This window comes from Cervus elaphus, chromosome 17, assembly GCF_910594005.1.
Source record: "Cervus elaphus chromosome 17, mCerEla1.1, whole genome shotgun sequence".
Taxonomy (NCBI): Eukaryota; Metazoa; Chordata; class Mammalia; order Artiodactyla; family Cervidae; genus Cervus; species Cervus elaphus.
This window is the reverse complement of record NC_057831.1, coordinates 54,815,610-54,959,788: the sequence shown is the minus strand read 5'-3', so window position 1 is coordinate 54,959,788 and position 144,179 is coordinate 54,815,610. Positions and strand designations below refer to the sequence as shown.

General features: G+C 38.2%; 1 protein-coding gene across 1 annotated transcript; it reads right to left on the bottom strand.

Annotated features, from left to right (window-relative positions):
• Window positions 1–55,529: 55,529 nt before the first annotated feature.
• DTHD1 (death domain containing 1) lies at window positions 55,530–132,490 on the bottom strand. The gene is made up of 10 exons (XM_043871241.1): window positions 132,220–132,490; window positions 129,642–130,254; window positions 125,826–126,156; window positions 121,743–121,922; window positions 120,433–120,677; window positions 105,841–106,005; window positions 103,644–103,933; window positions 94,006–94,250; window positions 60,797–60,854; window positions 55,530–55,918 (listed from the first exon to the last, which is right to left on the bottom strand). The coding sequence occupies exons 1-10, from the start codon at window positions 132,488–132,490 to the stop codon at window positions 55,557–55,559; spliced, it is 2,760 nt and encodes a 919-aa protein (XP_043727176.1). The 3' UTR covers window positions 55,530–55,556.
• Window positions 132,491–144,179: the final 11,689 nt, after the last annotated feature.

The following is a 144,179-nucleotide window of genomic DNA, read 5'->3' as shown; positions in this document are numbered from 1 at the left end:
TTGTAGGCAGATGCTTTACTGTCCAAGCTACCAGGGAAGCCCACTAAGACCAATAGAAAAAGCTAAATAAGATTTTTTTTTTGTAAAGTTTGTTCCAATGTGTTGAAGAGCTACCAAGACTTGGAAGAATTTAAAAGGCAAGATCTTGGAGAACATAGGAAAGCAGAGCATTGATCCTCACACTTGAAGCTACTTTTTTCCTACAAATACTTGTTTGGAGCCCACTCTAGAACTATCTTGCCTAGATAAATCTAACATAAAGAAAGCAAAAATTAATAAATCAGCTTCTCAGATCTTTTAAAATTTGTAGATGTACCTGTGCTATTTGGTTTATAGAAATTTTGTGAAAGTTGCTTAGTTGTGTCCAACTTTTTGCAACCCCATGGACTATACAGTCCATGGAATTCTTCAAGCCAGAATACTCGAGTGGGTAGCTTATCCCTTCTCCGGGGGTCTTCCCAACCCAGGAAGCGAACAATGGTCTCCTGCATTGCAGGCAGATTCTTTACCAACTGAGCTATCAGGGAAGCTCCTTTGTAGAGATTTAGAAGGGGTTATATAAATTTAAGATATGAGAACTGAAACATTTCCAAAAGAAAAATAACTTTAAAGTATTTTTATTTTCTAAGAGGGGAAGTTTTACTATAATGATAATGGCCTTTTGAGTTTCTTTGAACCTTATAAAGCCATTAAACTATGGGCTGGGGAGAGTCTTCGTTGTGATTTAGGAGGTTTTAATAATTGGTATATGTCTCTAAAAAGTGTCACATTCAATTAATATATTTAGTTAAGATGAATAATTGGAAATTATACTGGTTTAATAATATGTTTTCTCTGATTTTATCAGAGTATAAAAATAATAAAATGTAAAAAACAATACTAGAAAATATTCTAATTTACGCAAGACTGCTTAATTTTTCAATGGAAAGCCTAAATAATTGGAAATTTCTAAATTTTCTATTTTGGCTTTACTGGTCAGATGCACTAACACTGATGTTATGTATATATTTCCAATTATGAAAATGAAAACATGTTTTTAATCAAGTTGACTTTTAATAACTAAAGTATCTATAAAACTGATTATTACAACTTCAGATAGTACTATAATTTATGTGAATCTAGAGAGCTATCCTACTTAAATCATCGACATAAATTCTAAAAAGTGCTTTATTTTTGTAGAACTTTATAATATTAACAGTGACCATACTGTTTTTTAAAGAATGATTCTAACTTACTCTCTATGACCTGCAACTGAATTTGAATACTTGAAAGTCATTAGTGAGGGGCTTCCCAGATAGCATTAGTGGTAAAGAACCCAACTGCCAGTGCGGAAGACGTAAGAGTCATGGGTTTGATCCTTGGGTCAGGAGGATCCCCTGGAGGAGAAAATGAAACCCACTCTAGTATTCTCGCTTGAAGAATCCCATGGACAGAGGAGCCTGGCTGGCTACAGTTTATAAGATTTCAAAGAGTCAGACACAAGTGAAGCAACTTTGCACACATGCACGTAAGTCACTAGTGAATAAAATTTTTGTTACAAAGAAACAATATCTACAAAAATCAGTCTCCCTAAATCAGAGAACAAACATATAGAGTTGTCATATAGTATTTACTTACAATCTTGCATATAGAGTTGACCCCTGAACAACGTGAGTTTGAACTGCCTGGGTCCACTTAAATGTGAATTTTCTTCACTATGTACATACTACATCAGTACACCATCCATGATTGGTATGATATGACTGTTTTATGTTTAAATATATTATTCCATATCAAAAAGAAGAAGAGCCTCAAATATAATTAAAAAAAGGAAAGAGCTGATAGGTAAGTGAAAATTGTGGCCTTAGATTATTATACTGTTGGCTTTTCACATAAGGGAGAAAAAAGTACTGTTTGGCACCCATATATATTTTACTCAGTAAATCAAAGGATTTTTTATGTAGACTTTCAATTCTCTTGAGTTAATTTTGTGATTTCATGCTGTCTTTTAGCATGCTCCTGGTTTATTCTAAATAGAGCAATAAGAATTTTTCAATCTAAGAAGGACTAGAATTTTCAACGTGTATTATATTTAGCTATGCATATTTATTTTGAATATTGCAAGTTATTCTAACTAACAAGGGAGGCAGCACACCAAAAATTCTTTGTGTTTTAGTCAGTATGGTCTAACAATGACTTTTAAAAATGACTTTCCTAATTCTGGTCCCACATTTTTTAAAAAATGGAATTGTTATGATGTGTTTTAAACCTAAACTATTATTGGAGTTTCTTAGGTGGCAAACATAAATACTGGTTCATAAAAGGTGGGACAGAAGAGTTCATAAGTGACATACTCTTTGAATTTTATTTATTGTTGTCTTGTTAACTCAAAACAATTTGAAATGTCTTTCAGTTACTAACACAGGATTAAAAAATACTTTCACAAATCAAAAGAGAGATCTTTCTTCCTGAGTTAATGATACGTAAGTGATGTGTTATTAAGACATTACGTTTCAGACTGAAAAGAGGCATACTCATGCTCACATAAAAGACTGACACTTTGTCGGTAATTTGATAACAAAAATTCTTTTTTCCTGTATTTAATTGGCGTAACATAATGTAGCTTAGGAAATAAAAGCGCTGACACTAAGAACCCTGGGGAATGGTACCACACTGGGGACTCGGTGTTGATTCCTACAGGTCAGACCACCTGATCACGGCTCTGGGTCCACTGTCCATCATGGTAACCACACTGTCTGTGTCTTTAGTGAGTAAGTGCCACCACGTGGCCTCTGCCATCCCAGGATCCTATTATCCCCATTGTACTCAGAGATCCTGGTTTATCGTAGCAGTTCCCACTGTCATTTCTGACCTACAGAGAAAAGAGACTGCAGGGTCCTGCAAGGATACTGGGGATCCCTCACCAGTTCATTTTATTCAGTTGAAAAAGGGGAAGGTGCATCCTCTGCCCCCTCCCATGGTGGGGGAGCAAATCTTATATGATGAAAACACTAAATTTCCAGTCTTCTTAAGCCTATAAACGCCCTCCTCTACCAAGACAGTCTTAGCATTTCAATTTCTTTTAGCAGAGGCCATGTTTGATCCCATGTTTTAGTTAACCAACCAACCAACTAGAGTTTTTTCCAACTTCTCAAGCAAATTTGAATCCAGAATCCCTTACAATTGTGATCATAATGATAAATTTAGCTTTATCCAATTGTGTATTCAACCACCATGATCCCAAACATTTAAAATTCATTCTCACACACATTTCCAAGATTTCTGTTTATATGAATTGAAAATAACAAAGTACAGTTCTTTTGATGTCTATGACAGGTGGTTCAATGGTAAAGAAACCACCTGCCTAACAGGAGACTCCGGTTGGACCCCTGGGTCAGGAAGATCCCCTGGAGAAGGAGATGGCAACCCACTCCAGTATTCTTACCTGGGAAATCCCATGGAAAGAGGAGCCCGGTGGGCTACAGGTCATGAGGTCGCAAAGAGTTGGACATGACTTAGCAACTAAACAGCAACAAAACTTTCCTTGGGTTACAATCCTACCTTGCCTTTGGAGCCTACTGTGAACTGAGTCTAATGACAGGTTTAGCATCAAAGAGGGCTGGTGGGGGCTTGTCCTGAGGGAAATCAGCACTGCCTTGTCAGGCAACTGCTTCTGGGAGGCCATTATAGTTTCTTCCGGCAAAGATGAAAGGGCTACTCTTCCTGGCAAAGAGGACCTGGCAAAACGTGGGGGTTTAATAACCCCAGCTTTATTGGGAGCTACCTAAATGGCCCTATTCCAGTTTTTAGGATTTCGTTTCTTCAAGTCAATGCCCTCACTTTGACAGAGGACACCCTGGGAGGTTGGGAATTCAATTTGCACTATAACTTAGTCATGGAATGAGACCCTGGGTTTGGTTTTCAGAAATATCCACCCTGAAACTACAGTAGGTGGAAGTTTCTTTTAAGGAAGATATAGAATCTTTAAAGTTATTTATGTGAAGCTTGAGCTGGGAATTTAAAATCCTGAGCTCATCCTTCTGTTTCTCCACTTTCTACAGCTCAGTTAAGGGCAACAAATCAGTCTCATTACACTACTTTGACTAAAATGCCCTAAAATAGCAAATACATGCTCACTCAGAGCCCTGCCTTCTATAGATATTTGATTAGAGTATCCAGTGTAATATCTTGCATATCTCTGGTGTCACATCAAGCCATAGACTATAGGTGCTCTTTACGAGTGAAAATAGAGCTATTAGTGCCTTAAATCTATCAACTAAAGAACCAATTCCAGGGTTCCCTGATGGTCCAGTGGTTAAGAATCCCTTGCAATGCAGGGAACACCAGTTCGATCTCTTGTCCAGAAAGAAGCCACAGGGCAACTAAGCCTATGCGCCACAACTGAGCCCTCATTCTCAAGTCCACGCTCTGCAGCAAAAGAAGTCACAGCAATGAGAAGCCCACGCACCGTAACTAGAGATAGTCCCTGCTTGATGCAACTAGAGAAAAGCCTGCACAGCAGTGAAGACCCAGTGCAGTCAAAATAATAATACTAATATTTAAAATAAAATAAATGCAAAAAGAACCAATTCCAGAAAACCCATAATCAATTCATAAAATTCATCCTTCCTATTCTGTTCATCTAACTTAATCAACATTTGTATTAGTCAGGGTTCAACAAAAGAAAGAACCTTATAAATCAAGAAGGATAAATTTATAGTAAGGAATTAGTTTATATGATATTCAGGACTAGGGCAGGTCCAAAATCTCTTGGACATGATGTCAAGAAGGGAAGCCTAAACTCAGGCACATGTTGCATTTGCAGTCGTCTTCAGGGAAACTTCAGTTCTGCTTTAAAGGCATTTCAATAGACTGAATCAAACCTACTTATATTATCTAGCATAATCTCCTTTACTTAAAGTCAACTGATTGTGGACTTTAATCACATCCACAAAGTACCTTCAGAGCAACACCAGTGTTTGAGAAATACCTGGGAACTTTAGCATAGCCAAGTGGACACATCAAAAGACCATTATATGCTTCTTTGTTCTTTATTTTAGTATAGAACATGTACTACTTTTGTAATTAAAAATAATAATTGAAAGCTTGACTGAAAGTTTCTCTTTAATAACAGCACATATGTTCAGACTGAAGTTTGGTTTCTTGTCTGTGCTTTACTTCATTCAGTTCAATTCAGTCGCTCAGTTCTGTCTGACTCTTTGCGACCCCATGGACTGCGGCTCGCCAGGTTTCCCTGTCCATCACCAATTCCTGGCGCCTTCTGAAACTCATGTTCATTGAGTCGGAGATGCCATCCAACCATCTCATCTTCTGTCATCCTCTTCTCCTCCCGCCTTCAATCTTTCCAAGCATCAGGGTTTTCCAGTGATTCAGTTCTTCGCATCAGGTGGCCAAAGTATTGGAGTTTCAGCGTCAGCATCAGTTCTTCCAATGAATATTCAGGACTGGTCTCCTTTAGGATGGACTGGTTGGATCTCCTTGCAGTCCAAGGGACTCAAGCATCAATATTTTGATGCTTAGCTTGCTTTATAGTCCAACTCTCACAGTGACTACTTTCCAGTGACTACTGGAAAAACCATAGATTTGACTACACAGGCCTTAATTGGCAAAGTAGTGTCTCTGCTTTTTAATATGCTGTCTAGGTTGGTCATAGCTTTTCTTCCAAGTAGCAAGTGTCTTTTAATTTCATGGTTGCAGTCACCATCTGCATTGATCTTGGAGCCCCAAAGAATAAAGTATCCCACTGTTTCCATTGTTTCCCCATCTATTTGCATGCAGTGATAGGACCAGATGCCATGATCTTAGTTTTCTGAATGTGGAGTTTAAGCCAACTTTTTCACTTTCATCTTTCCCTTTCAAGAGGCTCTTTGGTTCTTCTTCACTTTCTCTCATAAGGGTGGTGTCATCTGCATATCAGAGGCTATTGATATTTCTCCTGGCAATTTTGATTCCAGCTTGTGCTTCATCCAGCTGGGCATTTCACATGATGTACTCTGCATATTAGATAAATAAGCAGGGTGGCAATTTATAGCCTTGACATACTCCTTTCCCGATTTGGAACCAGTCCATTGTTCTAACTGTTGCTCCTTGACCTGCATACTGATTTCTCAGGAGGCACATAAGATGGTCTAGTATTCACATCTCTTGAAGAATTTTCCACAGTTTATTGTGATCCACAAAGTCAAAGGCTTTGGCATAGTCAATAAAGCATAAATAGATGGTTTTCTGGAACTCTCTTGATTTTTCAAAGATCCAGCAGATGTTGGCAATTTGATCTCTGGTTTCTCTGCCTTTTCTAAATCCAGCTTGAACATCTGGAAGTTCATGGTTCATGTACTGTTGAAGCCTGGCTTGGAGAATTTTGAGCATTACTTTACCAGCATGTGAGATGAGTGCAACTGTGCGGTAGTTTGAGCATTCTTTGGGATTGCCTTTCTTTGGGATTGGAATGAAAACTGACCTTTTCCAGTCCTGTGGGCACTGCTGAGATTTCCAAATTTGCTGACATACTGAGTGCAGCACTTTCACAGCATCATCTTTCAGGATTTGAAATAGCTCAACTGGAATTCCATCGCCTCCACTAGCTTTGTTCATAGTGATGTTTCCTAAGGCTCACTTGACTTCTCATTCTAGGGTCTCTGACTCTAGGTGAATGACCACACCTCGTGGTCATCTGGGTCATAAAGATCTTTTTTGTGTAGTTCTTCTGTGTATTTTACTTAAACAATAACATATTTGGATTCCTTTTTCTTCCCTCATTGACCTTCTTTCATATTTGGCCCATTATCCTTGTGTTTGAACTCTCAAAGACTGCTGATACAGAACATCTAACAATTCTTAGATGATGGTTCCAAATTAATACTGCTTTCAGAGACAGTTTTCCTAAAATCACAGGTTATGCTCTGAGAGAATTTTACTTTTAAGTCCCAGAAGCTCCATCACCTTTCATTACATCAAAACCATGAGGCATTCTTTATAGTATCCTGAAATTTAGGTGAAGAAAAAGTACACAATGACTACTGGTTAATGAAATAAAAGACACATTAATTTAAAATTAAATGAGGAAACACTTTGCCCTCATTTCTATGACAACACAGCGATAACCCAATTCTACACAGTTTGATATTCGGATTCTTCATTGGCATGGGTTTATTCCATGGTAGATTCAATTATATTAATGGCATTATGCTTGCATGCATTCTAAGTCAGCATTATGAGAAGTCTTTTTAACACATTTTATATCATTTGATTTTGCTCTGCAATCTTGTTTGGTCTCTGTCATGTTCTAAATAGTTCAACAGCAAGATTTTAAACCACTGTCCCCATTAACTGGAGAAGGAAATGGCAACCCACTCCAGTATTCTGGTATTCTTGCCTGGGAAATCCCATGGACAGAGGAGCCTGGTGGGCTACAGTCGATGGGGTTGCAAGAACGAGACATGACTTAGAGAATAAACAGCAACAATAATCCCCATTTACATTGATTTGTTTCCCACGAAATCTCAATGCTGTCTTGTTTCATTAGAAAATAAAAGACTAGCCAGTCAACCAGCAATTTTTGGTATCCTTGACAACAGAACAGGATGACTTCTTTTCAATAAAGACCCTAGAGAAAGCAAGCATCTGTGTTCTGAAAACATTTTTCTCAATTAATATTTTTAAAGGAAAAAGAAATGTGCCAGTCTACTAATTGAATCACACTGGACAGAAACCTGTGTAAAGTAAATTGAGAACCAAATCACATTTAAAAGAATAAACAGTTTTAAAATAGGAGGAAGAATGTTGCATAGGAATTAGCACAAAGAACCTACACCTATTTGTTACTTACGAATTATTAAATAGGTAACAGATTTTCATCTTGAAACTAATGCGTTAGTGTATTCCTGTGTTTTCTCCTTTCTCATCTTCATCAAAGACAAAGTTCTCAGGGTCAAATGTACAGCGTGGTGACTATAGAGAATAATAAGGTTGCTGAGAGTAGATCTTAGGAATTCTCAGCCCAGAAAGTAGGGTAAAAAGGAGTTAACTGTGTGAGGTAATGCACGTGTTAATTATCTTGAGCGTGGTAATCAAGATCCATAATCCATTTTATCCCATTTGTGCGTGTGTGTTCATCTCATTGTAGACTCTTAATATTTACAATTACATTTATCAATTATTCATCAATAAAATCAGGAGAAAAAGCTGAATAGGAAAGTTGTCCTATTTAGAATTGCTTCCTAAGAATTACTGGTTTAAAAGGAAAATCTTTCATACAACTTGACCTCAAAGCAGTTGTGGAAGGAAATTGTTTATATTCAACTGGAGTATTTGTCTTCCCCATTTGAAAGACCTGGGTGGAGCTTCCTGCCCAAGGATGATGGTCTGATGAGATCTGAGCTAAGGAGATGTTATTTTTGTCTCTCTGAAACAGAAGATTCTCAGGCTGGGTAGGGTGAACCAGGATATTTATATAATTCTTTACAGTTTACCAAGCATTTCCTTAAATCATTTAATCCTCACAGTAATCCAGTAACTTAAACCTTGCTGCCTGTGTTTTTAAAAAGAAGAATTTGAGCCTTTGAAAAACTGAGTCCTTTGCCCAACTTCACATAGCATTTAGCTCATTTCTCACTTGAATCTCATAGGTGTTTCTGTTAGAATGACCTTACCTCTCAGATGAGATACCTTAGGCAATGCTTCTGTGTTAGCCTGCTAGGGCCGTCATAACAAAGTACCTCAAAATACACCATATCTGTGTAGCTTGAACAACAGAAATTTACCTTCACACAGTTCTGGAGGCTAAAAGTCCAAGATCAAGGTGCCAGCAGGGTTAGTGTCTGATGAAGACTCTTTCCCTGGGGTGTACACAGCTGGTTTCTTGTCGTCACATGATCCTTCTTCTCTGTACACTCACAGAGAGAAAACTCCCTCACCTCTTCTTATAAGGACACCAGTCCTACGGGATGAGGCCCTACTCCTATTACCTCACTTAACCTTTATTAACCTCTCCCTATTTTCAAATACGGTCACACTGCGGACTAGTCTGTTTCTCAGGAGAAACCTAACACATCTTTGTGTGCTCCAAGACTTTACTGATGTTCATATATAAAGTACTATTCTCACACTGCTAGGATTGTACTAGGGTCTCTTAAGAGTATCTCATTGACACACTCCTCAGTTACACTGCCCTGTGAAATCTCAGACCCAGAAGGGAAGCCTAAAGACCTGTCACTCGATTTAAGAAAAAGTCTCCAGTGATGACTTTTAATCACCAGGGGGCATCACTAACTCAGCAACTGGATCTTTAATGCAAAGACATTTTATTACCAGATACATATTTAAAGTTCCTTCACTTATTCAGAGAAATAATTACTGAGTACAACACATGGGCCAAACAGTGTTCTAGATCCTGGGACACCCAGCAATGAATTAAAAAAATGAAGTCTTTGTCCCTGAGCTTGTTTAGATTTCACTCAAAAATGATGGTTTGAACAGCCTAAACTGGTAACAAATATGACACAACCAAATGGAAAGAAATCCCACGCTCATGGTTTGGAAGACTTTATATTGTCAAAATGTCTATACTACCCAAAGTAATGTACAGACTTAATGTAATACCAATCAAAATCCCAAGGACATTTTTAGAGAAATAGACAATTTTAAAGTTCATACAGAACCACAAAGGACCAGCAATAGCCAAATCAAAATTGAGAAGGAAGAAATCCATAGCTGATCTTTGACAACAGTATTAGGAATATATGTGAGGAAATGATAGTCTCCTCAAGAAACGGTGCTGAGAAAATTAAATATCTACAATCAAAAGAATGAAATCAGAGCCTTATCATGCATCATACACAAAAATCAACTGAAAATGGATTGAAGACTTACATGAAAGATCCAAAAGTTTAAAACTCAACCTAGATGCCCATCAGCAGACGAATGGATAAGGAAAGATAAAGACCAATACAGTATACTAACGCATATATATGGAATTTAGAAAGATGGTAATGATAACCCTGTATGCAAAACAGAAAAAGAGACACAGATGTACAGAACAGACTTTTGGACTCTGTGGGAGAAGGCAAGGGTGGGATGTTTCGAGAGAACAGCATCGAAACATGTATATTATCTAGGGTGAAAGAGATCACCAGCCCAGATTGGATGCATGAGACAAGTGCTCGGGCCTGGTGCACTGGGAAGACCCAGAGGAATCGGGTGGAGAGGGAGGTGAGAGGGGGCATCAGGATGGGGAATATATGTAACTCCATGGCTGATTCATGTCAATGTATGACAAAAACCACTACAATATTGTAAAGTAATTAGCCTCCAACTAATAAAAATAAATGGAAAAAAAAAGTTTAAAACTCCTAGAAGAAAACATAAAACTCCATGACGTTAGTCTTGGCAGTAATTTCATTGATGTGACACCAAGAGCATGGACAACAGAAACAAAAATAAACAGGTGTGACTACATCACGGTAAAAAGCTCTTTATAGCAAACCAAATGACCAGCAGATTGGAAAGGCAGTTTACAGAATGGGAGAATATGTTTGCAAACCATCTATCTAGTAAGGTGCTAACTTCCCCAAAATATATAAGGAGCTCCTACAACTCAATAGTTCGGGGGAAAAAAAAAGTGACCCAATTTAAAAATGGGCTTAGAAGTTGAATAGATATTTTTCCAAAGAAGACTTACATATGGCCAATAGGTATATGAAAAAGTACTCAGTATCCGAATCATCAGTTCAGTTCAGTCACTAAGTTGTGTCCAATTCTTTGCGACCCCATGCACACCAGGCTTCCCTGTCCATCACCAACTCCTGGAGCTTGCTCAAACTCATGTCCATCGAGTCAGTGATATCATCCCATGATCTCATCCTCTGCCATCCCCTTTTCTTCCTGTCTTCAATCTTTCCCAGCATCAGGGTCTATTCAAATGAGTCAGTTCTTCGCATCAGGTGGCCAAAGTATTGGAGTTTCAGCTTCAGCATCAGTCCTTCCAATGAACACCCAGGACTTATCTCCTTTAGGATGGACTGGTTGGATCTCCTTGCAGTCCAAGGGACTCTCAAGAGTCTTCTCCAACACCACAGTTCAAAAGCACCAATTCTTTGGCGCTCAGCTTTCTTTATAGTCCAACTCTCACATCCATACATGACTACTGGAAAAACCATAACTTTGACTAGATGGACTTTTGCCAGCAAAGTGATGTCTCTGCTTTTTAATATGCTATCTAGGTTGGTCATAGCTTTACTTCCAAGGAGCAAGCATCTTTCAATTTCATGGCTGCAGGCACCATCTGCAGTGATTTTGGAGCCCAAGAATCATCGTTATCATCAGGGAAATGTAAATCAAAGCTACAATGAGTTATCACCTCACATCTCTCTGCTGCTGCTGCTAAGTCGCTTCAGTCGTGTCCAACTCTTGTGCAACCCCACAGACGGCAGCCCACCAGGCTTCTCTGTCCCTGGGATCCTCCAGGCAAGAACACTGGAGTGGGTTGCCATTTCCTTCTCCAATGCATGAAAGTGAAAAGTGAAAGTGAAGTCGCTCAGTCATGCCTAACTCTTAGCAACCCCATAGACTGCAGCCTACCGGGCTCCTCTGTCCATGGGATTTTCCAGGCAAGAGTACTGGAGTGGGTTGCCATTGCCTTTTCCTAGAGAACTGTTATCAAAAAAGCAAAAGACAGCAAATGTTGACAAGGACACAGAGCAATTGGAAACCTTTTCCAGTTTGTGGAAATACAAAATGGTGCAGCTGTTGTTGAAAACAGTATGGAAGTTCCTCAAAATTAAAAATAGGACTATCATATGATCCAGCAATCTCACTTCTCAGTATTTCCATAAAATAAATGAAATCAGAATCTCAAGAGATATTAGCAGTCCTTTGGTCACTGTAGCACTGTTAACAACAGCCAAGATGTGGAAACAACATAAATGTCTCTCAACAGATGAATGGATAAGGAAAATGTAGTCTGCACATACAATAGAATATTAGGCAGCCTTAAAAAAGGAAAATTCTGCAATATGTAACAATATGGATAAATCTTGAGGAAATTATGCTCTGTGCAATAAGTCAGGCACAGAAGATATATACAGCATGAAGGTGAAGAAAGTGAAAGCAAAAGTCACTCAGTCGTGTCCGACTCTTTGCGACCCCATGGACTGTAGAGTTCCCCAGGCCAGTATACTGGAGTGGGTAGCCTTTCCCTTCTCCAGGGGATCTTCCCAACCCAGGGATGGAACCCAGGTCTCCCGCATTGCAGGCAGATTCTTTACCAACTGAGTTATCAGGGAAGCCTGGTAGCTTCTGTATATCATGCTGATATACATCATGTTTCCACTTAAATGAAGTATCTAAGATAATCAGATTCACAGAGTCAAAGAGTGGAATGTTGGTTGCCAGGGATTTGAGGCAGGGAGAAATGAGGAGTTGCTAATTAATAGGCATAAAGTTTTAGTCAAACAGGATGAAAGTGCTCTGGAAATCTGTACAATATTTTGCTTGTCAACAATATTGTACTGTACACTTAAGTTTTTAACAGGGTAAATTTCAAGTCAAGTGTTCTTAGCACAGTAAAATAAAACAAAACTTAAAAATTGTTGAGGGGGCAGACTACTGTGTGCCATTGTATATGGACTGGATATTCAGTAGTGAATGAGACAAAGTGGTCCTAGTTTTCACTGAATTTACAACACAGTGCGTGCTAAGCTGCTTCAGTCATGTCTGAGTCTATGGACCCTGACAGGCACCTCTGTCCGTGGGATTCTCCAAGCAAGAATACTGGAGTGGGTTGCCCTGCCTTCCTCCAGGGGATCCCCCCCACCCAGCGATTGAACCCACATCTCTTACATCTCCTGTATTGGCAGGCAGGTTCTTTACCACTAACGTAGTAGGGAACACAGAACTAATTTTTAAGTGTCCAATTAAGACCAATGATAAGCAGGTGAATAAATTGCAAGGTGATACCACAGTACACGATAGGGTAACCCGATTATCTTTTTAGAATTTAGGGAAAGCTTTTCTGAAGAAGGTGATGTGTAAAAATAACCTGGGAAATTTTTTCCAGGAAGACATTCAAGAGAGAAATAACTAAAAAGAACTCAGTTAAACATGGCATGAAAGAGGAATGAAGGAAGAACTGTTTAAGCCACTAAGAGGGTGCATAGGAAAAGAGGTTGCATAGGAAGCTCTTCTAATTTTATTTTCTTCGTGGTGATCTGGGACATATCTGTTAATCTGCATGTAGTTCAGAGTAACTTCAGACTTACAACAGCCTCAGGACCAGTCCAGAGCCATAGACTTTGGACATGTGCTGGATGTTGCTTATCAAAACAAAGTAAAGTTCATTGGGTTGAATTAGGATGAGACTAGCTCTGAACAAATAATAAATTAAATAACAGTACAGGTGACTCATGATAGAAAATTATAGAAAACATGCCAAAAGTTCAGGGCAAAAATGCAGCATAATGCTACACAATCAAAATTCATTTCATTTTAAGTGATAATGGTGATTAGTATGTCACAGGTATTGGAGATGGAGGGGAGGAGGGTCAACAAGAAATCAAGGTACTCTCATTAATCTGAGAAAATGACAGTGTAGATATTTTAGGCCTATTTAGTTAGCTTCATTAATGAAATAACTCAATTTTTTATATTTCTGCTTTTTTAAAATAGCTATGAGATGGCTCTTTTTTGAAAAGTGAAAGTGTCTTTTGTAAATAGAATGTATTACTAAGCTTACATATTTTTCTTTTTTGGCTTCCAAGGAAAATGATTTGATAATGAGCTAAACTGGAAAATTAAAGGGAATTTAAAAAAAAAAAAAAAAGGACTCACAAGAGCTGAATAAGAGGATAAAAGAATGCCAAAACAGAGGCAGGGAGGGGGAAAAAAAAAGGATGTTAGTTACACATAATTATTTAGTGATATTAGTAATTATCTATTGAAGAAATACCAAATGACAAATACTAGATTAGACTCTGAAAATGGGATACTGACAATATTTTAAAATGAGTAACATTTGCATCTTATCTCTAAGATTTTCCAAGTTTGATCCAGACAAGAAATGTAAAAATAATCACAATACAACATGATAAATTCTGTAACCCAGGAGAATACAACCCAAATTCAGATGTGAGGAGAGACCAAAACAAAGAATAATAGAGTGTGGTAACTACCAGTATTTTTGCCTTTTCATGATTTCATCCCCCTCCTTTCTCAGGTGATGGAACTTCTGTTTTCTGGGAAAAAACATATCATGTGTTTCTGTGAGGCCATAAGGATATTTCTTGTGAGACATGCGTGCTTAGTCACTTCAGTCATGTCCGACTCTTTGCAACCCTACGGACTGTAGCCCACCAGACTCCTCAGTCCATGGGATTCTCCAGGCAGGAATACCGCAGTGGGATGCCACGCCCTCCTTAAGGGCAGCTTCCCTACCCAGGGATTGCACCCAGGTCTCCTGCACTGGTAGACGGGTCACTGGGTCACTAGCGCCACTTGGGAAGCCCTTCTTATGAGGTAGGTCTCCCCAAACAGGGCTCTCTAGAGCCCTGATCCGAGTGATTGGTGTTACATGCCAGACAAACATGCCCTTTTGTGAACTCTTCTTTAAGGACTGTTGGGACAGATTATCCTTCCACTGAGGTTAGTAAACTTGAAAGATTTAAGTGGAGGGCTTCAGCAGCCATTTTGTGGACCACCTGAAGAGCAGAGATGACGAGAGTTAGAGAATCTGAAGGAGCCTCGGGACTTAGCCATTCATAAAAGCGACCATACCTCATTACGTCCAGGAAATTTAGTGTGAGGTTCTTTTCCTCCCACTTGAAAGTAAAAATAATTCTGACTTACACAGGTGACATCACTATACAACTCTTAACTAGTATATATATTTTTAGAGAGAAAAACCATCTTGATATTCTATCTTGAGAATTTTATTAAAGAATTGTAAGGTCATAATTTTTCCATTCAAAAGCAAACATGTCTAATGAATTCTGATTTCTTTTTTGCATTGCTAGTTGGGTAGATCTGAAATAGTTCAAAAGCATAAAAGAGAAAAGCAAGTTTATGAGATATTAGACTAGAAGACTTCTGAGATTATTCAAACAACATAATGCCTTCTGTTAGGTTCTGAGATTGTGACTCTGACATGAAGATGAAAATACACGCAGGAAATGAGGTGGATTAGTGAGTGTGTGGAGAGAAGCTAATTTAAAACTCATTGTAAAAATTACCTAGTAACAATTTAGGCCACTGCACATTCACTTATTAGCGTATCTTAATAGACTAAAAAAAGAAGGAGAATTTATGAAGTGCTTAACTCCCAGCATAAAGCTGCTGGAGTTGACAAGTTCATTTTTAATATTTGATTTGAAAATCTTGAGCACAGCAGTAGCAAGTTAAGATATGAATTAAATGTTTCAGGCAACAGCAGAGATGCACATTTTAATTGAATTTCCCATGAATAGAAGGTTACAACGTCCCCACTGGAGGGAAAGTATCAACATCTCACAGCCTGAATTTCACTTTGGATGGTTTGGAAGCAAGTCCCAATGTTCTCTTTCTTCTTCTTTTGTTCCCCAGTTTGCATGAAGAATCTCAGAATATTATCAGAAGGACTAGTAAAACATAAGCTTTATTTACTCCAATATAGAATAGAAAGTTTAAAAAAATAAAAGCAGTCAGTTACAAAGGAGACCAAGTGAATGAATTCCACATGATCTGAGATAAGAAGCAGATGCCTTGATAAAGGCAATTCATTCCTTCAAGGACACCTGCCCAGTAATGCTGGACTTTCCTTTGCAATTAACGTCATCTGCAGATTTTTCTCTCTGAAAGAGCTCAGTGAGCCTAAAGTAAAAATTAAATCCCTTGTTTTTTGACCGCCTAAGGGCAGCCAGCCATTTCTCCTCATGTACAGGAAGCTCTTAATGAAGCTTCATATTCAACTTTTAAGACCAATACAGAAGGTTTAAAAAAATGCTATTATCAAGTCTACTAATGCTGTAATAAATTACCATATTCTTACCATATTCCCTGAAAGCCCCAGAGGCTTCCACATGATCGGCTCCTGTTTTGTGTCTGATGCTTTCTCCCTAACAGTGTGCACACAGATATGTAATAGTTTGCTGAGAAAAGAGCAAGCAAGAAGGAAAATGGCATCAGGAATCACATTTTGAGAGCAAAAAGATTATCACGTTCCTTCCCTGATGACAGTGATGAGATTTCAGCGTGAAGGCAAGGTCTCAAAATAAAACAATAACAGAGAAACTGCAGAATGGGAGGTGAGAGTGTGGCCTGGGTCCAGAGCCCGGCTGTCACGTCGGCGGCCGTGTGAAGTCAGGCCAGTTCCCGGCGGGGCTGGTCACCGTGGTGGTGACCGATGGAAGAGACGGAGAAGGCTGAGCGACACTGAAGGCTTGCAGAAGAGGCGTCGCCCCAGGGGCCTGATGGAAAACCTAGATCCAAGTGTGCGGTCAGTGAGTGCTGAGGACCTGTGCCACACAATTTGACATAAACTCCAGTTATTTTAATTAAATGTTTAAGTTTCGGAGTCTGTCCCCAAACAGCCTCCTTTTTTTCTTTTCCTTGAAGCAAGTATGACTTTACAATGATAACTAAACTTTTAACTAAAACAAAACAAAAAAACCCACTATTGATAAATACTATACCATATACAGTTTATAGAAGGCAGACAAAATTCAACATTGCATATGATGAACAAAGAAAAAAGTTTACATTTCATAATGCTTAACATAGTTGGATTTCTACCAATACAAACCTCTGGCATCAGGAGCATGTTTTCCCTCTTATAACCAAAAACAATTATTAATACTATATTGAAAATGCCTTTCAGCTTTTACCTTTATATCTTATTTCTGTGTTGGAAACTCAATAATTATTCCATTACTTATGAAATTTCCACAACTATATTTTATTATATGTTTGTATGGGTATGTAGAGTATATTTATGTACATATACATGACATAAATACAAATAATATATATGTGTGTTTTACATATAGATATATGTGTATATATGTATGGAGAGAGAGAAAAGGGAAGGTTGGGGAGATTACATACACTTTATTATTTACTTGATGAAAACATGAAGTTGATGTTTGTATCACTTATTCTTATTGGTCTAATGCACATTTTAACATATTACATTAAACAGAAAGCACTTTAGTAATGGCACTGTTCTCATTAACAATGACCCAGAGGAGAAATTACATTTCAATTTAGTCTGCAGCTATTCCTAGGAAAGTAAGCTATTACTGCATGGAATTTTGCATATTTTAATATTTATGCTTGGTTTATAAATATTTATACTTTAATAATTCTGTAGATTAAAAGTAAATGAAAATCTGCTATAAATATATACTACATACAACTAAGTGAATAACTTATATATACTACAATTAAGTGAATGGATGGTAGGTGGTAGTTTCCAGATTGTTCAGTGTTATAGTGGGAGGTTACACAGAAGCAAGGGGAAGAGGCTAGAATGATCCACATGGTAGTGGATTACAGTTGGAGACAGTACGAACTCATTTAGCTTAATATAGATTGAGATGGTTACATGTGGAAATATATGTAGATATTATATAGACACAGGCTACTATATACACATGCATCTCCTTTGTTGGCTTACAGGACACAGAAGCAACTTGGAAGCAGTGAGCACACCTCACGCCCTGATCTTGGTTGCTGATACCATTCTCCAACAAAAGACACCAGGGCTCCTTGGGTCCTTGGAGAAGCATTTGACAGTGATACTGGGCAGGAAATACACAAGATGAGGCTGGAGCAGGAAGTAGGGGCAGGAAGTAAGGAAGTGCTACCTTTTTAAAAATATATAAAAAACTATGTTGATGGGAGTATGTTAAAGGCACCAGAGGAGCCAAATGAAAGAGCTCCAAATGCCAAAGTTGAGGAACAAAATAATATTGGATTATAACCCCAAATATAAAGCAGGTACCAATGAGTCTGTTCTAATATAAATAAATGAGGTAGACTATAGCTCCCCACTCTTGAAGTGTACATTGTATATAGCAACTGTTATGGGCTGCTGCTGCTAAGTCGCTTCAGTCGTGTCTGACTCTGTGCAACCCTATAGACGGCAGCCCACCAGGCCCCCCGTCCCTGGGATTCTCCAGGCAAGAACACTGGAGTGGGTTGCCATTTCCTTCTCCAGTGCATGAAAGTGAGAGTGAAGTCACTCTGTTGTGTCAGACTCTTAGCGACCCCATGGGCTACAGCCCACCAGGTTCCTCCGCCCATGAGATCTTCCCAGGCAAGAGTACTGGAGTGGGGTGCTATTGCCTTCTCTGGTTATGGGTTGAGTTGTTGTTATTGTTCAGTTGTTAAGTCCTGTCTGACTTTCTGTGACCCCATGGACTGCGGCACGCCAGGCTTCCCTGTCCTTCACTCTCTCCAGGAACTTGCTCAAATTCACGTCCATTGGGTTGGTGATGCCATCCAGCCATTTCTTCTTCTGTCTTCCCCTGTCTCCTCCTGTCCTCAATCTTTCCCAGCATCAGGATCTTTTTCAGTGAGTTGACTCTTTGCATCAGGTGACCAAAGTATTAGAGCTTCCGTTTTAGCATCAGTTGAACTGTATTCCCTCAAAGTTTATCAGCTGAAGTCCAAGCTTTTGCTACCTCAGAATTTGACTTTATTTGGGACTAGGATGATTATAGATGTAATTAGTCAAAAGGAGGCCACACTGGAGTAGGGTGAGCTCCCAATCAAATAGGACTAGAGTCACTTTTTTAGATTAGTTTTTATTACAGTATAGTTGCTTTACTCTGTTGTGCTATTTTCTGCTGTATGGAAAAGTGAATCAGTTACATGTATATCCCCTCTTTTTTTGCATTTGCTTCCCATTTAGGTCACCACAGAGCTCTGAGTCGAGTTCCCCGTGCTATATAGTAGGTTATCATTAGTTATCTATTTTGTACATTGTCAGCCTCATTGACATTCAGTCCCAATCTATCCCACTCTCCACCTTCCCAACTTGGTATCCATACATTTGTTGTCTACATTTGTGTTTCTATTCCTCCTTTTAAAATGGGGGAGATTTGGACACAGTCATGAATGAGCACAGGGACAACATCACATGAACATGAAGGCAGAGATTGAGATGATGTGTGTACAAATCAAAAAACTCCAAGGATGCTAGCTAACACCAGAAGCTGGGAGAAAAGCATGAAGCAGATTCTCCCTCACTGTCCTCAGAAGGAACTGACCCTGCTGACTGCTTTGACCTCAGGCTTTCTTGCTTCCAGAACTGTGAGACAATAAATATCTGATATTTAAGCCAGCCAGTTGATGGTACTTTGTTATGGCAGCCCCAGAAAATTAAACCAAAGCACCTTCCTTTCAAAGAGTAGAATATGGGAAGAGAAAATAGAGTAACTCTATAGTTGAGGAACCTGGTAATACCATCTCAGCCAGGTGATGGGGTTGACATCAACTGTGATGAGTCACATTCATAGTATTTACCCATAATATGATGTGATGAAAAGGGCACCTTCCCTCTATGATCTTCCTCACAAAAACCTGTAACCCCAGTCTAGTCATAAAACAACACTAGACAAATCCCAAGAGAGGGACAGTCTACAAAATACATGGCCTGTATTCCCCAAAATTGTCAAGGTCATCAGAATCAAGGGAAGTCTGAGGGACTGTCACATCCTAGAGGAACCTAAGACCTGTTAACTTAAAGTAATGTGCTGGATCCAAGAACAGAAAAAGGGCATCAGAGTAAAAGTAAGAAAATATCAATAATTTATCAACACTAGTTAATAACATGTCAACAGTAATTATAATAAATATGCAATATGTTCGTAATGGAGGGAAATTGGGCCTGGGTTATATAGGAATTTTCTGTACTTTCAACTTTATGTTAATCCAAAATGTTCAGAAATTAAGTTTATTTTAAAAAGGAAATGAAAAAAATTGAATCTGTTACCTATCTGGTAATATATTTAAGATGCATAAAGCAAAGTACTGTGAAACAGATATATTTTATGTGAAATTCAGTTTGGAATAATTCCCAACATGCTCATAAAAGTTATTGTGCACATTAAATAAAAAATAGTCTGATCATAAATTATTAAAACAAATTATGTAGTTCAGTGAAGCAGAATGACATTTCAAACATGATCTCCAACAGTTTTTTTTAATCATTTAAGACTTGATACTAATAAATCATTTTTTCCTATCAGTTTACTATCATAATATTCTTTGACATATTATCCTCAGACAGTTACATAAACAACTTGTGGCTCATTTATTTTCAGCTGAATAATTTTTTATCTTCTACAGTAAAGACTTAAACAAAAAAAGCAAATTCAAAGATTCATCAGTATTTTTTAATCCTGTGTGTTACATGCAAAATCAAACTTGTTTGGGGATTTGGGACAGACTCATTCTGTCATTCTTTGCTTTGTCAATTTCATTCTATTGCTTTTTAAAATCAAAAGAAGAGAAGGTAGACCATTTTAAAAAGCAGCTGAACCACTAAACTACCAAGTTATGTGTAATATATTAACTTTCCAAATAGGATAAACTTTTCTCCATAATTGCTTTTTTGTGTGTGGGGAGTGGCAACATTTGAAATCTACCCTCATAGCTCAGTTGGTAAAGAATCCGCCTGCAATACAGGAGACCCTGGTTTGATTCCTAGGTTGGGAAGATCTGCTGGAGAAGAGATAGGCTACCCACTTCAGTATTCTTGGGCTTCCCTTGTGGCTCAGCTGGTAAACAACCCACCTGTAATGGGTTCGATCCCTGGGTTGGGACAATCCCCTGGAGTAAGGGAAAGGCTACCCATTCCAGTATTCTGGCCTGGAGAATTCCATGGACGGTATAGTCCATGGGATTGCAAAGAGCAGGACATGGCTGAGTGACTTTCACTTTCACTTTCTTTCTTTCTCTTAGCATAACTTTCAAGTATATAACATAATATTGTTAACTATAGTCACTATGCTATATATTAGATCTCCAAAATTTGGCTTATAACTGGAAGTTTGTACACCTTGACCAAGAGCTCTCAATTTTCCCCAGCTCCCAGCCTCTGGTAACCACCATTCAACTGTTATTATGAGTTTTATACTCTCTGAATTTAGCATTTTTAGATTCCAAATATAAGTGAAATCATACAGAATTTGCTGTTTCTTGTCTGACTCAGTTCATTTAGCATGATGTCATCAAAGGCTAGCCATGTCACAAATGGCGTGATTCCCTTCTTTTTACTTCTGAATGTGTGTGTGCATATGCATTTATTACATACATGCACTCACACACACACACACACACACACATGTTCTTTATTTATCTGTTGATAGACACAGGTTGTTCCCATGCCTTGGCTATTGTGAATGATGCTATAGTAAATATGGGTGTGCAGATATCTTTTCAATATAGGATAAACTTTATTATTATTATTATTATTTTTTTTCCAGTGGGTTTTGTCATACATTGATATGAATCAGCCATAGAGTTACACGTATTCCCCATCCCGATCCCCCCTCCCATCTCCCTCTCCACCCGATTCCTCTGGGTCTTCCCAGTGCACCAGGCCCGAGCACTTGTCTCATGCATCCCAGCTGGGCTGGTGATCTGTTTCACCATAGATAGTATACATGCTGTTCTTTTGAAATATCCCACCCTCACATTCTCCCACAGAGTTCAAAAGTCTGTTCTGTATTTCTGTGTCTCTTTTTCTGTTTTGCATATAGGGTTATCGTTACCATCTTTCTAAATTCCATATATATGTGTTAATATGCTGTAATGTTCTTTATCTTTCTGGCTTACTTCACTCTGTATAAGGGGCTCCAGTTTCATCCATCTCATTAGGACTGGTTCAAATGAATTCTTTTTAACGGCTGAGTAATATTCCATGGTGTATATGTATTGATAGGTTAAAAATTGAGATATGGTTGATGTACAATATTATATGAATTTTACAGGTATTGGCCTAGTGATTCACAATTTTTAAAGGTTATATTCTGTTTATGAAAGAAAGTGAAAGAAAGTATTAGTTGCTCAGTCATGTCCAACTCTTTGCAACCCCATGAACTGTAGTTTGCTAGGCTTCTCTGCCCATGAGATTCTCCAAGCAAGCATACTGGAGTGGATTGTCATTCCCTTCTCCAAGGGATCTTCCCAACCCAGGGATCAAACCCAGGTCTCCCATGTTGCAGGCAGATTCTTTACCATCTGAGTCACCAAGGAAGTCCATTTACCTCTGCTTCTTAGTCACTTCAGTCATGTTCGACTCTGTATAACCCTGTACACTGCAGCCTGCCAGGCTCCTCTGTCCATGGGATTCTCCAGGCAGAAGTAGTAGAGTGGGTTGCCATGCCCTCCTCCAGGAGATTTTCCCTACCCAGGGATCAAACCCAGGTCTCCTGCGTTGCAGGCAGATTCTTTACCACTGAGCCTACAGGGAAGCCCGAGCCCATATATAGTTGTTATTAAATATTAGCTGTATTCCTGTGTTATACACTACATCCTTGTAGCTTGTTTACTGTATACATTGTAGTTTGTACCTTTTAATCCCATCCATCTATCTTAGCTCTCTGCCCTTCCTTCTTCCCACTGATAACCACTCCTTTGTTCTGCATATCTGTGTCTGTCTCCATTTTGGTATATACGCAATACACACTAGTTTGTTGAATTTTTTAGATTCCAAATATAAGTGATATCATACATTATTTGTCTTTCTTTGTCTGACTTATTTAACAGTATAATACCCTCCAAGTCCATTCATATTATTACAAATTCCTTTTTATAACTGAGTAATATTCCGTTGGCTCAGATGGTAAAGAATCTGCCTGCAGTGCAAAAGACCCAGGTTTGATCCCTGCGTCAGAATGATCCCCTGGAGAAGGGAATGGCTACCCGCTCCAGTATTCTTGCCTGGAGATTTCCGTGGTCAGAGGAGCCTGGTGGGCTAAGGTCCACGGGGTAACAAAGAGTTGGATACAACAGAGTGACTTTCATACACACACTACAATATTTCATTGTATGTATATGTGTGTATATATGCATATATGTGTACATATTTTCTGTCCATTCATCTGTTGATGAACACTTTGGTTGCTTTCATATATTAGATATTATAAATAATGCTGCTATGAACATTAGGGTCATTAGGGTTTTGTATCTTTTCAAATTAGTGTTGTTGTTTTTTTTAATATGCACCCAGGAATGAAATTGCTAGGTCATATGGTAGTTCCATGTTTAGTGTTTTGAGACATTCATGCCGTGCACTGGCTGCAGCAATTTATGTTCCCGCCAACGGTGTATGAGGGTCCCCTTTCTCCACATCCTTGCCAGCAGTAGTTATTGGTGGTCGTTCTGATAATTGTCATTTTGACAGATGTAACATGATGGCTTGTGGTTTTAATTTGCATTTATCTGATGATTAATGATATTGAGCAACTTTTCATATGCCTATTGATCATCTGCATATTTTCTTTGGAAAAATGTCTTTTCTCGTCTGTCCATTTTTCAGTCAAGTTGTTTGTTTTTTTGACATTGAGTTGTAGGAGCTGTTTATATATTTTTGCTATTAACCCCTTATAGGTCATTTGCAAATATTTGCCCCCCTTCAGTAGATTGTCTTTTGGTTTTGTTGATGGTTTAATCTCCAACCCACCTAGGCATGGACTGTCCTTAAAATATTTAGAGAAGATAGGTCCACTGTTGGATTTCTAATATATCAAGGGTCTCTACCTTCTCAGACCATGAGAATGAGTCTTTTCTAACATCCTTATTATTCAGCAGCATTACTGCCCAAATTCTTTACACAATTGCCGTCTAAAAGGCTTGTGATGGTCCTGTTGGATTTTTGCTTCACTCTTCAGGCATTGTCGTGTTATCTTTGCTCAGCCAACTGCTGCTGCTTCCCAGCTCTCAAAGGCTACTTTATAACACTTAAACCATGTGTCATGCTATCACCCCTCTTCCTGTTAGTTCCTGGGCGTAGCAAATGCCACTGTTGTTTCACATAACCCTTGCAGTCTCTGGCATATAAAGAAAGGAGAAAAGTGTGCTATTTTAAAGGCTACAGACATTTCTAAATTATAAGGCAAATGCCAGCATCCTCCCTTTGCTATTATAAGGACCTCCTTGGTATAAGGACTTTTTTAGCCTCACATAAAGAAGACCATGAGAAAATGAAAGTGCTCATGTTTCAGAACAAGCTGTTGTTAATGTTTAATTATGTAAAAGACTTTGCTAATTTTGAGTTAAGTTAGTCTTTGCAAAGATTATTGTGTTGTTAAGACATATTGATTTTCTCTGCCTAGAGCAAGTTGGGAGAGTGAAATAGAGCTAAGAAAAGATGAATTTATCCCAAAGAAAGAGAAGCAAGCCCCAGTGATCTGGAAATAAGCAGCAGCTGACAAAGATGTGTCTGGTGGGAGAACTTAGATCAAAGAGAATGAGATAACATATTAGAGGAGAAAGTCTTCAGATGGTCAATTTTAACCTTTTCTTCTGTAGATTATAATTCCCTTCCATTTAAGAGAATGAAATCTGCAGGCAGACTGTCTGAGATTAAATCCTGGGTTAATCACTTTTTAGTTAAATGTCTTTGAGAAATTTACACACCTTCCCAATGCTTCAGTATCTTATCTAGAAAACACGGATAATAATAATACTTTGTCATAGGATTGGTGGGATAGTTAAGTCAATATATAGTCTCTCATCCTAGCAAGTGCTGAATACATTATTGTCATTATGACCAATATTATGCTCTCAACACTTGGTAAAATGGCTAAAGATGAGAATACTGCTCTAGCTGTGTTTAGAGGCTTTTATCTATGTTTTGGGATGAAGTATGTTCAGGAATGAGAAAGAGGTGATGAGAAGATGGGGGCAATCTGTAAGCGAGAAAAAGAAGTGATAAAGACAAAATAGATTTTTAGGACACATAAGGAGCGATACAAAAAATACTTGGGAAGAAAATTAGACTTCCTGCAATTATCTAGTTTGGGAGCTCAGATCATTGTGGAATGAATATTAAAAGTAATAGACATCCTGAAGGTCTAAAGAACTTCAGGATACTGAGAGTTTGATTATCATCTTAATAAAGATTTTTCTATGTCACCGACATAATTTATTGATCTTCTGCATGTACCTGACACTTTCTAGGTGTTAGAGATATATAGCTAGAACCTACATTTTGGTTGAGGAGAAAAATAATGAGCTAGTAAACAAATACATACCAGATAATTACAAATGATGATAAATGCTATAAACAGAGCATAATGACAGAGAGTAATTTCAGAACACATATTTTCCGTAATGTTATCAGGAAAGGATTCTCTGAAAAAGGAGTACATAGGCCAAAATCTCAAATATATGAAAGAAGAAGCCTAAAACATCAAGAGAATAATTTCCCAGGCAGAGGGAAAGCAAAGTGCATGTGTCCTGAAGCCAGAAAAAGCTTGATGTGTCCGAGATAGAAAAAGCACACCGATCTGACTGACGTCTGGTACAGCAAGTGGTTTACTAACATCCAGCAGACAGTCAGCCAGGAAACAAACTGCATTAAGCCTATTGACAGAAGACTTACATGGAGTTGGTGAAGTGGATGCTGAAGCCCAGTAACAGCCAGAAGCAGCAGCAAGGTGAACACCAGGTAGAAGAGGCAGAAGCAGCCACGACCTCAACAAACAGGAGGAGCAGATGGAAGGGTGTGGGACCATCAGAACACAGAGCTCAGGGCAGTGGCCATGGAGATGCAGATGGAAGGGTGTGGGACCATCGGAACACAGAGCTCAGGGGAGTGGCCATGGAGATGCAGATGGAAGGGTGTGGGACCATCGGAACACAGAGCTCAGGGCAGTGGCCATGGAGATGCAGATGGAAGGGTGTGGGACCATCAGAACACAGAGCTCAGGGCAGTGGCCATGGAGATGCAGATGGAAGGGTGTGGGACCATCGGAACACAGAGCTCAGGGCAGTGGCCATGGAGATGCAGATGGAAGGGTGTGGGACCATCAGAACACAGAGCTCAGGGGAGTGGCCATGGAGATGCAGATGGAAGGGTGTGGGACCATCGGAACACAGAGCTCAGGGCAGTGGCCATGGAGATGCAGATGGAAGGGTGTGGGACCATCGGAACACAGAGCTCAGGGCAGTGGCCATGGAGATGCAGATGGAAGGGTGTGGGACCATCAGAACACAGAGCTCAGGGCAGTGGCCATGGAGATGCAGATGGAAGGGTGTGGGACCATCGGAACACAGAGCTCAGGGCAGTGGCCATGGAGATGCAGATGGAAGGGTGTGGGACCATCAGAACACAGAGCTCAGGGCAGTGGCCATGGAGATGTGACTCAGACATCCGAGGATCGTATGCTGATCACCTGGTGTCGGGATCTCAGCAACTCAGAAGAGTCCATGAACTTTGCTCTGGTGTATTAGAGGAAGGACCATTGCCCCTTCTGCACTGATGCCTCAGAGGAGCAAATAAGGGAACTGGAGAACCAGACCTAGAACTGTGAAATGGTGGCTCTCGGGGGTCAAAATGAGACTGGTTATGAACATGCCAACAATTCAAAACTAGAATCAAATTTTTCCCAGAGTGTAAGTGTCACTTCTAGAGTGATGCTGAAGGTACATAGGGATCATGAAATGCCTTCTTTCCTTTTCCTGCATTCCAGTCTCCGCCTAGTGAGCTCTGTTTGAAGAAACTAGCCAGCAATAGAGAAATATAACTTACAGAGTTCCAACCATCAGCCTGCAGAATATAGAATCAGAATGACTTGACTTCTGGGCTCAATTTATAGAGAGAAAATCTGATTCACTAGATCTCAACTGAGCGGCAGAAATCTGTGTTTTAAGGTATCCAGGTGAGTCTGAAGTTCAGCTGAATTTGGAAACCATGGGTCCAGAACAAACCCTTCGATCTATAGTGAGAAAACTGAACAAAGGCAGTGAAGTATCCTGTGGTCTACGAGGGCTCATGTTATGTCTTAGTTTGCCTGGGCCATGGGGTGCCCAATATATTTTAGTCAAATATTATTCTGGGTGTTTCTGTGTTTTGGATGAGTTTAACATTGAAGCTGATGGACTAAGTAAAGCAGTTTGCCCTCCATAATATAGATGTGCTTCATCTAATCAGACTGCATAGAGTAAAAAAGCTGAGGAGAGAACTTCCCCTCTCTGACTGACCTTGAGCTGGGACATTGGCTTTTTCTTGCCTTCAAACTAGAAATGAAACATTGAATTTCAAGCCTGCAGGTCTTTGAACTAAATCGACAACATTGACTCTCCTAGGTCTCCAGCTTATTGAATGCAGATCTTGGAATTTATTTTGTTGTTTAAGATTTTTTTGATTGGTTTTGTTTTTTTAATTATCGTTGATTTACATTTCGAGTTTACAGCAAAGTGGTTCAGTTATATACCCACACACACATACACAAAGAACATGTGTGTTCTTTTTCGGATTCTTTTCCATTATAGGTTATTACAAGATATTGAATAAGTTCCCTGTACTATGCAGTAGGTCCTTATTGTTTATATATTTTGTATACAGAGTACATAGCAGATCTTGGAGTTTGTCAGCCTCCATATTTGCATGATCTCATTCTTATATCACTTTCAATATATATACATCCCATTGGTTTTGTTTCTCTGGAGAATCCTAATATATGGTCTGTAACACTGAAGTTCTGGTTAGGTGTAAGAAAAAAATGAAAATGTATTATCCTATTTGTCATCAATAATCGCTGCCTGCTTAGCATGGATCATTTGCTATTCTATATTGGTTTTTTGATCCACTGGTTGTAAATTATGTTTCACATTTGCTTGAATGAAAACATAATCACATATATTAGATTATAATGATATCTTGTAGTTTTTCCCATATAATTAGGAGATAGCCATTAGGGTACCATAAAGCCCAGCTGAATGAATGTCTAACAAATTGTTAGACATTGGAAATTGTTAGATCTGGAAGAGAGAAAGATAGTAGCAAATGTGTAAAATATGTGGATAATGTAAAAATTATAAATGATGCAGCTAACAGTAAAGGGAAAAAATGGAGTAATCATATTTTCAGGGGATTTTATGTTTACAGAATGAACAGAACAGAATTTAATATGGAAAAAAATCCCAGTCAGTGTAGTATACAGTGAGAAAAGTATTCCAGTAAGATATGAGCAGCCTGAGAACAGGGTGTGACTGTGGGAAGTTACTCTGTGAATTTAACAGATTTGGTGGGGAAGGATAGCATGTCTTCTGTGGGCCATAAATCTGTATGATTTAGATTTTAAAATACCCCAGACCATTGATCAAAGGAACAGAATCAATGCCATGAAAAGCACTCTCAGCTTACCCTGTCCTCCATACATTTCAGAACGGCACAATTACTAAACTATGAGGGCTACAATGCCCATGGAGAATAATTAGAATAACTGTACTTTAAGATACAAAGCTAGGAATACCTGATTACTTCTTTTCTTGATTGTTTCTCTTCTCCAAATATATTAAATATCCCATTGCTTCTCTTCTCCTCAAATATATTAAAATATAAACTATCTTTAATTAAATTTACTATTCTCAAGGAAAATGGAGATAATCCTTGGTGTTTCAAGCCTCTAAGAATTTTTCCTTGATTTCATAGTTGTTCTACTTACAACAATAAGTAAAAATATATGCACAGGACTGTGCATAACATCTGCTGGTTAAGGTGTGCGTGAAGCAAAAGCTCATGTTTCTCCACACACATCAGTGAACAACTTCTTAAGGTCGCCCATGTCAGGACAATGCCCACTGGACCAGGGACTTTCTTTCACCCAAAGTGTCCCACAGACCCATTCTTTAACAGCAGGGTTTCATTTTACGTAAGTCAACACTAATAAATTGGAGGACAAAAGACAGTCTGGTTGGGACGTCCTAATCTCCCCATCTCCCGTATCTGGTTATTTTCTTGAGTGCTTTCTTCTGAAAACACAGTAACTGTATAAACCAGCAGCTGAAGCAAACTTGAAAGCTGGTGAATGACTGAATTCAGCCGTGAGTTTCAGTAACACAGAAGGTGCGTGGTAGGGATGACACTTTGTAAGATCAGTATGGTCTGAGGTCAAGAGGTAAGCCCTCACCACCCCAAAGTATTTCTTCACATCATCTTAAATTATGCTATTAAGAGATTCTATCTTTAGTTTAAGGTATATCCCTCATTAATATGCTATAGTTTATCCATTTGCAACATAAACAGAGTTCTTTTTGTATTCCAAACTCTCCGCTTAACCTCTTATCCGGATCTAGGCTTTGACATCTGCAACCCCAGGTCTAGACCAAAACAGACTGCATCACGCATGCTCCTTTGCTGGCTGGCTTCCGGCAGCTCTGGTCAATGGAAGGAAGCGGCAGGAGGACAGGCGGTAGGAGGAGTGAGAATCGTGGAGTTTGTCCTTCCTGCTTTCATGCCTGCGTGCTGTGCCTTTGGAAAGGCCGAGTCTCTACCTGAGCATAACTCCTATCCAGGGCTCTTCATTCTGGGTTCTTGCACTTGACATTGTTAGTTTCCCAGTGTCTCCACCATCCTTTCTCATTCCAGCAGCTTTGGTTATGCCTCTTTAAGTAGTGGCTTCAATATAGCTCTTTATTTGAACTCTACCTTCATTTACCAGGTTCTTTAATGATAACTTTTCTAAGGGAGACCCACTTTCTGTCAAGGGGAAGAAGCACTAGGAGAAGGAGGAGAGGCGATGAAAGTTCAGGAGGCTACAGGGCGGACCCCGGTTTCTTCTTTTAGGTGGACTTTCCCCAAATGACAACACCGTGGTATGTGAAAGCTCCTAATCTCCAAGTTAGCATTCTGTGTCTGAGGGGGATGCTTTTGTATATTATTCTGGTAGATTTTACTCTATAAGAGCCGGAGTAGTTTTTGGTTTTGTGTTGTTGTTCTTGACTGTTTTGTCTGCTAATAACCTAATACCTAAAGCTGAGCATATAATAGCTCATCAATAAGTATTTGTTAAATTGGAGATGTGACAGGATTCTTGTTTGAATGTGTAAATTAATGGACAGATGAATGAAAGGTCATCGACTGATCATTTTCTTTAAACAGCCTGCATGTCCTTGGGTCTTATCCTTACTATTTCTTGGAGACACGGTGATATGCACCAACTAAGGTATACTCAGGAAAAAAGGGGACTATAAAATGACCTACTGTTATAGAGAAGGATTTTATCTAGATATATTTGACATAAATACACTGTACAGTAAATAAATTAAACTTCCTGGCTATTGCAAAGAAACATGCTTATATATTAACTATAACAAACAGTTTTATAGAGACAACCAAATGTCTAGTCTATCTTCTGGATAAGTTACTTAAACTCTTGATATTTCTATTTCTTCATCTATATAATAAGATGCAGTATATTATACTGTTTAGGAGCAGTGATGTGCTGGTAAGGAAAAAAAAAGCATGGAGCCTCTTTATACCATTTGCTGAATTCTGCGCTATAAATATTGCCACTAAACTCCTTAGTTTTCTATTGCTGTCATACCAATTTCCTACTCACACTCATCTCTGAGTTTGCTTCTGTTTTTACATCTCTTTCTCGAACTACAGTTGAGGAAAGTTCTTTACTTTTAAGGATCCATGTTATCAAATTAACCTACCTAGATAATCCAAGATAATCTCCCCACAGTCAGTATACTTAATAACATGTAAAAGTCCCTTTTGCCATGAAAGAAACTTGTTCACAGGTTCCAGGACTAGTTAAGACACGGACAACTTTGACAGGACATTATTTTGCTGATGACCATTCACCATGGCCAGTTTCAAACTACCAGTGTGATATTAACTGGCTCACGAGGTTCCTGAAAATTTAACAATCAGCTCTTATGAGCCAGAAGAAACAGCTAGCTCCTGATAGCAGAATTCAGAGTGTAAATTCCAGTCAGAATGCCTAGATTTGAATCTTGATTCAGCAGTATAGAACTGTGTGCTTTGAGCAAGTTACTTAACTGCTATATATCTTAATCCTTGTCTATATCATGGCAATAAAAAAGTAAGATTTCATTGGACATTTAAGAGAATAGACAGCAGAGATAATACATGTAAAATAATCAGAAAATTCAAACACTTTGAATTTTCTTTGTATGGTAATTCTTTGTTTTTGCTTGTATCACCTTTTTATGGAGGTACCATTGACATATAGAGTTGTGTTGTACACATGAAATAAGTGTAATGGTATATTTGTATATATTGCAAAATGACCACCAAATAGGTGTAATTAACATCTGTCCACATATAAAATTTTTTCTTATAATGAAGATTTTTTAAGATCTACTCTTTTAGCAACTTTCAAATCTGTAATATAGCATTATTAATTATAGTCACCATGCTGTATATCTCCCATTATTTCTTTATTTTATAACTGAAAGTTTTTACTTCTTGACCCCTTTCACCAATTTCTCCCACCCACCCCCCAGCCCCTGCTTTTAGCAACCACCAATCTGGTTTCTGACCTTGATTTTGTTTTGTTTTCATTCTACATGTAAGTGACATCATGCAATATTTGTCTTTCCCTGTCTGACTTATTTCACTTAGCATTGATGTCGTCAAAGTCTAACTAAGTTGTCACAAATGGCAATATTTCTTTTTTGAAACTGAATAGTATCCCATTGTTTAGATATATCACATCTTCTTCATCCATTCATTCATCAGTGAATCCTAAGTAATGCTGTAATGAACATGAGAGTATGTTCTGTATTGACTTTGTATCCTGAAATTTTGCTGAATTTGTTCATTAGTACTAACAGTTTTTTCACAGTCTTTAGAGCTTTCTATTTATACATGTCATCTGCAAATAGTGACAAGTTTTACTTCTTCCTTTTGAACAAATAACCCAATTTATCCAGCTAGATCTTTCAAAACTATGTTAAATGTTAGTGGCAAGAATGAGAATCCTTGAATTATTTCTGTACCTAAAGGAAAAGCTATGGGCTTTTGAGTATTAATATTATGTTAGCTGCTGGCTTTCTTATATCATCTTCAAATTGATATTAGGGTAATAAATGATCTTTATTCCAGTTAAAATAAATGATTAAATTTTCATGTATACAATGATCAAGTAAATAGAAGTTCAAAGCACTTATTTTCCTCCCAAGGCATTCCGGAATGACAGACATTCTGGAATGCGAAGTCAAGTGGGCCTTAGGAAGTATCACTATGAACAAAGCTAGTGGAGGTGATGGAATTCCAGGTGAGCTAGTTCAAATCCTAAAAGATGATGCTGTGAAAGTCCTGCCCTCAATATGCCAACAAATTTGGAAAACTCAGCAGTCACCATAGGACTAGAAAAGGTCAGTTTTCATTCCAATCCCAAAGAAAGACTATGCCAAAGAATGCTCAAACTACTGCACAATTGCGCTCATCTCACATGTTAGTGAAGTAATGCTCAAAATTCTCCAAGCCAGGCTTCAATAGTATGTGAACCGTGAACTTCCAGATGTTCAAGCTGGGTTTAGAAAAGGCAGAGGAACCAGAGATCAAATTGCCACCATCTGTTGGATCATCAAAAAAGCAAGAGAGTTCCAGAAAAATATCTACTTCTGCTTTATTGACTGTGCCAAAGTCTTTGATTGTGTGGACCACAACAAACTCTGGAAAATTCTGAAAGAGATAGGAATATCAGACCACCTGACCTCCCTCTTGAGAAACCTGTATGCAGGTCAGGAAGCAACAGTTAGAACTGGACATGGAACAACAGACTGGTTCCAAATAGGAAAAGGAGTACGTCAAGGCTGTATGTGGTCACCCTGCTTATTTAACTTATATGCAGAGTACATTATGAGAAACGCTGGGCTGGAGGAAGCACAAGCTGGAATCAAGATTGCCGGGAGAAATATCAATAACTTCAGATATGCAGATGACACCACCCTTATGGCAGAAAGTGAAGAAGAACTAAAGAGCTTTTTGATGAAAGTGAGAGAGGAGAGTGATAAAGTTGGCTTAAGCTCAACATTCAGAAAACTGAGATCATGGCATCTGGTCTCATCATTTCATGGGAAATAGATGGGGAAACTGACAGATTTTATTTACTTTGGCTCCAAAATCACTGCAGATGGTGACTGCAGCCATGAAATTAAAAGATGCTTGCTCCTTGGGAGAAAAATTATGACCAACCTAGACAGCATATTAAAAAGGAGAGACATTACTTTGCCAACAAAGGTTCATCTAGTTAAAGCTATGGTTTTTCCGGTAGTCATGTATGCATGTGAGAGTTGGACTATGAAGAAAGCTGAATGCCAAAGAATTGATGCTTTGCACTGTGGTGTTGTAGAAAACTCTTGAGAGTCCCCTGGACTGCAAGGACATCCAACCAGTCCATCCTAAAGGAAATCAGTCCTGAATATTCAATGGAAGGACTGATGTTGAAGCTAAAACTCCAATACTTTGACCAACTAATGCAAAGAACTGACTCATTTGAAAAGACCCTGATGCTGGGGAAGATTGAAGGCAGGAGGAGAAGGGGATGACAGAGGATGAGATGATTGGGTGGCATCACTGACTCAATGGACATGAGTCTGAGTAAACACCAGGAGTGGTGATGGACAGGGAGGCTTGGCGTGTTGCAGTCCATGGGGTCGCAAAGAGTCAGACACAACTGAGAGACTGAACTGAACTGAAGACTTGTGTAATTTATGTTCACAGTGATTATTTTTAAATATATCAAGAGACCCATGGACCTCCTGAAACTTTGAAGAAAAAATGCAATGACTTTTGAAGCATTTGTGTTGCTTCTACTTTGTTCTAGCAAAGTTCTTGGATGTAATGTTGTTAGAATTTCAAGTAATTACAATATCAAAACTTAAGAAAGGGAAAAGGACTCTAAAATAGTAAAGTTTGAGTAAAATAGCATTGCAATATCACCTTGGAAGAGAGAAAAAATAAAGTCTTTGGGAGTATACTCTTCTCAAAAAAGACAGGGGTAAAACATGAGGGAGGTGCTGAAGGGAAGAGTAATCTTCTATGTTCTGGAATTCTGATAAAGTGCTATCTTGAGCAAAGGCTAAGTTGCAGCATTTTGCATATTTAGCAAGAAGTTGGAGAAATTACCCTGTGTCCCTCTTAAGACTTCTAACTAAATAAATGTTCCCTCCAAATTTTTTGTCATCTTAAGTATCCAAAGTATTTCATATCTTTGGAGTCATAACAATCTACCGGACAACTCACTTGTTTGTTTATTTAATTGCTAACAAATATTTATTGTTATTATCCAGAAATTATTTACAAAAGAAGCCAAAGTAGGACAAAGAACATATAAGGTTCAGATAGGATCTGCAAGTTTACTTACTGCTCTAGCTAGCTCCTAAATCTGCCTGGTCTAAATGTATTGAGTAGATACTGAGTTATCTAAGGTCATAGAGTAATTTGGGTGCTGATTCTCTTCTTGGTCCATGTGATTAATAGAGAAAAGTGTGGAAGAGACATCCCAGATCCCTAAAGGTTTTGAGGGAGATGGAAAATATGAAAAATATGTACATCTGGAAGAGCTGAATAATGTTAAAATCCAACAATCATAAAATTTGGAAAATATATGACTGGTTATCCAACAATTCACAGATCTGGAAGCATCCAGTGTAGAAGGAGTTTTAAAGAATTGTATAAAGCAAGAGGATTTTATAGACCACAGTGAAAGTGGAAGTCACTCAGTTGTGTCTGACTCTTTGCGACCCCATGGACTATACAGTCCATGGAATTTTCCAAGCCAGAATACTGGAGTGGGTAGCCTTTTCCTTCTCCAGGGGATCTTCCCAAGCCAGGGATGGAACCCAGGTCTCCCACATTGCAGGCAGATTTTTTAACCAGCTGAGCCACAAGGGAAGCCCATGAGTACTGGAGTAGGTAGCCTATCCCTTCTCCAGTGGATCTTCCTGACACAGGAATCGAACCAGGGTCTCCTGCATTGCAGGTGAATTCTTTACCAACTGAGCCACCAGGGAAGCCCATAGACTGCAGTGAGCAGGAACAAAGACTCTATCTTGGATGTTTGCTGATTGGTTAAAGCAGGATTGCTTTCTTTACATGGAGCAAAGAACTCTTGCAGCCAGGCCAGGAAACGTGCTGAGCAGCCAAACACTGAATGGCTGACCTTGGCTTTCCTCTTCTTGAACAGCTGAGCATATAAACTTAGTTAAGTTCTGGTTTGCTGATGTGGAGCTTAGCATAAGCAACTCCATCTGGGGCTTAGTCTAGACACTTCAGTGGTAATAATTACTATCTAAAAAAAAAATCACACAGCAACATTTGGTTAGGCAGAGAAATGAGCAATAGAGACAAGCCTAATGACTTCAAAGGAGATCACAATGGTTGGAAGAGCCATGAAGGAGAAAGATTTGAGAATTGTTTCATTTGGGTAGAAGGCTGAAGAGAAGAGTTTATTCCAGGTATGGATAAGTAGCATGCGCCTCAGGCCAGTGTGGTCTGTGATGTGGTTGTGGGTAATGAGGAGAACATTTAGAGTAACCTCTCATTTAGAAGTTTCCCCTTTCAACCCCATATAATGACTTTTAAAAAATATTTATTTATTTTAATTGGAGGATAATTACTTTACAACATTGTGACGGTTCTTGCCAAACGTCAATATGAATCAGTCATAGCCACATGTATGTCCCCCGCTTCCTAAACAACTCTCCCACCTCCCTCCCCACCCCATCCCTCCAGCTTGTCACAGAGCACCAGCACTGGGTGCCCTGCGTCATACATCAAACTCCCACTGGCTCTCTGTTTTACATTTGGTAATGGGTATGTTTCAGGGCTATTCTCTCAAATCATCCCGCCTTCTCCTTCTCCCAGGGTCCAGGAGTCTGTCGTTTGTGTCTGTGTCTCCTTTGCTGTCCTGCACATCAGATTATTGGTACCATCTTTCCAGATTCCATATAATGGACTTTTATTTCAGTCATCACAAACCACACTTTCCAGCTTTTCTTATGGAAAAAAAAAAAAAGAGTCATTAAAAAACAGCCATAGCTTTTATTTTCTTCATATTACTTTCTTGGTGGGGCCTCTACTTAAAACCTATTTACTTATTTTTAAATTTCTATCTTCTAATAGCATTTGTAAAATAAAGGAAATCTAATTCTAACTTCCTGCCCTGATATTTAAGGATGCTAAATGTCAAAGAATAAAACAGTCTGCTGGAGGGAACTTTCCATGAGAAGAAATCCAGCTGTGTCACATGCGATTCCTTTTAGGCCCTTTTTCTACTGTGTGCTCAGAGGCTCAGGTGTGTCTGACTATTTACGACCCCATGGACCATAGCCCACCAGGCTCTCTGTCCATGGGATTTTCCAGGCAGGAATACTAGAGTGGATACTGCTTCATGCCATTTCAATGTGAAGAAGTGTCTTGAAAAGAATAGACTGATAAAAAGAACATATTTATTCCTGCTTCTCCACATTTTTATCAGTTTTATATCTATAATTGTACTTTCCAAAATTTATTTTGCATTGAGCCTAATATAATATACTAATATGGTAAATATACGTCAGATTAATCTTTTTAGTTAACTGCTTTTGTTTCCAAGGTAAAGATTAACTGTGGCTCCTCCTCCATGTAGGAAACAGGCTGCTTCTTTTTCTTCCTGATTGTTTAGTTCTGAAAGAATAGGTTGCCTTTCTGGGAGCTTCTAGCCTGTGGCTTCACCCACAAGCCAGGGAACTTATTAGATTTTCAGTATTCCCAGCATAGCATTAAAAAGAAAGCTGCAAAATAATGAGGGCAGACACCTGGCCATGTGTGCTTTTGTTTACTATTATATCCTCAGAGCATAGCATAGTATATGGCACATAGTAGGTGTTCAGATAATATATGCTGAATGAAAAAATTAATGAATGAAAACTTCTTGAGAAAAAATTTTCAAGCTGTTGAAGTCACAGCATCTAACATTCTACCTGACTCTAGCTGATTGATGTTTAATGATTAATTGGATGAAAAAACAATCATGAGTGAATGAATGCAAGAAATGATCTCCATTGAAAAATGCACACGTGTTCAAAAGGGCTGGGTACTACGTCCCATTTGCTTTTCTCTAACAGAGACTCAAAACTGCAATCTATCCACGGACTCTATTGTCCCAATACAGTCAAGTGAATACACTGCCAGCTTGCCTCGCGAGCGGAGTGCTTGGAAGCCCAGGCTGCAGGCTGCTGGATGAAGTACTTTCCCACTGACTCTTGCACACGTGCAGGGCAGGCTTGGCTCCGCGTCTGTTACTGACGCTCACGGCGCCGTGCCCCGACAGGTACACCTGCTGACTTTTAGCTCCCATGGAGAGTGTCTTTGCAGAGTCCAAGCAAAGATGCCTGTGTTTTCAAGTACTTCTCTGATGTTCAACTGTAAGATGAATGAATGGAACTGGTATTTCTACTAAGAAAAAGAAAAAGATAGAGTGGGTGTCTTTCTCCAAAGCAAGAACCATCGGTCATACTTCTGCCAGAGCTCAGGGCGAGATGCACTTCTGTTCTTACTACGTGGCCTCAGTGTTGATCCAGGTGCTTCCTATTCAGTTATAGAGTCATTTATAGCGGCAGTCCTGGTCTTTTTGGCTCCAGACCCCAAAAGACAGTTTTCATGGGAGACAGTTTTCCACAGACTCAGGTAAGGGGGCACTGGTTTGGGGATGATTCAAGCATTACATCTATTGTACACTTTATTTCTATTATTATTACATCAGGGCTTCCCTTGTGGCTCAGCTGGTGAAGAATCTGCCTGCAATGCGGGAGACCTGGGTTCAGTCCCTGGTTAGGAAGATCCTCTGGAGAAGGGAAAGGCTACCCACTCCAGTATTCTGGCCTAGAAAATTCCCTGGACTGTATAGTCCATGAGGTCGCAAAAAGTTGGACACACCTAGTGACTTTCAATCAACCAATCATTATTACATCAGCTCCACTCCAGATCAACAGGTGTTAGGTCCCAGAGGCTGGGGACCCCTGCTCTCTAGTCAACCTTAAGTTCCCTTTACTTTGACTCCTAATCTATAGGAAAAACCTTCCCAGAAGTAAGGTATCTTATAAAAGCATTGGCATCTAGATCTTTACTATTCAAAAAAATTTTCCTTGAAGGATGTGTAGACCCTAACTGCACTTCTGATCTATATACAGAAAATTAAAGGTATTATATTTTAATTCTTCCATACTAGAGTGTGCTCTTCTTGAGGAAAAATAAAACAAAACAATGTATTCATCTCTTTATTTCTGATAATATAGATGCTCAATGGATGCTTGCTGACTAGTGTGATGAATGGATGGAAAGACAGATGGACAGATGGGAGGGATGTGCATATGTATACCAAAGCCTAGCAGCTTTTACAGGGAAACAGTATGAGAAGGATTCATCTCATTTCTTTGTTGTTGGTCCCAGAAATGTTATGCTAAATAAAATATTTCTCCAGTCCTCAAAGAACTTACAATCTAGCTGATAAGTGATGCAATAGAGTGTTTGCTTGCTGATTAACCTTTGGGAAACACTTCCTATAAATGGAAATTCTAAATTACTTTTGAGAAAGTTGTACCTGACAGGTGATCAAAGCAGCATCTCTCTCTGCGAAGAATAATCAACGTGGCAGGTGAGGTGGTATAGGGAGAGAATTGACTGCCTTTGGCCTCATTTGGGATGAGCCATACTTAAAATGGCATATTTGGTAAGTCAGGGGTGATTCATAGCATTTCAAGAAACCAGCCTGGGATCATTGCCAAGCTAACCAGGAAGCATTTTTTAAATTCAAGAGATTGACATTTGGTCTCTCTTCTTCCAACAAAAAAAGATTCTGTGCTATTAAATGGAGCATTTTTCCTTTCTGTGTTCATGTGAATTTATTGTCTTTTTTGTCCATAATGATAGTAATGGTAATATGTTTTTACTTACATTTTTTGTCTAAAAATTAAGTTTCGTGTATAATTCATGAAATATTTTGATAGAAATATGTGAAAAAAATTGCTCCAAATGAGCAGCCTCAAAATTAGGCAAATTTAGTAACCTCCTTTACGGCAATAATTGAAGGATGCCAGGAAGGCTCTCACACACTCTACCATTGCCCCAAATGTCTAAATTTGTGCACTGAAATCTATACATCTTATTATCTAAGCTTTTCAGGCTTTTGGATGTGTCTTATGAGAGTGATAACAGTTACTGGTATTAACTCATCTTTAAGTTGAATTCTTCAGGTATGTGATGCATGAGCCATCATAACCTAATCATCTTCTCTCCTTCACTCATAAATTGGTCCCAACATTCAGGGAGTTAGAATCTTCAAGGCAGATTTCTAGGCGGCCATGCCAAAGGGGTGAGTTTGAGCTATAAAATGATGTCTCTTTCTCTCCCAGTTCTAAATAGATTCACTCAGAGCTGGCAGAGAACAAGAGATTAACACCTTGATCTCAGTATAAAGCAATGCAAGTGATCACAGGAAAAAAAAAAAATCCCAGTGATAATTTTGTGCTTATCAATGATCAAAACGTTAGTCACTCCAAAGGAAAATATAGCATCATCTGGGCTTTTAACCCTTGCGATAAATGAGTGCTGTAAAGGTAAGGAAAGGCACAAAGAAGGATTCATCTCCATACAAATTGATTTTGTGAGTAAATGCTCCATATCCATTTTGAACATTGTCCTACAGGACTCTAAGGAAATTGAATAAATGTATATGTTTTGCCCTAATGGAACTTCTCATCAAAAGGAAAGTTATATTGTTGAAGGATGAAACCATAAAATACCACTAAGGAACTGAGTAAAAATGTAAAGCAAGAACTAAGAAATACAGAATTAAAAAAAAAAAAATTGGCAAATAACATAGCATAGTATAGTAACTTAGCTGATTTAATACAGCATTTTAAAAGCCTGTTTTTCCATACCATTTTCATGATTTTTTTCTATCATTTCCTACATATGTCTTATATAATTATTGAGATGAGATTTAAATTTCTATTGAAGTATAATTGCTTTACAATGCTGTGTTAGTTTCTGTTCTCTGTGTGTGTATGTTCAGTTGCCAAGTCATGTCTGACTCTTTGCAGCCTCATGGACCGTAGCCTGCCAGGTTCCTCTATGCTTAGAATTTTCCAGGCAAGAGTCCTGGAATGGGTTGCCATTTCTTCTTCCAGGGGATCTTTCCAACCCAGGGACTGAACTCTTATCTCTTGCATCTACTGCATTAGCAGGCAGGTTCGTTACTACTGGGCCACCAGGGAAGCCCGTAGTTTCTGCTATACACCAGAGTGAATCAGCTGTATGTATATATCCCCTCCCTCTTGCACGTCTCTCCCATCCTTCCATTCCCGCCCATCTCGGTCAGCACAGAACAGCGAGCTAAGTTCTCTGTGCTGTAATGCAGGCTTCCACTAGCTATCTATTTTACACGTGGTAGTGTATACACGTCCATCCCACTCTCTCAGTTCATCCCACCATCTCCCCCCCTTCGCTGTGTCCACATTTCCATTCTCCATGTCCATGTCTCTATTCCTTCCCTGAAAATGGATTCATCTGTACCATTCTTTTTTTTTTTTTCATCTGTACCATTCTTGAAGATTCCACAGATATGCGTTAATATAAGATATCTGTTTTCTCTTTCTGAGTTTCTTCAGTCTGTCTGACAGACTCTGGGTCCATCCACATCTCTGCAAGTGACCTAATTTTGTTCCTTTTTATGGCTGAGTAATATTTCATTGTGTATATGCACCACATCTTCTTTATCCATTCCTTTGTTGAAGGCCATTTAGATTGCTACCATGCCCTTGCTATAGTAAACAGTATTGTAATAAACACTGGGGTACATGCATCTTTTTAAATTATTTCTGGCTATGTGCCCAGTAGTGGTATTGCTGGATCATATGGTAGCTCTACTTTCAGTTTTTTAAGGAACCTCCATGCTGTTGTCCATAGTGGCTCTGCCAATTTATATTCCCACCAACAGTGTAGGAGGGTTGCATATTCTCCACACCCGCTCCAGCATTTATCATTTGTAGATTTTTTAATGATGGCCATTCTGACCAGTGTAAGGTAATACCTCACTGGAGTTTTTATTTTCAAATCAAAGCAATATTGACCTTTTAGTCTATATGGAGTCTCTTCTTATTCTCAAGCTTTATTTGGTAAATGCTGGCATAGAATTTTTGTGAATGTCAAATATCACATTAGAAATATTTTTATTATATAAATTAAATAGAGCTTTTAATCTGACTGTCCCACTGATTTATCATACTGAGCCTCCCTGGTTATTGTGGGAGAGCAGTGCTTCTGATGGACCTGTGGGTTGGTTTCCAGGTTAAATGCGAGGCACAGAACCTTTAGTTTCTGTAAGCAAGACGCAGACTCCAGTCCAACCTTCTAGATATGCTGGTCCCAAATCCGCATGTCTCCTTTGTGGTGATATGTTGAACTCAGTCATATTTGTTGAACTCACACTATATACAATATATCAAATATGATGATATAGTGAGGCATAAATATAAGGAAGATTTTTTTTTCTTTTAAGAAGCTTACAATCTCAAGGAAAACAAAGAGAAAGAGTACCCAACATTACTGAAGGACGAGTGCCAAACCCAATACAAACAAACTCTATAGTTTCAAATATTGTACCATACATTTTTACAGTGCTTAATAGAAACAATTCTAAAACTTAACTGATAGAATAACCTAAAGTACCCGCTGAATCAAAATCACCAGCTTGGTCCCAGAAATCTGAACTTTTAGAAAACTCAGCAATGACTCTGATGATCAGCCAGGATTGGCAGCCACAGTTTTAAAGTTTAGCAAAGTGAGGAACATTCTGTTAAAACCATTTTTTACTTCTGCTAAAATAACCACAGTGGTATGGAGGGAAATGCGTTAATGAATGCTAAAGAAGGAAAGGCTTGCGCTCAGGCCAGAGCAGATATTACGAGCTTTAAGGAAAAACAGATGATGTTTAGCGGGAGGATGGAGGGATGTTGTTGATCCCTCTGTTCCTTGTCACCATGAGTGTCCCAGAACCTGGTACCCTCTGCTCATAAGGATATATTGAGGAGGGTCCACATATTACTAGGTGAAGGTCTTGATCATTTTGGGTGAGATTTCTTCTTTTCAGAAACAATTGGAAGAAGCTAGGGCAGTCAACCCTCTGCATCCTCCAGTGAATCAAAAACATTTGGAAAAAAAATTCTAAAGAGTTTCAAAAAGCAAAACCTGAGTTTACCAAGCATGGACAAGCATTTATGTAGCAATTACATTGTATTTACAACTATTTATATGAGATTACATTATATTAAGTTTTATAAGTAATACAGAGATAATTCAAAATATATGGAAAGATGTTTCTAGATTATATACAAATACTACACCATTTATATAAGGACATCAGTGAATTTTGGTATCCATGGGGGTCTTAGAACAAACCCCTCAGGGATATTGAGAAATGACTGTATGCTACAGCCACGGGTGAAGTCAGCCTGTATACAAGGACAACTCATTGACAAGAGTGGATTTGAGAGGCTCACTGAGATTTAGTATAAAAGTTCCAGAGCCCTCCCTTTATAGGAGAGGATGCTCTAAATCTCTCCCAAACTATATACTTATCACTAAACAAACTCATAAATTTGCTCTATTGTCTTCTCTGCTTTGAGTTAAATTTTGTCCTTCTTACACCCTAAACCAATGTAACAATTTATTTATTAAATATTTACTGAGCACTAATTTTGGATTACATATTATTCTCAGCACTTAGGCAATATTAACGAACGAAATAAAGAACCTGTCTATAGTTTGGTGACCAATTGCCCTCATGTACTACAAGCTATTAATAACTGGAAATATTTGCTTGTCTGAGGGTAGGGCAACTATAGTGTTTGCATCTAGTCAGTTAGTCTAGTTTTTTGATTAATATGATCATTCATTTAGTAATGATTTATGGAAGCCCTATAAACTAATAGCATTAATTAATCCATTTAGTGTATGTACTTGTTAGTACATTAATAATGGGCTTTTCCCGCAGATAATAGACTTAACATAGTTCAAATCCCTCTGCTTTGAGGAGGAACTTAAAATGAGAATGAAGAGGTTTACATATTTCAGTTTCCTACAGAAGACTGCCCACTATGTATGTAAGAGAACAAACATTATTTTTACCCTCAGCCATGAGTTAGATTTACTAATGGTTATCCAAAACATGATTTTGAACTATATGAATGTTGTGTTAAATGCTACTCTTTTCCCATTGACTGACATTTCCTTCAGGCCCCCATTAGGTCATCTTGCTCTCTACTTTCTATCTAAGCTTCCTCTACTGGAAGGCTTGTAAATACGTGCTGCATCTGAATGAAGTCATCTAGCTCAAAATCTCATATTCTCTGACACTGTGGGGCTTTGCCTGTCTACATTCCCAGCCTGGTTCTTCAGATCTAATAGCAGTTATTCATGTTTTAATGAGAATTTTACTTAATATATTTCCTGTCTGGACTATGTCTACTTTTTCTATTTCTCCTTGTAGTAAAAATGCCGAGCAGGAAAAGGAGACTTGTAGAGAAGGAAAACGTCTTAGCATGCTGTCACATGCCACAGGTGTGGCCACCAGCTCATCCTGTTTGTTCCAACCCTGCTTTCATTTAATCCTGTCATGCTCTGAAGTTATTGAACTTAAAAAAAAATAATTCTTTAAATCACTTATGTTCCCAATTTGATCTTATCTCTTTTATAGTTCCTATCAATGTGTCGTCTTAATAAATGCCCAAAGAAAAGCCTATTTTTATGTGCTTGGTTCAAGACCTGCTAAAAGTACACCATCACTAGTAGACTTTGACATTCTAATAATTATATTCTTCAGGCTGTAAATTCTCTAGGGAAAAAACCTTTGGTTCATGACTTCATTCCATGCTTTAAAATGAAAGACTCTAAAGTGTTTTTTTCTTCTTGTTGATTATATCAGGCCACATTTATCATACTATAAATTAAAACAAAATTCATGACATGTTTATTGATAAATTCATTTTAAAATAACAATTATAAGTTAATTATATATTAATAGAAATACTATATTTTCATTTAAAAATACTGTATTTTCCAAACGAGAAAAATAATACAGAAGAGTAACATGGCTAGGTTAAGTAAAGTTCTTCTAGAGAGTTTCTCCGAATGTGATCCTCAGACCAGAAAATCACAAATACCTTGAAACTTACTAGAAATACAAATTCATGGGTCTTAACCGAGGCATATTGAATCCTTTGCCAGGGATGGGGCCTAGCAATCTGGGTTTCAACAAATGCTGATGGACACCAATGAGTGGGAACCACTGTCCTAGCAGTCTGTTCTACTCCGGGACAAAGTATATCCCATATTAAGTCAAGAACTGCAGCAAAACGGGCCTTCTTTGAGTCATATAAAACTCTTTCAAAAAAAAAAAACTCTTTCAATTAGAAGGTACAACAAGAAACAGAACTCTGGATAAAAAGGAGATTATTTGGGGACCATCTGTCCCTGGAGAGGTGTGTTGTTTCATGCTAAACAATAACAATGTATGTTGAAACCACTGAGTTTAGGAATGAGGATTTTGGCTGAATTTGGATGAATGCTTGAATGAATTGTGCCACAATCAACTGTGTGTTATGGATACATAGACATTAGAGAACAACAACTCTCAAGCAGTGTTTATGCTATCTTAAATGTATCTAACCCTTTCAAACTTCAGTGAAAATAATTGAGACAAAGATATTAAGGAACTTGGCCAAAAGTCAACAGTGAATGAGTTCCAGAACCTGAACTAGAGATTCAGGACATCTGACCCACAATCTAATACTAATGCTTTCACATATGTCATAAGGCAGTAGCTTCAGAGCCCATGTGATGCAATTTTTACATATTTTAACACAGACTCTTTTCCAAAAAGCAGAGTTGTTCCTCTGCCAGATTTTATTAAGTAACTAAATATCTCCTTTAGAACTGAGTACTGCATTCTGTTCAATGATTAGGAGTGGCAATTTAGTTTCTTTACATGTTATTCAAAACAGAGTTCCAAACAGACAAGACAAGAACAGTTCTCTTCTAGAAAGACAACTTGATACATTAATTGAAGCAATGTTACTGAATCCAAAAGTAATTGTATTCCCAAATACTTAAGAAGAATTAAGAGGGGGATTGTTTTCTTGAATAGAGACATGTAATTCAATGTAATGAGTTAAAAAGGAAAGAAAGGGAAATTAAACTTGGATAAAGGACATCCTGACAGTATATCCCAATGAATAATGGAGCACACTACAAGAGAGACAAAGAAGATCCATTACTTAGGAAGCTGCTTTCTCATGGCAAGATTTCCTGTCATAAAGCTATAGGATGGAAGACTGGTTTTCTGCTTTTATGCCTTATATTTGTATTTGGAATAATATATTTCATAGATCTTGGAAAGGGAAGGGATTCTCTTAAAATAAAGGTCATATATTTGCCACATATTTTAGTGGAACAACACTTCATTAGAGATACATATTACAAATAGGAAAAATTAAAACTATTCATGAAGCTTTTGCTGTAGAAGAATAGTAAGGTTAAAAAGGATCTTGCACAAAACTACAGGGATTTGTCCAAAAAAAATCTCAGCTTGTCAATGAATATTTAACCCTTGCTATAGAAATACAAAGAGAGGAAAAAGCCAAAGTGAAGAGAAGTCAAGACTATGGTAGGAAATTCATACATTGACAGAAAAGACTATGGTAATGAAAGTGCCCTTGCGTTTGTTCATACCATTCTCAGGGAAAAAGCTTTTGCATAGACTCCTGAATCTCAGGTAAGGAAATAATGAAGAATTCCTGTCCATTCAAAGTTATACATTGTGGGTAGACCACCACTGCCACAAACTTTTACCAGAATCAACAACTCAGTGTATCTGGCGAAATCAATAAAATTTATAGAAGAACTTTGAAAAGAAGGGATTTTAGAGGTCATGAAATCATAGATAATAAAACCATAAACTCTGATATAGAAGAAAGCTTAGAGATCCTCTATTAAAATCATTTCCCATTGATTCACACCCCCCCCCTTTTTTTGCCTTGTTCTTTGTTGAACATATTTCTAAACTCTACCATCATACTTTCCTACTTGTTCAAGCAAATAATTCTGAACATAAATTATACTTTGAAGTTTGATTAATGACTCAAAGTTACCAGCCTAAAGGAACATGCATTTAGTTTTCTCTTGCTGTACAATAAATTACCACAAACTTAATGACTTGAAAAATACCTCTTTAGATGCTTATAGTTTCCACGGGTCTGGCCTGTTTTAGCCAGTCCTTACTCAAGCTTGGTGTCAGAAGGCTGATTTCAAGGAAAAAAAAATTATAGGAGAAAAGAGTGTCTTGAATGCTAATTTTGATATATTCTAGTTTTATAATTAACATAAAGTGTTATTTGCTCAGTCATGTCCAAATCTCTGCGACACCATGGACTGTAGCAGACTAGGCTACTCTGTCCATGGAACTCTCCAGGCAAGAATACTGGAGTGGGTTGTTATGTTCTTCTCTAGGCAATCTTCCTGCCCCAGAGATCAAACCCTGCATTGCATGCAGATTCTTTACTATCTGAGCCACCAAGGAAGCCCTTATAATTAATGTGTGTGCCTGCTCAGTCACTTCAGCTATGTCTGACTCTCTGCGACCCTACGGACTGTAGCCCGCTAGGCTCCTCTGTCCATGGGATTCTCCAGGCAAGAATATTGGAGTGAGTTGCCATGCTCTCCTCCAGGGGATCATCCTGACCCAGGATTTTGAAACTGTGTCTCCTGCATGGTAGGCAGATTCTTTTCCTCTAAGCCACCAAGGAAGCCCCAGACAGGAAAAGGATCATGTCAAGGTTATTGTCTTTTAAGTCTGTTTCATTTATTTCCCTACTTTCTTCAAATTAAGTCTGAATTTGGCAATAAGAAGTTCATGATCTGAGCCACAGTCAGCTCCCGGTCTTGTTTTTGCTGACTGGATAGGGCTTCTCCATCTTTGGCTGCAAAGCATATAATCAATCTGGTTTTGGTGTTGACCATCTGGTGATGTCCATGTGTAGAGTCTTCTCTTGTGTTGTTGGAAGAGGGTGTTTGCTATGACCAGTGCGTTCTCTTGGCAGAACTCTATTAGCCTTTGCCCTGCTTCATTCCGTACTCCAAGGCCCAATTTGCCTGTTACTCCAGGTGTTTCTTGACTTCCTACTTTTGCATTCCAGTCCTCTATAATGAACAGGACATCTTTTTGGGGTGTTAATTCTAGAAGGTCTTGTAGGTCTTCATAGAACCATTCAACTTCAGCTTCTTCAGCATTACTGGTAGGGGCATAGACTTGGATTACTGTGATATTGAATGGTTTGCCTTGGAAACGAACAGAGATCATTCTGTCGTTTTTGAGATTGCATCCAAGGACTGCATTTCTGACTCTTGTTGACTATGATGGCTACCCCATTTCTTCTAAGGGATTGCTGCCCACAGTAGTAGATATAATGGTCATCTGAGTTAAATTCACCCATTCCAGTCCATTTTAGTTCTCTGATTCCTAGAATGTCGACATTCACTCTTGCCATCTCCTGTTTGACCACTTCCAATTTGCCTTGATTCATGGACCTAACATTCCAGGTGCCTATGCAACATTGGTCTTTACAGCATCGGACCTTGATTTCATCATCAGTCACATCCACAGCGGGGTGTTGTTTTTGCTTTGACTCCATCTCTTCATTCTTTCTGGAGTTATTTCTCCACTGATCTCCAGTAGCATATTGGGCACCTACTGACCTTGGGAGTTCATCTTTCAGTGTTCTATCTTTTTGCCTTTTCATTGTTCATGGGGTTCTCAAGGCAGGGATACTGAAGTGGTTTGCCATTCCCTTCTCCAGTGAACCACATTTTGTCAGAACTCTCCACTATGCCCCTTGGTCTTGGGTGGCCCTACATGGCATGGCTCATAGTTTCATTGAGTTAGACAAGGCTGTGGTCCATGTGATTAGATTGGTTAGTTAACTAACACACAGTCAGCATTCAGTAAATTGGTATCTATTATTAATCTTTCTTCAGTGGCATTAGTACTGGGGCTTGCCATACCTGTAAGTGACTTTCTCTTCCCCCATTTGCTATAGCAGTCTGCTCTTAACACTAATGATTCCAATCTTTACATTTTTGCTGCCCTTCTTATCACTTTTTTTTTTTAACCTTGCTTGTAAAGCCCAAGGCTCTATTCCTTTTCTTAAAATCTGATAGGACTGATAACCAATCACAGTATTTTCTTGTTTATGCTTGATAACTTAATTACCTCAATCAGGATAATAGGGAGTTACAATGAAATATATTTTCCTCACATAGTTTTTATGCTGTTTGTTACAAATAGGCTATGAATTTCTCTTCCATGCTCCAGGACCCAGACTGATAGAACTTTCTTACTTGAGACATTGCTGATCTCAAAGGAACGTAATGGAAACACTGGATGGCTCATGTACCTTCTGCTCAGATATGATGCTCGTATGTCCTGGGCGCTCTAAATTATATGACCGAGTAAAAATAATGGGGCAGAATTCACTGCCTTTCCACAGAGAAAAGTGGCAAATATTTTAGTATAATCAATTACATTTTAGTGGTCATCTTTGTAGTTTGACTGTTTTCAGCTGTCAGGCCCATTTTTTCTTTATGTTCAAGGGCTGTTCTATGGCTATCACGCTGTGTTTCATGATGCTTTGTGGAAGGTGTAATAGTCATCATTTTTTATAATTTAATCTCAGAAATACATTATTTTAAAATTGCAACCAAAACATTCTGAAAATATTATTTGATTATTTTAAAATAATCTTTATTCTGAAATCTACTCTGAATATATGTAACCCATTTTTATTTGCTGGCAAACCATAGCAACACTTTATTCAAAATATTTCAAAAGCAAGAAGGTAATTGTTTAGAAATCAAATTATTTAATCACATCTATTTAAAAGTAAAGTGAGTCAAAAATACATATACTCTGTAATACTTTTAATAGTTTATACTTTAAAAATTTATTTCCAGATTTCAGAGAAATTACATCATTTCCTATGATCAGTAATAGATTGCACTCTTATGTCTATTGCATTGCCTGAAGAAACAGAAAATACACTGTAACATAAATGTCTCTATAATGCAAGCATTTTTATATATTTTGTTTCTTTATATCAAATTAGAATTACACATTTCAGAATATTAGCGCATAATTTAGCCACAAAATGATGTACTATTACACTAACAATATACTGATCATGAATGAGGTTATGCTCCAAAATGACTTATAACAAACATTTTTATTTTTTATTTTTTTTTATTAGTTGGAGGCTAACCATTTTACAATATTGTAGCGGTCCTTGTCACACATTGACATGAATCAGCCATGGATTTACATGTATTCCCCATCATTTTCAAAGTATCATGCAAGACAATTATTTGACAATATAAAGTTTTCTCTGTGAAGTCTTGAACGTTTCCTTAGTTTTATCTGAGATACAGAGGCCCTCTTGTGGTGACATCTAGGCATTTGCAGTGACTGTTTTTTAAGTTTCAACTTGTCTGGCACAGACATGGCTTTTCAAGTGGATTAAGTCCTGGGTCATTTAAAATTTTTGAGGTCTTCACCATGGACAAAAATGGCCAAAAAGATGTCTACAAAGAATATAATATAGTTCATTCAAACTTTTTAGTACACCTACTAAAATGAAATATAAATCTGCTCTTTAAATTGAGAGAAAAGATGAAAAATACCAGTTCACAGTGTATGATTGGGTGTGTAGTCTATCAACAGAACCAAATTTAGAGGTGTACAATACTCAGCTTTCAGGGGAGTCGGTTTATCTCTGTGATTTTGGCATGACTGTTTCTGGTAACACAGATGATAAAACTCAATATTTTGTTCCTCTGGGTCAAATGCTCCTGCTCTGTTTTCTTCTTTTTTCCTCCTGTGTTACTCTAGGGTCTGTGCTAACCATGAAAAATGAAAATAATAATTGAGAGAGTACTTTGAGCAGGAATTATGTAGAATGGGCAGTGTCCTTCAGCGTCCCTATATGTAGACATCCCTTGAGATATTCACTGAGAATATAGATTCTTCAGGTCTGTAGCCAAAATTTCTGACTTAGGGGACTGAGTTGTGGTCCTGTGAAACTGAATCTTAATACCCATTCCAGATTTGTTTAGATCCATTTGGCTACGAGAATAATTCTTAGCCTTGGCTATAGAACCAACTGAGGAACTTTAAAATTCTGATTCCTAGGACTCACTCAAGATTACTTCAATCAGGATTTCTCAGAATGGGTCCAGGCACCTCCTGCTGATTCTAAACATGCAGCTCATTTGAGAAGCACTGGATTAGAGCCCAGAAGCATGGGTGTGCTGTAGGCCGAACAGCCTGGGGCCACCAGGCACCCACTTAAAGTTCAACAAAGTTGGGTTGGTTGTCTCATTGCAGTGAGGGAGATTGCACAGTGAAGGGACAGTGGTGTCTCACTGAGGAAAGGCAAAAACGGGGTTATTTTAGGTCACGGGTATAGGGTGGGGTTGAGTGTTTTGTTAGACTCAAAGCAAAACAGCTTGTATAAAGAGATCAACATCAGGTCTGCACTGCAAAGTGCACCCACAGTCCTGTTTCCTTGGAAACACTAACGTTGAGACAGAGGGGAGATGTTGTATCCAGACTGTATCCTTTATCAGGGGCTTGGCACACACGTTGTCAATCGAGACCATTTTTCTGTGTCAAAGTGACTTACATCCTCCAGGCAAGAGAGGGATATTTCCTTCTTACTGATATGATATCCAACAGCCAAGCTTCTGATAGTCTGTGATTTTGGATATCAAAGTTTCTCAGTATATAAGAAAGCAGCAGTCCCTCAAAGAGGACCCTTTACAGCTGCAGTATATTTAGTGGAGAAATATTGAATCCTTTGCAACTGGTTTCATCTGTATCAGTTATTCCAGCTTGATGAAGGACAGAGCAGAGTCTGATCTAAATTTTACCTTTTCAGACAGAACATTGGCCCCAACTCTGTTGCTTCCAGAAGGATGATGGTACAAGAAGAGGGCCCAGGCATGACAGTGTATAGATATGATTCATGCATTAATTCGGCAGAGACTTATTGAGTCCCTACTACGTGCTGGGACCTGTGCAGGGTACTGGAAATTCCACAATGAACAAAACTCGGTCTCTTCCCTCAAGAAACTTACAGACTCGTAGAAAAAACAGACAAATAGGTGAATACAACAGAGTATAGGTACTGTAACTAGACCTAAGTCTAGGCTACCAAGCACAGTTAACTGCGTCTTGGTGGTTCAAGGGACTGGAAAAAGTTTACCCCAGGTTACGGAAGAGAGAGGGCTATGGGGGGGGAAGGGGGCAAGGGAGTCAAGGGCAAAATGTTGGAGGCAGAGGAAAAGGACTTTGAAAACAGTATCATCTAGGCTCGGATCCAGGCTCTAGCACTGTCTGGGTATCACTGAACTGCAGTTTTCCCATCTGTAAAATAAGGCTACCAAACAGAGACACATTCAGTAAGTGCCAGACAGAGTTCTGAGTAATAAAATTACATCAGTGAGCAGAAGAAACAAGCCCCCTGACCCTTGAATCACATGCACCAGGGTGGAGGTTTACAAAAATAATAACTATAATTGAAGTATAAATTGTTTAGTATATTAGGTAATAAAGGCAGACTGGAGAAAATTGAAAGTGCCAGTGGAGGACATGAGAGAGAATGGTGAGTGGAGGTTTAAGGATGTGAAGTCAGTCAAAACCCTTTGACATAGTCTAGGGCCATACTGATGAGGTTAGAGACAAGAAGCTAGTTTGACTAAGCTACAGGGGAAACCTGAGATCTGCGTCAGACACTATTTCGACCTCACTTGACACTTCCCTTTCTTCGGAACTACTGCTTTTTTTAAATTCGGGGAGCCTATGTACCTTAGATGAAGTCCTCATTCCATACACAGCAATGATGCCCAAGACTTCATTGCTAAATGGTCTTGTTTTGCAGCCATTATTTTCAAGGGCTCTCTGTGTGTCTGAATAGCTAGTTATGGTAATATGGCTCTAACTATTGGTGATTACTGATATCTACTGCAAATAGCCCAGTATTTGGGCATCACCAGTTTGTGTTAGGTAAATATGCAATATTATCTTAATCTGTCAGTCTCTTAAGTCTAAGAGAACATTTAACTAACTGAGCTGGGACACATATCAATAATCAGAACCCATCCCACCTCCTGGCCCTTTTCCCATCCCCATCCTCAAAACTGGTATCTGTTTGTACCACTGATATGAATTAGAAATATTGTTTTTCCAAATGAGAAGTAGGAATAGAGAAAGTTTAGGGAAAATATATATATATCCATTTCCCTTCTTTATGCTCCTCAGGTAATAGCCGCATGGTGTGGTGGGAGCCAGGCCAACAACCTCCCTTTGGATCCTGTGTCACTCAATTGTGACATTAATCAAGGCACTCAATCTTTATAATCTCATTTCCTCTCTCGTAGAACTGGGCTGTGTACCTTCCTTTTAGGGCACTGGAAGAATTAAAGAAGTAAATACTTGCAAAGGACTAAGCCAAAAGAGCCTGGTTCATTACAGGCAATGAACAATATATTGATCTCATTCCTTGGTTCTTCTTTTGTTGTTGTTAACCCATAAAGCATAACTGTCTCTTACTCTATTTCTCTATTCCTGGCATTAAACAGATTGCCTGACCCAGGGTCTGTATCCAGTAGTACATATATACTGAATAAATGGATTTAACATTTTTTCATTGAAAGTTAGCTTTATTTGCAAAGGTCTCTGACATCCTGGAATCTGCCCATGCCTGCTATATTACTTCCCTTCATATATTTTTTTTTAAACTGGAAATGAAAATAGGATATGATCTACTCATTCATAGAAGAAATATTGTAAAAGATTTAAGCCAATATCTCTTTTTTCCAATAGAGCAATTAAAGACAATCCAAAGCCTTACCTAGGGTGTAGAATTTCATGTTATTCACCTCAAAGTGATTAATTTATATAAACTAATATGAATTTATATAAAAGTAATTAATTAATCAATTAAATTAAATGAAAATTAATCAAATTATTAATTTATATAAATAAACTTAAATATGCTGTTTTCCTATGAATCTTCATAACCTGACAATTAGAATATAAATGGCAATTTAGCAATGTGTATCAAGAGGCTTAAAAGTGTTCCTAGTAAGTAATTCCATTTCCAAAAATGTATCCTAATGAAATAATTTATATACACATGTAGAAAATGATCATGGATCATTTTTTGAAAAGAAGGAAATCATCTGAATATCCAACAAGAGAAGAAAGGATAAATGAATTAAGGTAACCAATTATAATCCTCTTAATTACATGCTTAGAAAAAATTAATATGTATGTTCACCAATAGATATCTACAGAAAGTTAATAAAAACCCTGTTCATAAGAGGTGCAAACTGGAATCTACTGAAATGCCTAGTTACAGTGAAATGGGTATGTAACTTATAGTATCAGCATATAATGGAATAGTATTTATTAATGAGAAGGAGCAAGCCATTGCCACACAAACAACATGAATGAATTTCAACAAAGTAAATTTGAATTCAAAAGCCAGACATAAAAGAATATATAATGTATTATTCCACTTTTTAAATTTTTTTAAAAATGGATAATACTAAAATTAATTTACGCTCTGACTATGAAGTGAGATAGTTATTAAAACATTTAAAGATACTGGAAAATGCTCATAATTTAATAAAAGACAATAACATTTAAAAGTGTATATATGATCCCCATTCTGCAATAAAAAAAGTTGCTGTGAGAAATATCAGTCAGGATCTCAATAGGAAACATATGACACACTCCAGTTAGGATAATTAGAGGAGGCTTTGTCTTAAAAGCCTGGGCAGAGTGTGGGGACCACAGGGACAGTGATGCAATAGAGTTGTTACTGCCGCAGACCTGCTGAGACATGAGCAGGAGAGGCTCCCAATGCCAGGAGAGAGCTCTTCGTAGAGCAGAGGGTCAGTGGCCCTTGGGCTGCAGCCCAAGGCTGCAGTGAATTCAAGGGAGGAAGAAGGGGAACGTTTAACTGGTTCTCCTCCATCCTCCCAGCCCCCCACTGGGGCTCGCTGTTAACCGTGAAGCCAGAGCGTCATGGCTGGGGTCCTCACAGGCCGGCCCAGCAGAGGGGGCGCGGGGTGCATGGGGAGGGTGAGTCTGATTGCTACGGGAGAGGAGGGGCGACAGGAGACCCATCTTGCTCTTTATGTACCTGTGTGTTATTACACTACTGCAATAATACCCACGTGTTTTAATTCTCGGGGAAATGTGTGTCAGAGTGTGTGAAGGGATGTGTGCCTGTGAGGTTATGAATGTAAAGGAGTGTATGTGTGTGTGAGAGAGAGAGCAGGAGGGTATGTGTGAGTGTGGGCGTGAAGGTATACAGGCGATGTGAGATGGTGCATTTGTGGGTGCATCTGTGGGGCGTGAGTGTTAATGAGTGTGTGTGTGCATGTGTTGCTGCAGGGAGGTGTGGATGTGTTTGTGAAAGCACGTGTGTGAGAGTGTGCAAGTGGACCTGAGGTGGGATGTGTGTAAGGTTGTCTATGGCGGGGAGTTGTATGTGAAAAAGTGTGTTAGTGTGGGAGGCTGTGTGTGAGAGTGTGTGAACGCATGTGAGAATGTACAGGTGGATGCGAGTTTTTGTTCCTGTAAGGGGCAGACATGTTTGTGACAGGTGTGTGGGAGGGGATGTGTGCGTTTATATGAGTGAGTGTCCTTGTGGGGGTGTAAGGACATAGAGAGTGTGTGTGAGATGTGTATGAGTGAGGAGGAGGCAGGTGAGTAAGACTCTGTGTGAAGAGATTTGTGTGTATTAGCACGCGTGTGTGCATATGCATGCACATAGGTGTATTTATATATTGATACATCTGTTTCCTTCAAGGAAAAAAGAAAACTGGAAGAAAATATTTTCATAATAGTAATCTCTAGTGGTGGAATAAGAGGCAAATCTAATTTTCTTGACTATTCTGTTATTTTGTAGTCAAAAAAACAATGCACATTTCAGTTTGTTTCCCTCATTCCCAGAGCACATGGAAAATATTGCACTTTTCTGGAAATATGTAAAATAATAAAAAATCTTGACTGTTATAAGGTTTCCTGATAGGAATGTTTTTGAAAACACAGTATACTTAGAATGCGAATTAGCTACTTGAAGTTCTGAGTGACTTGTTTACTTTTATGTAGCTAATAATAAAAAGGAATTCTGTATATCATATATATATATGTATGTATGTATTGCCTTTAACTTAACAAGCTACCTCAGCTATTAAAATATACACAGGGCAAACTCTATTACAAATGCTATTAAGTTTGGCTTAAGACAGTCTCACTTGCAGAACATACATTACTGAACCCTGAGCAAGGACTCAAACCTGCAGATGCTTTTTATTATCTGACTAGTGCTTCTCTGCTTGTCTCAATATTGCATCTATCAAACAGTTCACTTCAAACAACATTATTGGGAAACTGCTAGTAAAATGTTGACCGAAACCATCTTCAAACCAACTACGACCCTTTTTCTAGGGCTAAAGCAAGAGCAGCTGGGCTTAATTCAGCCACCTCAGACCATTGCTGTGGTTCAGTGAACACTTTATTCTCCCACTTGAATTTGAGCTCTTCTGCAAGATCGTTCCTGCCGATCTTGCGGAGATGGCGAGCCAGGAGGCGAAGCTTGTCGGTGGAATTTGGGAGTGATCTTTTCCAAAAACAGAGAAGTTCGTGGGTCTGTTCTGTGAGGTCATCGGGGCTCTTCAGCTTGATGAGCTGGATGGTGCTGCGACGAAGAGGGAGCGAGGAGGAGAGGCACAGGGCGTTCTCCTCTGAGAGCTCGTCCGCCAGCCAGTAGAGCAAGTTGTCCCACAGGGCTGCTGCCAGGCACACGGGGGACACCCGGAGTTAGCACCCTTTCCTGGGGCGTGCTCACCCAACCCTCCACCTATTCACAGGAAACCTACTCAGCCTCTGGTTTGGCCTCTTGGCAGCAGAAAGGTACTGGCCCACCCAGACAGACAGCTGAGAGCCTTTGGGATCTTCTTCTGAGGGAACCACCCATTGCAGAGTTAGAAATGCTTCTCCAATGTTAACTTGCCTGAGATCAAGGCAGGCTTGTTAACATGGTGCTCGTGTCCCCACCCTGGATAGTCTAAATAAGACTAGGATATGGGCAAAACTTAGCGTTTTTAGTAAGCACCCAGATGATGCTGATGCTGAGGTCCCCAACCACATTTGTGTAGCACTATGTGAGAAGATATTTTTAGGTACAAAAAATACTTCTCTTAATTAGTGCTAACCTAATACATAAATTATAACGGCAGTTCGGCAATCCTCACACCCCAGTCCCCCAACTACATACATACATGCATGCGCACGCACACACACACACACACACCCCAAGATCCACTCTCCAAAGATCAGTTCTATAGAAGGTCCATGGCATGTCCTTCCCTTGGCCTCTGGACTATTTAGAACCATAAACATCTCTGAATATATCCTATATGTTCAGCTTACCCTTTCCCTTACCCTGTGACTTCTGTCTACCACTTAAATTTCTATTTCTCTTTCCAAGTTTCTATTGTTATTGTGACTTATTTTATTGTGTAGCCCTCACTCTCAGAAAACCCCTCGGACCCCACCATCTCTCTCCTTCCTTCTCTAAGTTCTAACCTGCATCACAGTCACTTTCTCCCACTCATGCGAAAGTCTGCACCAGTTTCCCTGGTTGGGTGTCAGAAAAGAGCTCTCAGACGTCTGCCACGTTTAACTTTATCCTATCTACCTCCTCACATAGATTGCACCTGCTTTTACACTATAAATCATACCACTTTTCTGTGAGAGCTACTCGGGAAATGGAGCCAACACATCCATCCTCCCCACTGTCACTTTCATACCAACATTCCGCTTCCTTCCTGCAATATATTCATTTTAATGCCCATGCTACCTGAGTAGGCCTTCATCTCCCTGAATGCGTCATCTCTCTCTTGCCATTGGCAGGCCCTGTCATCAGCTATCCTGTTGATAACTATTTGCACCTCTGACCTCCTCATTTCTAAATCTTGTCAACATCACTGACCTGTGTGATGACTCCATATTAGAAACTGACTTCCATGGCCAATCCTTACATTTCATCACCAGCCAGAATTATTCTGTCTCCTTGGCTTCACCTGCTCAGTATTATTGCTAACCACTGCCCCCTAAACCTCCACAGCTTTTATTCCTTTGCTCCTATGTAATATGCTTCTTGCCCCATTGCTAACACAGCAAGCTCTTTGATGCCCACACCATTCCATCATGTCTGCCTCTGAACACATAACTACCCGTAACAGTCAGCTCTGCGTGTCAATAATGGGCTTGCATCCTCCTTAAAATCTGCTGTCCTCTTTAGCTTTCAATGTTCTCAATTTGTCAGCCATCAATTCTGTCTTACTTACATGGCTATCAACTACTGGGATATCCCAGGTTATAAAAGAAACAGAATGTGATCCTCAGGGTCTATGTTTTGCATACATTTTAAGTCTTTAGCAGCTTACAAATTAATTAAAAAGCCTGTTTCCTGAGTTCAATGTAAAATTTTCCACCGCAGTGACTTTTCTACCGTCCTCAAGTCTCAATCTCAGTCTTACTGTGTTTCACTTAGCCAGCAGCTCTTCCTCCTAACTTTCCCCAAAGCCGTTTGACCTGAGTTCTCATAATCTCACTTTCACTTCAAAAACTCTCTTACAGAATCTCACTCCACCATGCTCGATGGGTGCCATCCCCACAGTGTTTTTCATCAAATAATTTCCCTTCACACCATTCCCTTAACCACTCTTCCATCAGGTTCTTTCCAGGCTTCCCGCAAGCACTCTCAGGCTTTCCTTCTCCTTGTTTCTCCCACTGTTTCTAGCTCCCAGCTATCTCTCTCCTTCCTTTTCCAGAAAACCTTTTCGTGCCTGACGTAAATTTGATGCCTTAAATCCATCAACATTAACTCTTTCCTAGGCCCTTGCTTTGGAGTTATATAGCCTCTTTTTAAAAAATTTGTTTTATTCAAGTATAGCTGATTTACAGTGATGTGTTAATTTCTTCTGTGCAGCAAAGTGACTTAGATATATATACATTATTTTTCATATTCTTTTCCATATAGTTTATCACAGGATATTGATATCTTCTTTTAAAACTCTGTTTAAGCTTTTCTTTCCAATCTTTCTAGAGCCCTCCTAGATACTACTTATAGCAGCTGATTCTTAGTCTGCATTTCTCCAACTTCCACAGAGCATTTTACTCCTTCCCTTGGGTTCCATGGCCTGCCCTGGTGTGCCTCTTTTCTCTCTCTTCCCTCTGTGCTGACTTCCTTCCTCCTAATTGTGCTGAATTACTGCTTCCTAACTCAGGCCTCTTCTCTTCCTGCCCCTCCCCTTGAATTCACCAACTGCCATACCCATCGGCTCTATGTGAAATATCCCAGATCTAGTGCATCTTCATCTTTAACTCTGTTTTCCTAAATCCTGGTACAGACACACCTTATTTTCTTGTGTTTTGCTTTATTGCCCTTCATGGATACTGCATTGTTTGTTGTTGTTGTCTGCAAACTGCAGATTTCTGGCAACTCTGGGTCAAGCAAATCTATGAGTGCCATTTTTCCAACATCTTTGCTCACTTAGCTCAGACGGTAAAGCGTCTGCCTGCAATGCGGGAGACCCGGGTTTGATCCCTGGGTCGGGAAGATCCCCTGGAGAAGGAAATGGCAACCCACTCCAGTACTCTTGCCTGGAAAATCCCATGGACTGAGGATCCTGGTAGGCTACAGTCCATGGGTTTGCAAGAGTCGGACACGACTGAGCGACTTCACTTCACTTTGCTCACTTTGTGTCTCTGTCACATTTTGGTCACTCTCACAGTACTTCAGATTTTTTCATTATTTTATTTGGTATGGGGATCTGTGATCCGTGATCATTGATGTCACTATTGTAAAAAGATTATGACTTGCTGAAGGCTCAGAAAATGGTCAGCATTTTTTTAGCAGTGGAGTATTTTTAATGTATGTACATTAGTTTTTAGACATAATCCTATTGCACCCTTAGACTACAGTATAATGTAAATATAACTTTTAGATGTACTAGGAAACCCAAAAATTCATGTGGCTTTATCATGATATTTGCTTTATTGTGATGGTTTGAAACCAAACCCACACTCATCTGCAATATTCATCTCCCAGTTATCTTTACCAGTTTATAGTGCAGCCAATTTAAATTCCACACTACTAAAATTGAAATCAACTTTAGCTTTTCCCTCCCTCCCCCTGATCCTTTGCTCTATTCACTGTCTTAGTAAATGGGACCACTCGGCTTAGTATACTAACACACATAAGATTATCCCGGTTTCTCAAAGCCTGTCATATCTCATCACCTATACCCGTTCACTGGCTCTAACTGTAGTCATACCTCAGCTGTTTCTCCCGCCTTACAGTCTCGTGGATTCTAACCTCATCTACCATCATCCTGCAGCAGCTCAGATGGCACTGGCCGTGGAAGACCACGTTGTATAACAGTTTAGGACTCCCGGCACACTTAAGAAAGATCACGATGCCCTTGTCCACTCTGGGGGTTGAGAGTGGGGGAGCTTTTATTTGAACACCAAGTTCTTCAAAGTTAACACTATCAACCTGCTGGGTTTTCAGCTACTACTATTGTTGTTTTACGGCTACTGCTGCTAAGTCACTTCAGTCGTGTCCAACTCTGTGCGACCCCATAGATGGCAGCCCGCCAGGCTCCCCCATCCCTGGGATTCTCCAGGCAAGAACCCTGGAGTGGGTTGCCATTTCCTTCTCCAGTGCATAAACATGAAAAGTGAAAGTGAAGTCGCTCAGTCGTGTCCGACTCTTCGCAACCCCATGGACTGCGAGCCCACCAGGCTCCTCCGTCCATGGGACTTTCCAGGCAAGAGTACTGGAGTGGGGTGCCATTGCCTTTTAGTGGGGATTTTTTGTTTGGTTTTGGGGGTTTTGGTTTTTGTGTTTTCTTTTTGCTCTATCCCCTGCTGTCACTGAAAATATCAATTTTATTGCCTCCGAGAGAGTGTATAATGCTAAGGTTTATGCCCATCCTACTTACTTCTAATTTAATTCAGCAAAGCTTATGAAGTTTTTATACAACTCCACAAAGAAAACCCCTAAACGAAACGTTATGCCATCAGTTGGGAGACTGACACAATAGTCAAGACACATTCACTGATACCTTTTGAAGACCCATAAACTGTCACAATAGTAATTATTAGCATCACAAAATGAATTGTTTCAGAGACTAAAATAGAACAAAAGTGTCAAATTCTGAAATATGTGTCAATGTTATGTAGCTGGATTAGACATAACCGCAATCAAATTTTTTATTTCTCTTGTGGTTTCGTACCTCTATATATACTTCTATTTAAAATCTATTTTAAGATTCAAAACCTAATAGCCAACATTTCAGAACAAGCCACAGTAGTTTGTTTACCAAATAAAGCAATTACTAGTTACCTTTAGTTAAACAGTACTTAGTAGAATTCATATTTCTTATAGACTTTAATAAAAGTGTAACCACATCTCCATGTAACAATTTTGTTCGTATGTGCATGACTTATAAAGGAAAACTCGTTTATTTGGCTGATAAGAAATGATTATTTAGCAAATTTTTGTTAATAGCAAAGTTCTCTGTTTTTTTCTAAGAGTCACGTAAAATAAAAGAAGAAAAGAGCACCGTCATAATGAGGACACAGCAAATATTCCTTACCGAGTGGATCTGTAGAAATTCTTTTGGTACTCTGTGGACGGTTGATTAATTTTTCATGCTTTGGGGAGAAAGGGACACAGAATAAGCAGAAGAAATCATTAATTTGTGAACAAGCTACACATAAAAGTCCTTCTAAACTTCACCCCTGTTTGGGATAAGTCCTGAATTGCATGCCTTGCAAAATTACATTGTTTATTTGTGTCTGCATGCTCAGCAATTTCTTTCCCAAGATAAGACAACATATATTAACACAAATCTTTCAGAAAATTTAAATTAGGAATACGCATATAAATATTATTATAGCAGTTTAATTAACTCTGAATAAACTCTTTCTAAACTAAAATTTAAAACTGTTAATACTACCTAACAAAGAGAAAGCTACCTCTATGCTACAAACATAATATTTAGTAAAAGCCCCTGTGAACCAGGCACCTTGCTCAACACTCAGCACCAGGCCTAGTACCTAGTGGGTACTCAAACATTAGTTTTTGTGAATAAATGAGTGAATCATATGCAGACATAATGCTAAAAACAATCAAGTCTTTAAGCTAATATTATTCTGAAATCAACATTTTGTCAAGAATAAATCAAATATATAATCATTACTTTTCTACACTGTGCACAGAATGGTTTGTTCCCAGTTAATATAGAATCAGGAAAAATAGCACAGGAGAGTAAGTAAAAATATATAAGTTTGAAAACCTGTTCAGTGCTCTGGACAGTTTATTTCCATCCTCAGCCTCAGCTCTGAAATATGATTTAATAAAATGCACACACACACACGCACACCTCAGAAACATGTACACAGATATTCATAGAAACTTTATTTTTAATAGCTAAAACTGGAAATGTAAAATTTTTTACAACAGGTGAATGGCTAAAAAAACTATTGAACGTCCACAAGGTGGGATACAATTAAACAATAAAGAGGATAAGTCATTGATAAATGCCACAACTTGCATGAACTTCAGAGTATTGTGCTGAGTGAAAAATTCCAGTCTCAAAAGGTCATATATTCTGATTCCATTTATATCACATTGTTGAACTTATAGAATTACAAAGATATAGAACAGATGGGTGATTTCCAGGGGTTAGGATGGTGGTAGAAGATTATAAAAGGATAACACAGGTAGGTCTTTGTAATGCTAGAACAATTGTATATCTTGAATGCAGTGGTTACACAAATCTACACATCTGACAAAACAGTTACAGTACAAATACACATGTTTTATTGATGTCAGCTTCCTGGCTTTGATATTTTGCTACAGTGATGTAAGGTGTAACCACTGAGGAAAACTGGGTGAGAATATCTACACCTCTTTGTACTATATTTAGCAACTTCCTGTAAATCTATAATTATTTCAAAATAAAACTGATTTTTTAAAAACTCTGCTCATAGCAATGATACAAGAATGATGTAGAACTCTATATTAATGCATTGTAAACTGCTTATTAAAAGCACTAATTTATTAAATCTGAATATAATATTTTCTAGGTATTCTTGTCATGTATACTATATAGACATGTATATGAAACTTCCATTAAGGCATACAAGCAAGATGGTGGCATAGAAAATCCTGATCTAAAAATAGGTTAAAGATCTGAATGTAAGATCTGAAATCATAAAAATCCTAGAGAAAAACATAGGCAGTAATGTTGTAGATCTCACTCCAAAGGAAAAGGAAAAGCAAAAATAAGCAAATTGGACTACATAAATTAAAAAAAAAAACTTCTGAGGAGTTAAGGCAAACTGTTATCAAAATGAAAAAGCAACCTACTGAATGGGAGAAGATATTTATCTATGGGGTTAATATCTAAAACACATTTTAAAAACTCACATAACTCAATAATAAATAATTTAAAAATGGACTGAGAATCTGAGCAGACACTTTGCAAAGAAGACATAGAGATGGCTTAACAGGCATGGAAAGATGTTCCACACTGCTAATTATTAGGGAAATGTCAATCAAAATTACCATGAGATATTACTTGCAGAGTGGCTATTATTGAAAAAAGAAAAAATAACAAATGTTAGAGAGGATAGGAGAAAAGAAAACACTCATTGTTGTGGGACTGTAAATTGGTGCAACCACATGGAAAACAGTATGGACGTTCTTCAAAAATTAAGAATAGAACTACCATATTTCCACTTCTTGATATCTATCTGAATAATATAAAAACACCAAGTTGAAAAGATAGATGCACCCTTATGTTTATTGCAATATATTACAGTTGTCAGATATGGGAAAAGCCTGTGATCATCGAAAGGTGAATGGATAAAGAAGATACATTTTATATATATACCCGAGGCTTCCTGGGTGGCTCTAGTGGTAAATAACTTGCCTGCCCGTGCGGGAGAGGTAAGAGACAACAGTTTTGATCTCTGGGTCAGGAATACCCCCTGGAGGAGGGCATGACAACCCACTCCAGTGTTCTTGCCTGGAGAATCCCCATGGAGAGAAGAGGCTGGTAGGCTGCAGTCCATGAGGTCACAAAAAGCTGGACATGACTGAATGACTTAGCATGCACAAATATATACCGTGAAATACTGTGCTGTGTGCTCAGACACTTAGTTGTGTCTGACTCTTTGAGACCCCTTGGACTGTAGCCCACCAGGCTCCTCTGTCCATGGGCATTCTCCAGGCAAGAATACTGGAGTGGGTTCCCATGCCCTCCTTCAGGGGATCTTCCCAACCCAAGGATCGAACCCAGGTCTCCCACATTGCAGGCAGATTCTTTACCATCCGAGCCACCAGGGAAATCCAAGAATACAGTGAAATACTACTCAGCCATAAAAAAATAATGAAATTCTCCCACTTGTGACAACTTGGATGAACTTCAAAGGTATTATGCTAAGTGAAATAAATCAGATGGAGAAAGACAAATACCATATGATTTCATTCATATGTCCAATCTCAAAAGAAAAACCCAAAGGAACAAATAAACCCCAAACAAACTCAGATATAGGTATCAGAATTGTGGTTTCCAGAGGAGAAGGGGGATGGAGGGGTTAGTGAAATGGGTGAAGGGGGTGAACTGTACAAAGACAGATGGTAACTAGACTTATAGTGGTGATCACTGGGTAATGTATACACATATTGAATTCTAATGTTGTACACCTGAAATTTAAATAATTTTAAAAAACCTTACAGTAAGAAATTGTAATGGGAGGAGACTAAGAATCAACATAAGAACAATATAAATCCAAGAATATTGATACTGTAGCATTGCAAAAGAAGTGCACAGATTTTTGAGACATTAACTTTGTACTTAATCCTCTCCAAAAAAATTGAGAAATGCCAGTTTTTATTTTATTTTATTTTTTTGAAGGTGCATAGAGATGCCAGTTTAAATCATGCAGCAGATTCTGTCATTTCCACCAATGGATGTATGACCTGGATTGAGTCTAGGACAAGAGGTACACGTTGGATTTTTTCTTTATTGTGTGTAAACAATTTACCACCCACCCCTCCAGTCATTCTTTCTTCACAGATGGCTCATAGCACCTTGATGCACTGAGAGTGATTCTAGTGTTCAAGTATATGTATTTTTTCACATATGTGAAAATTCAAGCCATGCTCTCTATCTGGAACCCAACTGCAGAAGCAGTGAATTGTGGGTGCATGGGAAACCTTGGGTCTCTTATACTTTCAGGCACTATGCTGGTCTCCCATATATTCTCATCATTCAGGGATTTTCAAACACCCTTCTTATTCCTTCCCTCCCCCTTTCTTTCTTTTTTCTTTTCATTCCATTTTTTTTTTTCTGTGCCCTATTTTGCCTTGCATACCACCTTTAAAATGTCACTGGTGCTCAGGGTCAGCTCCAAGTCAAGCAGGGAAGCCAATGCTTGTCCTCCAGTGTCCACTCCCACAGATTCTGCGTCTACACAGGGTTACCTGGATGCCTTCATTGTCAGGACTGACTCTGATTTTACCCTACTTATCTCTCTCCTCTTCTTTGCATCAACAAGTGCTATTCTGCTGCATCTTGAGCACATCCTTTATTTTATCCAACATTATTTTCAGTGATGCACCTAAAAGTTTCCACTCATTGTATCTTTTCACCACTCCAGAAACCAGCCATGATCATCAGTCTCGGCTCTGCTTATTAGACTATCATCTCTTTGAGGCCCAATAAAGTACCTTGTTCCTGTATTAATTCTTCACCATACTTTACATGGTATTGACACGTACACATAGGGTAGCAACAACTATTTAACTTATGTGATGCTTTCTCTTGACTTGAATGATCTCTTCCTTCACATCCTACCATGTTTTCAAGACCGCTGATCATTTCCACCTCTTTTATCAACTACTCTGGTTCCTGGTTTCTCATTTGAGAATTTATGTGCTATCACTCAATTTATCTCTTAATTCATCAGTGCCACTCATAGACCGTTATTTGCATATGTTTGTTTTCCCTCCCCAGTTAGACTTTCAGTAATTTTTGTATCCTTTTATTTTCAATCAAATAATTACTTTCATTACCATAATAATATTGTCCCTCGTGGTAAAGTTTTGACCTCAAATAATTGTCAGGGCTGCTACTCAGAAGAACTTATTGTTGGGTGATTTATGGAACACTGAAGATGCCTGCTCCCTGTCCAGGTTAGGGCCCACTGCAGATAGTCTTCACTTTCCTTCCCTAGAGTCTCAAGGGCCTTTGCAAATACCTCTTTCATTTTACGTCCAGAATCCCCTGAAATGCCTCAAGGTATAGTATCAACTTGAACAGAATACCAAGGGCTCATCTCCTATTGAGGTCTTGACAAGGACTTTTCCATCTTTTAACATGGAAACTTCCATGTCAAAAAAGCTGAGTTAGGCTATCAAAACAAATTGACCAGACTGATTACATCAGAGAGTGTGCCACACAAAATTTAAATTTTCAGCAAAATACACATGTCCTTCTTAGGTCTTACACAGAAATTAAGGTCCCCAAATACAGACAATACCATCCTCTACCCCTTCTTCTGATTCATCAGTCTTAGCCAAGTCAACCATATTCACACTCCCTGTAAGAGTCTGGTCCCCTGTAGAGCTTCTTTAGCAGTTGCTGCATGAAATCATCTTTCAAAAATAGCACAGCTCCTTTGGCAGGCACCTCTAGAACTACAGAACTCCAGCTCAGAGTCTCATGAGCCACACAACACAGCACAGACTCAATATTCCTGGGAGCTCTCTGGTCACACAAGAAAGAGCAAAGCAAAAACCACTACAATATTGTAAAGTAATTAGCCTCCAACTAATAAAAATAAATGAAAAAAAAAAAAAGGGCAAAACACCTCATAATTTAGAAATAGCTGAAAGCCCAGAAACAAATGTAGCTACTGCAAGATCCCTGACAGGAAGCTTGCAGCTCCTCTTACTCCCGCAAGAGCCTTTATCACTAATTCTCATATGTGAGGGCATTTTCCAAACAAAAGCTACTTCCTCAAACAAAATTATTTAACAGTTAGTTACAACTCATATTGAGGTCATTAACCGCAGACCATAGCAGAACATTAGTGTAAGAGAGGACATGGTGTAGACAGAGAGAAAATGAGGAAACAAAAGATTCTATGATTTCAGCTTCTTTAGGGTCTCAGCCAGTCTCCACTGCTTGGCCAGAACCCATTAGACATAAAGGGCTGAAAAACAATTGCTTTTCTTTACCTGCCTGACTAGGTCAGCCCACATCTGTCTCTGTCATCTTTACAAACTCCTTTGCCTTCTCCTCCTTCTTGTACCTTTGGTCATTCTGCCCTTGACTCCATCGGTTGGATTCTGGAGATAATTCAGAGTGCTTTCCCCAAGGCTTTCCACCTGTGTTTTTATTGGAAGAATTTATTGCCCGTCCTCCTACAACCTGATCCTATCATGTCCACACGCTCTCCTGCGTACTCCAGGGCAAGGCACGATAGCCTCCCACACCTCACCGATGACTGGAAACAGAAACTGCTCGAAAAGTTCCTCAGGCTGCAACACTTCTACTTTCTCTGGTTCCTCTAGTTCCATGATGCCCAAGAGCTGTATTTCCCCTGCTACTTCAGAACCACAGAATGGGTGTGAGCACAGAAGCCGTGAAACATGGAGACCCAGAGGCCAACCGGCGCTCTCGGTGTCACCATCTCTTTCCCTACAGGACTGTGCCTCTGTTGAAATAAATCTCTAGGCCCAAGAAGGATCCCCACTCCTTTCCAGGATGCCACATCAGCAAAGCAAAACTTAGAAAACATTTATGTCCTCATAGATGTTCTGCTTGACCAGACATGCAGTGTATCCAGTCGGCCAGTCCATAAAGGCCAAGCCCCGTCCAGGCCTTCTCACATCCTTCAAGGGTGACTTTGTGGCCCCAGCCAACTGGATATTTTCTATTTGTCTCATCCTTGCTCTTTTTCTTTATCTTATAAGTGTTTCTTACCTTTTGCCCATTTTGTAGTTCTTTGAAAGGAGACCATCCACTTCATGAAGTCTTAAACAAAGTTTACTTGTATCACTTAAGCAGTCTTTCAGTTCAGTTCAGTTCAGTTCTGTCGCTCAGTCTTGTCCGACTCTTTGCGACCCCGTGAATCGCAGCACGCCAGGCCTCCCTGTCCATCACCAACTCCTGGAGTTTACTCAAACTCATGTCCATCGAGTCAGTGATGCCATCCAGCCATCTCATCCTCTGTCATCCCCTTCTCCTCCTGCCCCCAATTCCTCCCAGAATCAGGGTCTTTTCCGATGAGTCAGCTCTTCTCATGAGGTGGCCAAAGGACTGGAGTTTCAGCTTCAAGATCAGTCCTTCCAATGAACACCCAAGACTGATCTCCTTTAGGATGAACTGGTTGGATCTCCTTGCAGTCCAAGGGACTCTCAAGAGTCTTTTCCAACACCACAGTTCAAAAGCATCAATTTTTCAGCACTCAGCTTTCTTCACAGTCCAACTCTCACATCCATACATGACTACTGGAAAAACCATAGCCTTGACTAGACGGACCTTTGTTGGCAAAGTAATGTCTCTGCTTTTTAATATGCTATCGAGGTTGGTCATAACTTTCCTTCCAAGGAGTAAGCGTCTTTTAATTTCATGGCTGCAATCACCATCTGCAGTGATTTTGGAGCCCAGAAAAATAAAGTCTGACACTGCTTCCACTGTCTTCCCATCTATTTCCCATGAAGTGATGGGATCAGATGCCATGATCTTAGTTTTCTGAATGTTGAGCTTGAAGCCAACTTTTTCACTCTCCTCTTTCACTTTCATCAAGAGGCTTTTTAGTTCCTCTTCACTTTCTGCCATAAGGGTGGTATCATCTCCATATCTGAGGTTATTGATATTTCTCCCAGCAATCTTGATTCCAGCTTGTGCTTCTTCCAGCCCAGCATTTCGCATGATGTACTCTGCATATAAGTTAAATAAGCAGGGTGACAATATACAGCCTTGATGTGCTCCTTTTCCTATTTGGAAACAGTCTGTCCTTTTCCTATTTGGAACCAGTCTGTTGTTCCATGTTGTCTTTAACCATTGTTAAATTTCTTTACAGTTCTACATTGGTATATCCTATTGTATCATTTTCTGTGTTTTCTTTTATATCAGTGCTTATATTTACCACAGGGTTACTACACCGTAGCCTCAAGCCTCAATTCCTGATAGCTCTGGGGATTCTATGTGGACAGTTATGAAGACTGTTATCACCACAAATTTAAAGTCTGTTGTTTCAGCTAGGGACTGGGGCTGCTCAGCAATATTTTCATATGTCCCTGAAGACCTCTTCCACCTTGCTTACGGAAACGATTGCACACATTTACCACTCTTTGTAAGACTTCTACCTCGTACTTGCCCAACACTCTCAGCAAGGGGCTTTATCTTCTACTCACTGAGAAAATAAGACAGTGTTCTCAAACCATAGCCTTCATGAAAATGAATCTTGAGAAAAAGGCAAAAATTAAGCTCATACTTTGAATTGGTCTCAGATAAGGCCACATTTGTAACACAGATGGTTCTTATACTGAGGTATGGTGGCTCCAGTTAGAAAAGCACCATTGAGTTGGACTTACATCAGTTATCAACTAGCATTCCAAATGTATCCCAGCAAATGCATGGACGAATGAAACACATATCTTTATCCAAGAAATGATGGAGATTTCCAATATCATGTCAGGGCCTTAGTGAGATTCTGATTGCTTCTTACACAACTGATGCTCTAGAGGTACAGTAAAAAAATTAATTTCTCACTCAAAAATTGGTTCATAGGAGTTGACAGATGACCTAACTCTGGTGCATACCTCCTCACATAGAAACTCCAGCTCTGGCAAAGTCCTATCCACGTATATCTGGCAGTCTTCTGGGCTTTATTCTCTTGGTATCCACATGTTCCACCAGGTTCAGCACAATGGCAAGCCAGGCAATGCAACCATCAAAGCTCTTTTTGTGGGCGCAGCCGTTTCCCTTCCTGTGTATATCATGGAGTCTATCATGTGTCCTACCAGGCAGCGCCATGAGTGTCCTACCCACAGCACACTTTTGCTCCCAAGGTTTCACATAAGCACCGTTATTGCATATCAGTGGTTAGCATGGGTGTGTTCTGTTGCAGCCCCACTACCATTCTGCTGGATCCTTCAGCAGTGATACCATTCTAACCTGCTCCATATGAAGCCCATCATCTCTCCTACTTTTCTCCTGAGCAAAGCAGTTCTCCACCAGTGACCACTCAGCTCCCCTGGTATGTAAACTGTGTGGTAAAATGTGATAGAATGAAGTAAGTGTCTCCATACCCCTTGGGTTACTTGACATGACAGTAATATGAACTTTGCCCTCTTGTGTCACGGAGCTCAATTAAATATGTCTTCTCTTTTTAAATTAAAATCATTCCCCTTAGGACAAGGGGCTGAACTGAGGATCAGCTTTCATTAATAATTATAGTACTCTGTTCTCAACATCTGAGGGCCTCTATGCTTTAAATATATTTTAATATGTGACACATTTAACATAGAATATTTGGTATATATTTAGATGTCTTTAATAAAAATTATTTATATTCTAATATATATAAATATGGGGGGGGCAAACACACTCTGAGTCACCTGCAAATAGAACTCTGTCAGGTCATATCTCATATTCAGTTATTTCAGACTCAACAGTGAATACGGTTTAATTTCTTACTCCAGGGATCACTTCAGCTTCTATGCAAATAATCTTATGAGTTGGATGAATCTCAGCATTTATTTATCAGGCTTGTCTGAAACTCTCAAAATTGAGCCTGCTTCAGAGTTATTTACAAAGTGTGTTCTTCTCATCTGTCTTTCCCCAAAATGCTGTGAGGAAGATGAGGAGTTGGGTGAAAGAGACTATCAAGGCTTAAAAGTAGTGAGGTCTTGTGGCTGAAGACTTCAGAGTGAGGGAATTGTGGGCTCAGACCGCTCTGATAAACCCCAGAACATATGCTTTCCTTAATACAAGGCTGCTTGAGCAGGAGGGCTCTTGGGTAAGACTGAGTCTAAACCTCGTTCTGTCGATTGTTGACCAAGTCAATTCATGCCTTGGCTTCCTAAACTTTAAAATTTCTATCAGCATGCTGTCTCCTTCCTAGATGTGTAGTGAATTTTAAATGAAATACAATGTGTAACACACTTTAGATGAAATAAAATGGAATACTTTCATTGAATTCCTTGCACAGAGTGTGTGCTCAGTAAGACACTTAATTTTGTCAGACAATTCTCGATAGAACTAGAGTTTCATTCTGTATCAGAAAGGTTTGATACCTCTCAAATTCTAATACAATAAATGATTGTCCAAAGATCCATTTGTAGAGAACAGCAAATACCCTATATTAACACATGCATGTGGAATCTAGAAAATGGTATGGATGATCTGATTGGCAAAGCAGAAACAGAGACACATCAAATGGATACCAAAAGGAAGGGCGGTGGGATGAACTGGGGGACTGGGATTGACATATATACACTACTGATGCTATGTGTGAAATAAATAATTAATGAGAACCTACATGTAGCACAGGGAACTCCATACTTCGTTCTCTGTGGTGACCTCAATGTGAAGGAAATCTAAAAAAGAGGATATATGTATACACCCAGCTGACTCACTTTGCTGTACAGTAGAAATTAATGCAATCTTATAAAGCAACTCTACTCCAATAAAAATTAATTTAAAAAGACCCATTTGTAAATAAGGTAAATCCTATAACTTTATGTCCCACAAGGCATACGTTCAGTGTTTCATGACATGATGGCATTGGAGACAGCCCCTCGCCCTGTGGTCTCGAAGCCCACCTGGACTCAGCAGGTGCTGACCAGCGAGTCTGATAGAAAGGAGCTCAGAGTTTCAATCTTGGTCAGAACTCACCCTTATTATAATGTGCTTTCGGGAAGCTTACAATGGCGCCATGGTTAAGTAAGGTAACCACGCTAGGAGTGTGTTAAGTGAAGTGTCTAGTCACTCAGTCGTGTCCAACTCTTTGCAACCCTAAGCCCTGTGGAGCCTGCCAGGCTCCTCTGTCTATGGGACTCCGGGCAAGAATGCTGGAGTAGGTTGCCATGCTCTCCTCCAGGGGATCTTCCCAACCCAAGGACTGAACTCATGTCTCATATGTCTCCTGCATTGGTAGGCAGGATCTTTACCAGTAGCGCCACCTGGGAAGCCCCCAATTATAATGTGCATGGTCACTAATTTCAAAAGCACCTGCAATAATTCAATTCAGTTCTGTTCCTCAGTCATGTCCAACTCTTTCTGACCCCATGAACTGCAGCATGCCAGGCTTCCTTGTCCATCACCAACTCCTGGAGCTTACTCAAACTCATGTCCATCAAGTCAGTGATGCCATCCAACCATTTTCTCTGTGTCCCCTTTTCCTCTTGAATTCAGTCATTCCCAGAATCAGAGTCTTTTCCAGTGAGTCAGTTCCCTGCATCAGGTGGTCAAAGTATTGGAGCTTCAGCTTCAGCATCAGTCCTTCCAATGACTATTCAGGACTGATTTCCTTTAGGATGGACTGATTTGGTCTCCTAGATGTCCAAAGGACTCTCAAGAGTCTTCTCCAGCATCACAGTTCAAAAGAATCAATTCTTTGGTGGTAAGCTTTCTTTATTGTCCAGCTCTCACATCCATACATGACTACTGGGAAAACCATAGCTTTGACTAGATGGACCTTTGTTAGCAAAGTAATGTCTCTGCTTATCAATATGCTGTCAAGTTTGGTCATAACTTTTCTTCCAAGGAGCAAGCATCTTTTAATTTCATGGCTGCAGTCACCACCTGCAGTGATTTTGGAGCCCCCCAAAATAAAGTCTCTCACTGTTTCCCCATCTATTTGCATGAAGTGATGGAACTGGATGCCATGATCTTAGTTTTTTGAATGTTGAGTTTTAAGCTAGCTTTTTCACTCTCCTCTTTCACTTATCAAGAGGCTCTTTAGTTCTTTGCTTTCTGCCATAAGGGTGGTTGTCATCTGCTTATCTGAGGTTATTGATATTTCTCCCGGCAATCTTGATTCCATCTTCGATTTTATCCAGTCTGGCATTTTGCGTGATGTACTCTGTATATACATTAAATAAGCAGGGTGACAATATACAGCCTTGATGTATTCCTTCTCAATTTTGAACCAGTCTGTTGTTCCACATCCGGTTTAAACTATTGCTTCTTGACCTGCATACAGATTTCCCAGGAGGCAAGTAAGGTGGTCTGGTATTCCCATCTCTTTCAGAATTTTACAGTTGGTTGTGATCTACATAGTCAAAGGCTCTGGTGTAGTCAATAAAGCAGAAGTAGATGTTTTTCTGGAAACCTCTTGCTTTTTTGATGATCCAACAGATGGTGGCAATTTGATCTCTGGTTCTTCTGCCTTATCTAAATACAGCTTGAACATCTGGAAGTTCATAGTTCATGTACTGTTGAACGCTGGCTTGGAGAATTTTGAGCATTACTTTGCTAGAGTGTGAGATGAGTGCAATTGTGCGGTGGTTTGAACATTCTTTGGCATTGCCTTTCTTTGGAATTGGAGTGGAAACTGACCTTTTCCAGTCCTGTGGCCACAGCTGAGTTTTCCAAATTTGCTGGAATATTGAGTGTAGCACTTCCACAGCATCATCTTTTAGGATTTCAAAAATAGCTCAACTGGAATTCCATCACCTTCACTAGCTTTGTTCATAGTGATGCTTCCTAAGGCCCACTTGACGTCGCATATCAGGATGTCTGGCTCTAGGTGAGTGATCACACCATAATGGTTATCTGGGTCATGAAGATCTTGCTGTGCTATTTGGTGGATATAGAAATAACAAGCAATAGACTTTTCTTTAATTTCTACATGCCTACTATTTCTTTGGGGTTTCCTGCGTGGCTCAGACAGTAAAGAACCTGCCTGCAATGCAGGAGAGCCACTGTCGGGAAGCCCCCTGGAGAAGGAAATAGCAACCCACTCCAGTATTCTTACCTGGAAAACTCCATGGACAGAGGAGTCTGGTTGGCTACAGTCCACGGGGTTTGCAAAGAGTCAGACATGACTGAGCAAGTAACACACACACTAGTTCTTGGAGTCTCTACTGAAGAACCAGTTTTCATGTAAAGTAACATTCTAAAAACTTTCTGATACTTTAAGTACCATCTAACATGGATGCCACACAGAATTATGGCTAAAGGGCAGTGTTACACATCCAACAAAAAAAATGTGATGCTGATATTAGCATTTTTATCATTTACCTTAAGGCGCTTATTCATGGAGAGATTTTCACAGGTAATTATGATAATATCTTGTGGCAACAACTCCTCCATCCAGCCTTAACCCTCATAGTTCTCCCATCCCCAGACACTTATTTTAGATTTTTCTGATAAATAGGTCATTTATTTTGTAGTTAGAAGATATAAAAGTAGAAGTGGTATGAATAATAAATCAAGGGAGTATGTGTAATTAGTATATTTTTGTGTATCTTTAGCATGGATTTTGCCAGAATCCTTTAAGATACCATAGCTACATACAAGTTTTAACTGCTTACTTTACTCTTTATTTATTTCATATAGAGGCCTCTTCAACTAAGTAATAGATGCCATTTGCTTAACTTGAGTTCATTTATCACATCATAGTAATAAAATGTAGAGTTTCAAACTTCATAATGTATGACTCCTGTAATTCTCTTAGAGATTTTATATTATAAATACATTAGATGGAATATTGATCAAAGAAGTAATCTGATATAAAATATTAATAAAATCTTTGTGCTTCAGTTATGGGTCCAACATAATGCAAATCAAATAAGAGCTTATAGTAGCATTGAGTGAGGACCTACTGGCATGAAGAACTAGGCTAGATTTCCGGTCTCCAGTCAGGCATGTGACAGCCTGGAAGTTGCCATTCTGTCCTAAACAGTAAAAAGCAGAACGAGGTGAGAAATCAACAAGTATCTTTAAATTTGTCAGAGAAATGAGGTCACAGGGGCAAACCTCTTTGTCAAATTTGAAGAGACTGACACGGGGCCACTGAGAATCACAACTCACCAGAGCAGAAACCCACAGCACAAACACCCGCAGGAACTAGGGCCAGGGTGAGGAAGCCTGAGCGGTAACCAAGAGATTGCTGGAGGCTCAGTGCAGACAAGCCCAAGAGCCCCAGGAGAAGACTCCAGGAGGACCCAGTCGTGGGGAGGCTTTCCACACTTTTGTGAACTTTGCTTCTAGGAACTCAACCAGGCTCTTATAGTGAATATCTGAGAAAAATCCCATTGTGCTTCCTGCAGGGAGAGGGGAAAGGAAGCCTTTTGAAATATCCCAGAGCACTCTGTTCTGTAGAAGGTCTGCCCTCAGAAGAAACTATTTAACCAAGGCTTAATTTGCTGGTGTTTTATCAGGGCGTAACTGACCTAGGGGAAGAGAAACGGCCAACTTCAGGTCCCTCTAGCCATCCTGTCCCACCAAAGGTGGACGGGAAGGATTCACAGGCTCACTGAAGACGGAGACCAAGTCGTAGAGCTAGAGGACACTTGCCTTCCCTCACGCTCACCACCACATCACTAAAGGTCTATTTATAGCAGTTCCCTTTACCCAGTACATCATGTGCAGCTCTCAAGAGAAGCAATTACAAGACAGGCTAGATGGCAAAAAAGTTTGAAGAGACCAAGTCAACATCAGAACTAGACTCAGATATAGCAGTACTATGAGAATTATCAGATAGGAATTTTTTAAAACTATGATTAATATGCTAAAGGCTCTCATGTAAAAGTGAACGGCATATAAGAACAGATGTACAATGTAAGCAGAGAGATGGAAAGTCTCAGAAAGAACCAAAGAGATATGCTAGAGATCAAAACATGGTAAGACTAATGAAGAAATGTCTTTAGAAGGATTATTAGTACATGGACATTGCCGTGGAAAGAATTTGAGCTTGAGGATATCTAAACAGAAAAGCCCAAACTGGAAATAAAGAGAAAAAAGATAAAAACAGAACATCTAAGAACTGTGAAACAACCATGAAAACCTGTGTGCAGTAAGAATTCCAGAAAAAGAAAGAAACAGAAGTATTTGAAACAATAATGGTTGAGAGTTTCCCAGATTAACATCAGACACCGAACCACAGATTCAGGAACCTCAGAGGATACCAGGCAGGATTGGTGGCGATAATTGAGCTAAATGTGTAACTAGATTATTTCATTCCAAACCACGTTTGAAAATTTGTCATTCCCCTTTCACAGATGTAACTTCTCCAAGGTAACATGGAACTAATCTTCAAATCCAGTTCTGTCTAAAGCCTTGTCTTCAAGAATTCCAATTAAAGCCCTGAATTAAACATTAATATTATTTCCTCCACATAATGATATTAGCTACAATTTTAATTACTTATCATATACCAGTAATAAATTTAATAACTGAAAATATATTACAGAACCTTGGTGAAGCCTAGTATATCTATAACCTTGTGAGGTAGTTGTTATACTTACTTTACAAATGAGAAGACTGTTTATTTTTTTAATTGAAATATAGTTGTTTACAATGTTAATTTTTGCTGTACAGAAAAGTGATTCAGTTATACATATATATGTGTGTGTGTTAGTCACTTAGTTGTGTCTGACTCTTTGTGACCGCATGGACCGTAGCCCACCAGGCTCCTCTGTCTATGGGATTCTCCAGGCAAAAATACTGGAGTGGGTAGCCATTCCCTTCTTTAGGGTATACATTTTTTCCCTATTCTTTTCTACTATGGTTTATCCTAGAATACTGAATATAGTTCCCTGTGCTATATGGCAGAACATTATTGTTTATCCATTCTCTATGTAATAGCTGACATGTGCTAACACCAACCTCCCACTCCAACCCACCTCCAAACCCCTCTCCCCCGGCAACCACTTGTCTTTTCTCTCCATCCATGAGTCTGTTTCTGCTTTGAAGATAGGTTCATTTGTGTCATATTTTAGATTCCACATATAAGTGATAACATATAGTATTCGTCTTTCTCTTTCTGACTTATTTCATTGAGTATGATAATCTCCAATTGGATCCATGGAGCTACAAAGAACATTATCTCATTATGTTTATGGCTGAGTAGTATTCTACTGTATACATGTAGCACATCTTTGTCCATTCATTTGTCCATCGACACGTAGGTTGTCTTTGGTGTTGTAAATAGTGCTGCTATGAACATAAATGTGCATTTATCTTTTTTGAATTATAGTTTTGTCCAACTCTATGCCCAGGGGTGGGACTGCTGAATCATGAGGTCATTTTTTTAGTTTTCTGAGAAACCTGTACACTGTTTTCCACAGTGGCTGTACCACCAACAGGAGAGGAGGATCCCCTAGAAAACTGAAGCTTAGAGAGATTAAATAATTTGACCAAACCATACATACTGAGTAGCAGATGTAATACTAAAGCTAACATTTGTAAGACTATGGATCCTTTATTCATAACCTGTGTATATAAAGGGAAGGATGCGAGACAAGGCTTTCCCTTGGCCATTCTAAGTACCTCTTGTATTAAGCTCACCAGTCACAAACATCATCACTGCTCTGGACTTGGAAGCAGAATTAGATAGAGGGAAAGAGGTCAATTCCTAATGGTACTATCTATCAACCTTGTGATCTTACAGGTTTGTGTCCCATTTGCCGCATTCATGAAATTAACATGATGATATATAGTATCTGCTTCATAGTGCCTTTAAAAGAAACCTTTCACTATATCATGTAACTTGGAGCAGATCATTGTATGTAATAAGTACTCAAGATAATAGCTGTTACTTAACATTTTTCTTTACATTACTTTTTTACCTACACAAATACATTTAAAAAATCATATTTCAGGCATAAGTGGAAATACCATTTAACTTGTATAAACACATGGGAATCTTAAAAACAAATACAATTAAAATAAAATATTATCTTGCCAGCCACGATCTCTGAGCCTGAGAGTTGTTCTCTGCTTGTTAACTCTGCTGGTATTTGAGAGAGCTAAAAACATGTAAGTACTGATCTAAGATCTACTGAGAGGATCAGGGATTCAAAAGGATTAAAAATAAAATAACTGTCTCACTATGTGAATCCATTTTATTCAAAGCTGGTATGTTATTGTTCTAAAAAATAAAGTACTTAGAATTCAAAAATTTGGGGGAAATGTAACTGAGCATTACTTTTATTTGCCAGTAATCTTACCTTTGACCATCTTTTACTGTAAACAGGCTAAACAGGCATGGAAACTATTTTTGTTCTTTTAAAACCATAAAGAACATTTTGAGGGTATCCGAGTGATAGGTCAGCAACAAAAAGTTAAGAATGTGAACTCATAACCTGAGCCCGAGAAAGCTGGAGCTTTCATCATGCTAAAAGGATGGATGGCAGGTGTGTCTGCTCTGAAAATGAGGCACTGTGAGCTATCTATGTGGAGAGAACAGAGGAACCTACTGGGCTGTTCAGAAGTCACTGTGTATGTAAAACCAAGATGATAGAGAAATCTGCTTCTGCCTCAAGAGCTTAAAATCCCAGATAACAAAGGAAACCACCCTATGAGACCAAAGTTGCTCTATTAGTCTCAGCAAAAGATTCAAGCATCCTGGTTTCCCAAAGGATCTAGAGTCACCAAATACGTTGAAAGGGGCAAAGGATATGAGAGGCAATATGATGTCGTGACAAAAGTGGCAGGGGAAAGAAAACAGAAGACCCAGCTTGTGTAAGGAATGAGGGAAGTGGAAGAGCATGAGAGAGGAATGACTTTGAATACTGGGTCTTCTCACAGCCTCTGCCCTGTGAGATTATGCAGGTCAAGGCAAGTCATCTAAACTCTTGCTAAAATCTCAAATTGGTGAAACAGAGACGATGATTCCTACCTCTGAAGTGTGCTCTGAGGCTTGATTAAGGTGATGTCTGTAAGGATGTCACCTACACTGAGAATTCAACAAATGGAGGAGGAGACTCACAAGCCAAGTGCAATTGTATGGCTACTTTTCAGAACTTGTTTTTTGAACAAATTAATAGTAAAAGGAGGAAAGTGAGTCAGTACGTAAATATAGAACATGGATTGGGTAGTAGATGCTATTAGTAATAACTACTAATTCTATTGGGTTTTGCCATTGTTTGTTAAAAAATCTTTACCCTTAGAGAAACATTAGAACTATTTACAAGTAAAGTGATAGAATAACTGTGATTTGCTTTAAAATACTCAAATAAACAAATAAAAATCCCCTATTAGATGAAAGAAGAATGGCAAAAAAAAAGTGATGAGTCCATGCAGTTTCATTGTAGTTCCTCTATTTTTGTGTGTTTCTGAAAATTCACACACACACACACACACACACACAGAGCTTTAAATATATATATATAGACAGATTAGAAGACACAAGCATCAGTCAATAAGTATCCTGTTATTGTTTTCATCACAGTTATTATTTTAACTGCACAGTGTAGAACTTCCTCAAGGGTTGGTCCACACAATGAAAGGAAGGGCTTCTACATAGAAAGATCTGAAGATCCTAACAAGCCCACAGAGAAGTGAGATTACTGTGGAAAAAATGTGAAAACTGAGTTTAGAGCTAAAAGAACTGACCCAGAGTGGTCTCACTTGGAGATAATCTAGAAATTAAGGTCTTAGGAAATGAAATCAGGCTGTTACCAATCCTAGAAATGTCCATTTTGTTTCACTCAGTTCTTTCTTAGTTTTAAAACTGTACACTTTCTACTCCAGCCAAACTTTTGTGTCTTCATTATTTTTTAAATTACTTCTTAGAAAATGACTCTGTTTAAGGCTTCAATTTGATTGTGACTTTCTCAAGAGGAAGGAATGGATTATTTCTCAACCTTTGAAGGAGTCAATCACAAAAGAAGACAACCTGAGGACCCAGGAAACCAGATAGACCGATCCAAAAAACCCTAAATGATAGAAAGAGCTGGCACAGGTAGAAGGAAGGAGTCTTAGGGATGACTGCAGGCATAAGGTAAAGCAAGGTCCTGGATAATTCAGGAAATACAGATAGCATCATGCACCTATGGACATGAATTTGAACAGACTTCAGGAGGCCGTGGAGGACAGAGGAGCCTGGTATGCTGCAGTCCATGGGGTCACAAAGAATTGGACACAACTTAGCAACTGAACAACAAAATGGAAGACACGTGGAATCAGTAAAGGAAAGTCATCAAGAGCAGTCTGGAATAGATAAACCTAATATATAAATTAGTATCTCCAGATTCATATTTTTATCTACTGAAGGGTGAGGCAGTAGATGTAACATGTGGGGTTGCAGTGAAGATTAAATGACTTAATGCACATAGAACACTTCAGACATACCTGGAACTTACCAAGTACTCCATCAGTGTTAACTATTGTGAATATGCTTAAAACTTTGCTCACTAGTCCAAGCAGTCCTGGCCAAAGCAGATGCTTTTGATGCATAGATGCAGCTATGTGGGAGACCATGTTGATTTTAAAAACGACTCAACAAATCAAAGATACACAGCACTATTAGAACTTGTATACGCTTTCACCTTGTCTCTTCATTGTTTCACTTTTAACTTATAATCCCAAGTTTTTGTCAGACACAAATATCTCAAAGTTCCTGTTCAACTCTGAACTAAATTCTCTCTAGAATATTCTAACAGATTTTTTTTTTAAATTTCCTGACTTGTTTTTTCCTACTTCTAGATAGGAATAGCCTTTCCAACAGAAAGGGTGATGATGTGAATGTGCTGGGAAAGGCCTGGATAGCTACAAACATCTTCCTCCCATCTGTGGCCAGTGTGTGAAATCCCCACATTAGTCATTCCTTTGTAGTCATGAAAGGCTTCTGCTAAACTGTAACTGTTAGCTGGGAAGGGAAGCAGGTAAAGCTTTGGTCAGCAATTAAGACTCCACCTTTAATTGTTTTATCAATTTTCCCAGGTGCATTCATTTATCCTTTCATAGTTCAACAAAACATTATTGAATGTGTATTAGAGATGGGATTAAAGGATTGAATGAGCTATTCTCCCAGCTCTGAGGAGCTCTAACACAAAGGGAGACCCTGGGAAGAGGGGTTGTGAATGCCATCACTGGAATCAGACAAACTTGGGTTCACAAACCTCTCTATACCTCAGGTTCTTCAACCACTGACTGTTTCAGTAAATGGTTTAATATGTGTAAGTGCTTTATCAAGTTACTATCCAAGAGTAACAAATATTAGCTATATTATCATTACTTTTATTATTATATAAATTAAATTGATAACAGACCATAGGTTAGTACATATTCAAAGTGCTTTGGTTCTAGCTACTGTGTAGTACCTTATTCTGCCTGGGAAATTTAAGAGCTTCTTCTAAAGAGATGATAATAGAGCTAAGTGTGGAGTCAGTGCTCACACGACAGCTTTGGGAAGAGCCATGAGGCAATTAAGACAATAATGTGTGAAAAAGTGAGCGCTTAAGCGGAAGTGGAGCAAAGATGTTTTTGGAGTAAATGTAATATGAAGAATTGCAAGGGTAAGTTGTGGGCGTTTGTGAAGGGTCTTATATATGGGTCTTATATTGGACTTTGATCAATAAAGTACCAATTGAGATGTTTAAGGAGAAAAGATAAAATCATATTTATTTTTGAGAAAAACTACCTATCACTCATATAGCCTAGAAGTATTGATATAAAAGGGGACTGGTGATAGGGTTTCAAGGAGAAAGCTGCAGTGATCTACTGGATGAGACGTTAGAGGGAACGGAGATGATGTGGAAGTTTGAACACACTCCCAAACGAAAACCGGTGAAACATGAAGTTGTGTCAAAGGACAGCAGCTCAATCCAGGGTCCTGAGAGGCACCCTAGAAGAGCCCACTCCACAGCTTTGTCCGTCTCCCAATGCCCTCTGCCTTCCATCCCCACACATATTCACTCCACCACCAAGTCCAGTTGCTCCAACCCTGCTCTCCACTTGCCATCCTTGCTTTCATGGTCTGAGCATCAGGCTATCACCATCTTGTCCAAGGACTGCCTCATTAGATTTCTATTTTACTGTTGCTGAAACCCATCTCTTTTTTTTAAATTATTTTTATTTATATTTTAAAATTTATTCTAATTGGAGGCTAATTACTTTACAATATTGTGGTGGTTTTTGCCATACATTGACATGAATCAGTCATGGGTGTACATGGGTTCCCCATCCTGAACCCCCCATCCCACCTCCCTCCCATCCCATCCCTCAGGGTCGTCCCAGTGCACCCTGAACACCCTGTCTCATGTATTGAACCTGGACTGGTGATCTGTTTCACATATGATAATATATATGTTTCAACACTATTCTTTCAGATCATCCCACCCTCACCTTCTCCCATAGAGTCCAAAGAATCCAAAAGACTGTTCTATACATCTGTGTCTCTTTTGCTGTCTCACATATATGGTTATCATTATCATCTTTCTAAATTCCATATATATGTGTTAGTATACTGTATTGGTATTTTTCTTTCTGACTTACTTCACTCTGTATAATAGGCTCCAGTTGCATCCACCTCATTAGAACTATGTGTCCTTTTTAATGGCTGAGTAATATTCCACTGTGTATTTGGACCATCTCTTTCTAATATACATCTACAGTCTGTCACAGTAATAAGCTAAAAAAATTTGATCACATCACCTTCCTGGTTAAAATTTTCCAGTCACTAGCCACTACTTAAAGGAAAAAAGATAAGCTCAATGATGACTAGTTAGATACCTACTTCTCTATCCTCAGTGTGGCCAGACTCATTCCAAGAATCCAGTGGCTGAGAAATTTTGCTGTTTACTCATATCCTAAGGAGGTATGGTTTGAATCTCTCCTTTCTACATGATCTCTCTACGATGAAATTAATCACATTCCTTTGACAAATTTTGACAAAAGATTCCTCCATAACAACTTCACAGAGACATTTGGATGAACTAAATAAGGCATTCAAATACCTCTATGATCTTTCCCCAACTTATTTCCAATATGGTTTTTTCCAGTTCTTTCACTCAAGCCACGCTATTCTGTTCATCGTCCTTTCTTGAAACACACCTTGTTCTTTGATACTTGTAAGTTTCAGCTCGTGCCATCCCTCTCGTGTGGAACCCACTGCCTCTTTCTCTCTTCCTCTCCAGAACCTAAGCATTCTCTACATCTGTCTTGCTCTGTGAAGTGTCCCCAAGTCACCTCAGTCTACTGGAAATTCTCTGAACTGTCCTAGCACTTACCATCTCAGTCGCTTATTTGCAATTTATCATCACTTCCTATCTTGGGATACTACTGTATTATTGTATTCAATTATTATTTATATCTTGCATTGTTTTATAACTTTTAAAGTGTTTATGCTTTATTTCCTTCACTGGACCATAATTTCCTTGAAAGTTAGGCCTGACCTGTATTCATGTTTTAAGCCCTTCATTTTATATGTGTGCGTGTGTGTGTGCGTGTGTGTGCATGTGTGCTAAGTTGCTTCAGTCGAGTCTGACTCTTTGCCACTCTATGGACGGTAGCCCGCCAGGCTTCTCTGAATGGGATTCTTCAGGCGAGAATACTGGAGTGGGTTGCCATGCCCTCCTCCAGGGGATCTTCCTGACCTATGGATTGAACCGATACCTCCTGTGACTCCTGCATTTCAGATGGAATCTTTACTGCTGAGCCACAGTAAAGAGTTCGGGACCTAGAAAATCGTTTGAATTAATGGACATCATTTTTACTTATTCAATGTTACAATTTTAACAGAATAAATCCAAATATAGCAATTAACCTATTTTTGTTACATTTTTTTAGACAGGCAGGAATGTGTGTGCTTCCTTTATGAAAGAATTATTGAAAACCATATGACCAAACACTGCGCAATTCCTGGTTTAGTTGTACTGGCCACTGAGCAGAGAAAACTTCCCTTTAAAGGACAGAGGGTTAAGGAGGAGGGGGGAGGAGAGGGGAAGAGAGAGGGGACGAGATGGGAGAGAAGAGGTGAAAAGAGGGGAGGGACAAGGAGAAGGAGGGGAAGAGAAGGGAGAAGAAGGAAAAGAGAAGGCAGTTATTCTCTTCTGATTAAACTGGTGGGCAAAGCATTTCCAAATCACATCGCATCCTGTCGCTGACTAAACCAGTTTTGCTCATTCTCTCCCTTTTATGTGTCACGTGCAGTGTAAAGTCCATTTTTCAGTGACCTGGGCAAAATTGTCTTTGCAGGTCATTCTGATGGCTTAGAGGAAGGTTAGGCTACAGGCTGGGAAGGCATGGCTAGGCAGCACCTACGATGCCAGCACTGAAACACTGGGATGAGTGAGGGGGATTTTAAAACTTTCAGAGGATAAAGACATTGACATGATGTGTCTACTTACCAAGATTCTAGTGCCTTTCTTCTATAATTGGTAGGGGATGGAATATGAAGCAATACAATATTGTAATTAGTATGGAAAACATGAGACTAAGTTGTCAAAAAATTTTAAATTACTATTTTAAATTTACCATTCCCCCCAACACACACAACTCTGATTTTTCTCACAGGTTATTTAAAAAAATTTTTTTTCCTAATCTGCTTTCTTGCCAATAGCATTAAAAGTTCCATTTCATTGTTGAAATGTAATATAATTTTATAAATTGTTACAACTAAAAAGCCTGGATAGAATTATATTACCTGTGAAAATAAAAATTTTCAATAGTGGAAACGTCTCATCTATTAAATCAAGATCGTTTTTTTAGTAGTCATATGGTTAGGGGGGAAAAACAATCATACAGCAAAGAAAGTCAGCCCTTGCAAGGCAGGGAGATGCTAATGGAAGTCGTAAGTGGTAAGAAAGTGGTGATTCTGAAGAACTGAATATTGTACCAACCTCTGCATGCTTCCTCCCTTTGACACAGCAAGTTATTTTATGTGGCGAGAAAGTAAGGGTTGATGCAGTACCATTATTTACTAGAAATCACATGTCAGGAGTTCATTTTAAAAAAAATTAAAAAAGGGGAAGTTCAGGCTAAGCAAAACTTGGGTCAACGGCTGGCTTACGTAAACATGGAGGTTAGGTATGACTGGGACCCTGATACAGTCCTGCAGAAGCAGCCACCTGGAGCCCTTCTCTCCTTCAAAGTGAAACCTCTGAGCAGACAGGAAGAGTCACCACTCAAAGGCAACCACAACTCAAGCTGGTGCAAATAATGGAACTGCACAGACAGCCACCTACGTGACGTGATTTCAGAAGCACATACGCACACTACTTCCTGCCACCTAAAAACCTTTGACACTTCTTTGAAACTTGCCTGGTTTCCACCAAAGCACAAATAGACATCATGTGAACTGAACTGTCTTGAGTATTTTGTAAAAGGAGGAAGTTTGAAGCACATCTTAAGAAAAACTTGGAAATAAACCAACTTTTTCAGCCATGCATTTTCACATATACATTGATTATGTGACCATTTTCAGAAGATCATACTGAAATGCCAACTATCATTAGGACCCTCTTTAAATTTCAGACCTCAGGCCCTTTCTCTGGTAGTCTTCCTTCCTTCCAGTCCTCGATGAGAAGCTCATGGCCACTGCCATTTTGACACCTGCTGTTTGTCGCCCTGGGTGCCCTCCTGAACAAACAGCCCACAGACTTCTTGTCACTGTGACTCTTCAGCCCGAAAGACACCTCCACAGTGAAGCCCTTACTGGCCATCTCATCCATAAACAGCCACTGCCAATTCTGTCAACCCTCTGATGCTAAGTTAGTTTTCTTCTTATTGCTTCTTACTTTCTTCTTTACACTTCTGGTATTTTAAATGCAAGCTCTCTTTATGAATTCACCCATTCAACAAACATTTCTTGAGGACTTAACATATGCCAGATACTATCCTATAATCGTTCCTTGTGATTCATCAGTGAACGAAACAGATAAAGACATCTACCCTCAAGGGCCTTATGTCCTGGCTGTGGAGTAGTGGTGCTCCTACGATAAACATAATACATGAGAAAATAGATGTTTGAAGGTAACAGTGCTTTAGAGGAAAGAAAAATATCAGGGCAATTTCGGAAGGATCAGGAGTTATCAAGTTGTATGGGTAGGAGCTGACTGCAATAAGAAATAGAATCAAGGTGGGCCTCAGAGAGAGGCTGAAATTTGATCAAACTGAAGGAGGAGACAAAGGTGTTAGCCATGTAGGTATCTAATGGTTGGAAGTGTATTCCAGGCAGGGGGAACCACTAACCCAAAGACCTAAAGCCTATGCATTAGCAGCAAGTTCCAAAAATAGTCAGAGAGCCGTTGTGACAATAGTTAAGTAAGTAAAGAGGAAACAGAAGTCTTAGTGTCAAGGGGTCAAGTTCATATAGAATCTTTTACTCTGAGTGAAACCGAAAGTCACTGCAGTCTTTGGAGCAGAGGCAGGAGGTGATCTGACTGATGGTTTAAAGGACCCAGAGGGATGGGGTGGGGAGGGGCGCGGGAGGGGGGATCTGGATGGGGAATACATGTAAATCCATGGCTGATTCATGTCAATGTATGGCAAAAACCACTATAATATTGTAAAGTAATTAGCCTCCAACTAATAAAAATAAATGAAAAATAAAAAAAAAAGGCTCACTGTACACTCTGATTTGAGAGTAGTCTGTAGAGATGCAAGGGAAGAATGAGACCATATATATTGGAACACCATAGTTTGCATGGCCCAAGGAGACAAAAGATGTGTGTTGGATGAATTAAAATATGAATGAATGGAACATGGAGGCTGAAGAATAAGATAAACAGAGATACTCACAAGCATGAAGTAATGGGTGATATATTTACATTGTTGGAAAACTGAGGTAGTACATTAAGGTCACAACTTATAATTATTTGTATGCCAATGTGTGTGTGTTTATATACATAGATATGAATATTCACTGCTTGCCTTCTCTGTGGAAAACACTTTGAATTTTGACAGATGTTTTCACCTAATTTATGCCACATCTATAAATGTATGTGTATTGTAGTATGCATTAATGCCAAGCTCCATATAATGCAGCTACTTCCATTTCCTGAAAAATAGCACATCCTAGAACTGCCTAGCTGAGACGGAAATTTTTAAAATTCTGAACTTCATGGAAGAAGTCTGTTCTCACAGAAATAGAGGTCACGGTTTCAATTCCCATTTAGATATGTTAGTTTTAAGTGAGGGAAAAAATTTCCAGCCACAGATTCTTTCTCAATACCAAGAAACTTACTTGTAAGGAGTTAGTTTGCGTGCTTGCTCAGTTGTGTCTGACTCTTTGCAGTCCTACGGACGGTAGCCTGCCAGGCTACACTGTGAGAAAAGGTCAAATGAGTGAATCTGGAAATCCCTATATGGACCTATCTAGGAGGGAAAAAAAGACAGATGGCATACTTGCTATATGTTTGTATGTGAAAGGCAGCAGACATTTAAAATGTATTTTTTAACATGACAATATAGTCTCAAGTTGATTAATTTCAAGGTTGGACAATTTTAGGATTTGAAAAATTATCTCATTTATCTAATTATTTAGTTAGTAAATTGTGTCCAACACTTTTGCGACTCCATGAACTGTAGCCTGCCAATCTCCTCTGTCCATGGGATTTCCCAGGCAAGAATACTGGAGTGGGTTGCCATTTCCTTCTCCAGGTGAATAATTATCAAATGTGTCAAATGTGTACTATAAACATGGCACTGACAATCCAAATTTGAGCAGAGTACTGGATGCATCTGCATGGTTGATTATACTCATTCCCAACCAAGGTACCATCAGTCTCAAGGAGAGAAAATTTGTTGTTGGTTAAGACAAAAAACCACAAACTTTTAATGCATACATGTATATACACACACACACACACACACACACACACATACAATACATAAGCAGATATACAGTCTAAAGACCCCTTAGGAAGGCAAAAACAGAAAAGATTGAGAAACACTTGTCTATTGGAAAGCAAGTAATTATAATAAAATATAATAACTCCAGTGATAGGGAAAGCATAGAATGTTGTGGAAACACACGCCAGGAGCACCCAACTTGGTGGAGAAGGAGGTAAGGGAAAGCTTCCAGGGAGAAGTCACACTTGCAAGGGATGGCCAGTAGGAATTGCTCAGGCAAACAGGTGGAGAAGTTGTTCTAGGATCAAAGCGAAGGAAGAGTTCATGGAAAAGATTTGGACAATCTCTAAACAGACTTTCGTTGAGAAAAATCCTATGTAAAGCTCTTAATTTTCTAGCTTGGCTAATTTGACTAATTAATTCACGAAGTTGGGCTACAGAGAAATCACTGCAACCTGAAAGCTGAATTTGGGTCACATTTTGTACCTCAAGTTGTCCTCTCTCACATAAGAGCCTTTCTTTCCATTTTCTGTCATCACTGCAGTGAAACTCTAGCCACATCCTGTCAGAGAATCCCAACAGCCTCCCTCACTTGTCTGCCTCTTTGTTACCCCCTAGCCTTAGAACAACATCATGATCTTAGGAAGTAAAGTGCTAAATCAAACTATCTAGAGTGCATCCCTGATGCATCCTTTCTCTGCTCTCAAATCCTCAATATTGAACCAAATCAACTCCTTGGCCTACCTGTCAAGTATTTGAACACAGCCTATAAATCACTGATAGGTGAGTACTCAAGTGTTCCATTAAGTCAGTAATTCCTAAACTTTTATAGAAGCTAAGGAACTCGGTAGACTTCCCCTCATTCAACCAGTCACAAATAGTTAGAGTGCCTATGGTATAACAGGCATTTTTCTAATCACTAATGCTAGAGCCAGAACACGGACCTTGCTCTCTCAAGAGGCAATTGCAAGTAGAAATAAATAAATAAATCTAATAATAAATCAATCAATCTAATAATTTCAATTAATGATAAGTATTATGAAGTAAGTTTTAAAAGGTTCAGTAATCAAAGAGCACCTTGAGATAAGGAGATGGAGGAATATAGACAAGGAGGTGATATCTGAGCTAAGACCTAAATAATAAGAATCAGCTATACCAGATTACCTTACCTGCCCCCTTAGAAATCTGTATGCAAGTCAAGAAGCAACAGTTAAAACCTTAGATGGAACAACAGACTGGTTCCAAATCGGGAAAGGAGTACATCAAGGCTGTATATTGTCACCCTGCTTATTTAACTTATATGCAGAGTACATCAGGAGAAATGCTAGGCTGGATGAAGCATAAGCTGGAATCAAGTTTGCCAGGAGAAATATCAGTAACCTCAGATATGCAGATGACACCACCGTTATGGCAGAAAGTGAAGAAGAAATAAAGAGCCTCTTGATGAAAGTGAAAGAGGAGAGTGAAAAAGTTGACTTAAAGCTCAACATTCAGAAAACTAAGATCATGGCATCTGGTCCCATCACTTCATGGCAAATAGATGGGGAAATTATTGAAATAGTGAGAGACTTTATTTTCGGGGGCTCCAAAATCACTGCAGATGGTGACTGCAGCCATGAAATTAAAAGATGCTTGCTCCTTGGAAGAAAAGCTATAACCAACGTAGACAACATATCAAAAAACAGAGACACTACTTTGCCAACCAAGGTCCGTCTACTCAAAGCTATGGTTTTTCCAATAGTCGTGTATGGGTGTGAGAGTTAGACTATAAAGAAAGATGAGCGCTGAAGAATTGATTCTTTTGAACTGTGGTGTTGGCGAAGACTCTTGAGAGTTCCTGCAAGGAGATCCAGCCAGTCAATCCTAAAGGAAATCAGTCCTTTGAGTATTCATTGGAAGGACTGATGTTGAAGCTGAACGTCCAATAATTTGGCCACCTGATGCGACATACTGACTCATTGGAAAATATTCTGATGCTGGGCAAGATTGAAGGTGGGAGGAAAATGGGACAACAGAGGATGAGACAGTTGGATGGCACCACCAACTCGATGGACATGAGTTTGAGTCAGCTCCAGGAGTTGGTGATGGACAGGAAAGCCTGGCGTACTGCAGTCTATGGGGCTGCAAAGAGTCAGACACGACTGAACGACTGAACTGACATGACTATCGGAGGGAAGAGACCCCCCAAACACAAGGAGAAGCAAGGGCAAGAACCCGAAATGGAAATGAAAATGCACAGAGGAAAAACTGATGGTGAATATACACCTCTCTAGCTATACCTTTCTTAAAATGTCATTTTAACTATCAGTGGTTTGCTACAGTCAGCCACCTTACTCAGGCCTCTTAAGAAGCTCAGGACCTCTCTCTCTGAAACCAGCAAGTAGAGTTAATGTCTCTGGGCCCCTGCAAATGGCTCTTTTCCGTGCCAATGACCAGAATCCATGTCCTGTCACCTCTAAAGCATGGTATCCATGAAATTGTCTTACAACTTCCAGGGAGAACCTGAGTGTCCTAAAATCCATCCCGCATCCTTGAATAAAAATCCTTGTGTTACCTGCTCAAGAGGCAATAGCGCTGTGGGGTTGCCCATGTGTGAAGCAGACTTTCTGGGTCAGAATCCCACTCTGACACTTATTAGTCTTGAGTCCATAGACAACTTGCCTAAAATTTCTGTGCCTGTTTCCTATAAAATGATAATGCCTCATGTGATTTTTATGAGAATTTAATGATGCAATGAATGGAAAACACTTGAAAGATCTTTGGCACTTTATAAATTATTGTAATAGCTATTATATGAATTCTGAATTCCTGCTAAACTATGCCTACTATCCCCAGTCAAATTCATTCCATTTCCTCAGCCTAACATAGGTTTTCTTCATTTCCAGTGGCCAAATTTCTACATACTTATAAAGCTCAGATAAATTGCCCCAACCACCTTGACATTTTTCTTGAGTTTAACTTCCAGAAAAACAATTTCCCTCCCCTGTATAACTATTAGTACACTGTTTATACCATTCATCTAATTATTCACAATCTTATAAAGCAATTTTGTTCATGTTTTGCATACTCTGCTAGATTGTAAATAATTTAAAGCAATGATATCCTATAGAAATATACTTTAAAATATTCTAGTTAAAATTTTTTAATCGGGTGAGATGAGTTTTAGTGATACATTTTTAACTCCATATCCAAGAGATTATCATTTACAATGAAATCATTATAAACAAATTAATGAAATATTTTCTATTTTTGTACTAGGTCTTTGAAGTCCAGTGTGTATTTGACATTTATGGTACATCTCAGCTTGGACTAGCCATATTTCTATGGAGCCAAGTGCTCCGTAGAAACATGTGGATAGTGGCTACCATTCAGGACAATGGAGTTTTAGGGCTTGTATTATCCTATATAGCTCAGTATTTATCACAGTGCCTAGCTTAGCACATTTTCTATTTCAGAATTTCAATTAATATTTATCAAAATAATTACTAATTTATTTAAAATAAATACAAACTCTTATCCCATAGAAAACATGTTTCTGCTATTCATGACACAAGTAAAAATATAACACCATAAAAGTAGGAAAAACTATTCAACTTTCTTTAAAGGACAAAAAATTTGTTCTTCCTCTGGAGTGAAACATTTTCCATTTCTCATTAGAATATAGTTAAGCACAAGTCCTGAATCACTAAAAGAAATAGTATGTATAGCAATAACATCATTCACTTTTTGCTTCACAAGTTGAGGGGAACAATTCAACCCTACTTTCCCATTACAAATAAGAATTTTAGACAAAAGTAATTGACTCTTTCTTTTAATTGAAGTAAAGTTTCTATGTTACATTATTTATGATTCAGGTGTGTATTACCATGTGATATTTGTATACGCTGCAAAGTGCACAAAACCAAAAATCTAGTTCTCAATCATCACCATACAATTGACGTTTTTCAACCACTTGCTCATTCCCCAAAACCCCCTCCCCTCTGATTGGTAATCACCAATCTGTTATCTGTAACTATGAATTTATTTTTGTTTTGGTTTGTTTAATAATTTTTTGTTGTTGTTTCTTAGACTCCACATATGAGTAAAATCATATGGTATTTGTCTTTCTTTTGTCTAACTTATATTACTTAGTTAATAATGTAACTAAGTACTGTAAAGTCCCGCCATGTCATTGCACATGGAATATTTCATTCTTTTAATCACTGAGTAGTATTCCATTGTATATATATATACCAGATCTTCCTTTTCCATTCATCTATTGATGGACACTTAGGTTGTATCCATATCTTGGCTATTGTAAATAATACTGAAATGAGGATAGGGTACATATATCTTTTCAAATGAATATTTTTGTATACTTTGAATAAATAGCCAGAAGTGAATCATATAGTAATTTTTTTCTTAATTTTTTTTTTCTTAATTTTTGAAGTATCTTCATGCTGATTTTCACAGTGGCTAGACCAATTTAGATTTCCATCAATTTACATTCCCACCAACCCCAAAGTGTACAAATGTTCCCTTTTTTCCACATCCTCTTTAACATTTGTTATTTCTTGTCTTTTTGACAATAATCATTCTATATGAGAGACTTGAGGTATATCTCTTTGCAGTGCTGAACCTCATTTCCCTAATAACTAGTGATCTTGAACATCTTTTCATATGAGTATCAACCATCTGCATATCTTCTTTGGTAAAACGTTTTGTTCCTCATCTTAGTGTAAATGCTTTCAGTTTTTCACCATTTAGTGTGGTGTTTGCTGTAGATTTGTCATGTATTGCATTTATTATGTGGAGGTACCTTTTCTCTATACCAATTTTGTTGATATTTTTTCATAAATGGATGTTGAATTCTGTCAAATTCTTTCTCTGCTTCTATTGAGATGATATGATTCTTATCATTTATTTTGTTAATGTGGTATAACACATTGATTGATTTTCAGATGTTGAACTATTCTTGAATTCCTAGAATAAATCCCACTTGATCCTGCTATATGAGTCTGTTGGATTCAATGTGCTAATATTTTGATGAGGATTTTTACATTTACATTTATTAAGGATACTAGCCTGTACTTTTCTCTTTTTTGGTGGTACCTTCATTTGGTTTTGATATCAGGGTAATGTTTATGTCATGAAATTAGTTTAGGAGCATTCCCTCGTTTTCAACATTTTGGAAGAGTTTGAAGGATAGTATTAAATATTCTTTTAAATTTTGGGGAGAATTCACCCCTAATGCTTTCTGGTCCTAGATTTTTGTTTGTTGAGAGATTTTTTTTATCACTATTTCAATATCCTTAAAAGAAATCAATCTATTCAGATTTTCTTTATGATTAAGTATCTTCTATTCTGTATATTTATCCATGACTAAGTCTTAGAAGATAGTTTGTTTCTAGAAATTTATCCACTTCTTGTAGGTTGCCTAGTTTGCTGGTCTATAATTGTTTAGAGTAGTTTCTTATGATTTTTATTTTTATGGGGTCAATTGTAACTTCTTCTTTAGATGTTACATTTATAAATATATATGCACCCAGTAGAGGAGCACTAGAATAAAGAAAGCAAATATTAGGGCTGACCTAAAGGGAGAAATTGACAGCAATACTTGGGAGCTTGAAGTCTTAGCCACTGGACTACCAGGGAAGTCCTGCTTTAATATTACACTTACATCAATGGATAGATCATCCATACAGAAAAATAATAAGCAAACATCAATTTTAAACAACACATTAAACCAAATGAGCCTAATAGATTAGATATACCTATATAGAGAAAGAAAAAAGAAACATTCCATCTAAAGCAGCAGAATACACATTTTTCTCAAGTGTACCTGGGCCATTCCCATACACTTAGGTCATAAAACAAGTCTCCATAAATTTAAGGTAACTGAAATCCTGTCAAGCTTCTTCTCCAAACGACAATGTCATGAAACTAAATATCAATCATAAGAAAAAACAAAATCACCAGATTTGTGGAGATCGAACAATATGCTACTGAATAATCAATGAGCTATTAGAAATTCAAAGACACAAGCACAAAATGCATAGGCAAATGAAAACAGAAATGCAAACACCAAAATCTATGCTAAAGTAGTTCTAAGAAAGTTCATGATAATACAGGCTTACTTCAGAAACAAGAAAAATCACAAATAAACAATCTAGTTTTATACCTAAAAAAACTAGAAAAATTAGAGCAAAAAAGCCCAAAGTTAACAGAAGAAATGAAATAATAAAGATTAGAATGGAAATAGGGGCTTCCCTGGTGGCTCAGATGGTAAAGAATCTGCCTGCAATGCAGGAGACCCAGGTTCAGTTCTTGGGTTGGTACAATCCCCTGAAGGGAATGGTTACCCATTACGCTACTGTTGCCTGGAGAATTCCATGGACAGAAGAGCCTGGCAGGCTCCAGTCCATGGGATCCCAGAGAGTTGGACACAACTGAGTGATTAATACCTTTCCTTTTTTCAGAGTGCAAATAAATGAAATAGAGTCTGAAAAGACAGTATAATAGATCAATGAAACTAAAAATAGTTCTTTGAAAAGATAAATTAAATTGAAAAAACTTTAACTAGACTCACCAAGAAAAAAAGAACTCAAGTAAAATCAGAAATGAAAGAGTAATTAAGTCTTAAATGTTCAGGATTTGGCAAGTCTCACTGAATGTATTTCAAAAGTTTTTCTGCTCACCACATGATATTTCTAAAAGTGTTGTATTCCAAATGTTTTCAATGTTTTTATAATTGATTTTTCTAGTTAATCAGATGCACTTATAGAAAATGAATGACATTTTTCAATAGTCATTAACAACATCCTGTCAGGATCAAACCAACTTGAATTGTTCCTAGAATAATGATGATATGAAAGATCTTTATATCCTAATATGTATTCTATTACTCTTAAATTGGAGCTACTCACTCCTTCCTTGTCACCATTATTCCTAGCTTTCCTTTTAACCATAAGCATCCATATGTCTGCAATATTGAATTTGTGGAGAATTACAGGAAATTAACAAAATATAGGAATTAGGAAGGTAAAATCACTCACCTTTGGTAATCTCAATGCTAATTTGCAAATTGGCAACTGATAATTGTTTTCATTAAATATAAGAGAGTCATCCCAGTCGTGGACTACCTTTTCTTTAGGTACTTTATAAACTACAATGGCACCCTTATAATGAGGGCAGCTATAGTTTCCAAATTCATCCACTTCTTTGATTTGGAGTTCCAGTCTAGGTTTCCTTTGTAAATGAAAAATAAGCTTGTAGTCTTTCCCATAATCCTTCCCATTGCCTAAATAAAAGTAAAATGCATTTGTTACTATTAACACATACCACATTTCTAACTTAATTTTTTAAAAATTCAAATAATCATTCATTTTTTAGATGTATCTGTTGTGTGTAAATACTTCTTGTCAAAACATAACCTAGCCAAGCGGCACTAGACTGAGGTTGTGTAAATCGCTAAAAGATTCTCATCAATACTTGAGCTACGTTCTCTCTGGCTGCTTCTAGATCTTGTATCTTTGGTTCTTTTCTTTTTTTTATGCATTTGTGGGCATCATCATTGATCTGATTTTCACTTTCTGTTACATTTTGCTACGAGAAACCACTGGAAATATTTAGCTCTTTCTCTACTTAGAAAATTATTTTCACTTCTTAACAATGACATTTTTTCCTTTCATTTAACTATCCATATCACATTGCACACTATCATGACCTCACAATACACATTCTAGAAATAAATTCTCCTATATGGTAGCAACATGTAGCTTTTAAAATTAGAGTTGAAACTAAGATTAAAAATTCCTTAGGCATTCTAGCCACCTTTCAAATGTTCAATAGCCACATCTGTCTATAGCTACCTTATTGGAGAGTACAGATATAACAGATATTCACCATGGCAGAAATACAGTGCTATTCTGGAACTTTCAAATGTAATAGTCTCTAGATTTAATAGTTACTGAAATTTCTATTTAAACCTGGTGAATCCCCCCATACAAGGATGTAAAAGTCTTCTCAACGATCCACTGAAAATAATGGAACTTTAGTGAACATAACATTTCGCTCATGGGGGTTTTACCATGACTGTCAGGCTATTTCACCTTCTCATTGCAATAGTAAAACAGACTCTGTCACATTCCCTAAGGCAGGCGTGCATTACCCTTCACAAATTTAAAAGTAAGCTATAAAGTCGCAGTTATGTTTCTGACATAAAGGTCTAGATCCAAGTTCAGCTTCTAGTATTTATTTACATGGTAATATTTACCCAGTTCTTTCACATCTGAACTTCTTGGAACCTTCACTTCCTTACCTTTAAAACAAGAGAAATAAAATGTACCTCCTAGGATTGTTCTGGGAATGAAATGAGATAACGTGTGGACAGAATGATTAGCAAAGGATTTGGCACATAATAGGAGCTCAGTAAACAAGAGCAAGACAGCAAATGAGAAGAAGCAGATGGGATTCTTACATTGTTTTGAATTTGTATTTATGACAAAAACAACCCACTTAAGTTTCTTAAATGTCAATATGAAGCTTTTATATCAGCAGCAACTTCCTGCTGTTCTGAGACGCCTCAAAGCTGACTACTCAGAGATCTCTCTCTCTATCTACCTATCTCGATCTACCTCGCTATCTCTCTGGCGGGAAACTTCCAATCTTCCCAATGAAATAAGAGTTCTTTGAGAGATGCAGGTGACATCAATACTTTTCTCATTGTTGTGACTGCTAGAGGTCATGTTGGTGGCTTTCTAAAGCACAGTAAATCTAGAGTTAGAATAACTCCAGGTTATGGAAGGGATAGCAGTATGTTCCTTTGAACAAGTCTATGTTTTAGAGGCAACCTGGCTCCTTGAACAAAACAGATTCCTAAGACATTCTAAGATAAGCATGACCAGACAGATTTGCCTTAAAAGAATCACTCTGGTTAAAAAAAAAAAAAAAAAATGGGGGGGTGGGGGAGGAAAATTATTTGGAGTCACTGAAATGCCATCTTGAAAATAATAAATTAGAATTTCTGGATCACTGGGGGAGCACCTAACAAACTCCTACTTCCATCCCTCTAGAGTACTAGCAAGAAAAATGTTGCTACTTTTGTCCCAGTAGAATATAATTTACTAAATTTCTCCTTCCATCTCATGAATGGTGCTCCCTGCCAGGTACACAATTACTCATAAGGAATAATATACATACATACATTGTATAAAGATTGAGGATGAGAAATAGTCACATTTCTATTTTGACCTAAAACTTACAGACCTTTTATTGCCAGTTAATTAAAAAAACTAAAGATCTAAAATGTAAATCTCTAAGAATCACATTTACATATGAAATAAGGATAAAATTATTGAGCATGTACTAGTAATAAATAACATTACCTTATTGTTCTATATAGAAAACATTATGTAGCTTTTTAAAGTTGGAATTTCACTGTCACTAAGATATACTACACTATATTTGGAAGACCCTTTGTCACAGTTTAAAAAAAAAAAAAACAGAACCAAAAGAGGATAAGTAGCACAAAAAATTGCACTATTTTATTTTTTTCTCCCACTCTGTCATATTTAGAGAAGTAAAACCAAAAGTCATTCATTACATACCAAAATTATAAAAGCAATCATTAGTTGACATTTTGAGAACCTTTCTCCCTGTGCATATTATGTATACAGTTCCTAGTAGGAATAGTAGGATAGTAACTATATAGTAAAAATTTGTCATAGAAAGAACAGGATTTATTTATATTTTGTGAGTTACTAGATATTTCTTATAGCAATATATTTTCTCAATAGTGGGCTTTGGAGTATTTTTCATTGAAAACATAGGAAGTACAAAGGTAGAAATATGTGCTTTTGCTTAGAAAGGTAAGACAGGGAAGTAATAGGCTAGGGACACAGAACCAGAAGACTCATGAAAACCACTGGCTTGGGATATTTCTGTGTCCTAACACATCTCTACTAGTTACAGGAACTTTCACTGTAAGCATATTTGCTACAGACATCTTTCTCAGAGCCTTTTCCCACAAACATTTTTGCCATGTAACTCTCAGACCATGGGGCTTCCCTGGTAGCTCAGCTGGTAACGTATCCACCTACAATGAGGAGAGCCTGGTTCAATTCCTGGGTGGGGAAGTTCCCCTGGAGAAGGGATAGGCTACCCACTCCGGTATTCTTGGGCTTCCCTGGTGGGTCAGATGGTAAAGAGTCCACCTGCAATGCAGGAGACCTGGGTTCAATCCCTGGGTTTGATGGGCTACAGTCTAAGGGGTCATGAAGAGTCGGACACGACGGAGTGACTAAGCATAGCACAGCACATGTAATATCACAGATTTAGTGATCAGGCCACAAGGCAATTTTGCTGTAAGAGATAAAATACCTGGTTAATAGGCTCATTTGACATATACAACCAAAAAACAATGACAGATGACAATGATTTACCCCATGAATTGTTGCTGTTGTTTTTTTTTTTTGAAACTCTACATTGGGGTAGAAAGAGGCTGAGACCACAGGCCTGACAGACCCAGAGTTGAACACATATTCCCTTGTGGCTTATCTGGTAAAGAATCTGCCTGAAATGTGGGAGGCCTGGGTTGGGAAGATCCCCTGGAGAAGGGAAAGGCTACCCACTCCAGTATTCTGGCCTAGAGAATACCATGGACTGTATAATGCGTGGGGTCGCAAAGAGTCAAACATGACTGAGTGACTTTCACTTTCACTTTTCCCATAGAACTTTGGAACATGTATCAATGGACATGTGATACTAAGCCAAGGACAGACAGTGTAGAAGATTTTTGCAATGTACCACAAAGCTCAGTTACAAATATGCATCCCAGTATTTGGAAACTGATACCTCTCTCAGTGATGGATGAAGTTTTAGTGATTAAGAAAAACAATGCCAAATAAATAAACAAGTAAAAATATATAAAAAACAATGAACAAAATACTTAGAGACAAGAGCTTAGGTACAACTCATGAAATAAGTTATCTGTGTGGCATTGGCATGAATCTACACACATTTTAATTGTATCTAGATATTTTATATTTCACAATAAAGTCTGTATAATTTTGTTATTCATTTCTCATGATTCATTAGGTGTGTTTGTTGCTGTTCAATCACTAAGTCATGTCTGACTCTTTGCAACCCAATGGACTGCAGCATGCCAGGTTTCCCTGTCCTTCACCATCTCCCAGAATTTTCTCAAACCCAAGCCCATTGTGTCAATGATGCCATCCAACCGTCTCATCTTCTGTCACACCCTTCTCCTGCTCTCAGTCTTTCCCAGGATCAGGGTCTTTTCCAGTGAGTCGGCCCTTCCCATCAGGTGGCCACATGCGATCTTCAGGTTTAGCATCAGTCCTTCCAATGAATATTCAGAATTGATTTCCTTAGGATCAACTGGTTTGATCTCCTTGCTGTACAAGAGAATTTCAAGAGTCTTCTCCAACGCCACAGATTGGAAGCATCAATTCTTTGGCACTCAGCCTTCTTTATGATCCAAGTCTCCCATCCATACATGAGTACTAGAAAAACCATAGCTTTGACTGTGGAACTTTTGTCAGCAAAATGATGTCTCTGCTTTTTAACTTGCTTACGAGGTTTGTCATAGCTTTCCTTCCAAGGAGAAAGTGTCTTTTAACTTCATGACTGCAGTCACTATCTGCGGTGGTTTTGGAGTCCAGGAAAATAAAGTCTGTCACTGTCGCCACTGTATCCTATTTGCCATGAAGTGATGGGACTAGATTCCACAATCTTTGTTTTTTGAATGTTGAATTTTAAGCCAGCCTTTTCACTCTCTTTCACTTTCATCGAGAAGTTCTTTAGTTCCTCTTTGTTCTCTGCCTTTGAGTGGTATCATCTGCATGTATAAGTTTGTTGATTTTTCTCCCAGCAATCTTGATTCCTTCTTGTGATTCATCCAGCCCAGCATTTCACATGATGTACTCTGCATATAAGTTAAAAAAGCAGGGTGACAATATACAGCCTTGATGTACTTCTTTCCCAATTTGGAACCAGTCCATTGTTCCCTGTCCAGTTCTAACTGTTGTTTCTTGACCTGCATACAGGTTTCTCAGGAGGCAAGCAAGGTGGTCTGGTTGAGAATTTCCCACAATTTGTTGTGATCCATACAATCAAAGGCTTTAACATAGTCAATGAAGCATATTTTTTCTGGAATTTCTTGCTTTTTCTATGATCCAACACATGTTGGCAATTTGATCTCTGATTCTTCTGCCTTTTCTAAATCCAGTTTGTTCATCTGGAAGTTCTTGGTTCACGTACTGCTGAAGTCTAGCTTAGAAGATTTTGAGAATTACCTTGTTAGCATGTGAAATGAGGACCATTGTATGGTCATTTGAACATTTTTTGGTATTGCCCTTTTTTGGGATTGGAATGAAAACTGACCTTTTCCAGTCCTGTGGCCACTGCTGAGTTTTCCAAATTTGCTGATATATTATGTGCAGCACTTTAACAGCATTGTCTTTTAGGATTTGAAATAGCTCAGCTGGAATTCCATCACCTCCACTAGCTTTTAAAATTTGCTTTTAAACATCCCTTTTTTATTTTTTGTCACTATATCTTTTATGGCAAAATTGCCTTATGGTCAATAAGTTATTCAGCAAAAATGCTCACAGCAAAGAAGTCTATGGCAAATATACCAGACATGATTTCCAATATCTTTGCCTCTAAACCTCCAGCATTCTTTGCTTGGTTCATTGCAATGGCTTATTAATTGGTTTCCCCGCTGCTAACTTGCCTTACATCATCTAATTTCAACACAAATAATATCTGACCCAGATTGTGTGACAACCTTGTTGAAAATCCTTTGGAGGTCCCCATTTCACTTAGAATAAAAGGAAAAGTTCTTCAAGGCAGGAACAGTATCCACTTCATCTCTTCCAAGTCTCCTCTCCCTCCCTCTCATCCAGCCATCTCAGCCTTCTTGCTCTGCCTAGGACAGACTGTTCTGGGATAGGATTATGGCTTGTTCTCTCATCTTTGAGTCTCTGCTAAAATGGTACTTTCTCAAAAAGATCTTCTCGGATGAGTCTACTTAAAATTACAAATCTGCCACTCTCTCTGAGAATTTCTGTGTTCCTTCCCTGCTTTATTTTTCTTTAAGGAAACTTCCATCTCATTAAGCTGCACATTGTATTTACTTATTTGCTTCTTCTATGTCTCTCTGCAGTAAAATACAATGTAATAAAGGAAAGGAATCTTTGTTAAATGAATAAAAGGATGGCCATTTTAACACTCTAACACTTGTGTCTGGGAAAACTACTTCTCTAGGCCAAAGGGTGTTTGGGGAAACTTGGACACACACAAACCTCTTTAGGACATTACTTAGTGTTATGAGTGAGTTGTGCTAAGGCATCATTATGTAGAATTCTCTCTGCCCCTTTCCCAGCATTTTATGAATTTTATGAGCACTGGGGGCTTAAATGTGATACACTAGAAAGCTTAAGTGCTATATCAACAGCTGTAACCTAGAGAAAGAAAGCAGATTCTAGCTGTGTCCACAGGAATGCCAAAGGCCAATGTAAAAAGCAACACCTATATGTCTGATTTTCTCTTAGAAGTAGAAATAATCTCCACGTAGCAAGATCCTCAATCAAAAGAATCATCTATATTCCATGTAATGAATTTAGAGGGCTTCCCTGGTAGCTCCAACTGATAGCTCAGTTGGTAAAGAATCTGCCTGCAATGTAGGAGACCCCGGTTTGATTCCTGGAAAGTATCTGCTGGGAAGATCCCACTCCAGTATTCTTGGGCTTCCCTGGTGGCTCAGATGGTAAAAGAATCACCTGCAATGCAGGTGGGTCGACCTGGGTTTGACCCACCTGGGATCGACCTGGGTTCAATCCCTGGGTTGGGAAGATCCCCTGGAGAAGGGAATGACCACCCAGTCCAGTATTCTGGCCTGGAGAATTCCATGGACTATATAGTCCATGGGGTCACAAAGTCCATGGAATCAGACATGACTGAGTGTCCAACTATGTAATGAATTTAGAAATTTTTATATTTCTCAGAGAGAAGCCATCTAAATTTATTAAAGTTTTAAATACTTTTAATCACACAGTACTCTAATGTTGAGTTTATCCCCAAGGTTTTATCTTCATTCTTTGAAGAAATACTTCTTATAGCTTTTAGGTACCATTATAGGTGCTGGGAATTGAATAGTTCTCACTAATAAAAGAGACAGTCCTCTCTTGGGGAGGACTGATCATCAGAGACACTGATGTTGATCAAGCAATTAAAAAAAATAAATAGAAGATTAAATCTATGGCCATTTCCAATGAGAGTTACATAAAAATCTGAAAATGTAAAATACGAACTGACATAATCAGGAAAGGCTTCTCTGAACATGATCATTATAAATGAGATATGAAAATATAGTAGGAGATAAGTGCAGAAGCCAGTGGGGATAGGTCGAGAGATGGACCCTCCAGGCAGACAACCTCTGGCTGTTTGTATTTGAGATTCACAGAGGCTACCACAGGCCCTGATGAAAGGATGAGGTATCAATTCTGGTTGTTGTTTTTTTTAAATTTTTATTGGAGCATAATTTAAGACGTCATGTTACTTTCTGCCGTACAACAAACGGAATCAAACAGAGGTATCAGTTCTTTACTGAGGGTCTTGCTCCCCTTAGATAGTACTGGGGGCTTATATGTGATACACTAGAAAGATGGATAGAGAAAATCCAGTGAAGCTCCAGGTCTGAATAAACGTCTCTAAAAAAGGCAAAACAGGAAGGATCCTGGCATCCTGCCTGGTGCATTTTCCCTGAGTGAAGAGGAGTTTTCCATTCCTATGTTGAGGAACTGTGAATACACTGGCTGTCTCCAGGCACTTTTATTTTAGCATATGCTCCTCACTCCCCCTTATAGATGACGGTACACGTCCCCACTGCCTTTGAGAATCACAGTAACTCTCCCCTGTTTAGGGCAGGAGGTAAACACAGCTGCCGTCCCAAGTATTACAGGAAGTCTTTTGCATCATTAGTTTGGGTGAGACACTTCCACTTACAGAGCTTGTCCCAGGGTGGTTTCTTCTCTGGAAGCCAAGTAGGAAGGGATGTCTTTCACCCTTCCTTCCTGTCCTCCTCTCCTTTCCCTTCCCCTTTTTCTGACACTGTGTCACTTACTCCCTAGGTCCCGACAGCTGCCTCAGATGGCTGAGACAATGTCTGTAACAGTGGAAGAGATACTTCAAACTGGGACACTTTGAATCTCACTTATTTTCTGAGACACCAAAAAGGGTCAGCTGAAGCTTTAAGCCACATCGTTTTGGAAACAACAAAGAGCAAAGAGCCAGTGGAGCTTGGAGTAATTTTCAAAATTAGAAAACAGAAACCACTTAAAAATCAATGGGATCTATATTAATTTATAAATAAACAGGGAATATTACTTTAAGTCAAGTCTATAATGGGACTCCTAGAGGAGAAATCCCCACAAAACCCATTCCTGAATTTCCCCCCACAGCTGCTCCTTTACATGCACACAGTTAGATCTTACTCTACCTGAAGGAAGGGAGTTAGAAAGGGAAGGAGTCTTTTTCATGAAAACAAATGCCTGTGATGGCAGCACCCCCGAAGGTCTGGTCTTCTCTTCACTCACACAGCTGTTTTCTTTCCGTGTTCTTTCTGCTTCCTTTTCTTTCTCTCTTTTTAGCTTTTCTGCCTCAGTCACGTCCTTACTTCTCCCACCTCTCCGTCGCCTCTCATAGTCATTCACCTTGTCTTCCTTGGCATATGTTCATTCATTCACTATGTATTTATTGAAAGCCCTTGAAGTGCCAGGCACTATTCTGGTCTCAGGGATGCATAGCAAGAAAGACACAGTCACTGCCCTCATGGAATCTACATTCTGGTCAAGAACATAAGTGTAGGCATGAAAAGTATAAGAACAAATAAATAATTTCAGGTTGTGGTAAGATTCAGAATAGAAACAAAAGATCACTGGATAAATGTAAAGATAAGAGGTAAGCAGGGGTGTGTCATCTGGATTTGAGGTTCATAGCAACTTTTGAACCCTTTTTGACTGTGGTGAAACTTACTGACTCCTCAGTGTAGTCTTTTAGGTATATAAAATAAAAGAAATAGAATTATAAATAAGGCAGTTATACTGAAACGTATTTCTATCTACACATCTCTTGGAAGTATACTGACCCCAGATCAGATTCTTTGTAGGACAACATAAAGAGTTTTGATATTGTTTGAAGTAGAATAGGAGGTAATTATAAAGTTTTAACTTGGGGAGTAATAAAGTATGATTTATATTTTTAAAAGATCACTATTGTTACCGTATGGAGATGCATTTTGTTTCACATGGCTGATAGTAGAAGCAAAGGAATATTTAGACAGCAACTTGCTTTCTAACAACTAACACCAGCACTAAATTTGTGTTGGAAAGATGATCTGAGCATAGTCTCAGCTAGAGCAATTATGGAGAGAAGACTATTTCCAAAAGAGTGTCACTTAGAGTAGGCCCATAAGGGAACATGTATGCCCTAAAAAGAGGAGAAACAGACTGGAAAGAAAGATGTAAATAAATCCTTTTCTTTTTCCTACTTTTCCAAAGCCTTCCCTTAGTCCTTTGAAGACTCTTTAGTGAAGCACATTTAGTGAACTCCATCTGAAGCACATGGCTGATAGCCCCCAGTATATACAAAATAATTTCATGATACTTACTTGAAGCAAATATATTTCCAGTAAATCGTAAAAGAAGCAATTCTCCTTCTTTCACTTGGAAATGGCGAGATGGCTCTGGAGGACCACTGGAAGCTTCTGAGCGCAAGTTCCCAAGCACCTGGTATAAATCTTTAGAAGGCACTGCTAAAATGACAATTCTATGTGGGTTGTCTTTCCGGTGATAAAGTATAACACAGGCAGTGGTGCTGAACATGGCTTCCTCCAAAGACTTCACAAAGGAGACCAAATGGCTCTTGTCCACAGTGGAAGAAGAGTGAAGCACGATAAACCTGCGTGCAAGTAGAGAGGAGTGACCTGAGGGAAGACGACCAGTCTCAAAAATGTCACAAATAACTAATAACACCTCCAAAAAGCCATTATAAACCAAACCTCCTTTAAACATCAAGCATTCTAGAGACTGATTAAATTCATTAATGGAAGGAATTTGAATGAATGACTTGAATGAAACTCTTGGCAGTCAGGAAGCCAGCTTAAATCAAGCTAAATCTAAAACAGATGCCCATAAACAAAGAAATCATCTAGTTTCAGCTTAGTTCTACCTATGGCAGCATATTTTAAATTACATTTTACCTAGCATTACCAGAGAGTACTACTTCAAAAAGAGAAAGGTAATCAAGATAACCCATTTATTATCAATAGGATAAAAATATACATCATATTCAGTGGGGACTGAAATATTCATCTCATCACTGTGTGGTAAGGGTTGTTACGGTGCACCCTGAATGGGCTGAATTGTGTCACCTCCACCCACCTGCTGCATTGGAGGCCAAATCCCCAGTACCTCAGAATGTGACCATATTTGGAGGTATGTTCTTAACAGAGGTAATCAGATCAGTGTGAGGTCATTAGAGCATTGTTGTTGTTTTAGTTGTGAGGTCATGTCTGATTCTTTTGCGACCCCATGTACGTTAATCTGACAAGTTCCTCCGTTCTTGTGGTTTCCCAGGCAAGAACACTGGAGTGGGTTGCCATTTCCTTCTCCAGGGGATTTTCTTGACCCCGGGAACGAACCTATGTCTCCTGCATTGGCAGGCAGATTCTTTACCACTGAGATACCAGGGAAGCCCATTGTTCGAGTGAAAAATTAAAAATGAGAAATCTGGATGTAAGTACGCATACAAAGAGAATGCTGTGTGAACAGGAAATGAACCATATATAGGCCAAGGATAAAAGCCTGGGACAGATCTCCACAGTCCTTAGAAGGAATAAACCTTGCTAACACCTTGATTTTGGACTTCCAGCTTCCAGAAATGTAAGACAATATATTTCTGTAGGTTAGGCCACCCAGTTTGTGATACTTCATTATGGGAGCCTAGCAAGCTAACCCCTCCCCGTGGGCAGGACCACCATCACCCAGCTGTTCTCCAGAAATTGACCTACAAGACCCTCTCCCCCAGCACAGCCCCACATCCACAAAGACTAACTGATGCAAGAATGTAAAGCCAGCCTCCTTGGTACTCACATCAGGGCTCTCCTGAGGTGTCAGGCTGAGGGGAAACCTCCACTTAAGCCATAGTTTCTCCCATTTCTTCCCTTGTCCCTATCTGCTTTTCTCATTCCTCGACAGGAGTGCCCTGGGAGCCTTCTCTCAATCATCACCTGCCTTCTCATTTTAGACTCTTTATAGGGAAACTGACCCACAACAGTTATAGATGTAAGCTCTTCCTTTGTGAGATAAAGGCTGTCCTTGGACATGTATAGCCCTCTCTTTATGAGTGTCTACTTCTCATGAACCTTAAAATGTCTCAAACTCATTGTAATGAGCTGTCTGGAAAACATGGAAATGAGAAAGCAAAATGAGGACACAGAAATAACAAATTCAGTTAATACATACATAGGAGATGAGCATAATAAGAACAGTTAATTACTATCTCCATGGAATTTCAGAAATGAAGGCACTATTTTAGAACTATTTTGGAGTTAGAAGAAAGCTGTATAAATAAATCTAATCTAAGAGTGGTTTCCAACAGCACTTATTAAACTATCATGAATGAAATTACAGATCGTGTATTCATGTCAGATCTAGTTTGCATTTTAAACACACCCTAAAGGACTATTCATATTTATATCTGAGAAATAAAAAAAAAACGAATCCTACAATTCTACTTCTATAAACATCAATTACAAGCCATCAGAATAGAATATCATCAACATTTATTGTTTACTATGGCATTACCTCTCTAGATGTTCGCACAATTCAAATGATACCAAGCCACTCTGCACAGATCTCAACACCACATCATCAAGCACAAACCAACCACTCTCCCGGCTTCTGAATCCCAATAATTTCAAAGATTCGCAAGCGTTGTTCCTGGGTTTTCTTATGGAAGTGCTTTTTGTCCTATATTACGGTAGCGGGAGAGAACTTTGTAAGATTTGTGTAGCATAAATCACATTTAATTCATTCTTTTATTAAGTGGACAATCCAGTCACAGTTCTTTAAGTACATGCTGTGTGCCAGTCGCTACACCATGCACCAGGAGCACAAAGGTAAGAAATACTTTGCCCTCACTCAACAGAAGCTCACAGTATTAATCACAGGGCAAGGTGACCTGTGTAGTAATGGAGAGAATGTATGAGACGGTTTAACAGCAGAAGGAGAGCTTGCGAAGTGGCAATGCTAATATTCAAGGTGAGCTTTGGAGAATGGGAAGCATTTTGCTCCTAGCGAAAGAGTTAAGGGAATATCCCAAGACAGTAAACTCACTGACATAAACCGATACTTTAGGATAGCCGAGACTCATGATATAGCAACCATAAGTTCTGGAGCAATGCTACCTACTTCCAAATTCTGGATGGCTCTGCCTTGACCTCCCTATATCTCAGTCTTCTCATCTGCAATATGAGTGTAATAATACTATCAACCTTGTAGGATTAAATGAGGAACAGTTTGTAAAGCAGATAAAATTGTATAAGCATAAATGGTATTGATATTCTCATCCTAATTCCTACAGCAGGCGTGGCCAATTAGCTTTCTTTTACAGTTCTCCTTCTTGCTAACCTGCCCCACCTTAGAGCCTTAAAAGAGGCAGTTGTATGTATTGTGTGATACTTTCCCCCAACCAGAGCTGATTTCACTAACAGTGGATCAATTTCCAACACCCAGCCAATTTGATTCCTGTCTTTGAAATCTAACTAATAAAGAGGCCCAGAGATTGTATAATAACTTTTTGCCCTTTGGTTATAGTGCCCTGGGCTATGAAAATGAGTAAGCAGAGAAATTATTAAGAAAGAAACGCCAGAGCAGATATGAAGAGAGAAAAGGAAAACCAATAAACAAAAAAACAAGATCAAGTAGTGTAGGCTTAGAGATGGAGAAAGCAGAGATTAACTATTGAAGCCATACAACAAGTTCTTCTTTCCTTAAATTTGCTGAAATAGATACCCATTCCTCACAGTTAAAGAAAGAAAATTCCTTGATACTGAATATCTTGCTGGAAAAAGAAAACCAAAACCTGATCTAATGATGCTGCATCCTATAAGAGGATAGAACAACTCTAGCTAGGTACTTTAGAATGAAGACAGGGAGGCTTCCCTGGTGGCTCAGTGGTAAAGAAGCTACCTGCCAATGCAGGAGATCTGGGAAGATACTATACACAGTGGAGCAACTAAATCCAAGGGCCGCAATTATTGAGCCTGTACCCTAGAGCCCAGGAGCCGCAACTACTGAACCTACTTGCAGCAACTGCTGAAGCCCGTGTGCCCTAGAGCCTGTGTCCCGCAGCAAGAGAAGCCTGCACACCCCAACTAGAGAGTAGCTCCAGCTAACCACAACTAGATAAATAGCCTACCAGCAACAAGGACCCAGCACAGCCAAAAATAAACAGGTGAAACTACATTTAAAAAATTAAAGGAATGAAGACACGGACTTCCCTGTAGGTCTAGTGGTTAAGACTCCTCGCTTCCATGGCAAGGGATGTGGGTTTGATCCCTGGTCAGGAAACTAAGATCCCACATGCTGTACTATGGGGCCAAAAGAGTTAAAACAAAAAAAAAGAAAGAAGAAAAGAAAACAAAAAAAGAATGAAGATGTAAATGTGAATCGCACATCTTCATTTGTGAATAGAATTAGTTATGTGTTTAAAACCACTTTAGTTTCACAGGTTGAGCTATTTTATGAACCATAAATGAGGAACTGAACTATGTTTAAAATGTCTACCCTTAAAAATTTAGACTATGTTGATCAACCCAGATTAAAATCAAGAGGATAGGGGAAAATATGTTTTTAGCTCTTGGCTTATAACCACAAATGTAAATTTTAAACACTTGGAAGTTAATGATCTATTAACACAGGAAGATATACTCATACTGAATCCAGAATTTTGGTCATTTACTATAAATTGACTTAATTATGTGTAATATTCATTCTTTCTGATAAAAAACTACTTTTCCCCTGCTAATAGCCTAAGTTTTCTGTGAAAATCTACATGTTATCAACTGTGGTGGGGTTGACCCTACCCCCAGGTCTAGATGGGTGTTTGATTTGAGCCATATAGTACATTTGGCATTCATCAGTGCTATTTGCCAAAACACCCGATTTCTGCACATTCTGAGCACATGATAGACTTGTACTTCCTTGTCACCTATGGTTGAGTGGGGCTATGTGACCAGTTCTGGTTAATGAATATTGAGAAATGTCATTTTGTCATTTTCAGGATAAGAATTAAACTGCTAGTGTGAGTGTATCTGAAGCTCTTCTTTCTGCTATCATGACAGCAACAAAACAATGAGTGCCCTTCAGCTTAAGTCTGGGAGAGAGACGGCCAAGAGGCAGCCTGTCTTCAGTGAATCAGGGTTTTGTTATCATGTCATAAACTGGGTGAGCCTACCTTGGATAGCACATCTTCCTTTTGGTTTCAGTGATCTGTTTAGGGATGAGTTTGTGACAGATTTGGAGAAAGAATAAGACCCAGGACTTTTACGTACAGTCATGGGGAAAGGAAGATTCTTCTTTTCTACTGAACTTGGAGTTTTGGAGATGTGGAAATATTGCCAGCATGAGGAATATGCCAAAGAATGGAACCGGCACAGAGAAAGGCAGAAAGGGAAGAAATACATAAAAATAATATTTTAATATTATTCTTTATGGCTCAAGTGAAATATTAAAATAAAAGTATCCCTAGATTTGTAATTTACATGGACTAAAGGATTCCCTGTTTCTTAAGCACTTTGAGTTTGTTTTTCTTTCACTTAAAATTTAAAAAGTCCTTAATGATATTAAGATCAAATTTAGACTATTTTTTTTCCATTGAGATATAATATACATATAACTTTATGTGAGTTTGACATGTACAATGTGATGATTTGATACTTGTATATATTGACAATTATTGCCACAATTAGGTTAGTTAGTACATCAATCACTTAAAATTTAGTCTTTAATATGATAATAGACACAACTTGTATTGAAATTAAATAATTTGATGGCATCTTTATTTATCCCAGATGTTCTTAACAACTCTGCAATTAAACTCTTTGTTTTATACATACCTTTAGCAAACTTTGACAGGTGATATTACCTGGCAGTGAATAGCCCTTGATCAGACTCCACAGAAGATGAGGTTTTTATATACTAATAGTTCCATAAAACATAATCAACCTTTATTAAATCAATTTGTTTATTCAAGAACAGTTGACTTTGCTGTTTCTTGAGTTCAAGACTCTTTCCATGTCCAAAATTCCAGGCATTGAGGGAATTATGTTTGGCCCATTTGGGGTCAAATATTCAATTATACTGAACACTGAAGAAATGGAAACTTCTATGAACTCCACATGGATGGAAAAGACAATTTCTAGAATTTCTGGTATAATTACTTAAAAATAAAATAGAAGGATACACAAACCAGCACATGTCCACCCTAGGCCACCTTTTTCAAGTCTTACAGTGTACTGATAGCATAATTCCCAGACACATGCCTTAGTGCCACACAATTAAAGACTCTTCCCCAAGATAAAAAAGATCTGTTCCAAAGTACCTCAATATTTTGTCTCTGCAAATAGACAATACAGGGGACTTTTCAAGGATAATTTCTTTTCTTGTTTATTAGACTATATTTTTTGTGCAGTTTTAGATTCACAGTAAAAAGGAGAGAAAGGTACAGAGATTTCCCATATATCACCTACTCCCACAAGTGCATAACTTCTTCCATTTATCCTCATTCCCCATTCCCCACCAGAGGGGTATGTTTACGATAATTGATGAACTTGCATTGGCATAGCGTAGCCACCCAAAGTCCATAATTTCATTAGGGTTCACTCTCTGTGTTGCACTGAATGGTTCACAATTAAACAATCTGGCAGTTAGAAAGTGAAAGTGAAAGTCGTTCAGTCTGTCCGACTCTTTGTGACCCCGTAGACTATACAGTCCATGAAATTCTCCAGGCCAGAATACTGGAGTGAGTAACCTTTTCCTTCTCCAGCGGATCTTCCCAACCCAGGGATCGAACCTCGGTCTCCCACATCACAGGCGGGTTCTTTACCAGCTGAGCCACCAAGGAAGCCCAAAAATATTGGAGTGGATAGCCTATCCCTTCTCCAGCAGACCTTCTCAACTGAAGAATTGAACCAGGGTCTCCTGAATTACAAGCTAATTCTTTACCAGCTAAGCTATCAGGGAAGCCCTAAGTGCTTCAAAGGAGAGGAATGTTCTGACAGTGAACATGCCCAGGAGTCTCCCTTAGACTTGAGGCATCCAATTCTAATTTCTCCTACAGGAACCCTAGAAATGAAAATGGCAACCCACTCCATTATTTTTGCCTGGAGAATTTCATGGACAGAGGAGCCTGGTGGGCTACAGTCCATGAGATCAAAAGAATGGGACACGACTGAGTGACTAACACTTCAATTGATTTGGACAAATACGTATCGACACATATCCATCATTACAGAGTATTTTGACCAACCTAAAAATTCTCTGTACTGTGCCTGTTCATCTATCTCCAATGCCAAATTCCTATAACCATAATATTTTTACTGTCTTCATGGTTTTGCTATTTCCAGAATGCCATACAATGTGTATCAAACAGTAGGTAGCCTTTTCAGATTGGCTTCTTCCACTTAGCAGTATGCCTTTAAGGTGCTTCCATGTCTTTCTGTGGCTTGTTAGCTCATTTATTTTTGGTGCTGAATAATATTCTATTGTGTGGGTGTTATTTATTCATTCACCTGCTGAAGAACATCTTGCTTGCTACCAAGTTTTGATAGATAAGAATAAAGCTGCTATAACATCTGTGTGCATACATTTTTAACTCCTTTGGGGGAAATACCAAGGACTGCTATTGCTGGATCGTATGGTGGAATTATATTTAGTTTTGTAAGAAATCAACAAACTATCTTCTAAAGTGTACCGTTTTGCGTTCCCACAAGCAACAAATGAGAATTCCTGTTTTGCCCCATCTTCACCAGCATTTGAAGTTGTCAATGGCCTGGATTTTGGTCATTCCAATAGGTATGTAGTGATATCTTTGAATCTCACTTATGACGTATGATATGGATCATCTTTTCAAATTCTTATTTGCCAACTGTACATTGTCTTTGGTGAGGTATCTATTAAAGTTTTTGGCCTATTTTTGAATCAGGTATTTGTTTTCTTATTGTTGGGTTTTAGGACTTATTTACAAATTTTGGATAACAGTCCTTTATCAGATGTACCTTTTGCAAATATTTTCTCCCAGTTTGTGGCTCATCTTCTTATTCACTTGGCATTTTTTGCCCAGTGTAGAAGTTTCTAATTTTATGAGGTCCAACAATATCAATTATTTCTTTCACGGACTATACCTTTGATGTTTTATCTAAAAAGTCATTGCCTTACACTAGATCATTTAGATTTTCACCTGTGTTATCTTCTAGGAGTTTTGTATGCCTTTGTGTTTCACATTTATGTTTATATGCTACTATTTTGGATTAATTTTGTAGAGTATAATATTTGTGTCTAGATTCATTCTTTTTGCATGTAGATGTTCACTTGTTCCAACTCCATGTGTTGAAGAGACTGACTTCATTGTATTGCCTTTTTTCCTTCGTCAAAGATCAGTTGGTTGTATTTCCTGGGTTCTCTATTCTGTTCTATTGATCTTTGTGTCCATTCTTAGCTGGTCACTACCACACTGTCTTGATCACTGTAGCTTTATAGTTCACCTTGAAGTCAGGAAGGGTCAGTCCTCCAATGTTGATCTTCCTTCATACAGTAAGTCCCTTATATATGAATGAGTTCTGTTCTGAGAGCGAGTTTATAAGTCCACTTTGTTCCTAAGTCCAACAAAGTTAGCCTAGGTACCCAACTAACACAATTAGCTATATAGTATTATGCTGTAATAGGTTTAATATATTTTTCACATGAATAATATATAAAAAACAAACACAAAAAATAAAGGAATCATTTTTAATCGTGCAGTACCTTGAAAAGTACTGTAGTAGATTACAATAGCTGGCACACAGGGGTTGATATCTAGTAAAGAAGCAAAAAGAGTTACTGGCTGGAAGAATGAGAAAAGGTGGGAGGTGTTAGAGCTGAAAGATCATCAGCAATAGGAGATGGAGGGCAAGCTGCAATTCCACTCACGCCTGGCATTGATGACACAGGTCTGGTTTCTTGCTGGATTCAATTCTATCTACCCTCTTAAAAAAAAAATAAATCCAGTGATGTCTGGGTAGTAGCTCTTTTTTCCTTGTCATAGATGACAGGGTAGCTTTGGATTGCATTCTGCAATGGCTGCTGCAACCTTCATGTACCATTCTACATCTGGGTCCTGTCCCTCAAGAACAAACAGCACCTCCTCAAATAAAGAAAACCTCCTTGCCATTTCCTCTGTCATGAATCCCTTTGGTTTTTCAGTTCCTCCTTCTTCCTTTTGTTTCTCTTGGTTCTTTCTCTGTTGCACATTTGCTGTCTCATCCACATTAAAAACCTGCCTAGGTAAATGAAAGCATTAGCTGCTCAGTGGTGTCCAACTCTTGGCGGCTTCATGGACTGTAGCCCACCAGGCTTCTCTGTTCATGGGGTTCTCCAGGCAAAAATATTGGAGCAGGTTCCCATTTCCTTCTCCAGGGGATCTTCCTAACTCAGCGATTGAACCCAGGTCTCCTGAATTGTGGGCAGATTCTTTACCATCTGAGCCGCCAGGGAAGCCTAAGTAAATACTTGCTTTCATCAATAATTCCCAAAGTATTTCAGGAAACTCCCAGCCAGTTTAACTCCCACTTAAACTAAGTGGGATTGATGCTGATCCAGATGCTGCTAGTGGTAAAGAACTCACCTGCTGATGCAGGAGACGTAAGAAACGCTGGTTTGATTCCTGGGTCAGGAAGACCCCCTGGATTAGGGCACGACAACCCACTCCAGGATTCTTGCCTGGAGAATTCCAAGGACAGAGGAGCCTGGCGGGCTACAGTCTGTAGGGTCACAAAGAGTCAGACATGACTGAAGCAACTTAGCAGGCATGCCTCCACACACTGAGCAGTTTCTCCATCTCCTCCATCACTTTTCCATGCTTCTTAAATGTTATTGCCAACATCATCGACATCATCAGCACAGCAGACTTCACATGCTCTATAATCTTCACAAGTCTTTTTTCTTTAGAATCACACCAGAACAATTCATGTTATAAGAACAAGAGATGTCTATCATCTTTTGACCTCACTCCACTCTCTCAATTATTTTCACTTTTGTTTCCATCATTATCTCTTGGCACTTCTTAGCAGTACCTACTGTATCACCACTGCTTTTACTCTTTTTTCCATACATCCTGGACTTGAAATAAAGATACTGCACTACTGTGTACTCCATAGAACAATAAAGTACACAACATCACTGCCACGTGTAGAGAAGGCATGCACATGATGAAGTATGCCAGACACGTGAGCTAACTTACATGATTGGACATACAGACACACGTTCACATCTTTCAAAGTTCACAACTTGCATGTTTGTATGTAGGAGACTTACTGTATACTGTTGGCCAGTCTGAGTGATATTAAATTCTTACTCACTTGACTTTCCAATCCACATACCAAAGCTATATAGTATTTAGGAATAAGCCTAATAAAATGTATATAGTACATGTGTGGAGACTTTGGCAATGCTTCATTGAAAGACATTGGAAAGCAACACAAATTGAAGCATATATTACAGGTAATAGATTTAAGGACACAATATACTAAAGATGTCATTTTTCTCCCAGCTGACCCATATGTCAGAGGCAATTACTAACAAAACCCCAACAGTTTGTTCTTGTGGACCTTAGCAAACTGATTCTATTTTATATGAGTGGGAAAGTTTCAAGGAAAACAAACAAACAAAAATTTGTCTGGATAAGAATGATATGATATGGCTTACCTATCAGGGATCAACTTGTTATAAAGCCTTAAAAGTTATGACTGTTAGCTTAGCTCAAAACTATATAACAAGACTGACCAGTGGAACAGTTCAGAAGAAAATCCGTTATATGACAGAGGAAGCTTCACAGATCGTTAGGGAAAGAAATAACCATTCAATAAATCATGCTGCCTATCCACATAAAAACAGTATATGAATTCCTACCTCACATTGTATGTAAAAGTCAATTTCAGATGGATTGAAGACTTACATGAAATCCAAACTTTTAAAATTATAAGATAATAAAGAAGAACATTTTTATAATTTAGGAAATAGAAGTATTTTAGGACTGGGACAAAAAACACTGATAATAAAAGAAATACGATAAATTAGTCACATAAATATAAAAATACAGGCCACAAATTGACAAAGGTTTAGCACTTAGACCATTAAAAAAATCCTACAAATAAATGTAAAAAGTTCAAAAATGAGCAAGAAATTACCTGACATATAAGTTACCTAACATGTAAGTTACCATACAGTTACCTGATATATAAGAAAACACAAATATCTAACAAAAGCCATTATGAAAGATGTCACCTTCATTTTAATCAGAGAACTTCAGATGAAAGCCACAAAAGTCCATTTTACAACTATTAGATTTTCAGATTACAAAATCTGACAATATGCAAGGCTAAAAAATATAAAAGTCAATACTGGGAGGGTGAAATTTAGTTCTACCAGTTTGTAAAACCTGTAAAATTGTACATGTGCATATGCTATGCCCAGCAATAAGACTGGTGGGTACTCTGAAGAAGTGCTTACACAAATATACTTTGAGTGAAGAATAATCATAATTGTAATATCCGTGTTAGCAAGAATTGAAACTACCCGAATGTCCCCCAATAAGAACACTGATACTTGAAATACGAAGCTATTCAATAGAATATTATACAGAAATGAGAACAGACTTTATACAATTATAAATGGAACAGCAAGACCATAAGACTATATGCCGAAGGGTAGCATTTTTACAAATGGCATGCACAGACAAAGCCAAACAAGACATTATATATGGATGAATAAAAATATATTGATGAAAGTAAAAAAATTAAAAGCAAAGGAATGAGCCAAAATTTTCAAATAGTGGTTAACTTTGGTGAAAAATGAAGAGTAATTAGGGTAAGGTAAGTGATAGGATGGGAAGAGGCAAGTAAGGAGATGTAATTGTATTGATGATATATAATTTCTTAAGTTATGTGATAGTTTTACCAGTTTCTCCATTTTATTATTTTTTATGACATGTATATTATACAAATATTCTTGTATATGACACATATATTTTGATAAGGTGATCTTAAAACCAATAGCATTTTGTAGAAATGGCATTTTTCATGCAAAAAAAACCCAATTTCCCATCTAATTCTCTAAAATATTTCTTGTGTAATATGGAATAAGCTTCTATTTAGTAAGTTAATTTCTTCTTTCATTACTATCAAGAAATCTTTTCTGGCTTATAATTAAATAACTGTCATGTTTTGCCCAGAAATCATTCACACATGAAGGAATGTACTACAACAAAGACTTTTTATTCTTTATATTCAAACTACATTTTGACATCAAATCATTTTATCTTTTTTATATTCTGAGGCATGGATTGCTTCATTGTGTTTCTACTTCCACAGAAAATGTTCAGCTAACTTTTACTCTTTGATATAAGAATGTTAAATAAATAGTTCATATAGGTTTTTATTTAATTGTTTTATGCTCCTCTGGATAGGGAAAATGCATCTCCCATGTCTAGCACTAAATAGCAGCAGAGCATATCAAATTTATCAATTTAGTATTGTCAGAAAGTCCAGAAAATTAATGGCATGATTTATTTTTCCACAAATTTACTCATTAATTTATTTAATTCACCTAATTCAACATAGCACCAACTATGCTATAATTATGCTGAGCGATTATAAATGGAAAAGAGAATTTAATAACACTATGGTGTGATTTAAGATATACAAAAGAATAGGACTAGCCCTAAGAGAGGAGCAGTCAATCCCTTCTGGAGATCATAGACTGTCTTGACATAAGGAGAAAGCTGAGCTTCAACTTATAGAACAAATGAAAGTTCTTCAGCTAAACATGGTAGAAAAAGCAGAGAGACCATGTACTAAGGCAAAGAAATGGAGAAGAAAAAAGAAATTTGGCCGGTAATTCTGAATTGATGACAAATGGCAATCTTAGAACGCCAGACAAAATCACACACACACACACAGAAACACACAAGTTAGACAAACTCTGAAGCTGGAAAGAAAATCCCCTAGCTCTGGGGGAATAAAAATCTCAAAAAGCTAGAATTCGTTTTCCTCCCTAGGAAACACAAGGGACTGATTCCATGAGTCAGCCTGCCCAGTCCCACTAGTCATGCACACACACCAGGTGTGTGGGGTCTGGAGCCTAACACGCACTCAGGCACATTACATACAGCCTCCAGCTGTCAGCTAGATCTAACTCAGCCATAAACCTGGAATCCCCAGAAGGACAGTACTGGCCTTGAAATGAGAAACAACAAAATCAACCAAAACCCCTTTGAACACTGACTCAAGAAAGCAACAGAGAAGCAGGCAAAAGCTTCTCTGGGTGGAAAGGAAGGGAGAGGAATGGCTGATCTGATCAAAAATTATAATCAATACTTGGAAATAAACTTCTAAGGCTAAAATTCATAGAGTAGAATTAGTATGAAAGAGAATTTACTAGTTTACACCATGTCAATAGCTATCATAGTTAATATCATGCTCATAGGTAAAATAATCTGAATGAGACTTAAAATGGAAGTGTTTACAATGATTAAAGGAATAAAAGAAGAAATAGTAAGCATAATGGAAAAACAGAGAACCTCAGAAAAGATATTTTTTTAAGATTTTAAAATATAGCAATTGCCTTTTAGAAAAGAGAATTATAATTATTAAAGTGAACAGCTGAAACAATTGGCAGTAAAATTGGTAAAATAAATGATAAATCTAAGGAAATCTCCACAAATGTAACATGTAAAACATTAAAAATATTTAAGATTAACGTGGACATTCATATAAATTATGTTTAACCTATTTATGTTTACTTAATATAAATGATTTTATTTATATATTTTCTCTTTAATTTCACCATGCTGTTTTCTTGTTTTCTTCCTGTTACCACTTTGCCATATGAATTTTTACTTTTCTTTTGCTTTTATATTATTTATATTCAATTCTAGATTTTTGAAAATGAGTTACTGTCCTATTCTTGATCGGTTAAATTTTATTTTATCTTCAACTCATTAATCTTATCTATTTATTTATTTTGCTAAGAACTAGTGAGTAATACATTCTGTGAGCATTTGTATTTAAAAAAAACAAACAAACAAACTTGCTTGTTAGGTGAAAACCCTAATTCCACATCTTCCCTTCAAATCTCTGAAGGCTTTAGTCCATTTATCCTTGATATTTCATGCTACACAGAGTGAGCCTGGGGCTAGACTGATTTTATTCCTTTTTACTTAATCTATTTCTGCTGAATGAATGCTTATGGAATTACATTTTATTTAAAAATACATTCCAATTTCTTATGTTATGTCTAAAGTATAGATTTATTTTTTTCATAAATTTTGAAATCAACACTTTCTAACTCAAGGTTTTAGTCAACATCAGAAAATTACATTTCTGTGCCTTTGATTATTACTTCTTTCATGGTTGTTTTGGTCTCTTTCTCAATGGTACTTAAAATTCTTAAGTTATATCACTTTAGATGAGTCCTTATCATATCTTGGTGACTTTTCATCTCAGTTTCTTATCTTTGTATCTCACCCTGTTGTTCTTTATTCTTTTCCGCTCCATACTGATGGTTATTTCTATATTTTTTTGTTGTTGTTATTTTTGTTCTTCTTTGAAGTCTTGGTGTTTATTGGTATTATTTTTTTTCCCTTACAACATCATGGAGGAGTTGGGTATTTTCTTATCTTCGAATGGACATCTGTCCACCCATGTTCAATTTGGTTGCCATTTGAATCTTTCATAGATCTAGAGAGCAAAATTTCTAAGCCAATTTTCAGTGTCTAGTCATTTTTGCTGAGTATAATTTCTCTGAACAAAGGTGTAACCTTCTCCTATCGGTATTGACTAGATTTCCAGTACTTCAAGTCAATGAAGTATATGAAAATGTGCCACCCCCAGTATGCATATCTTTAAGAGATTTTATTGCCTCTACTATTATCCCTATATTTTGGCAATTTCATTTTTGACAGTGCAATACACTGCCTTCAATTTCTCTCTACATTCTGTCCTGTTGTTTCTGAGGAATGCGGAAATACAGCAAGGGAGAGGCAGAAGAAACATTGACCTAGTCACTTGCACAAATGATATTTGTGTATGGCAGGGATACATTTTTATTCTCACTGGTGTATATAGACTATGAATAAGATCAACCATTGGGAACAGGAAATTGTTTTATTACTATCTTTCTGGCAAACGTAGCTACTTTGTTTTATAATATAAAGTACATGTCAACACAAATTTATTTTTATTAACCCTTTGCAACCTACCCTAAAGACAACTGAAAAATTTACTAGATTTTAGCAATAGGATACCAATAAGAATAAAATTTCAGAGTTAAGCTCTCATCTTTAAATATATATATATACACATATAAAATATATGTATATAAAATACGAGGATATTTGAAAGAGAATGTCTTAATCTGTTAAGACTAATATGTTTAAATAGGAAGCTCCAGGATATTTTTGGTTTTAAATCTTACTTTACCATGATATACAGGAACATGGATTAACTCAATGCCAATTAGGATATCATACATATAATTTTGTATAGCAAAAGCACATACAACTGAATCGTGTCTGTATTTCTATGTTTGTTCTCACGTACCTAGTACTAAGAAAAGTTTAACTTGGTCTCCTGGCCAATGTTCTACTATTGTCAGCTTCCTAAATTAGAAACACAGTGGTAAAGAGCAAATAATCCACCTCTCAATTTCTAATCTTACAGCCTCAAACTAAATACATGGCAGATCCATGTGCTATATAGAGTCATGATTAGAAATAAACTATGTGAGTCCAAACCAAGCTTGCACACTTCTTAGGCAGTCTTCCCTCAGCATCTGGGTGCAAGAGACTGATTCCAGGACTCCCATAGATACCAAACTCTGTGGATGTTCAAGTCCCTTTTGTAAATGGCATAGGCTTTGCACATAACCTAGACATACATCTTCTTTTTAATCATCTCAAGACTAATTATAATACTTGATACAGTGTAAATGGTATATAAATAGTTGCCAGCTCATGGCATATTCAAGTTTTGCCTTGGGGAACTTGCTAGAATTTTTAAAAAAATATTATCAACCTGTGATAGATTGATCTCAGATGTACAACCTGCAGATAATTGTAATACAAGTTCTTAGTCTCATTGAGTTTCAGACTTCCAAGTGATAAAATGAAGGTGAGGTGGTGTGCAGATTGGATGAGATAATATACATAAGGAATCAGGTTTAAAAAATTAGCTTCTCAGTTAATAGTTGTTATTATTTCTGTCTAAAGTTGTTTCTCCCTCTAATGTTTTTTCCAAAAAGAAAAAAAAAAAATTGCCTTCAGAATCAAAGAATGTGAAGGTTCCTGTTTACCTTTCTTATTAGGAAAAAAAAAGTATTAAGTGAAAGGACAGAAACAAAGATCAGGTTACTATGGGTGTGTGTGTGTGTGTTTAGTCACTAACTTGTGTCTGACTCTTTTGCGCCCCCACAAACTGTAGCTCTCCAGACTCTGTCCATGGGATTTTCCAGGCAAGAATACCAGAGTGGGTTGCCATTTCCTTCTCCAGGGGATCTTCCTGACCCAGAGGTCAAACCTGCATCTCCTACATTGGTAGGCATTGGCAGGCGGATTCTTTCACCACTGAGTCACCAAGGAAACCCCTACTATTACTTAGTGTACACTATTTATTGCTAACATTTCATATCTGTCTTATTTCTGGCTGGCAACTCATTATGTATATTAGTCTCATTTGTGGGGAATTTTTTAAATTATAAAAATTAGGACAGAAAGGAAACTGCCTATGTGGCAAATACAGACTCAAATTTATTTTTTAAAAGATCAGGTTATTTTTTTCCTACATTAATGGAACACTTAAATATAGAAATTAAAATAATCATATCACACTTTGTAATTAACCATATCATAAATTTTTTGAAAGAGAGGATTAATTTTGCCTCTTTTGTGTCAATCTTTTCTCATAGCATACTTTTGGACCCATTACAGCTAAACCTATTACCCTTCTAGATCCACAATATTTTATTTCTATATTAAAAATATTTCATCATATTTCAATGCTGATACTTAACTATGTCTGATTACACTTTTAATCATGTTTATTTGTTTACCATCAAGTCAACTAGAGATGTTAGGGTCAGACTTACCTGTTGAGGTATAAAGGTATGATTCTGTTTGTTGTGGTACTAGCTGTTCTTTTATGATCTATTTCAGACCCAAGATTTTTTTTGTCAGGGTGTGGAGAACATGGTAGGAATACAGTGACTGGCTTCTGAAAAGGATGTGTTGACGGGTGCTGAATATGAATCATAGGGCTTGTGGATAGTACTGAGTAGGAAGTATCTTGCTGAGTTTTTAAATATGCCACCAGAGATGGGTCAATTGGTTGAACCTAAACAAAGAAAAAAAAGGATATATATTGCTATATCTTAATAGCAGAAGATGTAAGGTATCAGCACATATCTAAGTCAGTTTTCTAAAAATTTACTAGAACGTAGTTTTATACATTTTTCTCTGCATTGTTGGCTAGAATCAACACTATCTTATCTTATATGATCATAGCAATTGGTCCTCTTTTAACAAAGTCTTTGTAAAATCTAGGTTTCTTGTTCTATGTTATAAATAACTGAGAATCACTCTTAATTGTAGGCAACAAAATGACCCAGAAAACAAAATAGACATTTTACATAATTTCTAATTATAACTATTGTTAGATCAAGTGACCTTCAGAAACTAGACAAACAAGACTACATTTATTTGTTTCCTCTCACATAAGAATGACTAATAAAAATAACTAGCATGATTTCAAAATTTCAGAGCTTATATAAAATATTTACGAATCAATTATTAATAGTATGTTCTCTTCCTGACTTTTCTTCTCTTACCCATTATGGTAACAACTGGGAGAAATTAGGAGAGCATGAGAGAGAGTTAGGCTAGAAGGATAGGAAATATTGAGGAAATATGTCTTCCAAAATGTATACTGATACATAGTTGTACATCTTGTAAATAATGTTTGTATGAATTAAATTCTCATCTCCAAAAGAACTGTTTTATAATTAAATATAACCAAATATTCATAATCATAAATGCTTTAATTGATTAGCTTCTTTTTTAAACATCCTCACAGGTGGAATTCTTGAATTATATGAACGCCCAAAGTCCAACATTAATTCCATCATAAATATTCTACATTTTTTTGGTCAACAAATATCATAAACAACACAACAAAACAACACAAAAATTAGCTAGAAAAGGCTTTAAAATAAGTCAAGGATTTATTTGGGAATGAGATTTAATATGCTCTAAATCATCACTATTTCACTGATGACACCATAAGTTAGGTGATTAAAAGTATGAAAATTCATTTATTGCTATATTAAATATTTGTACCTTCTTCCCTTTTAGGACAAAGTTTGATAACCCACAAAAAGTCTCACCAGTTTTTAGTATTTACCTTTATTTGTACAAGCACTGGTGAGTTGAAAACTCCTGGAGGGTAATTTAAGGATATTCGGGAATCCATGCTTGTCTTATGAGTAAGACCTTTCTTTGTTACTGTAAAGGACTCTTTCTTTAAACAAGACACAACAGAAAAGATCCCCAACTTATAAACTTTCACTTCAGCACAGGTCCCCTGTGTGGATTAAAGGATATTAAGACAATGACATTAAAACACATTAGTAGTGCATTATTCTGGAAGTACATGCTGGACATATTCTACAGCTGTGGAGAAAGAAAAAACAACAGCTATATGCTGTTCCTGTCGTTGAGAATTTCTTCATTAACCCCAAATGGATGGTCCTTTCATGAGATAAACTAGAAGTAGTTATGAGGAGTTTCTCAAATTTGAGCCACACAATAGAAAAAAAGAGAAATAAATATATTTTTAAATTTAAATTATTCCCCTGAAAGGTAAATGGATAATGGGCAACCACATTTAGTGTTTCCACAAGTATTAATCATGTTTGGAATCCAATCCTCTTTTATCAGAATGGACTTTAAGCACTGGCCTCTATCCAGAAAGTTTAACAGTGTTAGAAATTCCGAGGGCTAAAATTTCATCATTTGGGTAGTTTACACAAATCCTACAGCACTTGTACTGTCAGCAGATTCCTCCCTCTGACAATTCATAACCTCCTGATAAAGTCATGTTCTCTGGTTCTCTCTTCCATGCAGGGGGAGCAGATGATTGCAAAGAGACACACTTGTGTTTCTTTTTTATATAGTGACATTTAAATTTTGAATGCATATATGCAAGGACATTTTCAAGCTTTTTTATCACACAGGAAGGAACTGTGTACATAAATGAAAACATAATTATCTACTCATATAATCACCAAAGCTTAAAACGAAGAGGAGGTCTTAGAAGTAATCTGGTCTATTCAATGGTTCCCCAAACACCAGCAGAGCTCCACCCAGGCATGAGAGGATAATCATCCAGACACACACACAAACATTTCAGGGACAATCACAATGGAAAATAATCTATCATTTGAAAACTGACTAAGGAAGAGGTTTCACAATATCTGCATGAATCTGTTGCTGGGAAAATTCACGGCATGATGAATGTTCTTAATTGGCCAGAGGGAAAATGGTGAGAGGTAAGAAAAAAGGTTTTCTCGGAACTCATGATGGTTGCCAGGCAGTTAAAGTATATTTGGCAGATACAGGGGAAACGGAAGGATTTTTAAGCAGGGGAGTGTCATGAGCAGAATTCTGACGATGGTTTATCTGACTCCAGAATTAGATTTCTCAAATGTCGTATGAACCACATAAAAATTTGGAAGGAATCCAGAGTTTAAATTTTCTTAGGCTAAATATAGGGATGACTACCATTAGAAAACTATTAAAAGAAAAGTATATGCTTTTATTTTTCTCAGTAGAAATGTTCTCTTTTTTTCTTTTGCACTATTTATTAACCATCTTCGTATCTATTTGGTGAAAAGCATATGTGCTATGAACAGTATTTGTTATTATTGTGATAGTCACTCAGATAGGTCAATGGTAAAAAGCCACAAGCTACTTACAGATTTCCTAGACTAAATAGAAAATGTCTTAGTTGCATGAATTGGAGTAAATAATTAGAACAAGCACAGCTTTCATGTTCAACTGTATAATCTTATTTATAACTCAGAAAAGACCCAAATTGGAAGAGGAAGAGATGAGTCAAGAAGAATTCTTTGTATGTGTGGCATTTTTTTATGTTTATTCCCTACCCCCCTCTACAAATAATGACAACTTATATAAAGCTGAAAAGTAAATAATTTTAATTATTTAAAAATAAGTTCCAGTGGTCCAGAGAATAACTTCAAATTTTAGTTCCCATCAACTCTATGCTCAGTTTAATAATTGTACATATATTCTTTCTTCAAAACATATGATTTTGTCACCACAGATGGCTTGCAGTTCAGTTCAGTTCAGTTACTCAGTCATGTTGGACCCTTTGTGACCCCATGAGCTGCAGCGTGCCAGGCTTCCTTGTCCATCACCAACTCCCAGAGCTTGCTCAAACTCATATTCATCATGTCGGTAGTACCATCAAATCACCAAGTCCTCTGTCATCCCCTTCTCCTCCTGCCTTTAATCTTGCCCAGTATCAGGGTCTTTTCCAGTGAGTCAGTTCTTCACATCAGGTGGCTAAAGTATTGGAGCTTCATCTTCAGCATCAGTCCTTCCAATGAATATTCAGGACTGATTTCCTTTAGGATTGACTATATTGGACCTCCTTGCAGTCCAAGAAACTCTCAAGAATCTTTTCCAACACCACAGTTCAAAAGCATCAATTTTTTGTGCTCAGTTTTCTTTATGGTCCAACTCTCACATCCATACATGACTACTGGAAAAAACTATAACTTTGACTAACTGTCCTTTGTTGGCAAAGTAATGTCTCTGCTTTTTAATATGCTGTCTAGGTTGGCCATAGCTTTCCTTCCAAGGAGCAAATGTCTTTTAGTTTCATAGCTACAGTGATTTTGGAGCCCAAGAAAACAAAGTCTCTCACTGTTTCTCTTGTTTCCCCATATATATGCCATGAAATGATGGGACTGGATGCCATGATCCTAGTTTTTTGAAAGTTGAGTTTTAAGCCAGCTTTTTTGCTCTCCTCTTTCACTTTCATCAAGAGGCCACTGAGTTCCTTTTTGCTTTCTACCCTAAGGGTGGAGTCATCTGTATATCTGAGGTTATTGATATTTCTCCCGTCAATCTTGATTCGAGCTTGTGCTTCATCCAGCCTGGCATTTTGCATGATGTACTTTGCATATAAGTTAAATAAGCAGGGTGACAATATATAGCCTTGATGTACTCTTTCCCAGTTTGGAACCAGTCCGTTGTTCCATGTGCAGTTCTAACTGTTGCTTCCTGACCTGCATACAGATTTCTCAGAAGGCATGGAAGGTGATCTGGTATTCCTATCACCTTCAGAATTTTCCCCAGTTTGTTGTGATCCACACAGTCAAAGGTTTTAGTGTAGTCAATGAAGCAGAACTAGATGTTTTTCTGGAATTCTCTTGCTTTTTTGATGATCCAGCGGATAATGGCAATTTGATCTCTGGTTCCTCTGCCTTTTCTAAATCCAGCTTGAACATCTGGAAGTTCTCAGTTCACGTACTGTTGAAGCCTGGCTTGGAGAATTTTGAGCATTACTTTGCTAGCATGTGAGATGAGTGCAGTTGTGCAGTAGTTTGAACATTCTTTGGCATTGTCTTTCTTTGGGATTGGAATGGAATAGATGGCTTTAGAGTTATTATAATAAAGTCTACCATAAAAGTGATAGTTTATTAACTACTATCATGTGTTTATGGGCTTCCTTCTGTCATCTTGAGTGTGTTTTCTCATTTAATCCTTATTACCCTACCAGGTAGACACTATTATTGTATTCACTTTTTAGATGAAAAAACTGAGTCATAGCAAGGTTACATAATTTACTCAAGCTGACATTGCAAGCAACCAAAGTTTGATGTAGGAGCTAAACTTCAAACCCAGCCAATCTTCCTCCACAATCCATATCCTAACTACCACATATATTGTTTTCCATATATATACTAAACTTGATTTATATTAAACATGATTTTTCTCAGTGCATACACACACACAAGCACACACAGACATGCAAATTGTTTTAGTTTTTACATATTTTCTCCACCCATGAATGATAAAAGATAAAGCTACTGTCATCTAGAGATTCTAAGCAGAAGCTCATCCCATTAGAAATGTTAGTCTAAACTAGTCTAAGATATGAAGCTAATTAAACAATGATGTTGGTTTTGCTTTCCAGGCAAAAATATAACACTTGCTGCTTCCTAGACTCAAGTTTTTCACTCCCAAATTTGACCAACAAGCTCTGCTGTTTGATCTTTATGTATAGAAAAATGAAACAAACAAAAATAACACATGAATTCACCAGCATAAATCTTTTATCAATCCTTCCATTTTTACCAATGAAGCAATTGTATCTATACAATGATCTGGTAGTCTGAGTAATTAGTGAGAAGAAGAGTCAAAGAGCAAATATAGGTGTAATCAAGGGCTGACCAACCTTGTAACTTCCTGTCTTTCCTTCCAGTGAATTTGGCGTTAGATAACTTGATTGAAGGTTTATGTCAGACACTTTCACCATGATATCTCTGTAGTTTCCCCTGTAACGTGCAGTAAATGGAATCGCAATGCATATTGGAAATGGAATTCTCTTTTCCATGTCTGAGCACTCCACAGTGATGACATTGCTGACCAACTCTTCATTCTCACTCACTGTTAAAGAGCTCATGCTATTAATTATCCTGCATTGTAAATGTTGTAGAACATAGGCTGGTGCTGTAATATAACAAGACACTTGGGGGACAGTATCATCACTCAGCACGTCAAGATACCTGCAGGGGAAAAGGGGACATCATTCTTTTTCAATTATTTGATTTATGGACTGTATAGTGAAATGCCTAAGAGTACCAGTTCTAGAGCCACACTGTTGTGGTGTGAATCCAGCTGTCGCATTTCTGACACTGTGACCTTGGGCAAGATACACAACTTCTCTGTGCCTCAACTTCCTCAACTGTAAAATAGTGAAAAATAACACCAGTCTCAGATGAAGGCTGTGAGAACTGAATGAACAATTATACAGTAAAGTCATTTAGAAGCTGTGCCTGGCACATAGTAAGTACCATGTCAGTTATCCTTTCTTATTGTTGTTATTACAGTTATTATTTAGGTGGTCGATTCATCTCTCAGTTTTGCTCACTTCAAATATAAATCTGAAGATTGCTGAAGCTTCTTGATAAATCAAAAATTAATACCTGGATAGTTTTCTAAATTTTGAGGAAAGGAAATATATATATATAAAATATATAAAATATATATAAATATATATATATATTCCAGTACCATATATATATATGGTACTGGAATTGTTTAAATGCCATAAATCAAGTGATCATGCTTATTACATTTTTAAGAAAAATTGAGAAAGTATAAAAGTACTGTGAATGTACACTTAATCAAGGTGAATAGAAACAGAATATTCACAGTCCTCGAAGAATCAATCCAAAAGCTTATTTTTACATTTGGTTTTACTCTTGCTTTCTGTACCATCAGCTTTGCCAAGCATTTTAGAATCTTATAGATTTGAATTCAAATTTAATATTAGTTACTTACTAACTGTTTGATCTTTAACATCAGTAATTATTATTAAAATAGCTATTAATAATATTTTAGCTCTTTCTATGATCAGGTTTTGTGCTATGCATTATTTCATTTAAATTCCCGTGCGATGGGGTCAGACATATCCTACTGTCACTATCATTTTATAGATAAAGAAACTGAGGTTTTTGAAATTTTAACTTTCTGAAAATTACACAGATAGTAAGTTGTAGAGTCAATAAATGTATTCATCTATCTTTAACACAAAAGCTCAAGCTTTCTGTTATATCAGACTTCCTCAAATCATTCTAAAACAATGGTTTCATTATCCATTATAAACTGAAACAAATATCAAATCCACAATAGTGTGAAGATTGAATGATATAAAATGTTTCAACTTTTTATAATAATGAATTAACATAAAATGAGTTTTCAATAAATATTAAATCTCTACATTATAGCTACCAGCTTGTACTTCTCTTCTCGCTATTTCTCATTTCCTACCAGTGACATGGCTGAAACATAAACAGTGTCAAAGAGAAATAAGAGAGTCTTTAAAAAAGACTTCTTTTAAAAAAGAAGAGGATCTTTATAAAATACAGCATAAATACCCAGTTCTAAAATAATCAGGTTTTAACTATTTTCAATTAATAAATTTAACTTTAAAGTGCCCTGTAACACAGAAATCTAAAAAAATATGTTGAAATAGAAGAAAAGGTTATTTATTTATATTTACAATTCTGAACCCATGCAGTTAGAAGGAATAGAAAATTATTCAAGTCATCTTCTGTTTGAGTTATCTCCGATCATGATGACAATGGTACTTCAGAAAATTAGATACATTGTTTCATGGAAGGTGCAATGATCCTGCCTTGTATCACTTCAAAAATGACTCTCTTCTGAGCCCTAGAAGCCCAACTCAATACACTCTACTTCCAAAAGCCTGACAGACAAAGGAGAGTGAGGAGACCTGTTAATGCTTCCATTTCCACAGATCTAATCAAACAGATCTAGTCCAGCCACTAAAAATAATCATATTGGTTTATTCTAGTGTTGTTTCCCTTTGAGTCTGCATACACTAGGACAACTACCTGAAAGAGATAGACTTTTTTTAAAAAATGTTCTCCAGGGAGGAATCACAGCAGATTCCGAACTAAGTTTTGTTTATGACACTCATCTTTCTTGGGGCACCATGGCATCCTAGCCTGAGGAGCTGCAATGAGTAGTCATCTTGTGAAACATGCAAGCCAAGCAAAATTGGTTACATTGCCACAAAGAGGAAACCACTAACCAGGAACACCTAAGGAGGTGTGAGAGGGAGTGGTTCAGCAGTGACTCACTAGCTGATGCTTTGAGTCATTTCTGAATGTGAGGATACAAAGTGTTAATGTTTTTCTCAAGTGAAATGGGAACCGCATAATGACTGCTTTTAACAGTTGTTTTTCAGAAGCATAAGTCTTTCAAACCTGGGGGGTTTTTCATGCATTGAATGTGCTCCTGTGACATCTATGAAATTGACTGGACTTTCAAACATGCAGGGAACCTCAGAGCTCAACCCTTTCCTTTTCTAGATAAGATAACTAAGTCAAAGTGAGCAAAATGACTTGCCTGAGACCATAGACTCATTTGTGGTGTTGTCCTGGAAATGGTATTGTGTGTCTGAAACAGCACAGATGGGATGTGATGTTTGATGGTGTGTGTGTGGTTGAGAAAGTGAGGGTTGGTGGTGGTGAAATAAATCAACGTAGAGATGTTTAGCTGAGAGTGAAGGTCGGCCAAGCAACAAGGTACTAGGCCCTTTAGATGATTTTCTCCTTTGATCTTATCAAATAATCCCAGGAAGTATATATAATTTCTACAAATAAGAAAATGGGTCTAAGAAATGAAACAAGTTGGTCAGGGTCACAGAACTAGTATGTAATAAAACAGGAGATAAATTTATGTCTATCTATCTTCCAAATCGATGACATTTTTATTCCCTATTGTCTTCTAAGAGTCTTATTTTTACTGGGAAAATATAACTTGTGAATATTTTATTTTATTTAGAGAAATATGGATTATTATTACCTTGTATAGGGGCAATGATTCATAAAATAGACCAGTTAATTTCAACATATTTTTTTGAAGTCATGGGCTCTTTGAGAATCTGGTGAGAGCTCTAGACCATCTCCAAGAATATAAAGTAGTTGTGAAAATATATATTCAATTTTAAGAATCTCCCAAAGCTTATGCATGAGCCCTCCCAGAGTTCTACAGACACAGGTTACAGATACATGATATTTATATTAATACATAAAATAAATGTGAGAATTTGAAAATATACATAAAATAAATCAGAGGCTAGGAAATTCTCTTCTAATATTTGAACTCTGCAATCTCCTAGGTTTTTGTTTTTTTTTCTCATGATAATCTAATGTTATCTCATGATAAGCTTGTGTTCAGGACAATTGTTCAGTTTAACCACTTTCTTATACAGTCAAGTCCTTCTTCCATTAAAGAAGCATTTTTTTTTTTTCTGGAAGCTGTAAGAAACTAACAATACTAGTAATAGCAGCCTTATAAATTTTTATGGGAGTAATTTAAACAGTTATTGATTTCTAATATCTTTTGGAGATATGAAATATAGATATAAAATTTTACTCATGTGTAAATTGTTTTATATACAAGTAGAAACACATATAAGTAGGCATACACAAGCACTGCTTACATTGTATTTACTTACTCCTTTTCCATTATGTTATTCTTTTGCTTTAGACTCTCTGAGTCACTGGGAAGACTATTCACACATTTATTGGAGCTATCACATGTTATTGAGGATGTGGTAATCTCTTCTCTTTGGCTTTCTGAGATCTCTTGAATTTCTCTTTCTGTTGTCTGGATTATGTCATGCAACTCTTCCCTGTTGCCATTTATGCTCTCAATAGTCATGTGTTCTATTTGTTTATCATCTTTATTTTCTGCATTATCTGGGAACATTTTGTTCTGTGACTCTTCTTGCCCTGTTACATCTCCATTCAATGATGTATTGTTTTCTTTTTCCACTAATTCTGAACTCCTATGTATTTTATTTTTTTTCAACTGGACCTGGTTTGTGTAATGACTTTCCTCTGCATTTGTGGGAGAAACAGTAGCTGTTTCTATGACATTTTGTTCCTCTCTTGCAGCAATGTCTGTTGCTTTGATATCTTGAATGGTGGACTTTGTCTGCAGTGGAGTACATTCATCATGCATGCCGCATAAATTACACATCTCCTTTTCTTCTTTCTTTAGAAGTGTAGCAGTGCTCCCCAAATATTCATTTATTTTCATGAGGCACTCTATGAACGTAATGGTTTCTACACACACAATACACACAGAGACACATAAAAAGAATAAATACAAAACTAAACCACATTATGTTTCTCCACTGACATGTAATAAAGTATGGGGAAATTATCCTAGAAATCTGTAAAGACCCTTGTGGGTGTAAGACCCTTACTAGGCTTTAAAGCCTGTAACCCTCTTGAAGGAGAAATCATTTGTACAACTGTAATTTTTTTAACACATCTAGATATTGGGGACAAATTGTTTTTTAACATAATAGCAAAGAGTAAATCCAATTCCTCTTGCTTGTGAAAATTCTTTGAATATTTGAAGCTTTCAAGACCCCCGCCCCATAACATGCTGTCCTATTGAAGTCAACATCTCCCTCCATTCATTCATTCCTCATTTGGTATGATTTGGGGAAAATTATTTTTCTTCTTTGAATGTACTATATAGTTTGTCAATGATCCATCTATAATGATTTGCCTGAAGTTTAGTGGAACACTTCAAATGAGACTTGGGTAGCAGGCATGCCATATCTACATTATTTCTGCTGATGCAGATGCTATATTTTGTTGAGTACTTTGTTTGGTATTATGATTTAATTAGGTTCACACTATTCGTCCTGCTGGGCTTGTGATCACTGACAATTTTCAAATAAGCCTTTCAAAGAATAGCTCTAATGACACCAATTCTCTGGTTGGAACCTGGCTACTCAAAAACTAATAAACCAAGTCAAACTTCTTTGCTCTGGTGTAAACCCTCACTGTGAACTGATCTAACATGGTCTCTCACTCCATCCCTATTTCTTATTATTTTTCTATTCATTCATTCCTCCTCTCCTCACAGCTGGGGTCACCTGATAGCTTCTTATAGGCTTAGCAACTCTCCAATCTTTAAAATTCAACTCTGAACTCAGGAATATATAATTTAAAGTGCCATATAGCTCAGTGTTGTCAAAGTCATCACTAAATCATCTTTAACTAGTCTAGCCTTATCGCGGGGCTGTAGTTCTGACTTCTTTTTTTTTCTTTTTGTCTTGTATCTGAGAACCAGTCTTTCTTTTGAACTCCTCTTCTAGGAACTGAACTTATCATTTTCCATGAATAATCATGTCGTCATATGTTGCTTAGAATCACATTCAGTTCTCTCTAGAGATTTGATTCCTAGCTCTGAGTTCCAGCTGAGGGTCTCTGGGTCACGCTGCCTTTGGACAGATTTCCCTCAATGTCCACAATCTGCTCTCTAGACTGAATTTTTAACATTATCTGCCCTGGATTCCCAATTGATGAGACCTTCCCACTTGCCTTGACACTGTGTTATTTAGAGTTGGATTTCAGGATGCCCATCTTCTTATGTAGAGTAACTGTTGTCTGAGATAATAGGCATTGGATACCACATTCTTCCTGCCATGCTGTACTTAGCATCCATAACTGGGCTTATTCCCAAGAAACTGCACCCCTCTTTATGTGTGTCTTGGGGGTATAATTTCATATTCCACCCTACCCTGGACTTCCCCATATTTTTGCGATTAGCAAGTTCAAGTTCAAATAAGTCTAAAAATAGAATATCATATTTCAATATGGAAAAACTGATCAACCTGCCTCAAACTAAGCCTATATTTTCCTGCATCTAAGTGTTGGATCCTGCTGGTAACACCTCTGCCTGGAATGCTCTTTCAAGGTGCCCAAGTTCTGGCTGCATAAATCCAATCCATTCCTTCACCCTCAGGTGAGATGCTGCATTTGTCTCAGCAAAATTCTCCACCTGAAAAAAACGTAATCTCACCTGTTTCTGAAGACCTAAGGCACTTCATTTGTAGGGCTGTAATGGGACTGTCCTCACCGTCCTTTGTGTTACTGTGCAGTTGTGTTACTTCCCACATCAAACCGTTCATCCCTTATGGACCGAGACCTTAACCTAGCCTCTATGTGCTCATCAGCCCTCTCAGGGTGGCTAATAAATATTTTTTAGAGAAAGGATAAATAAATACTTGCCTTGTCTCCAGGTACAGTGATTCTCTTTGTCAAGCAGCGCATACAGCTGCTGGCAGGTGGAGCGCAGAGTCCCTGCAATGTGCTCCAAGAGTTGGTGAAGGGCCCCGCTGAGCTCCTGACCCAAAAAGACCACTGTGGCGATCCACGTGGCCCCACCAGCCCCTTCACCGTGGTCTTCACCCAGAAGCACCTGCGTCAGCATCAGGTTTTGTCTCCAAATCTGCCTCAATATATGGCCTAGTTTACCTGAGCCCATGTCTTCCGTATCCATCCTACACTCCAAGAGTGGAATGTTTCCTGACAGCAAAGCCTAAAGGTTTAGCAAATTTAATCTTGGCTGTGGATTCTCTTTTTTCTCTTCTAAAATCCAGGAGATGATCCAAGTCAGCTCGCCAAGCACTTTCCTGCAACATAATAGTTTATTCAGCTTCTGTTGACCAGTGAAAAGTTACTAGGTGACCAAAGGAGGGGCATTCCAACACCCTGGATGCCTTTGTGTACAGAATGGTAAGCCACGGACGGGGACAGAGTTAGCTCACACAATCCCACTCGCCATGTAAGTTTTACAGGTTTGATATACCATGGAAGCCGCATGTATTTTTCAAGTTTTAAGGCAACAAAATATGGATTCAGTAGTAAGATGAGAAGTATATTAATCAAAGGTAAACTAAGCTAATGACCTTGCTAATAATTCTATGTGATGCTCTAAAATACTTATGCATGAGCTAATACGTTGTCTGAATTGCTTCAAAATAATCTGAGATCGTGGCAGTGGTGTATAGATGAAATAAAATTGGCTATAGGTTAATAATTGTGGAAGCTGGATATAGTTCCATGTGGGAGTCCTTATGATTATCTCTAGTTAGCATATACTTATACTATTTTTATAATAAAGAATTAAAAAAAATATTCCTCTGCTGGAGCAGAGTCTATTACCACTGGGTAGGAGATTAGTTTAATTAGTGCCTTCTTCTACGGCACGTCTGCAGTGAGATCAAGATAGGTACTTGGCCTCTTCCCTCTCTGATAATTTCTCTCTAATTGGATAAAATGCTCCCTCACTAAAAGAAAGCAAACCTGAAGAGTGGCTTTCTCTAACTAGTGAGAAATCTTCACTGTGTGTAATTAGGATTCATTCACAGCAAGTTCCCACTGCTGCCTGCCCCTCCACTGGCGCATCGTACATGAGGCCAGGGCATTACAGGACTGGATGCTGGAGAGCCCAGGGCGTGAGGAGAAACCCACAGCAGCCTGCCTCCTCCTCTCCGAGCCCCTCCTTTCACCAGGGAGCGCACAGCACCAGGGGCAGAAGGCAGTACATTCCAGACAGGCTCCTGTTCTCTGGGAGACTGAAAGGAAACAAAAACTTCCAAAGCACAGCCTGAATCCCGCCCTCCCTTCCCATGGGCGTTGCCTTGTCTCATCTGAATCACCAGAGTTCTTAGAGCAACACTCAGGACACCTAGAAGACGAGATGGGAAAATACAGCCCGGTGAATAGGGGATAGAGAGAGAATGCCACCACAGGCCTAAATACTGCCCAAGAAGTCTTGTGGTTTGAAGAGGCTGAGGAAAAGGAAAGGAGTGAAATGGGAAGGGGTTAGTGAGGGTTGGGGTAAAGGTGTGGGTTTATTCTCCAGTGGAAATCTTATTTTTCAGGGACTTCTGTTTCTTTAATTCCTGAAATATGTATGTAATTTGCATAATGTTGTGTATATGGCTTTAATTTGATCCCAATTCTGAGAACTTTCTGTAGCATTTACTGTGGCCCAGGTACTATCTACATGATGGGAACTTCAGAGAAAGGCAGAAAGATGATTGAAATCAGCTTAGACTGCGTTGAGAATTAGAGCAGAACTGTGAATTCAGAGTATCCCCAAAGCTTTGAGGGGTAAAAATTTCACTCGGATTAGAGGCCTGAAAAGTGAAAGTGAAGTCACTCAGTCATGTCTGACTCTTTGCTACCCCATGGGCTGTATCCTACCAGGACCCTCTGTCCATGGGATTTTCCAGGCAAGAGTACTGGAGTGGGTTGCCGTTTCCTTCTCCAGATTAGAGGCCTGGGAGATGTTTAATTAGGAGCTAATGGATGAGCAGGATTTGCGCAGCCTTGACGACAGAGGGAAGGGATGTTCCAGCATAGGAAATAATATGATCAGAGGCAGGGAAGCAAGGCATGACATGGTGAGATCAAAAAGAGGAAAGGATGGCTTTTGAAGAGGGTTTGTGTCCTGGAAAGTGGTAAGAGAAATAGTTATGGAGAGTGGTGAAGTTGGAATTGTGCTTTTGCAGACAAAAGAGAGACATTGAATATTTTTGAACCAAGTAAATCTATCGTAAAATCTGTGCTTTAGGGAGTTAGATGGTTTAGGTGGGAGACACACAAGAATTAAGTGACTTGAGAGTCCACGTTAGAGCAGCGACCGTGCAGGCAGAGGAAGGTGATGTTTTGAGAGGAGATCTGAAGTAAAGTAACTAGAACTAGAACAGTGGAAACAGTGACAGACTTTATTTTTGGGGGGCTTCAAAGACACTGCAGATGGTGACTGCAGCTATGAAATTAAAAGATGCTTGCTCCCTGGAAGAAAAGCTATGACCAACCTAGACAGCATATTAAAAAGCAGAGACATTACTTTGCCAACAAAGGTCTGTCTAGTCAAAGCTGTGGTTTTTCCAGTAGTCATGTGATGGATGTGAGAGTTGGACCGTAAAGAAAGCTGAGCACTGAAGAATTGATGCTTTGGAACTTTGGTGTTGGAGAAGACCCTTGAGAGTCCCTTGGACTGCAAAGAGATCAAAACAATCAATCATAAAGGATATCAGTCCTGACTATTCACTGGATGGACTGATGCTGAAGCTGAAACTCCAATACTCTGGCCACCTGATGCAAAGAACTGACTCATTGGAAAAGACCCTGATTTGGGGAAAGATTGAAGGGGGACGACAGAAGATGAGGTGATTGGATAGCATCACCGGCTCGATGGGCATGAATCTGAACAAACTCCAGGAGCTGGTGATGAACAGGGAAGCCTAGCGTGCTACAGTCCATGGGATTGCAAAGAGTCAGACACAACTGAGCAACTAAACCTGACTTGAATTATAACTTCTAAATCATCAGTTAGAAAAAGAGGAACAGAAAGTACTGAAAATCCAGTCATCTATTTACTTGAGAAATATTTCTTGGCCACTAGTATAAAACTGTGCTTGGTAATAGAGTATGATTGAAATTTTCAGTTTAGGTGACTGAACAGATGGTAAACCAAATGAATCAAGGAATTTGGAGAAAAAAATTCAACTTAATAGGTAGGAAATTTGATTAATTTTAGATTTATTGTCTTTGAGATAGCATGGGACAATTCTTTGAAATATCTAATAAATTTAGGAGAGGTCAGAATAATGTTGGCATGTTTGAATAGGTAGTGAATGAATCCCTGAAAGTAGAAGACTTATAGGGGAATTTACACCATGTACATTTTAAGTATTGAATAAAACTGATAATGAAATGCTGAATCAACTGAACCAATATACATTTATTTCCTTCTAGATATGCAGGAAAATACTTTCTCAGGTCAGGAGGAAAAAAGCCCAAACATTTCACCTTAGCCTCATTGACATTTGCTGTCCTCAAGTCTAAACTTGTTCTCTGTCTGGCTTCCCCAAAATATGTAATATTGCAAGGTGAGACCTACCACAGGCCACGCTCACTGTGTTTACTCATTAAAACAAGCATCTGCATGTCCCTGCATTTTGTTTTCAATTAATTGATGTCACTAACCATGGAAAGAACTGACATTTGCAATCAAGATTTGTGACACCCACAGAAGTTAACTGCAAAAAATTCACCTTGATGGGCTTTACAATGGATTAGCATCTTCATTGTGGTTACTCATTATTATGACTACTCTACTTTCCCTACTGAGAATTCTGTGCTTCCACTGACATTAAAGGAATTAGTATGCAGTCTTGAATTCATACAAAACATTATGTGGTTGAAAAGACTGCAGTTCTTCATACAAAAGTATCAAAGTGAGTACAGAGGAAATTCCAGTAAGTAGAACAGTCACTCATTGAACAACTGAAGAAATATAACTGCAATAGACTGGACAGCCTACTGATGCTAGGCAGAAGAGGACAGTAAAGTTTTGAAGTATAGGGAACTTGGCTACTTTCCATGGAGTTTATGGTGGGGAGCTGTGGATACATCAGATGTTAGCAACATTATTAGTTCTGCTATCTGATTTTGTTATTTTCTTTGAGTTTCTATGTAGTTACCAACCCCAAACTTTGGTGCAGTCAGCCCACATTAATTTTTCCCCACTTGAAAACTCTTACTGAATATCTTTTATCTGTTTAGAGCAAGTTCTCACAACTGGATGATGAGTGGAAAGAGAAGGCAAAAATGATTTTTGTTTTTATTTTCCCCAATAACTTATTGCACTGGGGAAATGCAATTAAATATCAGAATTACCAATGCATATCAATTTTAAAATGGTTTCGTAAAACAGGTTGTAAAAATCAAAGCTAAGACTTTTTGGTTAAATAATGTAGATTTAATACATATTCTATCTCTGCTTCCTCCTAAAATGCCACTGAAGAAGATAAAACAACAGGTAAACTACAAAGGACAAAGAAAATGGTGATAATATGACAGAGAAAATATGTCAACAAACTTTTGGAAGATCAGAAGCAGATGGACAAGTTGTAAATAACCTAATCAAGCGAAGAACGTCCCTTTATGGTGGAAAATAGACTGGTTCTTGCCGTAGAAGCTCAGGAGAGCCCAGGAATCAGAGGGAGCAAAATAGCTCTGAAACTGAGTGAAGTTGGAGATGTAAACAAGTTTTGTTCAAATTCAGTTTTGGGAGCCATTAGATACCAAGATCCCTCCTCTCTGCCCCAAAGAGCCAGGCAATAGTCTCTCTTCCACCCATTGGAAGCTAGAGATGTTCTCTATGAAAAAATTGCCACAGAGGCAGGAGGCTGAGCAGAAAACTGGAAGGGAGTGCCACTCTGACAAGAAGGATTAAGGGAAATTCTACAGTTTTAGAAAGTGAAGTCCCACTCTATTCTGCTCAGGTCCAAGAATAGGGCCAGCAAGTTTAACCTCTCAGGCAGAAGATTAGAAATTTGTTCTCTATTGTGACTGAATACCCCAAGAAAAAGGCCAATTCGTAGGAAATGTTCAGTGCTCCTCCTGCTTCTCCTCACCCTCCATAGATTTCCCTGCTCCTGTTATATCATCCATGATGCAGTACCCAGTCAGAAGCCCTATCTAAGTATGTAAATCCTTCCAAACAATGATTCTAATGCTTCACTTTTGAGTATGGAGTATCACTCAAGGGGGTGAGGCATTTGAAACAAGCCTCCTACATACTGCTGAAGACCAAAGCAAACACAAGGAACTGGAAATAATAGAGCCAGTATAGGAAAGAGAAGAAAATATCAAATATAATTATAATTAACACTCAGCATCTAGGATGTGAGAAGATAATGCACAAACACAATAAGAAAAGATTTTCTTAAAAAAAGAGAAGCACTCAGATAATGAGACAGACCTCATAGGAGTTAAAATACAACAGGAAGTTTTTAAGCTGGTATATGGGTAAACATATCCCAGAGGTCAAGCAAAAGACAAAGAGACAATAGAAAAAAGAAAAGGAAGTTAAGAAAATTAATCATTCAATTGAAGTGGTTCAATTAATATAAGTCTTAGAAAAAGGAAATAAAAGAAAGAAATTATCAAAGAATTGGAAATTTCCCATATGAAGTGTCTGATATTCCAGACTGGAGGAACTATAGAATCAAAAGTATAGATTGAAAAGAGAAGAAAAAATCGTAATTAGTCATATTATTATGACTATTCATATTATGTTAAATATCATGAATATTCAAAGCATCAAGGACAAAGATACTAATAGCCTCCAAAGAGGCAAGAAAGGTCACATTTAAATGAGAAGGCATTGGAGTTTTCAAAAGCAGCACTCAATTGTGACTTCGATATTCTGAGATTTCCCTCTTTCTAATTCAGAATTCTGTTTTCCTCAAGACATCATTTGAGCCAGGGACAGAAAAAAGAAATGGTAATTATATGATGTGATGGAGTTACTAGCTAAGGCTGTAGCGTTAATCATATCACAGTAAAAAGTACATCAAATCAACATATTGTACACCTTAAACTTACACAATGTTATATGTCAATTATATTTCAATAAAGCTGAGAGAAAAGACACTTTTGTAAAGTGTGCAGGCGTGGGGAAAGGGCATATTTCAGGTATGCAAATATAAAAAAATTTGCCTCCTCACGACCCAGATAATCACGATGGTGTGATCACTCACCTAGAGCCAGACATCCTGGAATCTGAGGTCAGGTGGGCCTTAGGAAGTATCACTACGAACAAAACTAGTAGAGGTGATGGAATTCCAGTTGAGCTATTTCAAATTCTGAAAGATGATGCTGTGAAAGTGCTGCAATCAATATGCCAGCAAATTTGGAAAACTCAGCAGTGGCCACAGGACTGGAAAAGGTCAGTTTTCATTCCAATCCCAAAGAAAGGCAATGCCAAAAAATGCTCAAACTACTGCACAATAGCGTGCATCTCACACGCTAGTAAAGTAATGCTCAAAATTCTCCAAGCCAGGCTTCAGCAATATGTGAACCGTGAGCTTCCAGATGTTCAAGCTGGATTTAGAAAAGGCAGAAGAACCAGAGATCAAATTGCCAACATCTGATGGATCATCAAAAAAGCAAGAGAGTTCCAGAAAAACATCTGTTTCTGCTTTATTAACTATGCCAAAGCCTTCGACTGTGTGGATCACAGTAAACTGTGGGAAATTCTGAAAGAGATGGGAATATCAGACTACCTGACCCACCTCTTGAGAAACCTATATGCAGGTCAGGAAGCAACAGTTAGAACTGGACATGGAACAACAGACTGGTTCCATATAGGAAAAGGAGTATGTCAAGGCTGTATATTGTCACCCTGCTTATTTAACTTATATGCAGAGTACATCATGAGAAACGCTGAGCTGGAAGAAGCACAAGCTGGAATCAAGATTGCCGGGAGAAATATGAATAACCTCAGAGATGCAGATGATACCACCCTTATGGCAGAAAGTGAAGAGGAACTAAAGAGCCTCTTGATGAAAGTGAAAAAGGAGAGTGACAAAGTTGGCTTAAAGCTCAACATTGAGAAAACTAAGATCATGGCATCTGGTCCCATCACTTCATGGCAAATAGACGGGGAAACAGTGGAAACAGTGTCAGACTTTATTTTTGGGGGCTCCAAAATCACTGCAGATGGTGATTGCAGCCATGAAATTAAAAGACGCTTACTCCTTGGAAGGAAAGTGATGACCAACCTAGATAGCATATTAAAAAGCAGAGACATGACTTTGCCAACAAAGGTCTGTCTACTCAAGGCTATGGTTTTTCCAGTGGTCATGTATGGATGTGAGAGTTGGACTGTGAAGAAAGCTGAGCACCAAAGAATTGATGGTTTTGAACTGTAGTGTTGGAAAAGACTCTTGAGAGTCCCCTGGACTGCAAGGAGATCCAAGCAGTCTATCCTAAAGGAAATCAGTCCTGGATGTTCATTGGAAGGACTGAAGCTGAAACTCCAATACTTTGGCCACCTCATGCGAAGAGTTGGCTCATTGGAAAAGACCCTAATGCTGGGAGGGATTGGGGGCAGGAGGAGAAGGGGATGACAGAGGATGAGATGGCTGGATGGCATCACCGACTCAATGGACATGAGTTTGAGTAAACTCCGGGAGTTGGTGATGGACAGGGAGGCCTGGCGTGCTGCAGTTCATGGGGTCGCAAAGAGTTGGACACGACTGAGCGACTGAACTGAACTGATACCATTTCTTGGGAAACTACTAAGGGGTGTAGCTTTTCCAAAAGCAATAGAGTTTTCACAGCACCAATTATTGAAGAGACTAGCTTTTCTCCATTATTTATTCTTGCTTCCTTTGTCAAGATAAGGTGCCAACAGATGCATGGGTTCATCTATGGGCTTTCTATCTTGTTCCATTGGTCTTTGTCTCTGTCTTTGTGCCAGTACCGTACAGCCTTGATGACTACAGCATTGAAGGGTCATCTGAAGTCAGGAAGGTTGACTCCTCCAGCTTCATCCTTTTTTCTCACGATTGCTTTGGCTATATGGGGTCTTTTGTGTTTCCATATGAGTTGTGAAAATTTTTGTTCTAGTTCTGTGAAAAATGTCATTGGTAATTTGATAGGGATTGCATTGAATCTGTAGATTCCTTTTGGTAGTAGAGTAATTTTCACAATACAGATTCTTCAAGTCCAGGAACATGGAATATCTCTCCATCTGTTTATATCACCTTTGATTTCTTTCATCAGTTTCTTATAGTTTTCTGTATACAGCTCTTTTGTCTCCTTAGGTGTTTTTACTCCTAGGTATTTTGTTCCTTTTGTTGCAGTGGTAAGTAGGATTGATTCCCTAATTTCTCTTTCTGTGGTTCTGGAAAAACTGAACTATTAAATTAGAACACTTCCTAACATCATACACAAAGATAAATTCAAAACAGATTAAAGGCCTAAATGTAAGACAAGAAACTATAAAAACTCTTACAGGAAAACATAGACAGAAAATTCTATGACATAAATCACAGCAAGATCCTTCATGACCCACCTCCTAGAGTAATGGAAATAAAAACAAAATAAACAAATGGGACCTAATTAAACTTAAAAACTTTCACAAAGCAAAGGAAGCTACAAACAAGGTGAAAAGACAATCCTCAGAATGGGAGGGAATAATAGCAAATGAAACAATTAACAAAGGATTAGCCTCCAAAATATACAAGCAGCTCACGCAACTCAATACCAGAAAAGTGAAGTCGCTCAGTCGCTCAGTCGCTCAGTCGCTCAGTCGTGTCCGACTCTTTGCGATCCCGTGGACTGTAGCCTACCAGGCTCCTACCTCCATGGGCAAACAAACTACCAAACAAGAAAGTGGGCAGAAGGCCTAAACAGACATTTCTCCAAAAAAGACATACAGATGGTTAGTAAACACATGAGAAAAGCTCAACATCACTCATTAGTAGGGAAATGCAAATAAAAACTACAATGAGATATCACCTCACAGCAGTCAGAATGGCCATCATCAAAAAAATCTACAAACAGTAAATGCTGGAGAGGGTGTGGAGAAGAGGGAATCTTCTTGCACTGTTGGTGGGAATGTAAATTGATACAGCCATGATGGAAGACAATGTGGAGATTCCTTAAAAAACTAGTAATAAAACTACCATATGATCCAACAATCCCACTACTGGGCATATACCCTGAGAAAACCATAATTGAAAAGACACATGTACCCCAATGTTCATTGCAACACTATTTACAGTAGCTAGGACATGTAAGCAACCTAGATGTCCTAGATGAATGGTTAAAGGAGCAGTGGTACATATGTACGATGGAATATTTCTCAGCTATAAAAATCAATGCATTTGAGTCAGTTGACACGAAGTGAATGAATCTAGAGCCTATTATACACAGTGAAATAAGTCAGAAAGAGAATGCATATCTAGAAAGATTGTACTTATAAACTTCTGCGCAGGGCAGCAATGGAGATGCAGGCATAGAGAACAGACTTACGGACAGAGACAGGGAAGGAAAGGATGTGATGAATGGAGAGAGTGGCGTGGAAACATACACACTATTGTATGCAAAATAGATAGTTCAGTCAGTCAGTCAAGTCTGACTCTGTGACCCCGGGGACCATAGCCCACCAGGCTCCCCTGTCCTTGGAATTCTCCAGGCAAGAATACTGGAATGGGTAGCCATTCCCTTCTCCAGAGGATCTTCCCAACCAAGGCCCCGATCTTATAATAAATCCCTTTTAATACCCTTTAACTGAGATACACCATGGCGCCTCATGGTGTGAGCTCCCCCTCACTGAAATGGGTAATAAGCCCTGTCTGTTCAATTAGAGGTCTGTTCCTGGTGGCCTTTGGCTGGGAGGGCATTGACAGACCCTTGAATATGTGGGTTGGAAAGAGGGTAAGGGGCAAGCATATGTCACTTGTCCTCTAGAGTGTTGTCATACTATTTTGTTTAACAGATAGATAGATATACACACATGCACATTGAGATAAACCAAATTCACATATTTAAAAAGAACTGAGGCCAAATGTTACACTAACTATAGGTCCTTTGGCAACGATATTAAGGCTGACATAACATATTCATATCAAATGGGTTACTTCATAACAGCTAACACGTATTTTATTGACTTTATAATGAGTAATTTATCATTGAAAATGTCTGGAATTCAGTGGCAAGTGTTCAAGAATGAACTTAAGTTAGAAGCAGTCATATGGGCAAGGCATAATCTTCAAACAGAGGTGGAATAACTACCACCTGGTTCTGCCCAATATCAAATACTTCATCTGGGACACAGTGCCTCTGATACAGCAGAAGGTCAACATATGTTTGATGACTAAGATTATGATGAAATGTAGTAAACAATATATAAGTTATTTAAAAATCATCATAATATTCTTCTAAAAATGTAATAAAATATTTCTTACTATTATCAAATACTTGATCTGGATTCAAATTTCCAGTTATCTCATAAAAGTTGCAAATGCTTTATTTTTTTATACAAGTTCTAACAATTGGGCTCCACTAAAGGCCCTCATAGGCAACTAACTCCTTGTTAATAATTTTCATACAAATTAAAACAACTGAAAAACTCATTCAAAAGTTATGCCAACACAAATATAGAAATATAGATCAATGGAACAAAATAGAAAGCCCAGAGATAAATCTATGCACCTGTAGACACCTTATCTTTGACAAAGGAGGCAAGAATATACAACAGAAGAAAGACAATCTCTTTAACAAGTGGTGCTGGGAAAACTGGTCAACCACCTGCAAAAGAATGAAACTAGAACACTTTCTAACAACATACACAAAAAATAAACTCAAAATGGATTAAAGATCTAAACGTAAGACCAGAAACTATAAAACTCCTAGAGGCAAACATAGGTAAAACATCTCTGACATAAATCACAGCAGGATCCTCTATGACTCACCTCCCAGAGTAATGGAAATAAAAGCTAAAATAAACAAATGGGACCTAATTAAACCTAAAAGCTTTTGCACAATGAAGGAAACTATAAGCAAGGTGAAAAGACAGCCTTCAGAATGGGAGAAAATAATAGGAAATGAAGCAACTGACAAAGAATTAATCTCAAAAATATGCAAGCAACTCCTGCAGCTCAATTCCAGAAAAATAAACGACCCAATAAAAAAATGGGCCAAAGAACTAAACAGACGGTTCTTCAAAGAAGACATACAGATGGCTAACAAACACATGAAAAGATGCTCAAGATCACTCATCATCAGAGAAATGCAAATCAAAACCACAATGAGGTACCATCTCATGCCAGTCAGAATGGCTGCTATCAAAAAATCTACAAACAACAAATGCTGGAGAGGGTGTGGAGAAAAGGGAACCCTCTTACACTGTTGGTGGGAATGCAAACTAGTACAGCCACTATGGAGAACAGTGTGGAGATTCCTTTAAAAACTGGAAATAGAACTGCCATATGACCCAGCAATCCCACTCCTGGGCATACACACCAAGGAAACCAGAATTGAAAGAGACATGTGTACCCCAATGTTCATCGCAGCACTGTTTACAATAGCCAGGACATGGAAGTAACCTAGATGTCCATCAGTCGACGAATGGATAAGAAAGCTGTGGTACGTGTACACAATGGAATATTACTCAGCTATTTAAAAGAACACATTTGAATAAGTTCTAATGAGGTGGATGAAACTGGAGCCTGTTATACAGAGTGAGTAAGTCAGAAAGTAAAACACCAATACATTAATGCATATATATGGAATTTAGAAAGATGGTAACAATGACCCTATATGCGAGACAGCAAAAGAGACACAGATATAAAGAACAGACTTTTGGACTCTTT

Excerpts from the sequence above, each read along its gene's own strand:
- DTHD1 (XM_043871241.1), bottom strand. The coding sequence starts at position 132,490 with ATGGATACGGAAGACATGGGCTCAGGTAAACTAGGCCATATATTGAGG. Across the intron at positions 94,251-103,643 it reads TGGAAATATATTTGCTTCAA|GCAATGGGAAGGATTATGGG; the intron begins GTAAGTATCATG and ends ACTTTTATTTAG. Across the intron at positions 60,855-94,005 it reads TAGCATTGAGATTACCAAAG|CATGAAAAATTAATCAACCG; the intron begins GTGAGTGATTTT and ends TTCTCCCCAAAG.